Source organism: Pleurodeles waltl, chromosome 3_1 (assembly GCF_031143425.1).
Source record: "Pleurodeles waltl isolate 20211129_DDA chromosome 3_1, aPleWal1.hap1.20221129, whole genome shotgun sequence".
NCBI classification, from domain to species: Eukaryota; Metazoa; Chordata; class Amphibia; order Caudata; family Salamandridae; genus Pleurodeles; species Pleurodeles waltl.
Genome location: NC_090440.1, coordinates 1,524,743,215 through 1,524,887,393, shown reverse-complemented (window position 1 = coordinate 1,524,887,393; position 144,179 = coordinate 1,524,743,215).

Here is a 144,179-nt window from a genome sequence, read left to right as displayed (position 1 = left end):
ATGTCCTTTGGGGAACTTTAGTGCACTTTGCACTCACTTTTCAGGGTCTTGGGGTGGGCTATTTTTCTAACCCTAACTGTTTTCTTACAGTCCCAGTGACCCTCCACAAGGTCACATAGGTTTGGGGTCCATTCGTGGTTCGCATTCCACTTTTGGAGTATATGGTTTGTGTTGCCCCTATTCCTATGTGTCCCCATTGCATCCTATTGTAACTATACATTGTTTGCACTGTTTTCTAAGACTATTACTGCATATTTTGGTATTGTGTACATATATCTTGTGTATATTTGCTATCCTCATACTGAGGGTACTCACCGAGATACTTTTGGCATATTGTCATAAAAATAAAGTACCTTTATTTTTAGTATATCTGTGTATTGTGTTTTCTTATGATATTGTGCATATGACACTAGTGGTACTGTAGGAGCTTCACTCGTCTCCTAGTTCAGCCTAAGCTGCTCTGCTAAGCTACCATTATCTATCAGCCTAAGCTGCTCGACACCCTATACACTAATAAGGGATACCTGGGCCTGGTGCAAGGTGTAAGTACCCCTTGGTACTCACTACAAGCCAGTCCAGCCTCCTACACAGTGACTAATACATTGCATCACTCAGCACAAAGAGAGGTGAGGCACATCAAAAACAACCTCAAACATTTGAAAGTCCCTGTTTCAGTCTAGATTCAGCAAATTACCTTGCCCAACACCAGGGGACATGAATTCAGAAATCCACCAGACGTCCAGAATGAGGCAATGATTAAATTGTGGGTTGGCCACATAATCTTAGGAACCTCAGGAATTCAGGCAATTTGCTTGGAGTATTCACTGTTAACACCATCTTATTGCCTCTCTCAAGGGGAACAAACCTAAATGATTCAACTAAATCAAGTGCAGTGAAAAAACCCTCAAATACCCTGATTATATATGCTCTCTGTGAAGCTGGCAAAAGAGTAAGCAGTTGTTCAACGGGAATGAAACTCCTAATAGGTTGTCAACCACAATTTGACTCACGGTAGCAATAAAGTTATCTCAAGAGTGATCAAAAAATTACTCTGTTCTATATTTTGTGCCGTAAAAACTCTGATGCAAGGTACAGTATGAGAAATATTCAATATATATGTTGCTGTTTCTATGGTGAAAGATTAAAAATTATCTATTGGGCATTCACATGGGAATCATTATAAACAAAAATAAGAGAAAGGGTATCTCCATATCGCTTTTTCATATCAAAGTCACTGAATCTCAAAGCTTGGCGTGTCTTCCCATTGGATTTGGAGATTGATTAATCAATGAAGGTAAAAAGAAGATTCACAATTTCCTTTTTGAAGGTATATATTTGCCTCTGTAAATGTCTTGTGTAAGACCCAAACTGCCTACCTGTCAGTATGGTATATAATTTCTCCATGGGCATCTAAGTAGGCATCCTAGTGAATCAGGAAAAGCTTCAACACTCCTATTATCACTTTGGGATGCAGCCCCATCTGAACTAGAGTACCCACCACCATTGAATTTGCCCTGAGTCAGCATGCTTCTGAGTAGCTCAGGCAAAGACTGAAGTCATCCATTATATAACATACTGGTGGCATGAGGTAATCAGCTGTCACTTGTTCATGTCTGTGTGGATATCCTAAAATAAGATGCTCAGAGGAGCAATAGGTCCTTATCACCATGGAATCCACAAACATGCAGAAATTACAACTCACCGATTCAGAAAGAATGTAAAATTTCCTAGCTAATGCAAAGCATAGTTTCACTTCTATTAAGGACCCAAAGATGAAGAATATATCCATTCTTCCTTTAATACAGTAACAGCCACATATTAACAGGCACCACATCACCTGTAAGTCATGTGATCAAATCTACAAAACACATGACTAACTTTAACCAATAAACATGTTTGCCCTCTATAACTATCCCATTATTGTCCTGTGTCCTCTTTCTTGTGTGAAATGTATACCCTAATCCATCATCCTTCATCAAGCTTGTTTCTCTTCTGCCATGGAAAAGTCAAAATAATGCATTTGATTTCTTTTGTCCTTCAGAAGGCTAAGTTCATTTAATGCTATCTAATTATAACAATCAAAATATACAAAACAAATGTTGTCATAATGCATAATAAAGCACAAATATAATGTCAAATTAAACTTCTGACTCACCCAAGGGAGGGAAACCTGTACTCCGGCAAAAAACAAAACAAATGGATGGTATAATCTCTGCCTCTGTGTCCTTAATAGAATGTAAACTTTCCTCCACATTAGCTAGAAAATGTTGCATCCTATATCAGGACCTTATGGTTTAATTATGATGTTTCAAATCTTATTGTAGCCGGGAGTTGGAATCCCCGGCTACATCGCATGTTAAACCGGGAACGGAGTCCCAGTTTTCCGAACCCTGTGAACGTGACAATAAAGATATCAGGTATCCGGATGATCGGACTCCCGATCCCTTACCTGAGAACCATGGTGACGAGGACGCGATCGCCATAACTGGGAACCCGGATATCCGGGTTCCCGACGTTATTGAAAGAGACAACGGACTACAGGCGCGGCGCGCGTTAATAACAGAGGACACCGAAGAAGAAGACGCCGAGAAAGGAGGAAGAAGGCAGAACCCATCAAGACGACCGCAGGAGGAAGAACAGAAGCACCCCAGTCCAGGGGATACCACAACGGGAAAGGAAGGTCCCGAAGAGCGCGAACTCCGCCACGTCCCCGGAGGGACGTGGCTCAATCAGGTACGGTCCTGTTTAAAGGACAGTCTTCGATTGATGATAGGGAGGGAGGGGGCTGCAGGAGGAGAGAGGAGAGGAGGAGAGGGGAGAGGGAAGGGAGGGGACAAGAAGGGAAGAGGGAAGGATTTGAGAATGGCACCATAATAATCACAAGGAACACAAAATAAAGGAAGTTTAGTAATTAAAATTATCATTCACAGAGGTGACTTCTCTGGATTTCTGGCCTGTCGGTCACCACGATATTCTGGGGAGCGGAATCTTTTTCTTTTTTCTCTCTCTCTCTCTCATCTTTGCACGAAATTACACAGCAATATAAAAACCCCAGACTCACCGCTATTTACGTTCCTCTTGTTTTTCCGGTCCACCTGGAAACATCATCGAGGAATATCATCTCCAGTCACCAGAAACCTTGAGGGAGAAGAGGACAACGAAGAATCGCTAACCAACAGGCCGCAAACATTGGACATTTTCACAGTTAAAACTCGATATAATAAAACCACGTTTACTCACCCTTTCGATTGAGTACTGTAGTCCTCCTTCTCGCCACGCCTACTGCCACAGTGGTGTCAGAAGTGGGATTTCAGTGAGCGATAGAGGACACATAAAATGGGGGAAAAACCCACCTTGGAAGATATGATTCAGCAGCTAGCAGAAGGTCAACGTCATCTCCAGCTAGTATGGGAGGCCCAACAAAGAGAAGCTAAAGAAGATAGAGAGGCCCTACAGAGCGCGTTAAAGAGCCAGGCCACCATCATGGCAAACAATCACTTAGTACATGAAACGGCCCTCCAAAAGCTCACAGACACTATTGCAGCTAGCAAGGTCCATCCTAATGTGCCTAGCTCGGTCCTCCAAAAGTATCAGGACGGGGAGGACCCCGACACATTTTTTACCAACTTTGAAAGGGTAGCCTCCTCCGCCCAATGGCCTGAAGAACGCTGGGGTCAATACGTTGCCCCGTTATTAACCGGTATTCTCCAAACTGCCTATCAAGCTGCAAATCCAGACGGTACAACCCCGTATAAAGACATTAAAAAGAGTATCCTGGAGAGGGTAGGCCATGACGCAGAGTACTACCGCCTACGGTTTCGGAAAATTAAATGGGGTCCTACTGAAGATCCCCGAACACTATATTATAAAGTAAAGGATCTAGGACTTAAGTGGCTAGGTTCTCTAGGAACAGAGAGGAAAGACGTTATAAAAGCTGTGATTTTGGAACAATATCTAGAATCCCTCCCTTCGCACACCCGTGGTTGGATACGTCAACACCCCAACATCGATACAATTATGGTTGTAGACTTAACCTGTGCCTACCATCGATCGACGGAATATAAGAGCGGGATACCTAAAACAACAACCAGATTATCACCCGTACCTGCTCGATCTCTTCCCCGGAAAACCTCAGAGGACATCGGACCCTCTAAAATAGGGGAAAACCCACCTATGCAACAACTGCAGTGTTACAGCTGTGGCGAGTGGGGACTTATAGCACTGGTATGCTCTCGAAAGGGGGACAAACCAGAGCCTATGGAGATCGGAATTACGAGGGGAAGAGTCCTATGCACAGGAAGGGGTGACTCACGGTACAGACAGGAAATAAAAGTAAATGGAAAACCTCTTGCAGCCCTGATCGATTCAGGATGTAGCCAATCCGTCATAAGAGCCAACGTGATAAACCTGTCAGGACAACAGACACACCAATGGGTCTCTATATGCTGCATACACGGGGATAAAAGAAACTACCCCCTGACCGCAGTACAGATAGAGTGGGAAGGGCAGCAAGACCTGATACATGTGGGTGTCATGGACCGTTTGGTCGAGGAATGTATATTAGGAACTGATTATATACGCTTTCCAGAACTGTTAAAGGGGGTGAGATCCCGAATCCTGTCAGACTCCTGGTGGGCTGAGGCCCCCTTTTCCGACGCCCATATAGAGAGTAAACCCTACCGACATAAGCCCACCAGACGGGAGATAAGACACGTAAAACAACTCTATTGGACCACAGAGAAAGAAAAGAACTTTGAGAATGTCGTGGCCACTATTCCACCTCCCTCCCCTTTCTTCCGTGCCAGTCAACAGGAGGACCCGTCTCTCCGTAACGCTTGGAAAATGGCTAAAACAGAAAGTACCAACGAGGTGGGTCCGTATTTACTTATACAAAAAAATCTCCTTTACCGAGTCATCAAACGAGGCGCTGGGGAGAAACGACAATTAGTAGTACCCGAACACTACCATACCCAAGTGCTCTTTCTGGCCCACAACCAACCGGGAGGGGGGCATTATGGGAGGGAAAAAAACGGAAGAATATTTATTACGAAGATTTTATTGGCCGGGGGTATATGCTCACCTACGGCGGTATTGTGCCCAGTGTCCCAGATGTCAACTCGTAGACCCAGGAACCCAAAGTAAAGCACCCCTACAACCGTTACCTATCATTGATGTCCCATTTTCTAGAATTGGAATGGACTTAGTAGGCCCCCTTCTCCCATCCACCAAAGGACACACTTATATTTTAGTTCTCGTTGACTATGCCACCAGGTACCCTGAGGCTATACCTCTTACTAATATGACAACTAGAAATGTAGCCCAAGCCATGATCGCCTTCTTTGCCAGGGTCGGGTTTCCCAATGAAATCCTGACGGATCAAGGGACACCTTTCATGTCCTCTTTAATGGCCAATATTTGTAAGACTTTAGGACTCTAATAAATTAAGACCTAGGTATATCATCCCCAAACGGATGGTTTGGTTGAAAGATACAACCGCACCATAAAAAACACTATTGAGAAAAACTGTCCCAGAGTCCGGGCGAGATTGGGACCGAAAACTTCCCTTGGTCCTTTACGCCATAAGATCGCATGAACAAGCCTCTACCGGACATAGTCCCTTCGAACCCGTCTTTGGACGACAACCCCGTAGCCTATTAGATATGGCAGCTGAGATGTGGGAAGAAGGAGAAAGTGAGAAACCCCTATTAGACTATGTACACGAACTTAAATACCAACTACAGACAGTGTGGGAGGACGTACGCAGTCATATGGAGAAAGCCCAAAATACCCCAAAAAGATATTATGACCGAGGTACAAAAACACGATACCTGCAACCCAATGATAAAGTTCTTATATTACACCCCTGTTCCGACAATAAACTATTAGCCAAGTGGCAGGGTCCGTAAACCATATTAAAATCAGTCTCCCCTGTTACTTACCTCGTGGAACTATCCAGGAATCCAACAAGAGTGCAAATTTCCCATATCAACTTATTAAAAAAATGGGAAGAACCCACTATCACCCCAAATCATTCTGCTACAGGATTTTTGATAACACCAGAGAAACCCTTAGACATTGAACTGTGTCCCACCAACTCCGATATAAACTCAGAGAGACCCCACATTAACCCAAACATCACAGGAAAACAGCTAAAACAATTAGAGAGCCTTTTGACGCTACATAACAAGTTTTTCTCGGGAAAACCCAGTAAAACACATTTGATCCAACATCATATAAGAACTCCAGAGGGTCAAGTGGTACGACTGCGACCGTATCATATTCCAGAGGCCCGCAGACATCTAATCGAGCAAGAGGTACAGGCTATGATACAAATGAAAGTAATAGAACCATCTATTAGTCCTTGGTGTTCCCCGTCGTGCTAGTCCCGAAACCAGATGGTTCTATACAGTTCTGTATTGATTTTCGCTGTTTAAATTACATTTCCCTATTTGATACCTATCCTATTCCCTGAGTGGACGACCTACTACAGAGATTAGGCAAAGCCCAGTACATGTCAACACTTGACTTAGCAAAAGGATACTGGCAAATACCTTTGGCTCCAGCAGATCGGAAAAAAACGCTTTCTCCACTCCCTCTGGGCTCTATCAATTTACGGTACTCCCGTTTGGCCTCCACGGGGCTCCGGCTACTTTTCAAAGATTGATGCACCATCTCTTACGACCTTTTCAAAAGTATGCCGCCGCCTATCTAGATGATATCGTGGTCTTCAGCGAAACATGGGAAGACCATCTTGACCATCTCAATAATATTTTCCGTATGTTACACACAGCCGGTCTCACGGCTAATCCGAGGACATGCCATCTAGCATATGATCACATCGCATATCTCGGGTACTTTATAGGGAAGGGACAACTTCGACCTCAGAAAAGTAAAATAGAGGCTATCCAACAAGTTCCGACTCCCACAACAAAGAAAGAACTCTGCTCCTTTTTAGGATTGATAGGTTATTACCGATGATTTATACCCAGATATTCCACTCTAGCCGCCCCCCTCACAGACCTCCTAAAAAATCCCTGCTGTCCAAAATATCTACTCTGACAACCACCCAACACTCCAGCTTTCAACACTTAGAATCCTGCCTCACTACAGAACCTGTCCTACGGTGTCCTGACTTTGCTAAGATCTTTCATCTTCAAACTGATGCCTCTGACAAGGGGTTAGGGGTGGTGCTGTCCCAACCTGACGACGATGGCCATGACCACCCCATTGTGTTCATTAGTAGGAAACTGTTACCCAGGGAGCGTCACTATCCAATTATTGAGCGTGAATGTCTCGCTATTAAATGAGCTATTGAGAACCTGCGATATTATCTCTTGGGGCATCCTTTCGTTTTACACACTGACCATGCTCCCCTAACTTGGTTGGCCTCCAATAAGAACACCAACTCCTGCAACCTCAGGTGGTTTATGGAACTCCAACCCTTCTCTTTTCAGGTTCGTCACTTTCTGGGCGCTCTTCAGGGTCCTGCGGACTATTTGTCTAGTTACCCTGAAACTTCGGAACTGTATCAGTCCCGATCTTGGGATGGGGTGTGTAGCCGGGAGTTGGAATCCCCGGCTACATCGCATGTTAAACCAGGAATGGAGTCCCGGTTTTGCCAAACCCTGTGAACGTGACAAAGATATCGGGAATCCGGATGAGCGGATTCCCGATGCCTTACCCGAGAACCATGGTGACGAGGACGCGATCGCCATAACTGGGTACCCGTATATCCGGGTTCCCGACGTTATTGAAAGAGACTACGGACTACACGCGCGGCGGCGCGCGTTAATAACAGAGGACGCTGAAGAAGGCAGAAGCCATCAAGACAACCGCAGGAGGAAGAACAGAAGCACCCCAGTCCAGGGGATACCACAACGGGAAAGGAAGGTCCCGAAGAGCACGAACTCCACCACGTCCCCGGAGGGACGTGGCTCAACCAGGTAAGGTCCTGTTTAAAGGACAGTCTTTGATTAATGATAGGGAGGGGGCTGCGGGAGGAGAGGGGAAAGGGAAGGGGGGACAAGAAGGGAAGAGGGAAGGATTTGAGAAGGACACCAGAATAATCACAAGGAACACAAAATAAAGGAAGTTTAGTTATTAAAATTATCATTCACAGAGGTGACTTCTCTGGATTTCTGACCTGTCGGTCACCACGATATTCTGGGGAGCGGATTATTATTATTTATTTCTCTTTCTCTTTCCCTCTCTCTCTCTCTCTCTCTCTCATCTTTGCACGAAATTACACAGCAATATAAAAACCCCAGACTCACCGCTATTTACGTTCCTCTTGTTTTTCCGGTCCACCTGAAAACATCATCGAGGAATATCATCTCCAGCCACCAGAAACCCTGAGGGAGAAAAGGACAACGTAGAATCACTAACCAACAGGCTGCAAACATTGGACATTTTCACAGTTAAAATAAAACCACGTTTACTCACCCTTTCGATTGAGTACCGTAGTCCTTCTTATCGCCACGCCCACTGCCACACTTATTTACTCCCAGTATTGTAAAGTCGCATACTACTTTTTGAGCATCAAGTATGAAAACCAGTCAGTTGCTTTTAGAATATCATCCAGTCTACCTTCTTCGGCAAATGCCTTAGGTGACATTGCATCCTTGGCTTAGTGCACCCTAAAACTGGACAAATCAGTGCCCACTGCTGCAGAACTAGCTGGTCAAGGTGGGATAGCAAACAACATTGAACAGATTTCTGAAAGAAACCAATAGCTCTTTGATCCCTGTAGGTCTTCATACTTCTCATAATTCTGCAACTAAGAATGTGTGGGAATGCTGGGTAGGGAACAATTCATGTATTGGATGTGTTCACCTTAGCGATTACAAACATTATCCCATCCGAGGTAGACAATCACCCAGTCATTTTTAATGCTTGTATGTCAGACTTTTTTGCATGAAAGCAGGCATAGAGCTTTTGTATTTCTCAACATTTCACCTTTGTCTAGCCAGTTGCCAAATAAATGCATTTATAGATGACATCCCAAAATTTTGAGTAGCACAGTTTCAGATGCCTGATGCCTTTTATCAATTTACAAACATTTGGTGACTTTAGGCTGGTTTGTCTGCTGACACTGCATGAACTGCATCAGATAAGGTTTCTCGAGCTTAGGCAACTCTGAAAGGAGCTTCAGTATAAGAACTATATGCAGTTCAGACAATTCTGAAAGGAAATTCAGGATAAAAACAATATTGGCCCCAATTAGACCAAAATCGTTCTTGTTTGTGTGTAGCTGCAGACCAGGACTGCTCAATATGGAAAGAATCCCCCTGCAAATTTCCCAGCAATGCCCATCTGGCTCCGAAATTTGCAACGTCATGAAAGTATTTTCTCGAGTTATGGGATGAAATGCTCCCACAGACCCAAAGAATGCTCTTGGAAGTGAGCGATTGGGATAGACAAGTCACAGGACATTTCCAGAAGGACCAGGAACCACACTTGGGTCCTTCAGACAGGAGTCACTAGGTTAATCTCTGCTAGCTGTCTCCTATTTTATACAGCCAATTTTGTGATTATCAGAAATAGTGGAAAAGCATAATTCAGACACTTGCCCCATTCTAGTATCCACTCGAGGCATCTCCATGTCCGTTTTGAGAAAGAATGGGATTTGGACATTTAGGATAGAAGTAAACAAGTCCGACATGGGGAGACCCCATTTGAATGTGAGCTTCCTGAATTAATGTAGGTGCAACTGCAAACCCTGGAGCTATTCAAGAAGCAGAAGTTCCAGTCCAAAAATGGGTTGTCTTATCCTGGAAGGAGAGCATCCATTACTGAGTTTCGGAAAATCTTTTGCTAGGTTTGCAATTCTCTTGAGCCTATTTCCCCCCAGATGATTAACATATTGCACTGCTGAAATGTTGCCCATCCCCAGTACTACAAAGCACCCCACTCTCTATTTCAGAAAACTGCAGATAGAGAATGGGCCTCCAGCAGTTGCAGACACTTGATATGGAGGCCTAACACATCTTGTGACCAACTACCTCCAGTAGAAATGTATTCATGTCAGCCCCAACCCTATCAGGTGGCATCTGATTCTATAATTACATGTGGATACTATCCAAAAGTCGCTGAGCCATTCGACACCTACCTGTGGTCCAGATACCAGGTAAATTTTGTCCTGGAATTTTCAGATAAAGGACTGTCCTCTGAATACAATCAACTTTTTGAACTTGTTTAATCTTCAAGTGCTTCAACTCCTGATAATACAGAGGTTTTACTACCCTGCCCACAGATCTCAGGAATATTGTGTCCGCTGTCAGAACCTGACTGAGTTACCTCTTCATGGGTTTCACTTTTTGCGGCTGGTAGCCACAAGACTGCTTCTCCAAGTCTATTGTGAACCTCAAGGACCCCATTCTTTTCTTGGGTGTCAGATCTGGTTTCTCCAGGTTTATCAGGAACCTTTAATCTGCCATCAATCGAATAGCTGACTGTACCTTGCATAGAAGAGTGTGTTTGTCTTAGGTCTTCCACCATAGCTATAATAATCAGACTTTGTGCGCCTGTAACCATGCCATCACTGGTTTGAGCAGTTTTGAAGAACACCAGAGGCAGGAGATATCCAAAACAAGAGTAGTCTGAACTCCCATATCCAATCTTGCCACAGGAACTGTAGGAAGCAACAGTGGGGATTAAAGATGGTACCATGTAAATGCCCTCTAGACTACCCTTCCAATCCAGTCATTATGACTCAAGAGGACTCACAGAAAATGCTCCCTACTTCCTGAAATGTTTATAGACAAGCCAGTCATCACATTCTACCAGGACACCATTTGACTGCAGACTAAGAAGAGTAAAAAAGTAAAAACAAGGCAACAGGGCTTTTGCAGCTACGCACCCAGGATCTGGTACAGTATTGCTGCATCCAATTGACCCTAATGATGCTCTAGTTCAGGAAGGAGCTGAAGATACACCTCTTTAAAGAACAGTACATCACAATGCATCAGCAGTCCACAAACAAGCTAGCTCTCCTATCACTCAATGACTTTATGCTTGCCTATTACCCTGTATAGCTATGTGCCGTTTTTTTTGCTAGGTTTCCACTATAAAAATGCTACTTACATTCATACTGTTTTGAATTCTTTCCATTTTTTCTTTGCCAGTAAGTGTTCTCTTGGAATACTTACAGGGTTTAGGAAAGACCGCTGGATCACCCTTTTGGCCCCTAAACTCTGAACTTCCTTATCTTTTAAAATCTCCAAACTCTTTAGAAAAAACAAAAGGATTTTGGCCTTACTGCCCACACTGTGTGAGGAGTAATGGATGACTAAGGCTAATTTCAAGGTGGCTGACACAATAGAGCACAGTCAGGAGAAGAGCAACGCTCTAGTGCTCCACACAGACGAGAGCCCACCTGGCAGACAAATGGAGAGTTGAGAGGAAAAGTGGGCATCTTTAGCACAACTGGGGAGGGAAGACACATGGAAACCAGGACCAGCAACACCGAATGCGGAAGAGAGAGCGGATGACCGAGTAGGGACCACCGTGGAGAGCTTGACAAGCAAGAACCCAGAACGAGCCGACAGAGAAAGGAAGTGGAGAATGGGAAGGGACAAGAGAGGGGAAGCACACAGTGTCCTGTGTGTGAGCAGACAGGTGGCAGATTCAGGAGCATCTGAACTGAACCCAGTCTTGTGAGCGAGCCAGGTGGCCAGCGAAGTGATAGGGACACCCCAGGTCCCACCACCACAACCCTGGAGAAGTGGCTTCATATCAGAAGAGGGATGACCCAAACTATTTCCTTATAAACTTTGAACGGGTAGCCACCACTGCAGCCTGACCCGTAGAAAGTTGGGGACTCTACATAGTTCTGTTATTATCAGGGGAATTACAGGATGCATACAAAGTGCTAACCCAGCCAGCACCACAGCCTATGCAGATATCAGAAAGGCAATATTAGAATGTTTAGGATGCGACCCTGAGTATTATAGGACAAAATTCAAAAAGGAAAGGTGGGTCACTGGGAACAATCTTAGGGCCCTCTGCTATAGGATCAGGGACCTTGAGACTAGGTGGCTACAGCCACATGCAACCAGTGTAGAAGGACACACAGAATATATTTGGAACAATTTTTTGATACATTACCAGTGAGCACCCAGAATTGAGTAAAGCAACACCCCAACCTCACCTCTGCCACAGCGATGGAACTCACGCATATCATAGGTCCCCAGACTTCGAAGCCAACACTAACCAAACCATCCCTTATGATCATCAGAGGGACACCTAAGTCAGAGCTCAGAGGCATAGTACCACCCAAAGCTCTCACTAAACCAATGACAGGGATCAGTGGACAGGGGCCGCAATGCTACAATTGTGCTGAATGGGATCACATAGCGCAATACTGCCCCCAACTGGCTCCTCCTGCTGAGCCCATGGAAGTGGGGCGTACCAGAGGGTGTATCTTCACCACTGGAAAAGAGCCAAGTTGTTACACACAAAAAATCTATGTCAATGGGAAACCACAACAGACTGTGTTAGACAAAGGGTGTCATTTCACAGTTGTCGATCAAAAGTTGGTAACCAAACCTCAGAAGAAGGAGGGTGAGAAAGTGTGTGTGTCACATGTGTGCACGGTGACAAAAAGGTGTACCCTGTGACTGAAGTACTACTGGATGTAGAGGGAGATCCTCACCTAAGAAGAGTAGGAGTTATGCCCTCCCTGCCAAAATATGCAGAATATGTCATTATAGAGACAGATCATCCCCGATTTGACTATTATTTAGAAACCATTAAAAATACCCCAATGTTGTGGTTACAAGAAGCTCCATTCAGCAAGGTTGATATGGAGCCAGCTGGGAAGGGAGCACAACAGAGGAAATCAAGACAAAAAAGGAGACTTGAAAGTAAACGGTATAGACACTAGCTTAATCAGTATCCTGCTTTTGTTCTTTCAAATCCAGAGAACAGCGGGCTCCCCAGATCGGAAACAAACCAGGAAGGACCCCACTTTCAGATGAAAAGTGGGCTACTCTACTGAGTAGTGAAAGGTGAAACAGCAATATGGAGAGCTGTTCATTCCATCCCTTTTTAGGGAGCAGGTCTTACACCTGGCCCATGACCAAATGGGAGGGGTCATTATGGTAAGGAGGACATGCTTTTCTCCATTTGAGTTGGTATTCGGGAGGAAGCCCCGATCCTTCTTGGAGATGGCAGTAGAGCAACAGGAGTGAGAGGAGGAGGAAGGAAAACCCCTATTTGAATACGTAGCTGATTAGAAAACCAACTTATCCCATTTGTGGAGTTTGGTACATGACCACCTTGAGGGAGCACAGGCTACTGAAAAGAGCTACTATCATAAGGGGAGTAAGTTGAGCAGTTTTAACAACGGGGAGAAGGTATCCATATTATTCCCGTATATGGAAAATAATCCCCTTAGTCAGTAGCAGGGTCCCTTTGTCATAGAGAAAAGAATAACACAAGTTACCTATAGTGTGCTTATACCTCAATTGCCGGGGACAAACAGATCTATCAAGTTAATTTTCTAAAAAAAAAAAAATGGGAAGAACAACCTTCTGATCCAGAGCCCGTAGACATTCCACTGCTCTGCAGTCAAAACTCGAAGTGGGAGACTGTAGGGAAAGAAGATGTGGTAGACTAGGCACAGAATCAGCAGCTCCTCTACTTACTAGAATACTATCCGGGTCTTTTTTCTAGTAAACCCAATTTGACACATACAGTGCACCACAATTTAGTATCCCAGGGGAAAGGAGTGGTAAAACAGAAGCCATATTGCATACCAGCAGTGCGTAGAGAGGCAGTAGAAGAAGAAGGGACTGCTATGTGGCAGGCGCACATGATCGAGCCATCCTAGAGTGACGGGTGTTCCCCCACATTGATTCTACCTAAGCCAGACAGCAGCCTATGCTTTTGCATTGACTTCCACCAGGTGGATAGCATTTCCAAGTTCAACACATATCCTATGCCTCCAATTGAAAAACTTATTGTACAGTTAGGTACTGCCAGGTTTATGACAACACCAGATCTTACAAGAAGTTACTGACAGATACCATTAACCCAACAAGCAAGTGAGAAGACTGCCTTCTCGAATCCTTTGGGCTTACATCACTTTAAGGTGTTACCCTGCGGACTGCACGGGCCCTAGCAACTTTCCCATGACTTATGGACATGAGACTAAAACCACACAAGGGTTTTGCAGCCGCTTACCTGGACGATATCGTCATTTATAGTGAAACATAGGAAGAACACTCAGTCCATCTAGCCTCAGTATTTGATGCCATTAGGAAAGAAGGGCTGACCATTAACCCCAAGAAGTCTATGATTGCCAATGACAGAATACAATATCTGGGGTACTCGATTCCAAAGGGACAAATCCAACTACAGCTTGATGAGGTAGAGGCCATAAAGGGGATACCCATTTCTAAAACAAAACAAGACAGGTGATAATTTTGGGGGTTCATTGTATACTATCTGAGATTCATTCCACAGTTCTCTATGATTGCAAGTCCCCTAAAAGACCTCCTTACCAACTGGTACCCTTCACGTATCCCAGTCTGGACCCAGACCCATGAACAAAGTTTCAGAACCCTCAAAGACCTCATATGTAACAATCTGGTACTCCCATTGTCTGGACCTCAATAAAACATTTGTGTTACAAATGGTTGCTTCAGGACAAGGCGTAGGGGCTGTCCTCTCCTGTCCTAACCAGGTGAACAGGGAGATCTGAAGCCCCTTCTATATATCAGTAGAGGACTGTTTTCCAGAGAAGTGCAATACTCCACCATTGAGGAGTAGTGTCTGGCCACAAAATGGGAAATAGTGGCCTTCAATATGACCTTTTGGGATGATGTTTTCTTGTTCTCACTGATCATTTCCCCCCTCACATGGCTAGTGCAGAACAAAGATTTCAATCCAAGAATCCTTTGCTGGTTCCTAGCATTGCACCCTTTCTCTTTTCAGTCTTTGCAAATGCCGGGGAAAATGCAAACTGGAGCTGAATATCTGCCAAGACCTCTAACAACCTCTAACCCAGCAGTAGTGATGAAACAGCTAAGGGTTGGTGTAGTTTGCAAATAGCCTCTCCTCCCACTGCATGATTTATGCAAGCTTATTCGTTGCACAACACAGATGCAATTAGCACACAGCCTTTCCTTCCCCTGAGACCGTGCTTTATTACTCACCATGCAATACAAACAAAAATGTTCTATCCCATCTGCAAAGGTTATTGCATATTAAGCAACATTTTTGTCATAGTATAGGTGGTATTTTATAAGTAAATGTGCATTGCTGAAGCATGTGCTTATTTGCCTAAAATACCGGAAGACCTTTAGCAGGGCTGGAATGGCAAAGTGATCTCCAGACTGTTGCTAGAGTAGCCTGTGGCCTAAACCAATCAATGGGCTTTTTCTAGAATGGTTTAAGCTGACCCACTTGCCTGGGTCAGCTCTTCCAAGGCTGCTGCAGCTTTATTGTGTGTCCTCTCAACCGGACCAAACACACATGACTCACTGTGCGATTCCTATTCACCCTCAATTGCCTAAGGGTACTGTTCGACACTCAGGTTTTTGAGGCTTCTGCTCACATACTTTGACTGAGGTTCCAACTCGTATTCAGGTCTGAAAGCCTTGTTTTCAGGAGTTATGACTTAGGGAAATTTTTAGTGAGCTTGGGTTGACGTTCCCACATTCATCCCTAATCAAATGTCCTAAAAGCTCTTGTTGCCCTCATGTCTCTGATCCTCCTTTACTTTTCATGACGTAGGCTTTCTGAACACCAGTGGAGTCTTTGCTAGGGTAATAATATGGCAAACCTGCCTGTTAGAAGAGCAGACGAACATAACACACTGTACATTTATGTGATATTTCTAGCATTCAAGAGCCCACTTACATGGTCAGGTAACAGAATACTCTCAAAAACATCTGATAGCAATTGGATAAATACTGGAGATAAAACAAGGCACTTGTCTGGACTTCATGCCGCAAGTTGAAGCACTGAAGGCAGAAAACTTCCTGCGGTGTACTTCTTGCTGCTCAATATGTCTGCCAACAGAGGACTTCAAATTCTGGATAACTGCTGGTGTATGTGGTAGGCATGAAACCACTGCACTACCATTACTTTGAAACAAGTGCTGAACATAAACACCAGAGGATGGCACTAAGATGTGGGAGGCATCATTAACACATATTCATGTAAGCAGTGGTCAGACACCTATGAGGGTTAAGAAGAGTGCAAGGAGAAATGGAATCCCTTTGCAGTTTCCTGGCTACTCCCAACCATTCTTCATCCATCCCACATAATAATGGTCCTGGGTACCACAGCAAAGAAATAGTAGATACCCCCTCTGCGGAGAGTGCAGAAGTGGCAGTAGGGCAACAGTTAGAGACAGCAGCAAAAGGCTCCTCTGATCTACCAGAAAAGACAGAGATGGAAGGTGGGTTGTGATGCTTGCAGTCAATACAGCTTGCACATGCAAGTCAGAGCCATCCGCAAAAGCCACCTCATGAGAAGGACACAACCCCCCAGAAAAGCTCACCCACATAGTAGTACATTGGGACAAGACACATTAGTGCATAGCTGTGAATATCCTACGAGCTATACAACAGAGGACATCCCTTCCCCCACCAGGGCCTGGGTGAACCCATTCTGCACTTGAATGCAGTCACACATTTCCATTAACACATTCAGACTGACAAATTGTGACAACTTTGTCGATCTGCAACATCCGCCTCAACCTCTGCCTTACTCCGTCCTGTTGTCATAGTATCCTTCCCTTCCCTTCCCTATGGCTGTGCTTGAGTCTCAAGATCCCTGGGGACTCTGTCTCCTAAAGATGGGTTTATGGTGCCACTCTCTACGTCACCCAATCTTCAACTCTGAGACTCTGTGCCAGCAATGTGTTTTTCTACCCAGTTGCATCATGCATCTGATGCTTGACATTCTGTCCACACACTCAAACGTCCGGGCATCCCAATCACCTCAGTTAATAAATTAGTTTTAGATCCACCTTCAATCTTGAGCGTATTTGTTCTTCCTTCATTAGACGTGGTGTTTGTGGGAGCAGCAATCAGCCTGTGAGGTGATGCCAAACTTAAATCTTTGCTTCTTGCTCGATGTTGAGCCATTCTGGGGATAGAAACGAAAGTATGAGACAATGTGGTGTACATGTCCCTTCAAAAGGGGTGGTTGGAATAAGGGAAAAAGCCTTCTAAGGTCTGATGTTTGTACCTTGTACGTCTTTAAAAATACAAGTTGCTGCAGAGATGTGTGGACACATCCAGTTCATGGTCCTAGAAGTCGACTTGGTTGCTCTGTGCTCATACCCATTGGGGCAACAGGAAGGGGAGGTAGTTGAAGTGAAAGCCTGTTGCGGAGAGTGTTCTGAAAGACTAAAGCCGCTGCAAAAGCATACCAAGCTGCATGCTATGGGATCTACCCATGGAATGCCATAAGTTTTACTTCTACCCCCATAGTTAGGCAGTGCCACGTGCATTAGACTCAGGATAGCTGTTGATGTCTCTGGAGCAGTTACCAAAAAGACAAACATAGTATATGAGCTTTGCAGTCAGTGCTATTTTGCACCACATGCGTGTTGTATACCGCTGACTTAGTACCTTTTGCCCAACACAGAAGTGAAGAAAAAGAGGAATGGAGTATTAGACCTGGTAGCTTTCTTGAGACTGAGAATGACCCTTTTTTGGATCCAGTAGTGAAGAAGGAACATCTCTCTCACACGTTTCACAAAAAGAGCTGCCTTGTGTTCCTACTGTCACATTCCCTCTGGGCTACCAGGAAATGGTAACAATGTTTTGATTACAGTGCTGGTGCCCCTAGAAAGCCCGCTACCTATGGGTATCCCTAAAGCACCCGTGGCTAACCTAGTATAAAGAAAATTCATTAATCTGAAGTTGTTGGCAGCACACAAAATTCAGTCTTTCAATTGTGAAGTGTAGGTGATATTGCATTGGCAAGTGAGTCAATCATCATTTTGCGATTGATGTGAATGTGACATTGTGTTGGCTATCCTTAGATTCACCTTCCTTTGAACTTGCGTTCTCCTGCATAGGGCTCAGGCGCTGGGTGTGTGCAGTATGACACAGGCTCTTTCTCTAGTATGTCCATTTCTATGTCGTTTGTTAGCACTTAAGGCACTGTCCTATTCTTCTTTTGTGGTTATATAAGAGATGTTTGCCAGGTCATTTCTCCTCCTGTTTTGTGTGGATGGAATTGTAGTAGGTTTAATTCGAGATATGGAGAGAGCATTCATACTACTGGTTGCATGAATATTTGTAGAAGTCTCACCTTAATGTTTGTCTTGAGTGTAGCTTCCATTGTTCCTTTGTGTCCTCTTCGTCTCTGTTACTTGTTGTGCATGCTTGTGTGACTTGTTGGGACTGGCACCAAGTGTGTCCTTTCGCCTCGTGCTGGATGAAGTGTACACATGGGGTATTTTTCAACGGATGCTTGCATGTGTTTTACCTATGTATTTTTTTTAGGAGCACATCGAGGACAAGTCTCTGATTGCATGCTATTTATTTTAAATAAAAATGGAATTGGGATTGCAATTTATTTTTGTGCACGGAATAGTACCTATTATAGCCCTTTGTTGTAGTTTTTGTAATTTTCAATGTGGTAGTGTTTGGTGTCTGATGGCCCTACATGGCACCGTGTGTGGCTTATGTATTTTGATTGACATTTAGTGGGTTTATCATTGTCCTGTCTTGGCCTGGACTTTGGGTTTTTTAACTTCTCTTGCACTATACATGAACTTGCTTGACGCAAGTATGTTTTTTTACTTCCCAGATATCTGTTGATATTTATCTTTTAATCTCTGTATAGTCTCAGAGATTGTGTCCAAGACTAACTCGAAAGAACTCCCTCTTTTTAAACATGAAGCAACTATGTATGAATCACAAGCAGGAAGCCCAGCGCCCAGTTGCAGAATCCTCGGGAGGGGGTGGAGAGCTCACTTGTTTAGATTCCAGCAGAAAAACAGAAATTATTGTCTAATTAAGGGTTCCCTTACACCAATTAATCTGACCCACTCAGTAGGTATCACAAGAAAAGAATGCTAAAAGTGGCTACTTTAATTCCCAGCATTGTATTGCAACATATTTTCTCTTAAATTGCTTACTCCCGAAGTAGGTGTAGATGTGACTAATTCCCAGCTTAAATCTGATTTACTACTTCAAGCAATAGCAGAGCCAACAGGCCATGGCTGAAAAGGGATTAGCTATTGTCCTTGCCAGTGCTTTTTGCCATTCACACGCAACAGCTGCATTAATACACATGCACATGCATGGCTGGCCATGCCACAATGAGTTTCAGTTTAAAAAAACGTATTCCAGAATTGCAGCTGATGAGCATGCCTGCTTTGTGACACAAGGCATGTGTGGCGTGACACATGCATTGCATACTTGTTATGATGAATTCATGTGCATGCATGGTAATACATGGTTGCCACATTTTTTTTACCTTTCTAAGTTGGTGAGCGGCCATGTTAGAAAGGTAAATAAATGAAAGAAGAAAAGTGTGAACTAGCCTGCACACAAAATAAATAAGTGAGTGGCCTGGCGGCACTTTGCAGCTGCTGCGTCCTCATTAAAGATTACAATTAAATAAATAAATGGCTGGCGGAGGTCGGGAGAGTGGGCGGGAAACATCAGAGAGCAAGTGATGGGGAGGACTGAAAGGAAAGCATGCAAAAGAAGAAAAAATGATTGGGGATCTCGGCAAAGAGCACAGAGGAGCATAAGAGGAGAGGAATGGTGAATGAAAGGAGCACCCAGGACAGAAAATAATCCAGGGGCTGAGAGAAAGGAAACATGCGCTCCCATAGAGTGGTGAATTTAAAGCAGAAGAATAGCCCCCTCAAGTATGCAGTGGAGGCATGCAATTCATCCAGTCAGAAAGCTGCGAGACCAGAATGCTCCTTGGTGGGATAAACACCAGGCTAGGGAGGAAAGCCATTCAATTGAGAGCAGATAATTGAGATAGACAACAAAACCATGCATTCATGAGCAACTGGTTGACCCATGCATTTGTATGTAATGTGTGAGAAACAACAAGTCTGGCCAACTAGATCTCACTTGGTCTACATGTGGACCAGACCAAATCCTTTAAAACTGAAAAACGATGAATATTATATCTCAACATGCAGAAATATTGACACTTTTTTTCTTAGGGCTCCATGTTTTGCGTTTTTACTGATTATTGCAGAATAATACAGACAGAAAGCACTGTGTCTTCTGTCTATATTTATTTTTAAAATTGGAAAAATATAGATAATTTGTCTTCTTTTGAGTGACTCTCCATGCCGAGATTAATGAATTTCAGGCCAGTAGCTGTAGTATTGGCAGCAGGGGGAGTTAAAAAGCTGAATGAGATTTGCTTAAATTACCGCATATCTCAACACGTATGTTTGCTATTATGCTAATTTGTGTCATGTAGGTTTATTATTTTATTATGTTTGGCTGTGTAATGTGCTAAAACCTGACAGGCCTCAAATTATGAGTGCATGTTTATCCATTAAATAAATGCGGAAATATACAAGTTATCACCTCTTCTGTTCTCAAAACATAAAATAAATATGGATAAGTACCAATAAGATGGCTAGTAAATAAATATGGCAAAATACAGACAGAAATGTTAAAAAAAATAAGTACCATAAAACTAGGGGCCCTATTTATTATTTATTTTTGCTTCAAAAAGAATTACATAGCTGAAACGTTTTTATAAATTTTAATTCAGCGAAAAGTAGTGACAATAAATTTTCAGTTCCAGTCAAAGTGAATAGGGGTATGCTTCCTTCATTATTACGAGTTTTATTTAGAGACATGATGGCACTTCATAGTGAATACTTTGCATTCAACAGGCTGTTCCTTAATTCCTTGTGGGTGGTGCTGGGTGGAGCGGTCACGGGCGAGGGAATAAAAAGTGAGAGGATGGATGGGAGGGAGAATGAGAGAGAAAGAGATTGATGCCTGTTTTGAGAAAAAAAGAAAGAAAACTAGTTCCCGGATATTAGCAGTGTAAGAATACATGCTGCTCATCAGTACACTGTAAAACTGAAATGCTCCTAGGTGGGACAAACATAAGATTAAGGAGGAAAACCACTGAATCAAGATCAGAAAAATCAAATAGACAACAAAGCCACCCACTTATTGGCAGAAGCTCACCCAAATTTCACTCTAGAAACAAAAGTTCTTCAACAAACAGCTAAACCTTTCTGTAGCCGAGACCTAAAAACAGATTTGGGTCCTCTGCTCAGGCTCTACTGACCAACATAGGTTTCAGATGTCAAGTATAGTACTCATTCCAAGATTGCAGCTGATGAGCATGCATGCTTTGTGGCACAAGGCATATGTGGCATGACACATGCATTGCATACTTGTTATAATGAATTGATGTGCATGCATGGTTGCCACATTCTTTCAACTTTCTAAGTTGGTGGGCGGCCATGTTAGAAAGGTAAATAAATGAAATTAAAAAAGAAGAAAAGTGTGAACTAGTCTGAACACAAAATAAGGAAATGAATGGCCTGGCAGCACTTTGCAGCTCCTGTGACCTCATGAAAGATTACAACTAAATAATTAAATAGCAGGGGGGGTACTGAGAGCGGGCGGAAAACATCAGAGAGCAAGTGAGGGGGAGGAATGAAAGGAAAGCATGCAAAAGAAGAAAAAAAATTATTGGGGATCTCGGCAAAGAGCACAGAGGAGAGTAAGAGGAAAGGAGTGGTGAATGACAGGAGCACACAGGACAGAAAATAACCCAGGAGCTGAGAGAAAGGAATCATGCGCTCCCTTAGAGTGGTGAATTTAAAGCAGACGAATAGGCCCCTCAAGTATGCAGTGGAGGAATGCAATTCATCCAGTCAGAACTCTGAGACCAGAATGCTCCTAGGTGGGATAAACACCAGTCTAGGGAGGAAAGCCATTCAATCGAGAGCAGACAACTGAGAAAGACAAAAATCCATGCAATCATGAGCGATTAGTTGACCCATGTATGTGTATGTAATGTGTGAGAAACAATAGGTCTGGCCAACTAGAGCTCACTCAGTCTACATGTAGACCAGACCAAAAAATGCAAAATAAATCCTTTAAAACTGAAAAAGATTAATTTCATATCTCACCATGCAGACATATTGACAATTTTATCATTAGGGCTCCCTGTTTCCCATTTTTACAGATAAATACAGACAGAAAGCATTGTGTTTTCTGTCTGTATTTATTTTGAAACGTGGAAAAATACAGATAATTTGTCTTCTTTTGAGTGACTCTCCATGCCAAAATCAGTTTAAACTGATTTTGACATCAGAACTGGCCGCAACCGACTGACTGGTGCAAAATATTGTTTTTGCACTGGTCATTCAAATTTCCCAGCACTAGTGTGAAACTGCCTGACAGAGTATTGTACTGTAGCAATTATATAGAACATCATACAACTGATGAGGTAACAAAGTGCTCCGCATTTTGCTGAGTTTGTGGGCACCATTCAAAGTGCATGGTTCAAAAAGGTTTTGGCCGTTGTTTGGCCTCAAATGTATGTGTTGAGTGAGGTGCATGAGGTATGGTAATGTGCTCCAGACATGGTGTGGTTACGTACTACATTAACGGTTTTAGAGAGTGAGAAGCGAGACACATTTATGCAACCACCATTAGGAATGTTCTGTGCTCACAATGGAACATGGTGTAAAGAACCATCAGGAGTGCAAAAGGCCTGACCCATGTAGTACTGTTTTTATCAATTGGAGAATAAACTATGTTGTATCATGAAGGAGTAGCAGATGTCCAACCCTTGGGAGCACTGTTTAGTACCAACTGAATTAACTATATTGAATCTATACAATCGAGGCTCAAATCCACGATAATAAATAGTGAGGGAAGAAGTCTGATCCTTGGCCCTAACAGACGGAACAAGGGAAGAAGCCACAGGAAGATAAGCCTAACCTCTCCTTCACTTGGACATCGGAGCTGGAAGCATCAGAAGCAGTGGTTTTGCTTCCATTGGTGCAGCAGGTGAAGTGGCACCGAGGCCCAGAGGCCTGAGGGGACCACTGAGACCTAGTTTTTGCTGGAGTTTAACAGCAACCATGGGGCCCTTTTCCATTCTTGAATGAGGACCCATGATGCACTGGCTATACTACTGCTCGGCAGTGAGGATAAGAGGAGTCAGAAGTAGAATAGAGTGGGTCAGTGACGACAAGGAGGGATTAAAAGCAAAAGGTATGTAGGAAGGGAGAAGCAAGAAATAAGACTTAGTAAAATGGCACATACTAACACAACCCTGATTGGCCAAAGTCCTCACGGAGTGGGCCTCCTGTATCAAGGCATAGTGAGCTTTTGAGTGCTGTCCAGCAGAACTGGCTTTAGCCAGTTTTTTTGGTTCTCGCCATGACCTTGTTCTCCACAGATTGCCTCACTACCACCCTCTAATAGTGCCCCTCATCTCTCCATAGCCCCTCTTTCACATGCATTGAATTTGTTTAATAATGCTATTCATACCAGTGTAAAGTGTCAGAGCACTTTACTGCACACATATTGCATGGAGACAAAGAATCATAGATGTGTAAATCAGTCTAAATGAAAAGTTTCACAAGAAAATGAGGGTTACAAGGTGTAAGAATCGCATGTCATCCATACTATAAGGCAGTACATATTTTAAGTTTTAAGAGTGTTTGCTCTGGACTCACAAACTCAGGATTTAAAACATATTACAGTGGTTGGATTTATTAATTAGAACGTATCTCTACCCAAACGTACATTTCTTAGCACCATTGGGAAAAAAACAACGTTTTAACCTATGTCATTCGGTTTGCATGTAACTTTTTGACGACGGTTCAAAGGTCGCTGTGCTATATTAGGATTGTAATTTATGAACTTCAAGTAACAAAAGAATGCTTGTGACAAAAGCAGTGAAGCACTGTACCAGTCACTCAAAATACAGTTCTGTGATCTTAAATGGTACAAGTTCTTTGCAGCAGGTGCTTATCTCATGATGAGTCAAAACTGCCACTAGACAAAACTCCAGTTTGTCTCCGGCAGGGACATTAATCACCAGCGTTATCTTGACATTTTTACTGTGGCTTGGAAACTGGTGGACATCAACGAACTCCGCAGCCCAGGCTTTAAACGCTTACGTCTTTCTATACAAAGCGCCATAACTCATACACCCACCCCCTCCACCCCCGGGGTCAATGCCGACCCTGCTGCTCAGAAAAGCAGTATGTCCAGGCACAAACATCCTTCAACACCCTTTAGAAAACGGCTGCCTTTTGTGAAGGGATTGCACTTGGAATGCGAGCACTGTGCGAGAGAAGTGCAATATATCTCGCCCCAAATGTATACATTTGCAATCAGGCCTCGTCAAACCAAGGAAAACGGAGAGAACTGAAGAGAACGTAGGGGTTCCATCTCTTTCCCCTCATCACCGTACACCGCCTTCTCTGACCCCTCCTGCAGCAGCCTTGCTGCGTCAGCAACCAGAAGAGCGCACAAACATCGCATTTCAATGATTGGTTTCTGCTGGCATTTACTGCAGGTGCTGCTGAATGAGAACAAGGCTGCTGAATGAAAGTGGGAATCCCGCCATCTCATGTTGCTTTGCAAAGAGCAGCTCGTGCACGCAGTGACCTTACACAATGTTTAATAAAGCAACCAGAGCGTGAAATCTGCCAGGCTTTCCAGTTTTCAATGTACACACTGCTGTTAATGCCCAGAGCTCAGTCGAGGACTGCTCCCCAGTTTGCGCCGGAACCCGCCCGTGTTCCCGCACAGACAAGGCTGACCCACCCGAGGCCCTGATGTGCACCAAATGTTTTCTTTCCTAATTTATCAGTTGGCCTAGAAGCACCGGGGCTGCCCCCCGGACAGTGCAGTCTAAAACTACAACCAGGTTCTTCATGCAGCCACAGAAGCATAACATCCACAGAAGCACAAATCACCTGGACAGATGGGCTTTTCCCATTGAAACCCACACAGCCTGCCTCATGAATATTAATGAAGCAGCATTGCAATGTGATAATACTGATTCCATTGTTATTTTTAGGAAGTTAAGTGCTGCATTCCACTGGCTCCAGCCTTTGGAGGTCCTCGGACAGAGGCGAAAGTGCTGGTGCGCAATAGAGGTGCTGGTAGGATCTGCAATACGTGGTTTTGAATATCCCAGAGGAAGCCTTCTTATGCTGTAGATGGGGTAAATCCCTGAAGTTGGAGAGTTGTCCTTGAGAGTTAGTGGACAGGCACAAAGAACAATGACTGATGTTGGTAAATGTGTATGTGTCACTAGGGACTGGGCTCAGTGGGATGCATGTGTATTAAGGTTTCAGGCCTCTCAGAAGAAATGGATTGTCTTGCAGAACTTTTAGAAATATCCTCTGCGTCTCAGGTTGCAGGGAGTGGGGTGTTTCATTGTAAGAAGTGCTTGCCTTCCCACTCTGCTGCGTCTTGCTCTGAATGGCTGACCTCAGTCATTTTGCTGGGCAATAAATTAGAAGACCTTGGAGAAGAAACCTGAGGCGGGGCATGGCGTTGTCTGCTCAGATAGGTGGGTCACTTTGATGACATTTTATTTACATTGATAAATCGGCTACTGAAAATGAGAAATATGTTGGCTGATAAGAGTCTACACTAGGTTCTTTTGTATATGTATCAGGTGAGTTTTGTAATGTACTGATTACCTATTTAATCATTTTGTTGATAATGTAATGCTTATCTTGGCCAGTCTGATAATGTGACCCCAATGCAATGTTTTATGGTCAGTGACATTAAATAAATGTTGGTAAATTGTTATTTGTCGGATTGATTACGAAATTGGTTCCTCTGAAAATAGTGCAACTTACCTTATTTTGTACATGTTTCTTGCTATATATTGCTGCTGCCTTACCCTGATACAGTAAGACTGACATTAGAAGCAAAGGGTATGCTTTTTATAACGAAAAGTTATCATTGATGAGAATTGATAGAAGATCCTAATTTTGTAATTTTCGTTTTGGGAATGAAGAACAAAGTGTATTAACTAGGGAGGTAGCAATCTGGAGAAAAAAATCTATTGGTCAAATTGTCCTGTACATATTTCTGCATTACTTTATTCTCCTGTTCTAAGAGAATGTATGTTCTTCCATAAGGAGAAGATCCTAAAATGAAATCAATTTCATAGTCACACTTTTTTATGCAAGGGCAAGAAGTCTGCTTCTTTGGCATCAAGGACATTGAGGTCTGAGGAACAAAGACACTGAGGTATGAGGAATATTTTGACAGACAACAGTAATTTCAAAAGGGCACACATCAACTGTAAGACAACAGTGCCTCACACAGAAGGGGCATCTTGATTCAGATCATAACAAATGTGGCTGTATATTTTCTGAAAATTGAAAACCTTTTCCTGACCATGTACTTACGGGGTTGTGTTTGTTCAACCGCTCGTTCCTAGAATTGCTTGAAAGGTGGGACGCTGGAAGACCTCAATAGCTGTTCCTCATGGTGTCTGTATGTCCGTGCAGTTCTTGGGTCTTGTGAGATTTGGGCCCAAATATTAAAGTAGAGCTGCTGACTGATAGCATGACTTTAGATGGGATTTTATATGGGTTGATGTATGATGTTGGGCTAATAATCAGGTATCAGTGAAACTGCCAGGGCTCCATAGTCCACTAAAGATTTTGCCTATATATCAGACTACTCTCTATGAACAAGGATGACATATGAATGTGAGGAGAGGATGATGTTTGAACGCTGTTCCTAGCAAGAGGGAAAGAAACAGAATCACTCATGACGAACTCCAGTCTTACAGTCAGGTTGGGTCATTTGTTACCCGAGTTCTTGTTCCAGTGCAAGTATGTGCAGCATGATCTCCAGAGGCGGCCCTTCAACAGGGGCATAAGGGTGATGCCCCTGTGACCCCAATATAAGCCACTAAAAACAGCATATGTTTAATGTATTTATATTTGTATTTCTATTTCATACCATTCTGACAGTCAGGCAGACATGCAGCTGCTTAGTTGGCATGGCACATCATTGTTACGACAATGACGGCAGAGATGGCTGCCCTCTGTAGTAAAGTGTGGATGTCGCACTGACCAGTTTCTTGATATAACCAGCCCAACATACATATTTCAGTCCTTTGCAACACGCTCTACCAAAAGGAGCCTTGAGAAACAGAAATCTAGCCCTCTGGTCTTACATGGAGGAGTGGGTGCACTTGCTCAGTCAGTCACAAACAGCTATTGTGCTATTTCAGTGAATAAATAGCAAGAGAGGTGCGTCTTAATTTGCTAGATGGGCTCTGTCGGAGGTTTCAAGTGCAATTCCTGCTTGCTCTAGCACTGAGTGTGCGTGGCAGGCAGCGAAGGGAAGATCACCTCATCATAGCCAGCCACTGAGGGGCTTTATTTTGAAGCCACTTTACTAATTGGTCATGTTTCTTGCAACTCTCTTTTTGGCTGAAGGACCTTTCCCTTCTAACATCCCAACACTGTGAGCATAAGGAGGGCTGGACAGAGCAAACTGTGTGTTCCACCCTGTCCATGGGCCTGCTGAGCACTGGAACTTACCTGCATGTGGCTGCCCTTGCTTGCTCCTTGAAGTACTTGCCCGGACATCAAAGTTCATTGATTTTGCCCGTTGTCCAGTGGAGTGTGTACTTCATCAGAAAATTGAGTTAAAGTAGGAGGAGAAAGAGATCAGTTCCCTATTTGTTTCTCTTTGTTGTTACCACTGGCTTGGTGGCAACAGACTATTAGTTTAGGGTAGGGGTATAAACGTTTGGAGCTAATGACTAAAAACTGTAAATCATAGTTTCCTTTTTACTGTTAATAGATTTAGCGGAATCATAACGCATTGTGAATGTGCATCAGATAATTCTGTGATATCCAAATGTAGAGGGCACACAGGTGGACATGGATGCTAGCCTTGAAGCACCATGTGTGTCCTTGAATCCATTAAGCCGCCTTGTACACTCGGAGTACTGCCTAAGCTTAGGGGAGTACCTTCAGGGGGGTGTTTGGGGTGTCACACCTCCCTAATAAATGTATTTTCTGATAAATAGTTGGGTACTAGTGTTTTCAGTTAGGTATTGTGAGATGTCAGTTGGATTTCACCAGGAATGTTTACATATTTACAGACAAAAACGCACACACACTCTCTCACTCTCTATTTTGAAAGCCCTGAAAATATTGGTTATTTTACTAAATACTGTTTCTCTCTTAGTATTCCTACCAATCCCAATGTCTTTCCCTTTCCATTGCCCCTCACACCCCTCTCATGCACCTTGCTTGTCCTATAATTTTATACCAGCCTGATTGTCGGAAAGCCTGAAGCTCACCCCCCCCCCCCCCCCTAATCTTACCGACCAAGTTATGCCACTGCCTAAGCTTCTTTCATTTTTACTTAAAATAACATTCACCTTGTGTTTCACAAATCTTGGTTCACTGGTCTTTTTATTTCACTATTCAATCAGTCTGCCTCTGCTGGTCTAAGGTCCCAGGGCCTGCCAATGCAAGACATGCACAATACTTCCCTACAGGGAAATACGATACAGCTGTTGTGCACACCACGCTCCCCAGTTTAGAGGCTATTCGGCTGAAGATAGCACCCCAAAATGTATTACTCATAATTTTTTCCTGATTCAGTGCTCCTTATAAGATGCCAAGATTTTTTCCCATCATGCTGAAAAAAACTTTCATAGCCGTGCTTAAGGATACGCAGAAACACTGAGTGCTCAAGATTGCCAATATGCACAATGACACATTATTTTAAAGTACTTTGGGTTAAATGCATTTTATGTATTTTTCACTTACATTTTATCAGCGCATGTGTTTCGTAAGCTATGGTGGTACATTCATTAGCTGGTACTGTTTCAGTGTGAGCAAATAAATATGTCTCTCAAGCGAACTAATTAGTCGGATATAAATATCCGTCTCTGCCTTGGAGACCAGCTAAACGCTGCGCACGTGCGTCTGCAGCTCTGCCGCCTTGTAGATTCCACAAAGAAAGCTACGTCACGGGAAAGTAAGCCTGTGGTAAATTCAGCAAAACTCAAAAACGCCAGTCATTGCTGTTTGAGTTTATTTTTGCAGTCACCCAGTATGTTTAAAAACCTTAACTAACTTCCTAACCCTACTTACATTTGATCACTTAAAGGTGCACACTGTCTCTTTGCTTCCACACAATGATGTTTTTATAAATACAGTATGGCGATTATATTTTTAGGGTGAAGCTCCAGTGCCTTGCCCCTAGTAATTATGTAAACAGTGTATTTATTATCGGGTAACACTCATCAGAGAAGAGATTCCTGAAGGTATGCTATATTTGATGTGTGACATTTTTTGTAAAGTTTTGTGCTGGTGCAAAAAAATAGGGCAAAAATATTTTTCACCATTTTTTCATCTTGCGTAAAAAGAATGGCACTAACGGATTTGGCTACAGTCGTATTTCCATCCATACTGTCTAACGTTTTGCACGAGTGCAAAGAAAAAAACACTCTGATTTGCACTTCTTTCCTAACAGAGTACAATACAAATGTTTTAATTTCTTCTTGTTTTTTCCTCTTTCCATGTGTGCTGCATTCTGCAGCACACATAGAACGAGGAAAACGCCACCATGGATTGTTTTTGTGCAGAAAGGTGTCACTTCCTGCACAAAAAAACCCTGCCAGCAATGTAGACACCCTTGCACTATGGTGCAGGGATGTCTGGGTTGGCACTAGGCAGCAATTTCTGCTTTGGCCCTGGCTGAAAGGACAGGAATGCACTGTGTCTCATAGATACAGTGCATTCCTGCCCTTTGAATTTGGCATAGGGTAGCGCAGCTAAAAGATTTGCGGTCTGCTCTATGCTAAATCTTTGTAAATGAGGACCTTATTTTGCACTTGTTTGGCTGCTACCTTTGCATAATAAGTAGTGAACTGATTTGATCAAAACCTGACCATTTTTAATTGAGTGGAGCAATATGTATTTCTTCTCGTTATGCCTGCTCTTGGGAGGTGTAAGGTTTTGACGCTGCCCTGGGTCCACCTTTTTTTTGGGAAATCTGGGGTAGTACTAAAATCCATGGGTTTTGCATGGGAAAACCCAACACAAAGCTCATTGAATGCCTCCTTGATGCAGATTAAGGCAACAGCGGTCTGCACTGCCTTGCCGTACTCCATATCTATGAGGCCATGCAAAGTCTTGCAGGGTGGCTTTGCGTTACCTCATAGATATGAGTGAGAGTTCTGCATCACTATGCCCCCCAACGCTGACCAGGAGCGGGCTGCCTAGTGAGTGACCTAGAGAAGACGTTTGACTCGCTAGAATAGCCTTACCTTTTTGCAGTTTTACCAAAATATGGATTTGGCCCTCGTTTCATACAATTTGTGAAGTTGTTGTATACATGCCCGTTGGCCCGTAACAGAACAGGGCACCTTGTATCATCCCCCATTCATGTTATGAAGGGCACACAGCAGGTGTGCCTTTTCTCTCCCCTTCTTTTTGCCCTTAGGGTGGAGCCATTGGCAGTGGTGCTCCGCGAGGCAGGACGAGATTGGGGGATACTGATGGGAGATGGGTGCCATGCAGTCCCTTTATACGCAGATGACCTTCTGATATATATTAGAGATCTGGCGAATTTTCCTGGAGACATAATGCCCTTACTCAACACACATGCGGGGATCTCTGGCTTGCGAGTTAACTGGGTTTAAGTCCTGTATTTTCCCGTTATTGCCTACTGTGTCTGGCTCCCGTCTATACCCGCAGACATGGCATGGCAGTCTACCACATTTAGATACCTAGGCATACAAGTATATCATGCAAAGTCGGATCTCTTTGACGGGAACCTCACAAATGCTATATTTGAGCCCTCGACCCCAGATGGTGTTTTGGAAAACACTGCCGCTGACTGTCATGGGTAGGGTTGCCCTTGTTAAAATTATAATACTACCTTGCCTATTACATTATTTTGTAAATCTACCATTATACGTTCCAGCTTCATTCTTTCGATCCATGGAGCGAGATGTGCGTAGTTTGATTTGGCGTGATTCCCGCTGCAGAGTGGCCCTCGCTAAGCTTTATCGTCCCCTAAATCAAGGAGGTTTGTCACTGCCGAATTTAGAACATTATTATTTAGCTGCACAATTACAGTGGGTAGCTCATTGGCTGTCTTCCAAGCACTTAGTAGACACAGCCACTGATCTTCCGGTGTGGTCACTGAGTATGTTGCTACACCTATTTCATCCCTGCACTAACTCCACAGTACCAGCACTTGTATTGTTAAACCTAGCATATCGCTGTTTCCGAAGATGATGTTACCTCACAAGAGACACTACTCCCTATGCTCCGGCCATACCATTATTGGGGACACCATGTGGCACGGTGGTGTGTTGGCCGCAGAGCTAGTGGCCTGGCATGCAGTGGAAATACATACTCTGGGGGACCTTTACACAGATGGTACTCTCAACACTCATGGCACACTGATGGAGGCTACTGGGCTGCATCCAGGTACCTTTATGCTCTACAACTCCATCAGACATACTCTGCAAAGTGTGTGGGGTAACATCTTGGAGGAGCCCCGTGTACATTCCACAATTCAGTACTTACATGTGTTTCGGGAGGGGAAACACTTAATACACAGGTTAGCAGACTCTCTGCATCTCCATACAACTGGCTCATTGGTAGCTATCCGATGGGGATGAGAAGGAGATAGGGGGGAATCCTTCACAGATAGTGAGTGGGCAACCCTACTGGAAACCCCCATGCATGTTCCTCATAATATGCGTCTCAGACTCATTCAATACTATATAACTCAAAGGGCCTACCTCACCCCTGATAAGATTAACAGATATTTTAACAATACAGACGCCATTTGTCGGTGATGTCGGTACCTGGGAGCGGACTTCCTACACATGGTGTAGTCATGCCCCACTTTGAGTAACTATTGGACTATAGTCCATGCCCACCTTGTGCATTGTGTAGACCGACCCTTATCAATGACTTGGGAGGTATGCATTTAGGGGTTATTTCCTAGGGGGAAGAAATGGAATGAGACGTCCCACTTTTTGGACATGGGGTTCTTAGTAGCCAAACACCTTATAACCTGTAAATGGCAGACGACTGAGCCCCCGACATATGAAGCATGGGCACAATCATTGTTTGGGTGAGAGCAGAGTGCATGGCACTCTGACGGGAGGATATATTAGGACTGCGGAAGTATCGTCTCGCGGCACAGTGGGAGCTCATGTTAACAGACCTCTGCACACCGCTAAGATCTGCGCCTGCACCCACCTTGATCCTCTTGCCGGAATTGGTGGAGACTTGAAAAATTCTGTGCCCAATGCAGCATGATATGTGATTATACACAAGACTAAAACAGACGAGCACGCCCTTCAAACCTCGAGACACTGAGCCAGCTCCCAACTGCATAGAATGGATATGTGGGGCAACAGTACTATGTTTACGAGAACGAAAACATAAATTTGCTAAAATGGTAATGTTGGAACTAAGATTTGATAGGCCAGCGTACATTCCCCCATATGTTTACTGTTGTGAAATTACATTGAATATCCACATGAAGATCATATGTAAGTTTATTCTACAATGTCATGTTGAAATATAAATGCAGTAAAGAAATATAAAAAAAATTAAAAAAATGATTGAGAGTCCTGCGTCACCGGAGAGTCTAAAAAAGTGATGCTTCAGTGGCGCAAGACTCTTGTAAATGAGGCCCCAAATATGCACCAATTTTGCCCCATGGAAAAGAATTTAAGATAGTCATGTTATCAGATTTTTGGTGACTCAAGAGCTGGTATTTAACGTTTTGTGTAATTCCTTTAGTTTCTTTGTTGTCCTCATTTGCCTTACACTCTTCCATACTGATCTCCAAGATCTTTCTCTACTAGTATAGAATGGTCGCAGGAAGATCAAAGATTCTCAGCTAGGGAAGCCAGGGATACTGTCTTACAGGTGTCTCTCACCTGTCACCATGTCTTAATCCAGTGTGCCTGTAATAATTGGACTTTCACGTTTCAAGTTTGTTTCATCCCCTACCTTCCGCTTCAAACAACCTTATCGAGGAGACCCACAGTTTCTCAGCCTTTTTTGTGTGGGTTCAATTTAAATCCATTTTGCAAACGTTAATTACTGCATTCATCCATTCAGCTTTTGAGGGGGCGTTCGAAGATATCCATTGTTTGAAAATTTCCCTTATGCCCAGTAAAACCAGGTAGAACAACAAGTTTCTACTGCAGCCATAAGGAATAGCTGCATTAGGTGACTACCCAAAAAAGCTCGCTTCCGGGCTTACATCGACCTGTGAGTGGAAGACCGCATTTGTCACTATACCAACCTCTCCCCAAAATTCCTGGATATAGGGACAGAACACAAACATGTGGAAGTTGTCCCCCTTTGCTAAACCACACTTTCTGCAACACGTTTTCTCTGCTTCCCTTTAATTTTGCCAATTTCTTTGAGAACCAAGAAACCCTGTGAATGTGAAAAGAGGTGGTTTCTTCTTAGGTGTGCAGGCTTTACCACTTGATACAAAATGTGCCAGGATACTTGCCATAAACAGATTGCATTTGAGATAATATCCCCCCGCAGGGTGACCGGGAGGTCAAGATCTTGATCCAAAATATAAAAAAGTAGATCATAACAGACCGCCACTTCCTTCTTTTGATATGGCCCTTTCATCAACACCTCACTCAGCCTGTTTGTGTCCACACCTTCCTCTCCCTGGGAACAGACCCAGATTTGCAACTGATAGTATTTAAATTTAGATAACTTCCCCTGTGTCTTTACCAAGAATAAAGTTTCCAGTTCTGAAACATTAGGCCCAATTGTCGCTGGGGAACCGCTAAACTGTACTCCGGCTTAACAGGAGAATCCCCTTAGGCAAGGGTCGCTGCCCTGGGGAGAAAATTTATTTTAGGCCATTTCTGCACCCCTTGGGGGCAGATTGGGCTATTTTAATTAGGCCGATCTGTCCCTAGGGGGCCAGAAACCACTAGGCACCAGGGATTTCTTTTTAATTTTTTACAGATGGGGAACGACCCCTTAGGCAAGGGTCGCTCCACTGTGGGGCAAATTTATTTTAGGCCATTTCCGTCCCCTTTGGGGGCAGCTCGGCCTATTTCTATTAGGCCGATCTGCCCCCAGGGGGAGCAGAATCCACTTAGGCACCAGGGATTGATATGTGTGGGCTTGGTTTGTTTGTGGGGCAGCCCCTTGGGCAAGGGTCACTTCCCATGGGGGCACATTACTGTTGGCCATTTCTGCCCCCCTTTGGGGACAGATCAGCCTATTTTTATAAGACCCATCTGCCCCCGAGGGGGGCAGAAAGCCCACCAGAGATCAGGGAAGATTTGTTTCTGAAAAAAAGAGGGTGAAGGTATGGCCATACTCCCACCCCAAATAAAAATGGGGACAAAGTTGTTCTGCCTACCGGTGGGCACATGGGGCAATTACCCCCGATCCACTCCCCTGGGAGAGGGGGCAGAAAGCCTGCTACATGCCAGGGAATTCAAAAAAATAAAATAATATGGGGCTGGTGGCTACCAACCAGTATGGGCATGGTTATGCCCCCACCCCAGCTGAAGGGAGTAACAATCTTTCAGCTCTTCCCACACACACTAAAACATCTTATCCCATGACAATCAAGAGCACATTTGATTATTTTTTGTTTTGGTTTTGCATTTGGGCCATGAGAGCTTGTCTAACTCTCAAGATCATCCCACTTGAAATGGTGAGGGCTGCACTTTTTGGACTTTGGGACGCTGCAATCTAGCAATTTCTACGAGATCTAGACACATCTGAAAACTAAACATCTGGGTGAGACCAGAGTGGTGTGCTTCACATGCAGCCTGCACCATTTTCTTACCAACAATGCCCTGCAAACCACCTCCAACTTTGCTTGAAATCACACATTTTTAGTACATTTTTGTGAAGGAACCTTCTGGAATCTGCAGGAATCCACAAAATTCATACCACCCAGCATTGTCACATCTATACCAATAAAAATTCTGCCCGACTTGTCAGCCTAAAAATGTTTTTTTTCAAACTGCCCTTTTGGACCCGTTTTGGTTCCCCCTCATTTTCAACATGTTTTTGCCTCTTCCCTGTCACAGACAGTTGGCCCACCTACACAAGTGAGGTATTATTTTTATCAGGAGACTGAGGGGACTTGGGAGGTAGGAAATTTGTCCCGGTGCGGTGATCCCACACAGAAATGTGGGAAATATGTGATTTTTTTAACCAAATTTGAGGTTTGCTCTGGGTAAGAAAGCACTGAGGGATCCAAGCAAGTCACACCTCCCTGGACTCCCTCGAGTGCCTAGTTTTCAGAAATGTTTGGGTTTGGTAGGTTTCCCTAGATGGCTGCTGAGCCCAGGACCAAAAACGCTGGTGCCCCTTCACAAAATCAGGTAGTTTTGTAGTTGATCATTTTGATATGTTTACATAGTGTTTTGGGGCATTTCCTGTAGCGGGCACTAGGCCTACCCATACAAGTGAGGTACCATTTTTATTGGGAGACCTGGGGGAATGCTGGGTAGAAGGGAGTTTGTGGCTCCCCTCAGATTCCAGAACTTTGCAGCACCAAAATGTGAGGAAAAAGTGTTTTTTTTTGTTGCCAAATTTTGAGGTTTGCAAAGGATTCTGGGTAACAGAACCTGGTAAGAGCACCACAAGTTATCCCATCCTGGGTTCCCCTAGGTATCTAGTTTTAGAAAATGCCCAGGTTTGGTAGGTTTTCCTAGGTGCCGGATGAGCTAGAGGCCAAAATCCACAGCTAGGGACTTTGCAAAAAACAGGTCAGTTTTCTTTGGGGAAATGTGATATGTCCACGTTGTTTTGGGGCATTCCCTGTCCCGGGCACTAGGCCTACCCACACAAGTGAGGTACCATTTATAATCGGGAGGCTTGGGGGAATGCTGGCTGGAAGGAAATGTGTGGCTCCTCTCAGATTCCAGAACTTTCTGTCACTGGAATACGAGCCAAAGGTGGGTTTTTTTGTTGCCAAATTCTGAGGTTTGCAAAGGATTCTGGCTAACTGAACCTAGTGAGAGCCCCACAAGTCACCAAATCCTTGATTCCCCTAGGTGTCTAGTTTTAAAAAATGCACAAGTTTGGTAGGTTTCCCTAGGTGCCGTGTGAGCTAGAGGCCAAAATCCACAGCTAGGCACATTTGCAAAAAAACACGCCAAATTTCAATATAAAAATGTGATGTGTCCATGTTGCATTTCCTGTTGCAGGCACTAGGCCTACCCACACAAGTGAGGAACCATTTTTATTGGGAGACTTGGGGAATCACAGAATAGAAGAAAAGTGTTATTGCCCTTTGTCTTTCTCTACATTTTTTCCTTCCAAATGTAAGACAGTGTGTAAAAAAGACGTCTATTTCAGAAATGCCCTGTAATTCGCATGCTAATCTGGGGACCCTGGAATTCAGAGATGTGCAAATAACCGCTGCTTCTCAACACCTTATGCCCATTTTGGAAATACAAAGGTTTCCTTGATACCTAATTTTCACTCTATATTTCACCAAATGAATTGCTGTATACCCGGTATACAATGAAAACCCATAGCAAGGTGCAGCTCCTTTATTAGCTCTGGGTACCTAGGGTTCTTGATGAACCTACAAGCCCTATATAACCCCACAACCAGAAGAGTCCAGCAGACATAACGGTATATTGCTTCTGAAAATCTGACATTGAGGAAAAAGTTAGAGTAAAATGTGGAGAAAAATGGCTGTTTTTTCACCTCCGTTTCAATATTTTTTTTATTTGAGCTGTTATCTTCTGTAGGAAAATCTTGAACACAAATGACCCCTTGCTGAATTTAGAATTGTGTCTACTTTTCAGAAATGTTTCACTTTCCAGGATCCAGCATTGGTTTCACACCTATTTCTGTCAATAACAGGAAGGAGGCTAAAAGCACAAAAAATAGTAAAAATGGGTGTGTGCCAGTAAAATGCCAAAATGGTGTTAAAAAATTTAGTTTTCTGATTCTAGTGTGCCTGTTCCTGAAAGCTGGGAAGATGGTGACGTTAGCACTACAAACCCTTTGTTGATGCCATTTGCAGGTGAACAAAAAACACACACACCTTCTTCTGCAACCCTTTTTCCCCTTATTTTGGCTAATTTCTTGGTCTCCTCCAGGGGACCCCACTAACTCTGGGTACCTCTAGAATCCCTAGTATATTGGAAAAAAAGGACACAAATTTGGCATGGATAGCTTAAGTGGACAAAAGGTTATGAGGCCCTAAGCACAAACTGACCCAAATAGTAAAAAAAAAAGAAAGGCCTGGCACCTGAGGAGGAAAAGGCCTGGCAACGAAGGGGTTAAAACCCCTTTGTTCATGTTAAACCGAGCCCCTTTTTACATGCTAATTTCTCTAAAACACCTAAGCGGATTTACCAAATCACAAAAAGCATGCTTTCTGAGTAAAGTGCTAAGCTTTTGCCAACATTGGTGTAATTTTGTGTAGTTGTTTTTTTCTGTATCAGAGAACAAATTTTCCTATGGAATTAATATAGGAAATCACACTTTAGGTAGTCCTACTTTTTCTTGCCCCCTACCTCATGGCTCACCACAAAACCTTCCAAGAGTGAACTGAAAAATTCAAAATACCCTCTTCTTATGAAAACTCGAACCTAACTATAACTACACAATGCTGATTGTTACTTTGTAATATATATATATATATATATATATATATATATATATATATATATATATATATATATACACACCCACATATACATATACACATACACACACACACACACAATAGTCCAATAAAGACAGGTGGTGCAAACACAACATGGTTTGCTTTGCTTTGTTAAAAGCCTTTCTCAAGTGAATATGTGCCCACATCACATACTCATACACAAACCATAACAAACATAAAACACGTATTGAATATGTAAATGATCATCACAAAACAATTAAAAAACATATTGATACATTTCATTGTGTATGTTGTGTACTTTAATCATATAATTTGAACTTCAGTAATATCATAAATACAAAACAGAACTCCTGTCAGACACATACGCTGTTGCTACTTTGTGCTCTGGGACTGCAGGGCCCAGAGAGTAATGTAATAGATCCAAAATGTTGAATGGCCGGAATTGAATAAAGGAAATGAAAGTAAATCCCATAGCTACAATGTGAACTTCAGTGACCAAAAGAGTGAAATACGTAACCTGGGAGGATCATCATATGTACCTTTAACATGGATCATATCATTGTAAGTAAGGGCACATGCCAAAATGGAACACACATAAAAGCCTATGTTGTCGCTACCGAATACTTGTGTCCTACAGGGACCAGATTGCAATGCCATGGATACACAATTGAATGCAGAATACCTAAAATTAACAAAATCATAATAATTCTGTAGCTCCAGAGTGGATTCCAAGGCGGATGTGTGATACAAAACAACCTACCTGTGTTATGCACAAGTACAAGAGGATTAGCTACTGTTAACATGCTCTTAACCGTTGATCACCAAGTAAGGTGTGCAAATACCCTAAATGTATTGCAGCATTTGGGGTGTTCACAGGGGTGTGTTGTAGGGTAATACTGACAAGCCACTGTATTGTTCAAGTGCATATATGTTTCATGAAAAATGAAACAAGCACATCTTCATAATATTGGCGATACAGTGAGGCAATATCGTGTAACATCCTGTTGCCCCAGTGGGCCGATAATGAAGTGAGACTGTGTAAAATATATAGTTCATGGAAAATAAAAGCTGTATACTTCCAGAATATGTGGCAATAGCTTGTGACAATGTCACTTAACACCTTATTGCCCCAGAGGGCCAAATAACCCATGGGTATGAGCAATTGTGATGACATCTCAAACTGATATCTATAGAGCATAATATGTATGCAAATTATAGAGTTCACAAGTGTATGTGTAAAATGGAATTCAAATGCACTCTAACAATGAATTACATATGTAATTGTCGCATTAGGTAAGGCTATTTGAAATGCAAGAGGGCATATGTAAAAGATGGTGGCAAGGTTTCATATAATTTTAGACAGTTACGGGACAGAAATACAAATGCACATTAAGAGAAATAACCCCATTGACCAATAATAAACCAAATATCAATTCAAGTATGTACACTTATCTTGACTTGGAAAGTAGAGAATGTCATGTCAAATGGGTATGCATGGCTATTTATTTATTTTTATTGAGTCTACTAAGGTGTTTGATGTGCAAATCCAGTACATAGCAAGATCCTAACATTTGTAATTTATCTTCTCTGTCACCATCATGCACCAACTCGTTAAGCCCATCAATAACAAAATATTAAAGCAAATCTGAATTACTTTTTCAAACATTTTTCAAAAAATGGCAGACAACAGGGTAGATAACGTCATGAATCCTTATTTCTTTCTGTGTTACAATACTCTATTGCATACTGGAAAGATGGTGCTGCCGATATACCAGAGTTTACATGGGCATTCCAATACATAGAGACAAGAAACAATGCCAAAGACAGTGTCAGCTTGACAGGATCTGCTGCTCCTGTAAAATATGTCCACTCCTCCTCCACTTCACATAAAGAGTCTGGCCTTTGGAGCTGCCACTGTCTAGTTATAGTTAGGACTTAGCTGTCATAGGAAGAGTTTTTTTTGTTTGCTAACAACTTTGGTACAGTCCAACGGATCTTCACAAAATGTCCTACAAATGACATTAACATCAGCTCTTTCCTTGAAAGCTTCAGGATGACCTGTCAAGCAGGGCCTGAGGAAAAAATGGGGTCCCAAAATGCAATTTCCCCAGGCATTTTCAATAGAGATTTTTGAACAGTGCTACAGCTTGTTGAAACAGATATGCTAATTAGAAATTATTAATAAATGCTTATATGTTATGGTTTATAAAAGTTCATAGAGAAATTAATTGTAGAGAAAAATGTTTGACAATGTGCCCAAGGGGAATGGCAGCCACTTATAAGAACTTGTACCAAAAGGACTAATAATGTGTGAAATAATAAAAATGTATAATAATAATGTAGTAGTATGTCATATTAAGATGTATAACCTATGTTTTGCATTATATTGTAGAGTTAACTTAGCCGAAGTTGTGGACTAGTTGCCAGGCCTCATACAGAAGCTGAATTTCTAGCACACTGCAGAGAAGCTGGTGCGTTGAACTGTCCCTGAACTGGATATGTTAATAAAATCTGCTTAGCTAGAATTTTCTGCAATGTGCCGATGAAAGAGGAGATGAGGGACTAGGATATGTAACAAGTTTGGTGTAAGGCAGACTCAATGTACTTTCCCAGGACTCGAACAATAAAAGCACTGACTGGAGAAGAAGATGCAACATTTTTGATACCTGATGAGCCAGATGATAAGGACATCGTACAGTGAACCAATCAACGAGTTGGGGATGGTGAAATATTAGAATTCATTGATTTGTAAAATTAAAATTATAGGTTAGAGTCACAAATGCTGATTGACTGACCAATTAGGAATTAGGGAGATGGACTGAAAAACTATAATAAAAAGTAATGACAAGGGGCTAAAACCTCAGATGCGAGGGGTGAATTGATGATGCCAGAAGTCGGGATTCTGTCATTGAGCTTATGCTCCTGAGAGCCTGATGTGTTGCTGATCGATTGATGACCGGAGGACGAAGACTGACTTTGTTGCTGATCCATTTTGTGAATAGGTAGCTATGACAATGTGACTGATTAACTTTCATGTTCTAAATTGTTTTCGCATGAAGTCCCACGTGCTAGATGCCAATCTGGGTTAGGTAAGGATTCCTTGGGTGACTCTGACAGTGACAAATGATTGACGTACTGATTGCTGAACTCTGCTATTAATGTCGACATATTCATCTTTGTTAGCTTATGTTGAAGCATTAGAGTATGTGTTTTTTCAAGTTCTGATTAGATTATGTTATTGGTGAACATTGATGAACTCATTCTGCACTGATTGAATAAAGTTTGAAGTAATCTCATGGGTTAGTATTGTAACTAATAGGGCAATAAAACTGATAAAACTTATAACTGAGTTGTGGTTATTCATGAAATGTTGGTATATTGTCTCAAACTCAATGATTCTCTTAGCTGTTGTTGATTGATTACACTGATAATTGATGTTCATTGATTGCTACATAGCTAAGATACTCCATGTGACCCAAAAGGTTCACTGGCCTATACGCGTACCCTTGTAATTTCACTTACTAAGGGTAGCAGCTTGATGGTTAGTTTCCTTGGAGAACTAGTTATGTGATGTGTTCATTTTTATGACGTTTGAATTTTGTTTTTCTGAAATGGCAATTGTAGCAAAGATAGTGTCCCCTTAAGCCCAGAAATGACACTCCCAGATCCTGGATCCTGCTAGTAAAGATGGGTATGTTTTTGGCGTATTTGTGATAAGGTGAAAGTGGTAGGATTGTGCTTGCATAGGCTTATGCAAATCGCAGGTGAATTGTGATGTATGTGAGGGAAGAAGGTAGTTTGCTTACTTCAGTTGAGGTTTAGTAAGAGTGTGCGTACTCCACAGTATGAGAGTAGGGAAGTCATCGAAATTCACATGTGTGTGGCGCTTTGTTCTAAAAAATTGTCCACATGGTTGTTGGTGATGTACAGACCCTGCGTGGTCTAGCACTTAGGAGTATATTGACAAGTGTAGGAAACACTTGGTTATATGTTGTAATCTGTCGGGTTTAGTAGGTTGAGCGGGTGTGGTCAACAAGTCGGTGAGTAAGTTTAGCGAGTAAAATACATTTTTCGACTGAGATTTGGCGAGTCCTATGTGCACCAGGACAGACCCATTGATCAGTTGAGAGTAAAATTTGCGGGTCAAATTTTACTTGCAAATGTGGGAGACTAAGGAAGAGGAATAGCTACATGAGCGAAAGGGCCATTCGTGAAAATCCGTAAGGTCTCTGAAGCTAATGTGTTTGGTTATAGATTTTTGGTTAGTGCTCGCAATCAGTTGCATTAGTTTTGTGTGAATCAAAATTTAGGAGGACAAGCCGCAAGACTTTGTCAGCCGCAGTGTGTGAGTGTGATGTCAGAGTGAGCCGCGCTGGGATAGGATGGTTAGTGAGAAGAGTCGCAAATGGATTGGCAGCCGTCCGTAAGAGGCAATTGGTTGAGAAAGCGGGTGAAAGGAATCTTGGGAGCAAAATTAATTTCCTTATTGAATCGAATAAAAAACAACAGAGAAGATGAAGTTTTTCAAAGCGTTCAGAAGTGCCATGAAGGGTGATTCTTACATGAAGGCGACAGTTGGGGAGCCTACTCCACCGGAAAATTCTCTGTCATTTGTTGTGATGGAGGAGCGAGGTGTTGCGCCATGTCTTTGGTTAAAGCAGTGGTGCAAATTGACAGAGAAACAGGGAGCTTTAGCGTTTCCAGAACATGGAACGTTTAATTTTAGAATTTTGGATCAGTTGCGAATGCCATTATATGAGACAAAGCCAATTCCAAGACCAGCACAGTTTGAGGCTTTAGGGGTTTGGGAGCTCGTAGCCAGACAGCAGCAAGAGATGAAGTTCCAAAGGAGAATAAGGAAGGTAGAAAAATCCTTGGCAGAAGCAAGATGGGATTGGGAACAGAAGAAGTGGAGAATGACAGCGTTGCAGTGTGTTAGATTGTTTCCTGCTATTGAGTAAGATGAAGATGAGTCAGAAGAAAAAAAAGAGGATGATGACAAGAGTGATAAGGGTTCAGGAGATAATAAGAAAAAGTCTTAGGTAGACAAAGAAGATTCAGATGTTGAGGATCTTATCACACAGATATTGAGGGATCGACCTCCACCATATGCAGCTCATGAGGGGGTCCAAGTACTAGTTCTGTTCTGACTGCTCCAGCACAAGTAATGGGAACAGTGGGACCAATGCAGACAAATAATGGGCAGGTACAAGAGGTAGTGCAGAGTACTCCTAATGCAGTGACTACTTCAGTGGTCCAAGCGCAGATGCACCCACCATTGATATAGAGGATTTATCTAGAGGTACCAGTTCTTGAGACAACTTCGAACTTAGTAGTGACATCGGAACAAGTGGTTCCGAGGCCAATGTTAGTTCAGACTGAGCCAACTCCAATGTTGTTGCCTCAGGCACAGACACAAGGTTCGCCTAAATTCACAACAATGACGGGGACACAGTCAGATGTGACACCAGTGATGAATCAGACTATGGGAGTAGCTCTTCCACAAAATGCGAGTGTCAGAGCAGCACCAGATGCAATATCACTGCTGATTACTGTTGGTCCAGCGGTACCATTGTTTGCACAAAAGAAAACGATTGTAGGGGAACAGGGTGAGATGCCACAGAGCCTCGTGAGGAGGGGAGTGAGTGATCATGTGCAGGTGATATCATCTATGGGGAAGACCTTTGATGGATCTAGACCGTAAATGGATCTTAGGAACCTGACGCTTTTGACACCGCAGGCTCCAGGTGCAGTGGTACAACAGGTGCCAATGCTGAATGTGAGTAACATCTCATTAAAGGGATCGACAGCACAGCAACTGAGGGAGTGGTTGGATAGTTTGAATACTCCTCAAAATACAGCCAAGGGGGAAGAGCAGAGAAATCGTGTAAGGCTGGCTACAGAAATAACTGAGCTAGTTGAAGGAACGATGGAAGTGAATAGATTAGAATCCTATACAGAAGAGCTGAGGTACTTGTGTCCGAGGATCACAAGAGAAGTGGGCAAGATACATCAGAAATTGTCAGATCTGGCAGATAAACATGACATAGAAATTGAGAAAACAAAGCACTTGAAACGAAGCTACAGGTTAGATTTCGAGGCAAAAGATTTTGAACACATGAGGTCAGCAGGGATGAAGACACACCTTAAAGAATTATTGCAGAGTGCTCAGACCTGGGGAGCATTGGAGAAGTGGGAAGGCAGATGGGCAAATAAGAAGGATAAATGGAAACGAGAATCACAAGAAAGGTCTGAAAGTGTTCAGAAAGAAAAGGATCCAGTAAAATATTTACTGATGTGGGAAATTCCAGGAGGGCAGTTTATTCATGTTCCATGGCACAGGAGTGATATTCTGTCATTCACAAATGATTATCCAAAACTGGCACAGTTTGGTGTCCCAAAAGGAAAGGGGGAGTGGAAGAGAAAGAGACAAAACACTGCCACGTCTTGCCGGTCCAGCAAGGCACCCTGTATCTTCGGGGGGGGGGGGGGCAGGTCGTTGTTGACAGAGTGATAGTAGAGTTAGTGCACTCAACTTCCTTGAAACCGAATCTCTCTTTCTGATATGGGCACAGGAGCAGTAGAAGAACACCGGGATGCTCCAGCACTTTTCTTGGATAATAACAACTGTTGGCACAATTACTAACACTGCATTACCAAAAACCCAAACTGAGTACCATAACAATAAGTACTGCAACACTAGGGCTGGCTTCACAGAGATTCACTGTTGCTCACTGCAATTAGAACTGTGGTTGCACTTATCATGCACAATAAAGACAAACAAGGGCATTAATTATATCACATATAAAACTTTCCTGCATGCATAGGGTTAAACTGAAAGGAACAAAAACAATCCAAGAAATACAAATGCCCACTCTGGGTTCAAACAGTTAGGGTGGCACAGTTTGACGTGATTTCACTCTGTGTGTGAAAAACCCTTCAAAAAGCAAATTCCTCAAACCTGAAACACAGGCATGAATGACAATTTAAATCCAAGAGTTATCCTATTAGAGAAAGAAAAGTCACGTAAATGCTCTTTTAAAATTGCACTTTCACTTTTTGTAGTACTTGAGCTCAAGCAGATTTCCTGAAGCACATTTAGGCAAGTAACTACAATAATAATGTGGAATGTTCAGAAATGCATTTGTCTCTTCAAGATCAGCACTCTGCCAAAATACGAGGTCTGAAATACACCAGCTGTTCTAGGAAAGCGCGGCTCTCAAAGAACAAACTCCCTGGAGAATACTAGTCACTTAGCTGCAGTCTTTTCCAGTGTGCTGGAGGAATGCCTGGAGTCAGCTGATACAGGAACGAAGAAAAGAATTGCCTCAAAAATCCTGAATATGAGGATGACAGCAGGGGCTGGACTGCCAAGTCAGACGCTGAGATCCAGAAGCAAAACAAAGCCAAGCAGGGAGGCATGCTCCACTCTGCTATTTATAGCCAATTAGGAAACCAATTAATATGCGTCACCACGCCCAATTAGAAGCACGTGTCTACACCTGCTCACATTAGCAAACATGCAATGGTAAAACAAGCACTGATAAAAACGAATTGTGTAACAGAGCCCATTATGTTAACTTAGAAACATAAAGGTTTAACCAAGAACAGAGATATGATTTAACCCTAATCCCTGGGGATGCTGACAGATAACGCAGGAGGCACATTGGGGATTCCTGACAGTCCTCCCCACCAAGGACCCTTTCAAAGGGCGGGGCTTGGAAGGGTGCAGGACATGGAATCTTTTAGTAAGATGTGGAGCATGAACTGTGGACGCTGGTTCCCAGGAATTGTCCTCAGGCCAACAGCCTTAGATAATGCAGGAGGCACCTTGGGGATTCCTGACACACACCTACTGTGAGAGGTTGCTGAAAGCATTCAAGGAGTACAGTGGTAAAGAAGCAATTGAGCCAAAAGAGATGTTGCACTTTGTGTTTAGGTTCGTCGAGGGATTGGGACCTGAAATAGAGCAGATGATTAAGAGTCATTTGCTGGCAAGTGAAGCTGACTGATGAGGTGTTGCAGTATGCAAAATACTGTAGTGATGAGATCGAGTTAAAGCAGAGAAAGCTGAAGGAGAAAGCAATGGTGATACAAATCAAGGCAGTGCAAACCAGAGTGCAGAGAGCTTTAGAGCAACAGATACCACAGCAGCAGGTAACGGTCATGTTTCAACCTCAGGTGAGGGGTAGGAGTCATGGAGTCAATATTTATTGCAATCCGGATTGGAGTACTGTAGTGGTTCAAAATGATGTGCAAGAGATTAAAAATATGTTACCGTGTCATCTGTGCGGAAACGTGGGACACTGGAAGCTGGAGTGTCCGTTGATGGTGCAGGATGGTGTTGTTCAGCAAAGTGGTGATGTCAATGCCTTCCAAACTGTGAAAGTCTCTAGAATGAGAGGACTTAATCCGAATTTGCAAAATCAAGTGCAGAATTTTCAACCCCTGCAGCAGGTGCAAAGGCCACGTGCACAAGTGACACAGTTGCAACCAATGCAGCAGCAGGTTCCTATGGTACCTAGACAGCAAATGCAGATACCTCAAGCCCCGATGGAACAGCAACAGATGATGCTCACTCCGCAGGTCACAGGTCAGAGACAAGATAGGAGTAATGACACAGTGCACCAATTCCCATTACATAGTGAGAATTAAATAAACGATAAATGGATGAGTATTAGTTCTGATGAAGAGCCATGTATGCTTGCAGCGTCCTTAGAGGTAGATCAGAGAGGACCTTTTGTGAAGGGAAAGGTGATGGGTCACCGAGTCTCATTCTTAGTGGACACAGGAGCTACACGCTCTACAGTGAGAAGTGCAGAAGCTCCAAATTCACCTCTTTCAGGCAGAACAATTCAGGTGGGAGGGTAGCAAACAGACAATTGACAAATCTAATCACAGGTCCAGTACAGGTTGAGATTGGCAACTTTCAGGGACTACATAATTTTTTAATCTGTGTCTCAAGTCCATTATCTCTACTGGGAAGGGATTTGTTGTGCAAGAGCAGATGTTCAATTAGTTTGACTGAAAGAATAGAGGTTCAGACGAATAGTGATGATGAGGAAGATCAGGCACCTGAAACTGAGACTGAAAATGTTAACGAAGAATATCCATTGATTGAGTTTTTCCTGATGTTTACTGTGAAACAATTGCATGCAGACTTGCAGCGAACAGTACAGGAGAACGTGTGATATCTCACAGGTAAAGAAGTGGGTCTGATCAAGGGAGTGGAACTGATTAAGATTACTTTGAAACCGAATGTAGTGTTTCCGCAGCTTCCACAGTATAACATAGCACAAGATGTTCTGTTGAAAGTGACACAGCTAATTGGAGATTTTCTAAAACAAGGGATTTTGAAAGAGGTGTTGAGCAGTCCATGTAATTCACGATAATGGGCTTGAAGAAGCCATGTGGGAAAGTACGCATTGTTCAGGACCTGCAAAAAGTGAACGACATGGTGGTCAAGTGTTGCCCTGTAATGCCGAACCCAACAGTGATACTGTTTCAGATTCCTTGCGATGCTGAGTGGTTCACATTGGTTGACTTGTCACAAGCTTTCTTTTCTGTGCCTCTTCATGAGGATAGTCAGTTTCTTTTTAGTTTCAAATTCCTACAGTCTACAGCCTGTGCAGACTTCCACAAGGGTATACGGAGTCACCTTCTCTGTTCAATCAGATCCTGAAAAAGAATTTGGAATCAATGGAGTTACCATACCAAATCAACTCTAGTGCAGTAAATTGATGATTTGCTAATCGCATCCAAAACAAGGGACGAGTGTAAGTACGACTCAATTGCCCTGTTAAATCACTTGGGAAAGTTTGGACATAAAGGGGGTCATTCTGACCTCGGCGGTAAAAGGCGCCTACCGCCGGTCAGAAATCCTCCATAATCCCGCCGCGGTCGCGGAAACCCGCCACGGTCATTCTGACCCGCAGAAGGCAAACCTCCGAAAATCCGACCGCCACAACAGACCGCCAGACCAGCGGTCGGCGGAAAGGTGGAGGTGACAAAACCTCCACCGTCACGCCAACAGAAATACGCCCATGCCATTACGACCCACGAATCCACGCGGCGGTCATTCAAACGCGGTATTCCATTGGCGGGACACACCGCCGCGGTCAGAATACACACAAACGAACAAAACTCAGCCACATTGGACGATTTGAATCCCACACACCTGATACACATACACACACCACTCCCACACACACAATACGATATAAAACACCCACCCACATCACCCACAAACCCCTACGCTAAAAAATTCGTAAAGAAGGCAAGAGCGAGACACCAGCATCCAAAAAATAACAGCCACAGCCACTCAACACCATCACCCACACACTATCCACACACAAAACAACACACACCACCACACTCAACTCACTTAAATACACATACTCCACCCCACACATCATACACACCACCCCATGGCACCCCAAAGACAACCCCGCTTCACAGACGAAGAACTCAGGGTCATGGTGGAGGAAATCGTTCGGGTAGAGCCCCAGCTGTTCGGCACACAGATACAATACACCAGCATTGCCCGGAGGACGGAGCTATGGCAGAGGATTGTCGACAGGGTGAACGCAGTGGGACAGCACCCCAGAAATCGGGAAGACATCAGGAAGCGATGGAACGACCTACCGGGGAAGGTGCGTTCCATGGTATCCAGGCACAACATCGCCGTGCAGAAGACTGGCGGAGGACCCCCACCTCAACCCCCACAATTCACATCATGGGAGGAGGAAGTCTTGAACAGCCTGCATCCTGACGGCCTCGCAGGAGTCGGCGGAGGAATGGATACTGGTAAGTTGAAGCTTCAATACTGCTTCCCCCCCACCTGCATGCCAAATCAGACCCCAACCCTCACCCCCATCCTCGAACCCCACCCTCACCCCCACCCCCATCCTCACCCACACCCTCACCCCCACCACCATCCTCACCCCCACCACCATCCTCACCCCCACCCCCAGCACACCTATTCCCCGCCAATGTCTCACCATCACAACCCACACATCCCAAAACCTAGGCCTGCATGCGTCCACTAAGCATGGACACCCATCACCAAAGCATGCCCAATGCATATACACATCCCCCCCACAAGCCACCCTCACCAAAGCCCCCACACACGAATGCCAGCACTTGGGGACACGAGAACCCACAGATACACCCATATGCCACACATTGAAACTATAACCATACCTCTATACCCCTATACCCCTGCAGGACCCGACCGTCAACACACCGCGGCGGAGGGGCCAGAATTATCCCCACCCCCCACCCAAGAGGCCGTCAGCGATGACAGCAGCTCTGTCGACCTGGACACCGATGACCAGCCCGGACCATCGGGGACCTCTGGACAGTCGGTTCCCCTCACACAGGTCCAGGCCACTACAGACCCAAACCCCTCTGGGAACACCAGCACAGCTCCCACCAAGCGGGCCCATGCCTCTGTCTCCAGGGCGCGTCAATCTGCGGTGTGTCTACCACTACAGGGCACCCAGGATAACCCACCACCCCAACAACAACAGGGACCTGGGGGCAGTGGTAGTGGGCACACCGGCCAGGGGGCAGAGGCCCAGGGAAACAGGGGAACTCGGAGGGCAGCTGTGCGACAGGGGGGGGAGGAGAGGCCCAGGGAACCCACTCTCCACGAGGTCCTCACCACTATCATGGGAGCATACAACCGCTCCCAGGAGACGATGGCGACGGTACTGGCCCGGTTCCAGGAGATCCAGGTACTGCAGGAGGAACACTATCGGGGGTACAGGGAGGACATCAGAGCCATCAACACCACCCTGGTTACCATGGTAGGGCTGCTGCAGGACCTCGTCAACAACAGGGCGGACACTCAACAACACCCAAGGGCCCCTGCCACTAGCCTGGACCAAGAACAGCCAACCACCTCCGCCGGCGCTAGTGGACAGGAGGCCCCCGCACAGCAGCAGCCCACCAGACCCCCACCTCCTGCAGGAGAAGAACCACCCCGCAAGAGGGCCCTGAGATCTCGCAAGAAGACAGAGTAGGATGTCAAGACCCCCGCCAGCAATGGATACCACCTGATGTCATCCCACTGTCCCACATTGTCACCCTGTCCATCCTTGAACTGCCCATGCTCCATCTCTCCACAGGCCTCTGGACAATGCACCTGTGTGACTGTTACTCTGGACTCTGCCATGGACATTCCTTCACCATAGCCCCCACCCACTTGAAACCACCCATCCCATTTTGAGCACTTAAATAAACACCTATTTTGCACCAAAATATCTGGAGTCTGGCTGTGATTTCAATAGATTGTAATTGACATGACAGTGCAAATATGTCCTTGTACATGGTGAAGTCAACAAACAGCTGCCACAAAGCTGTAGTCCATGGGGAAACGAAGCACAGGACTCGTAGTGGGGACCCCAGATCTGAAATAGGGAGGGAAAAGCCAAAACTCAGTCATCATACACTGGGGCAAATAGACAGGCAGCAGAGATGCTGGAGAGTAGTTAACATTTACTAAATTATCTTTGAAATGTTACCTGTGTCCTATTGGAAGTACTGTTCAATGATTCTGTCCCTGTTGTCTGTTTCAGCCCCGTCGTCTTCCTCCTCGTCACTCTCCTCAGGTTCCACCGCTGCCACAACACCACCGTCTCGACCATCCTCCTGCAGGAAAGGCACCTGGCGGCGCAAAGCCAGGTTGTGAAGCATGCAGCAGGCCACGATGATGTGACACACCTTCTTAGGTGAGTACATTAGGGATCCACCTGTCATATGCAGGCACCTAAACCTGGCCTTTAGGAGGCCAAAGGTGCGTTCGATCACCCTCCTAGTACGCCCATGGGCCTCATTGTACCGTTCCTCTGCCCTGGTCCGGGGATTCCTTACTGGGGTCAGTAGCCACGACAGGTTGGGGTACCCAGAGTCCCCCACTAGCCATACACGGTGTCTCTGTAGCTGTTCCATCACGTAAGGGATGCTGCTATTCCTGAGGATGTAGGCGTCATGCACTGACCCAGGGAATTTGGCATTTACATGCGAGATGTACTGGTCAGCCAAACACACCACCTGGATGTTCATTGAATGGTAATTTTTTCTGTTCCTGTACACCTGCTCCCTGTCTCTTGGGGGAACCAAAGCCACATGGGTCCCATCAATGGCACCAATTACGTTGGGAATATGTCCAAGGGCGTAGAAATCACCCTTCACTGTAGCCAATTCGCCCACCTCAGGGAAAATGATGTAGCTCCTCACGGATTTCATCAGGGCAGACAACACTCTGGATAACACCTTCGAAAACATGGGCTGAGACATCCCAGAAGCAATTCCCACGGTTGTCTGAAATGACCCACTTGCCAAGAAATGGAGTACTGACATGACCTGCACCAGAGGGGGAATCCCTGTGGGTTGGCGGATGGGGGACATCAGGTCGGGCTCCAGCTGGGCACACAGTTCATGGATAGTGGCACGGTTAAGACGGTAGGTCAGGATAATGTGGCGTTCTTCCATTGTCGACAGGTCCACCAGCGGTCGGTACACGGGAGGATTCATCCGTCTCCTCGCCCAACCCAGCGGACGGTGCCTAGGAAGGACAACATGGAGCACACAGTCAAGCAACCCACAGGTACGTACTCACAGCTAGCACAGTAAACGATTCTCTATGCAGTGAATGGCGTGTCTGAGTGGCTAAGCAAGGCCTAGGCCTGTGTGACGCAGTTGAAATTGAGCCATGTGGGCCCTGGAAATGGCGGCTGCCTGACCTGTGAAGTGTGACAATGGGATGTGAGGTCAATGCGCTGGCGTGGCACACCGCGGCGGGCGGCGGGCCAAGACCGCGGCGCCAAGCCGCATTGGTTAACATTGAAGCCTATGGGTTTCAGGAGCCAATGGCGAAGGGCGCCGGCGGTGGCGGGACGCACCGCCGCGGTACGCACCGCCGCGGACGTGACCGCCATTTTCTATCTACTTATCCACTTGCGACTTGAACTTTCACAGGAGAGGACCTATACTGCAAGTGTTGCTGTGACCTCGGTCTGGAAGGGACAATGGCTGCTGCACCTGGGGAAAGGGCCCCTGCCTTCACTGGAGAGGAGTTGGAGAAACTTGTGGATGGGGTCCTCCCCCAGTATGCGCTACTCTACGGTCCTCCAGACCAACAAGTGAGTTTAATTAAATATGGATTTGGGGCCACTGGCTGGCTTGGGGGCCTGGCGGGGGGCCTGGCGGGGATGGGGGGCATGTTGGGCCTGGCAGGGGGCCTGGCGGGGGGCCTGGCGGGGATGGGGGGCATGTTGGGCATGGCGGGGGGCCTGGCGGGGATGGGGGGCATGTTGGGCCTGGCGGGGGGCCTGGCGGGGATGGGGGGCATGTTGGGCCTGGCGGGGGGCATGGCAGGGATGGGGGGCATGTTGGGCCTGGTGGGGGGCATGGCGGGGGGCCTGGCGGGGATGGGGGGCATGTTGGGCCTGGCGGGGGGCATGGCGGGGATGGGGGGCATGTTGGGCCTGGCGGGGGGCATGGCGGGGATGGGGGGCATGTTGGGCCTGGCGGGGGGCATGGCGGGGATGGGGGGCGTTGGGCCACTGGAAAGGAAAATGCTGACAAACTTGAACGTGGTATTTCTCCCTCCCTGTACGTGTCACATAGGTCCGCGCCCATGAGAAGATCGGGATTTGGCGTGCCATCGCCAAGGAAGTCCGGACCCTGGGGGTCCACCATCGACGGGGCACCCACTGCCGCAAGAGGTGGGAGGACATCCGCCGCGGGACCAAGAAGACCGCCGAGTCTCTGCTGGGGATGGCCTCCCAACGTAGGCGGGGTGCCTGCCGTCAACTGAGCCCCCTGATGTTCCGGATCCTGGCGGTGGCCTACCCTGAATTGGATGGGCGCGTGAGGGCAGCACAGCAGACACAAGGGGGTGAGTACAAGCATTATCTACTCTGTTGTCGCGCAGTGGAGGTGTCTGGTTGGGGGAGGAGGGCTGGGGGTCCCCCTAGGCCAGGGCGATATCTGTAGGCTGGGCACCCCCGTAAGCCCCTGTGTCCCCAGCCACCACCCTCAGTAGTTTGTCAGTACAGCCATCCCTGGGCCGTGTCATCCATGGGTGCAGTTGTCAACTCTAGGCGTGTAGGGCATGTTCCACGGAATGCGTAGCGGACCCCAAGTGCGCAACTTAGTGCAGGGGGCATCTGTGTCTGTCATGTCCGCTAACTGTACCGGAGATCCATGTACTCAATATCCCTTTATTTCTCTCCCCCCCCCCTTTTTGTTTGTCTTTCTGTGCTTGTGTGCATCAGCATCATCAGGCGGAGGAGAAGTGGCATCGGGGCAGGAGGGAGCTGCATCTCACATGGCCCAGGAGGGCCATGCCACAGAGTCAGACTGGACCAGTGAGACGGAGGGCGAGGGGAGCTCCACGACGGGGACGACTGGACCCTGCAGCGACACGGACATGGACACGTCCTCGGAAGGGGGCTCCCTTGCGGGGGTGGCACCATCCGTGCCCCCCGCCATTACAGGTACAGCCGCCACCCAGCGCACCATCTCCGCCCTCCCAGCAGCCCCTCCGCGTTCGCCCCGTGCCCGCTCTGCCAGGAAGCCGGGCATCTCCTTCGCCCCAGGCACCTCAGGCCCAGCCCCTGTTACCCCCGCTGCCCTCAGTGAGGAGGTCATTGACTTCCTCCGAACGCTCATTGTTGGGCAGACTACCCTTTTGAATGCCATCCAGGGGGTGGAGAGGGAGGTTCATCGCAGCAATGCGTACCTGGAGGGCATTCATTCGGGTCAGGCTGCCCATCAGCGATCGTTCCAGGCTCTGGCCTCAGCACTGACGGCAGCCATTGTCCCTGTCTCCTGCCTGCCTCTACTAACTCCCTCCTCCCAGTCTCCTGTTCCTCTGCCTGTCCCACCCACACCATCAGACCAGCCTGCACACACCTCAACACCCAAGAGAAGCTCATCCAAACATAAGCACCACAGATCACGCAGACATTCACACACGCAACATTCCGATGCAGACATGCCAACAGTCACTACCACCTCTGTGACCCCCACCTCCTCGTCTCCCTCCTCCCTCCCTGTGACGTCTACACTCACACCTCCATTCACCTCACCATCAGCCAGTGTTTCCATCACCAGCACACCCTCCACTCCAGTCCGCACACGTGCAGTCACCACCCCCACTGCCATTTACACGTCCCCTGTGTCCTCTCCCACTGTGTCTGTCACCCCCTCTTCCACACCACACAAACGCAGCCACCCACCCACCCAACAGCCATCCACCTCACGACAGCCTATCCCTCCTGCACCTGCACCCAAAGACAGCAAACGTGACTCACCTACAACCACATCCTCTCCCTCCACTCCCATTCCCACTGTACCTACCACTCTCCATTGTCCCAAGAAGCTCTTCCTCGCCACTACTAACTTCTTTCCTGACCCTGAGCCCCCCCTCCTTCTCGTCGGGGTAAGAAGAGCACCTCAGCCACCACCAGCCCTGCAGCCCCCTTGACAAGGGTGCAGGGGTATTGGAGCCCGCCAGCCCGCATGTCTGGATCTTCGCCCAGCAGCAAGGGGACAGCCAGCCCACCCCCTGGGAAGAGGAGCAGAAGGCCGAAGGGGCGCCGCAGGAGCCCGCCTTCTACATCCCCCCCGGACACCACCCAGAGACAGTCACCAGCCACAGCTCCAAAGGGAGGAAAGGGCCACAGGCCGACGACTAAGGAGGGCAAGGGCAGCAAGTCGGAGAGGTCAGGCAGCAGGCCTGCTGCCCAGGAGGAGCCCACAACCCCCATAGCCGCTGCCCCGGGAGGAACCGGCACAGCTGCCCCGGGAGAGCCCACCACCCCCATAGTCGCTGCCCAGGGAGGACCCAGCCCAGCTGGCCAGGAGGGCCCCACCACCCACAGCCCAGGTGGGCAGTGAAGGAGCACCATCCCCGCTGCCCAGGAGGGCACCACCAGGCAATTAGCAGTTGGCCATAGACCGTCCGCCGTCTCAAGAACCGCTGAACTGGGCCCCGCCGTCTCAAGAACCGCTGAACTGGGCCCCGCCGTCTCAAGGAGCGCTGAACTGGGCCCCGCCGTCGCAAGAACCGCTGAACTGGGCCCCGCCGTCGCAAGAACCGCTGAACTGGGCCCCGCCGTCGCAAGAACCGCTGAACTGGGCCCCGCCGTCTCAAGAACCGCTGAACTGGGCCCCGCCGTCTCAAGAACCGCTGAACTGGGCCCTTCAGGGCAAGGACCGCTGAACTGGGCCCCGCCGTCTCAAGAACCGCTGAACTGGGCCCCGCCGTCTCAAGAACCGCTGAACTGGGCCCCGCCGTCTCAAGAACCGCTGAACTGGGCCCCGCCGTCTCAAGAACCGCTGAACTGGGCCCCGCCGTCTCAAGAACCGCTGAACTGGGCCCCGCCGTCTCAAGAACCGCTGAACTGGGCCCCGCCGTCTCAAGAACCGCTGAACTGGGCCCCGCCGTCTCAAGAACCGCTGAACTGGGCCCCGCCGTCTCAAGAACCGCTGAACTGGGCCCCGCCGTCTCAAGAACCGCTGAACTGGGCCCCGCCGTCTCAAGAACCGCTGAACTGGGCCCCGCCGTCTCAAGAACCGCTGAACTGGGCCCCGCCGTCTCAAGAACCGCTGAACTGGGCCCCGCCGTCTCAAGAACCGCTGAACTGGGCCCCGCCGTCTCAAGAACCGCTGAACTGGGCCCCGCCGTCTCAAGAACCGCTGAACTGGGCCCCGCCGTCTCAAGGACCGCTGAACTGGGCCCCGCCGTCTCAAGAACCGCTGAACTGGGCCCCGCCGTCTCAAGGACCGCTGAACTGGGCCCCGCCGTCTCAAGGACCGCTGAACTGGGCCCCGCCGTCTCAAGGACCGCTGAACTGGGCCCTTCAGGGCAAGGACCGCTGAACTGGGCCCCGCAGTCTCAAGGACCGCTGAACTGGGCCCCGCCGTCTCAAGGACCGCTGAACTGGGCCCCGCCGTCTCAAGGACCGCTGAACTGGGCCCCGCCGTCTCAAGAACCGCTGAACTGGGCCCCGCCGTCTCAAGAACCGCTGAACTGGGCCCCGCCGTCTCAAGAACCGCTGAACTGGGCCCCGCCGTCTCAAGAACCGCTGAACTGGGCCCCGCCGTCTCAAGAACCGCTGAACTGGGCCCCGCCGTCTCAAGAACCGCTGAACTGGGCCCCGCCGTCTCAAGAACCGCTGAACTGGGCCCCGCCGTCTCAAGAACCGCTGAACTGGGCCCCGCCGTCTCAAGAACCGCTGAACTGGGCCCCGCCGTCTCAAGAACCGCTGAACTGGGCCCCGCCGTCTCAAGAACCGCTGAACTGGGCCCCGCCGTCTCAAGAACCGCTGAACTGGGCCCCGCCGTCTCAAGAACCGCTGAACTGGGCCCCGCCGTCTCAAGAACCGCTGAACTGGGCCCCGCCGTCTCAAGAACCGCTGAACTGGGCCCCGCCGTCTCAAGAACCGCTGAACTGGGCCCCGCCGTCTCAAGAACCGCTGAACTGGGCCCCGCCGTCTCAAGAACCGCTGAACTGGGCCCCGCCGTCTCAAGAACCGCTGAACTGGGCCCCGCCGTCTCAAGAACCGCTGAACTGGGCCCCGCCGTCTCAAGAACCGCTGAACTGGGCCCCGCCGTCTCACGCACCGCTCCGCTGGGCCCCGCCGTCTCACGCACCGCTCCGCTGGGCCCCGCCGTCTCACGCACCGCTCCGCTGGGCCCCGCCGTCTCACGCACCGCTCCGCTGGGCCCCGCCGTCTCACGCACCGCTCCGCTGGGCCCCGCCGTCTCACGCACCGCTCCGCTGGGCCCCGCCGTCTCACGCACCGCTCCGCTGGGCCCTTCAGGGCAAGGACCGCTGAACTGGGCCCCGCCGTCTCACGCACCGCTCCGCTGGGCCCCGCCGTCTCAAGCACCGCTCCGCTGGGCCCCGTCGTCTCAAGCACCGCTGAACTGGGCCCCGCCGTCTCAAGCACCGCTCCGCTGGGCCCCGCCGTCTCAAGCACCGCTCCGCTGGGCCCCGCCGTCTCAAGCACCGCTCCGCTGGGCCCCGCCGTCTCAAGCACCGCTCCGCTGGGCCCCGCCGTCTCAAGCACCGCTCCGCTGGGCCCCGCCGTCTCAAGCACCGCTCCGCTGGGCCCCGCCGTCTCAAGCACCGCTCCGCTGGGCCCCGCCGTCTCAAGCACCGCTCCGCTGGGCCCTTCAGGGCAAGGACCGCTGAACTGGGCCCCGCCGTCTCAAGCACCGCTCCGCTGGGCCCCGCCGTCTCAAGAACCGCTCCGCTGGGCCCCGCCGTCTCAAGAACCGCTCCGCTGGGCCCTGCCGTCTCAAGAACCGCTCCGCTGGGCCCTGCCGTCTCAAGAACCGCTTAACTGGGCCCTTCAGGGCAAGGACCGCTGAACTGGGCCCCGCCGTCTCAAGCACCGCTCCGCTGGGCCCCGCCGTCTCAAGAACCGCTTAACTGGGCCCTTCAGGGCAAGGACCGCTGAACTGGGCCCGCCGTCTCAGGAACCGCTGAACTGGGCCCTTCAAGGCAAGAACCGCTGGCCCTTTGGCAGACGTGGCAGGGCAGGATCTATCTCGGGCAGGGCTGCAGGATGTCCTCTGGCCAACTTGCCTCCTCCAGTGGCAGTGGGGTCTGTTATGGACTGTATGGACTGTATCTTTGCTCTCCCCAGGATGGCCCAGTGGGCAGGCCACCCACTGTATGGACTGTATGGACTGTGGCTTGGCTCTCCCCAGGATGGCCCAGTGGGCAGGCCACCCACTGTATGGACTGTTTGGACTGTGGCTTTGCTCTCCCCAGGATGGCCCAGTGGGCAGGCCACCCACTGTATGGACTGTTTGGACTGTGGCTTTGCTCTCCCCAGGATGGCCCAGTGGGCAGGCCACCCACTGTATGGACTGTATGGACTGTGGCTTTGCTCTCCCCAGGATGGCCCAGTGGGCAGGCCACCCACTGTATGGACTGTTTGGACTGTGGCTTTGCTCTCCCCAGGATGGCCCAGTGGGCAGGCCACCCACTGTATGGACTGTTTGGACTGTGGCTTTGCTCTCCCCAGGATGGCCCAGTGGGCAGGCCACCCACTGTATGGACTGTATGGACTGTGGCTTTGCTCTCCCCAGGATGGCCCAGTGGGCAGGCCACCCACTGTATGGACTGTGGCTTTGCTCTCCCCAGGATGGCCCAGTGGGCAGGCCACCCACTCTATGGACTGTATGGACTGTGGCTTTGCTCTCCCCAGGATGGCCCAGTGGGCAGGCCACCCACTGTATGGACTGTTTGGACTGTGGCTTTGCTCTCCCCAGGATGGCCCAGTGGTCATGGAGTCCCCTCGTGGATCTGGCGTCGTGTACTCAAGTGGCTGAGGTGCCCCCCCCTTCCCTTCCCCCTGAGGTGCCTGTCCTATTTTCTTTCTGATGCCCCTGCAGTGTTCTCTCCGTGGAGTTCTTGTCGTGGGACTGGGCCTTGCCCCTTTGCACAGGACGCCTGTGATCCACGGACAGTGGTTGGACTACATTTAGTAGCTGTATATATTTTGTACATAGTTTATTTATTTATTGGGATTACTGGTGTACATATTTCAATATATCTGCCCGTTTATGATCTCTTCTTTTGGTCTTTGCATTATTTCGGAGGGGGGTGGTTTGTGGGTTGTGACAGTGATCTGTGGGAATGCATTGATGTGTGTGTTGTAGTGGGTGTGGTGTGTGCCGGTAATCTTTTCCCTCCCCTGTGTCGTAGGTGCAGTACTCACCGATGTCTTCCGCGCCGCCGGGCGTGCTCCTGGTATATGAGCAGGAATAGGAGTGCGGGGATGACCTGCAACTCTGGTTCCATACTGCCGGAATCTCGCGTGGAGTGCGTAGAGGTGAGCGTTTTCCCGTTCGTAGTCTGTTTCCGCCGTGTTCTTATCGGCGGTGCTCCCGCCCCGGAAAAGGTGGCAGATTGGTGGGTCGTAATAGGGTGGGCGGTACTTTGTCTGCCGCCTGGCTGTTGGCGGGAACCGCCGCGCTGTTTGTTTGTACCGCTGTGGCGGGCGGAGTGTTAAGTTGGCGGGCTGTGTTGGCGGTTCCCGCCAGGGTCAGAATTGCATATTTTAGACCGCCGGCCTGTTGGCGGCTTGGCCGCCGCTTTATCACCGACCGCCAGGGTCAGAATGAGGGCCAAAGTGTCACCTTTGAAATTGCAGTACTGTCAGAAGTCAGTGAAATACTTGGGACACCAGATTGAGAGGGGTCAAGTGGAATCTCCAGAAAGAGGATTACAATGATATTGCAGAGAAGTCCTCTGACTTCACAGAGAGATTTCCGAATGTTTCTGGGAATGGTAGGTTATTGTCGTCAGTGGATTCCAAATTTTGCTGAGATTGCCAAACCACTGCAGCAACTGACACATAAGGAAGTTACTGACCCCATAGCTTTAGATAAGGATCAGATGAAGGTGTTCACTGAGTTGAGAGAGAGTTTGTGCAGAGCTCCAGCTTTGGGAATGCCTGATTACATGAAGCCATTCACATTGTTTTGTCATGGACGTGATGCTTGTTCTTTGTCTGTTTTGACACAGGTCCATGGTGGTGCTTATCGCCCAGTAGCCTATTTTTCAACTACCTTGGACCCAGTTGCAGCAGCTTTACCAGGTTGTCTGCGTGCTGTTGCCGCAGTTGGTCAAAGCCTTTCACAATGTGAGGGAGTAGTGATGGGATACCCTTTGACGGTAATGGTTCCTCATTCTGTTGAGAATTTACTGACAAGAACAAAAACAGAGTACTTGACTGGTGCAAGATTGACAATGTATGACACGAGCATACTAGGTGCTCCAAATGTAACATTAAAAAGATGTACAGTGTTGAACCCGGCAACATTACTTCCAAGTGATACTGTCGAAATTGAAAAACAGGAAGACATCGAGCATGATTGTCTTGAGGTAACTGAACTGTGTACAAAACCAAGACCTGATATTAGAGATACTCGATTGGAAGAAAATGACCAAATTGTATTTGTTGATGGCTCATGTCTCAGAGATGGTACAGGGACACAGAGAGCAGGATATGCTGTATGCACAATCACAGGTACATTCAAATCTTCTTGGCTTCGAGGTGTATATTCTGTACAAGTGGCAGAATTGGTTGCTCTTACTAGAGCGTGCCATGTTTCTGCGAGACTGAGGGTCACAATCTGTACTGACAGCCAATATAGATTTGCAATTGTTGATTTTGGTCAATGGTGGTCGCAAAGAGGTTTCCTGACCTCTACTGGTACACCAGTAAGAAATGGCGACAAGATAAAAGAGTTGTTCTATGCGATACAGTTACCTGAAGAAATTGCTGTGGTGAAATGCAGTGCACATCAAAAGGCACAAGATTACATCTCACTGGGAAATGGACATGCGGATCAAGTCGCAAGGTTTTGGGCATTGAATTGTATATCGTTTAAAGCCAAATGGGAATTGATGTCAGAAGAAGACAACACATGTACAAGTTTTGCATTGAAAGTGATTGATACTCTGGAAGAGTTGAAAACATTGCAAAGTAATGTTGACAAGGAAGAGAAACGTCTCTGGGCCAAACTGAAATGTGTCCAACCTACTGATGAGATTTGGGTTTCTGAGGAGGGCCAGATGGTCCTACCCAATAGTTTATTGTTGCAAATGGCCAGATATTATCATGGCCAGGCACACATTGGAAGGGATGCCTTGGTTAGATTGTTCAAGATCGACTGGTTTAACCCTAAGTTCAGGCAGGCAGCATGTCATCGCTGTATAATTTGTCAGCAACTAAACATGGAAAAAGGAACATTGGTGAATTTGAGCCACATTGGAAGAGCAGGAGGTCCATTCAGCAGAATGCAATTGGATTTCATTGAGATGCCAGCATGTGAAGTTTTGAAGAACGTGTTGGTGATTGTGTGTGTTTTTAGTCACTGGTTTGAAGCATACCCTACAAGAAGGGAGGACAGTCTCACAGTAGCAAAGTTGCTACTTAGAGATTTGATACCATGTTTCGGGTTTCCGATCTCTTTAGAATTGGATAGGGGAACTCACTTCAATAACGAGGTGATTAAACTCTGATGTGCAGCACTAAACATTGAGCAAAAGTTGCATTGTAGTTACCACACTGAAGCATCAGGACTGGTGGAACAGATGAATGGTACCTTGAAATCAATAATTGCAAAGATGTGTGCAGCTACAAATCTGAAATGGCCAGATGCATTGCCTTTGGTGTTGATGTCGAAGAGAAACACACCCGACAGGAAGATAGGGCTGTCGCCCCATGTGATCCTCATGGTCAGAGCAATGAGATTACCAGCAGTTCCAGCCAATGCACTTGTAAACATTACAGATGACATGGTGTTGGACTACTACAAGGGTCTGGCTGATGTGGTTCGCTCTTTCTCTCAGCGGGCCCAGGCCACCACCCTGCCTCCCATCCACAATCCAGGGCACAACCTGGGAGCCGGTGACTGGGTCGTTGTCAGAAAGCATGTTCGCAAGACTTGTTTGGAACCGCATTAGAGGGGTCCTTATCAGGTGGTGTTAACAACTACAACAGCTGTGAAGTGTGCAGGACTTCCAAACTGGATACATGCATTCATACAAAGGGAGTGGTATGTCCACAAGATCATAAAGAAGTGTTGTTGAAAGCACCAACAACAGCGAAACAGGTTGCGGCACCTGAACCAGAAAAGGAGCCAAGAGAGCCTGAAGTTGAACCAGAGCTTGTGGAAGATGGTTCCATTAACCCTGTAAGAGACGAAAGTGAAGAATTACAGGAGGGTGCAGAAGAACCAATATCGACGGATACAGCAGGAGATCCTTGCTCAGCAGAGGTTCTCCCATAAGCAGAAGGTGCTGAGAAGCAGACAGAGCAAGTGCCAGACCAAGAGGGGGAAAGAGTTGAGACGGATCAAAGTCAAAGTGATTAGACTCTTCCTGAGCCCATTGCAGATCCATTAAGAGAAAACACCATAGAGAAAGAGGAGAAGAGTCCAATCTTGAGAAGAATATTAAAAGAAGGATTGAGAAAAGGAGATAATTGGCCTGAATCGCAGATAGGGAAGAAAAAGGAACTGGTCATAAATCAAACAATAGAGGAAGAAGTGAATACTACGAAAAAAGAAGAATTGAGTGAAGGAGAACTGAGTGGTGATCGAAGGTTGAAAAGAAAGAAAATTGCAAGTCGGCGTTATGCAGGTCCTGAATGGGCGTATGCAACTACTAATGAATGGCAAAATGAGTTTGTGTCCTTTTGTTTTGATGGAGAAGTTCCGAATTAGTATTTTGATGTAACCTGAAGAGGAACAGAGAGCTGATATGTTGAGCTAATCTGAAAAGCCTAAAGGAGACTGCTGAAAATAAACTGGAAGAAACATTGATAACATAATTTGATATAAAACCGGATGTGACAAGCTGCTAATCGATTTTGACAAAGCAAAAGGTTTCCTGAATGTGAAACTGAACTGTGAGAGAAGAATTTGTCCTTATTTTTGATTTCAAGATAGAATTGCTGGGCGCATGAGTGTTGGATTGGCAGTTATGTGTAGAATAATGTTTATAGTGATGATTGTAGGACTGTCTGTTCATGATATGAAAAGAGTTACTATTACTTCTGATCCCGAAACTACTACACTAACAGCTTTAGGGAGGTTTAAGCTAGATGAGAAATATTTGCATGGCTATACTAATGCTCAAGGAGAGCTTTCTCCTAACTTTTTCTATCACTTATTAAGTGAGTATGTTGAAACGTTGGATGCGAAGAATTGTCTTGTGTGTACGCAAATTCCTTCATCAGTAGAGGAAGGAGTTACGTACCATAGTTTACCATTAAGCTATGGAATAAGCTGTAGTTTGCTACTAACAAGGTTCTATAACCAAGAGTTTATACAATATTTTTATTCTAACCACGATGTTGTGTTTTCGCTTGTCCCTATTATTAGATACCTGAGTAAAATAGCTAGAGAGCATGGTATAGTGCTAGTTAGAGGATTTTCTGAGCCTACATTAACATTTGGAACAGTCTATGCGCATCAAAATAATCTCACATGATTGCTTACACCTTGAGAAAAGAGATTTTTAGGACATACTGATGATAGGAGAAAAGCACTAAAAGAAAAATTAGAAAAAGGTTTAGAGAAAAGGACTTATTAGAATGATTATGCTTACACTGCTATTAAAACGCAAGGGAGATAAGCCTTAGATGCACTACATGTAGGGAAGCTTTGTGTATATATATATATATATATATATATATATAGGCCAAAATCACGCACTGACACTTTATTTTTGTGAACAAGTGAATGTAGGTATGTGTTTTTATTTCAGAGTAAGTGGACCTTTATGCTGAATGGTCAGAACCCTGCTATTCCTTGGATCTATTATATTTGTGGACTTAATGCTTATTATCATCTACCAAGAGGATGGTATGGGACATGTTATTTGGGGATAGTTTTCCCTAAAATTTACCAGATAGATGACTTAAAGAATTACATCGTAAGCGACAGAGGAGGGAAACCTCTTCTACAAGTGTGAGAGATGTCTTTGGTGCAGTGATTCCTTCAGTAGGAGTCATTCTGAATTCGATCAAGATACGAAAGTTGTCTACTATAGTGGATAACATGTTGACAAATTTTACAGGGCCATACTCCTGATAGATACTGAATTAGCTGCGGATAGAGCTATGATGCTTCAAAAAACGCTTCCTTTAGACATTTTTAGAGAAAGACAGCAGAGTCTGTAAAATGATTAACTCTAGGCATTTCTGTTCTTACATACCTAACACTAGTAAGGAGATAAGAGACTTACGTACTAACCTGACTAACTCAAGTAAGGATTTGAAAGGATTAAAGGAACCAGGTGTTTGGGAAAAGGTTGGAAAAGGATTTGCTTCAGTGGGAAATTGGCTTAGTAACATTTGGAATATGATATTATTAAAAACCATACAGGGAATATTAATTGTGATTGCTTGCATATTAGGATTATGGGGTTCATGTAAATTATGTCAAAAGATAAGATTGAAAAGATCTAAAAATAATCAGAGGAGGGAAGAATGAAACAGGGAAGGGATTTTATAGGGAAGATTTGAGAAGGAGACAAAATACAGCAGAAACTGAATTGTGAAATGTTGCTAAAGAATGATGTGATGACATATTTAGTCATCAGGGGAGGGGCTATTGACGCAGATATGCTAATTATAAATGATTAATAAGTGCTTATATGTTATGGTTTATAAAACTTCATAGAGAAATTAATTGTAGAGAAAAATTAATGTCCATGTTTGACAATGTGCCCACGGGGAATGGCAGCCACTTATAAGACCTTGCACTAAAAGGACTAAAAATGTGTAAAATAATGAAAATGTATCATAATAATGTAGTAGTATGTCATATTAGGATGTATAACCTATGTTTTGCATTATATTGTAGCGTTAACTTAGCCGAAGTTGTGGCCTAGTTGCCAGGCCTCATACAGAAGCTGAATTTCTAGCACACTGCAGAGAAGCTGGTGCGTTGAACTGTCCCTGAACTGCATACGTTAATAAAATCTGCTTAGCTGGAATTTTCTGCAATGTACCGATGAAACAGAAGATGAGGGACTAGGATATGTAACAATTTTGGTGTAAGGCAGACTCGATGTACTTTCCCAGGGCTCGAACAATAGAAGCACTGATAGGAGAAGATGAAACATTTTTGATACCTGATGAGATGGATCATGAGGACATTGTACAGTGAACCAATCAACGAATTGGGGATGGGGAAATATTAGAATTCATAGATTTGTAAAATTATTATTATAGGTTAGAGTCACAAATACTGATTGACTGACCAATTAGGAATTAGGAGGATGGACTGAAAAACTCTAATAAAAAGTCATGACAAGGGGCTAAAACTTCAGATGCGAGGGGTGAATTGATGATGCCGGAAGTCGGGATTCTGTCAATGGGCTCATGCTCCTGAGAGCCTGATGCGTTGCTGATCGATTGATGACCTGAGGACGAAGACTGACTTTGTTGCTGATCCATTTTGTAGATAGGTAGCAATGACAATATGACTGATTAACTGTTATGCCTTTTCTTTCTAGGTACCAACTGCGCTGTTTTTATAGGTTATCTACTAGCTAGATGTTTTTCCAAATTCATGTTCTAAATTGTTTTCGCATGAAGTCCCACATGCTAGGTGCCAATCTGGGTTAGGAAAGGATTCTTTGGGTGACTCTGACTGTGACAAATGATTGACGTTATGAATGCTGAACTCTGCTATTAATGTTGACATATTCATCTTTGTTAGCTTATGTTCAAGCATTAGAGTATGTGCTTTCTGAAGTTCTGATTAGATTATGTTATTGGTGATCATTAATGAACTAATTCTGAGCTGATTTAATAAAGTTTGAATTAACCTCATGACTTAGTATTGTAAGTAATAGGGAAATAAAACTGATAAAATGTATAATTGAGCTGTGGTTATTCATGAAATGTTGGTATATTGTCTCATACTCAATGATTCTCTCAGTGGTTGTTTATTGATTACACTGATAATTGATGTTCATCGATTGCTACATAGCTAGAATATTTCATGCGATCCAAAAGGTTCATCAACCCATGCGCGTCCCCTTGTAAGTTTACTTAGTAAGGACCAGGCGAACTAGCAAGCTAAAATGACTGAATGGGATTACACCAAATTTTGCAGAAAGCTAGATCATTACAGAAAGAGTGTACTTTGTGTGATGTGCTGTAAATCTTTTAGTAGCTTTTGACAAGTGATGTTTTAAAATGTATGTATATCTGTCAGGCCTACCTTACCATGGATGTGTGGAGTTCCAACCTGGTTGCTGAACATAGAAGGAGAACTCAGTGCTTTCCAGGTAGTAACAGCGCACTATGGGCCTCATTACAACAGCCGCCCGCCAAGCTGTAACCGCTGAGCGGCCGCCAATGCGGCCGCACTCCCGCAGTGCCCATTTGGACATCCCTGCTGGGCCGGCGGGCGGAAAACAAGTTTCCGCCCGCCGGCCCAGCGGGGATGTGGGCCGCAACATGGGAGCCGGCTCCAAATGGAGCCGGCGGTGTTGCGGCCGTGCGACGGGTGCAGTTGCACCCGTCGCGCTTTTCACTGTCTGCACAGCAGACAGTGAAAAGCCGCATGGGGCCCTGTTCAGACCGCCAGAAAAAGGCTGGCGGTCGGGGACTCGTAATCCCCTGGGCAGCGCTGCAAGCAGCGCTGCCCTGGCGGATTACAACCGCCGGGGCCATTGTGGCGGAAAACCGCCGGCCCCGGCGGTGCTACCGCCGCGGTCAAAATACGCCGGGAGGCACCGCCAGCCTGTTGGCGGTGCTCCCGTCGTTTTGGCCCTGGCGTTGTAATACCGCCAGGGTCATAATGACCACCACTGTCTCCTAATATTTTTGTTACTTAGCTTTTCAGTGTAAGTCAGGGTTAACTGCATATCACTGCATCATTGCACTTAACACTGTATAAAACTGCAAACAAATCGAGAAAGGGAGTATTACTTTGGGACTAATATTTTTGAACAATTATGGCTAATGTTCATTTCGTTTTGTTTTTATATTGTTTATGAACTAAAGAGAGCTTGAGGTTACTTGTATTTTGGTTGAGTGAGTGACTTTAACTCATTTAAGTATCATCTACAAGCTTCTTATGGTATATATTTGTTTCATAACTGCTCTGAAACCATATCTTTGAACATGGTGTAATTTTGTATATTGGTAAAGAATTTGGTCTACAGATTTTGAAATTCTTCACTAAGCCTTATGGTAAGTATGTTGTTGTGTACGCTAATATTTACAGCTACTCGAATCCATGACCCCAGTTATTTATCCTGAATCTTGTCAACCCCAGGTTTGCCAATTCCAGACGTTCTGTTGAGGAATATTCATTAAAACTCTCCATCTAGGCAGGAAAGAGAGAATCAGCAGGTAGTAACCTCTACCACGGGGGTAATGAAAGGGAACACCTTACTGCACCTAGGGCTAACCTGAGCTCTCATTTTCCCTGCAGCTGCAGAAGGGAGAAGTGCAGACTAACCATTGGCTATTATGAAGTGTTGAACCAAGAGCAGTGTCTTTTCGTTCATCCATTCTCTTTTCCCCCGTGGGCAGAGGTCATCTAGACTTAAGATAGTCTGGTGCCCAGTATGGGAGTTGTTACTTTGCTGCGCACTCTTTAGCTCACTCCCGCGGGAACCTCCAGTGAGTGCCTGACAATATCTGGACACTAGGATCTGAGGGATTCTCATGGGAATCCCACAAGCATGCAACTTTAAATACTAGAGCAATCTAATCTTTCTCTTAAGCTGCCTTGCTTACACAGGAGCGAGGTGCTTCCATTAGCCGTAAGGTAACTTGCACTCTGATTGGTTGGCTACAGTATGAGGAGAAATGTTGCAGCTGTAATTTCAGTACTCGGGTCTCTGTGTACTGACTCTTATGAGAGACCTGTGGTACTGGAAAACCATTTAAAAAAGAAAAGAGGGGTGTGAGTGCCTGTGGTGGATTGGCAGTGTATGGCCAGTTGGGCCTGCAGCTAACCAATGCCCGACACACAGGTCAAAAGCTGTGCACAGTGGGGAGTGGGTGCCCAAAGGGGGCTGCAGCCAACACAACACAGCCGTTGGCCAAAGGCCATATGCTGTGTGGGTTTGGCTGCCCACAGGGATTTAGACAGGGGATTGGCTGCCTGCTGGGTATTGAGCACAGGGTCTGGGTGCAGGTCGGATCCTGCAGCCAACCCAACGCTGCGCACGTTTGAAGGTAGTGCATGGTAGGGAGTAGCCATCCATGTAGGGTTGGGTGCTGGTCAAGGCTGCAGGGATTGGTATAGTTATGTAAGGTAATAAAATGTTACTTTACTTTAAAATAAACCTACAAATTCACTGAAAGAACTAAAGGTTAAAGTGATGTTATAATTCAGCATTGTAATAATATCATACTTTGCATTAAAAAAAACTCAGAAATTCACACAAAAAACAAAGATTAACGTGACCTTAAGGTTAGGTCAGAATATAATTTCAAACATAACATTTTAAATGAAAAAACACTGAAATTCACCAGGTATAATTAATTCAAGTAACTTTAGCTTGCATCCTCGGTTATATTAATATCATAAATTTCCTCAGTTTTTCGTTCCAGAATTTTTGCTCACAAGATGATTTGTTAACTATAGTCTAGAGCACTGCAATTATGAGATAAGGGAGGACAACATTTTGCATCAAGAAATTTATGCTGCGTAATGTAGCACATTTTATGATAGAGTTACTTAATCATTTTGATATTTTCACACCTGTTAACATTGCCTGGGCAAAGGATTCACCTTATTAGTACTTGTTTAAACAAACAGATACAGCAATAACATCTGAAAAATAACAAGTCAACATTTGTGATGGAGCTTCAGCTGCACAACAACACTTGTAGGTGTGTTTTTAGTATCTTTTGACCCCTTTACTTAAAAACATTTTTGTTGAAACCTGCAAATTATGCAGCAGATGATGAATTGTGGGGCAAATGTGACAAATCCGTAGTTATACCCAAAATGCTGTAACCGCACAATTGCATATTTCCAGTGACCTTGACGGTAGTTGAAGGTACATTATTATGTACAAGAGAGAAGTCATCATATCAGAAACGTTCCTTGAAGATGGATGAACAACATAGCCTTATGAAAGTAGAGTTGCAGCAGCCATGGAAGTAGAGTTGCAGCAGCCAACACAGTCACATAAAATTCATGGAGTCGCTACCTTCTGCTCGTCAATAATTTGTAAAGAAATAAGTGCAGGAGGCCAATTTTTTTGGTTGAGCACACAAGCGCTCTGGCCTGTTGTAATGTATCTGCCGACTTTTAACCACGCCCACTGCACGCCTATCACTATCACTCGTTCATAGGCTTACCTTTCAAAAATCCTTTATTATCATTGGTATATCCTTTACATTTGTCCCTCCTTGGGGCAGTTTTGTAACAGCCTTGGCCATCGACCCTATTACATGGATATTTGCACAATTGCCGATATGCTTGACTGAAAGCGAACCTCCTTTTTGTGTCTCTCCGTCGCTCTCATGGCTGCCGTGACACTTTGAATGGGCTCACTTATGTCAACTGTTTTACTTTATATTTTCAGTTTATGTGGCAAGAAAAGTCCATTAGGAATATACAAAACAAATAGCTCTTACTCGAGCAAACGCGAGACCCATTACATTGCAAATGCTTGTTTCTTAAGACACCAGTTTCGGTGCTGCTGAATGCCAGAGTTGCCATACACTAAGGATGTCTCATTTTGCCTCCAGTTCACACCTCTTTCTTCCACCATTGTACACTTCCTGCCCCTTTATCTCCCTATTACAGATTATTTTTTCATCCCTGATTTTTACCCTTTGTACTGTTTTCCTACATTTCTCTTTCTCCTTCTCCCCCCTTTTCTGGCTTTCTCTCTTGCTGGGGCAAAGTCTGGTAACCCCCCCTCCTCCCCCCCACAAAAAAAAAAAAAAAAAAAAAAAAAAAAAAAAGAAGGAGTGCCAGTGCCCACCACCCTCGGGCACCTGCACAAATTAAACACTGCCTGCTGCACTAGCGCCAATGGGCTCCCGCTCTTTAATAACATTATATGAGGCAATTTATTGCACTCTCCAAGCCTTCTATCTCACAAGTCATGGGTCAGTGCGCCTTCGCTGAGGCGGCTGACAACACTTCCTGAGTACTCCCCAGAAAGGCAGTTCTTAGAGTTTTCCTGCACACTTATCATACTGCCTACGTGGGTTGTTGTGTACGGTGAAAGCACGGGCTGTGACTGGAGTGAAGAGCAGATATGCTGTCAAAACAACTAACCAAAAAAACATACTTCATCTGAAACACATCACATGCCATTTCTTGGAATTCAGCAGAGCTTAATTCGTAAAAGAGCAATTGCTGGTGCTCATAGATTTTCTCAGCCTAGGCCTAAGAAACAGGCACGGGGATAACAGACACCAAGTTTGGTAGACTTCATCCCACCTTGAGCACATTTCATCCACCACCAGACACTCCCTCTGTCACTATCTTTCCGTCTTTCGCATCTCCTTTCCCCCCTTTAATGTTTTTCTCACTGGGGAAAAATACGTGCCGTTCACAAAAAATGTGTGCCGTGGGCCCACTTGCAACTACAGGCTCAAACGAAACACTGGAATTAATGTCGCATGTCTGCGTCTATCGCCCTTCCCCTCAACTCTGCTGCAAATAAATCGATAATGGGGGCCGCCTGCTGGAAAGCATACCAAGAACACAGCTTCTTGCAGTCTCTAGGTTTCGAAACAACCAAGTATTGGCAGAACAAGTAGTTAAATAAATATTATCTCCAGCAGTAATGTAATCGAACCGCGGACCACTTTCAGCCTGCCTGATTTGCAATCGCCAGGAGGGAGAAGGCGTATGTAAATATTCCCACACAGGCAGATGCAGAAGGAGCCATCAGAGAAGAGCTGTGGTGGTGCCCTCACAGGACATGTCTGGCAGTCCGCCCGCCAAGGCGCGCCTCACGGGAATTTATGGGTGCATGTTTACGATGACAGGAAGGACAAACTTTATTGTGTTAGTGATTGTTCTGTGCCACCACTAAAACGCTGGTGTTGTTGTATAGACACACAGTTTTATCCCCTAATAAGTCTTTATTTTGCTTTGTGTCACGTTGCGCAGGACGTACTGCAGAGCAAACTTCTTAGGAAAGACTTCCAGCCCTGACCAGCTTACAAGGAAGCAGAAACAGTTTTTAATGAAAACAATTACCAGTAAGTTAGACAGGTAGCCAGACTGAGTGATAAGAGGATGTGAAGAAGATAATATTTTCGTTGTGTGGAGGCATCAACTGAGTTTCTAGAACCTTCCAGTCCGTACTAAGAATTAATTTGGCATTTTTTAAATGTATTTGAAATTATTACCTCTCAGAGGAAAAGTGTAGTACATGGCATTAACGAGGTACACAAGAAGCTGAGTTATTTGTGGCTGGTATCGGAGAGAAAGATGGCGATATTGATAACTGGGACAATGGCTCAAATACAACTAAAAAGAATCCTTCACTTTTTCACTCATAACATACTCATATGTAGGAGTAAAGTGTGTGTTTTGGGGTGTAAAATGTTAATATGTCGATCATGTTACTTATTTGTTTTATTTTTTTCTTAAGGAAAAAATAATATATCTCTATTTTTCGTTTTCACCCCCCAAACGTAATAATAAAAACGATGTAAAAATAAACAGTCACAAATATGTAGTTTAATATAACTTTATTAAGTAATCAATAATAAACATTTCATTGTATACATTAATGAAATACACATTTGGTTAAAATTATTGGTAATTTTTGGAGAAAGATGATAGATCTATTTCACATATAGGGTGTTGGGTGCGGGGTGCGTTTGGGAGAAGGGGGGAGGGTTTGCCTGCCTGTGTGGAGATGATCGGTGTGGGCCAGGCCCCATGGCCAACCCCCGGTACGCACAGGCAAAGACTGTGTGCAGTGTGGGGTTAGCTGCTTGAGAGGGTTTGCTGCAGGGCCTGAGCGCCGGTCAAGCCCTGCAGCCAACCCTTCGGCAGTGCGCAGCTGGGGTTGACTTTACTCATGGTAATAAAATATTACCTTACATTAAAAAATCTATAAATTAACTGAAAAAAAGGTTAAGGTAATGTTATAAGTAAGTGAAATGTTCAGTAACAATAGGTGTTAAACTCTTAGAACCATAGAAATTCACCAGTTATATTTTTAGTAATTTCAAGTAACTGCAACTCGTGCCCTAAGGTAATTATACCTCTGCCCTTGCCATGCACTTCTAATTACCTGACCTATTACATCACTCATGACATCTTTGACACCATCATTACTAATTTCACTGCAACATTTGCAATTCAATTATTGATGAAAAAACTGTGCATTGTGGGGGTGCGATTTATAGTCATCATAGGGCATGAGTTATAGTTACTTGAGAATACTATATGCAAAAATTGCAATTGTAAGAGTTGCATTTTGTTGGAAGCAGTGCTTTAGATGGGCAGATACTGTTAGATACCAAGGCCCAGGGCTATCAAGGTCTTGTATTGCCCTAGTGTCATGCAATGTGATGCAAGCCCTCAGGGTAGATTTACTAAGCCACCTTGTATGGCTCTGCGTGGCATAGTAAATAGGGAGTAGCACAAGGCAGCTCAAGTCACTGCCTTGCATTACTCTGTATGGGGTAGAAGTTCCATTGGTAGAGCGTGGGAGTTCCAGCGTATCCACCCATGGTTTTGGTGCATTACCAGATTTGCTAAGACTAGTAAACCTAGGCATGTGTAAAAATGCTATGCCTTCCCAGATGAGGTGTAACGAGGAGAAATGTTTATTTCTCCTTGTTGTTTCCTCTTTCTACATGTACTGCATTTTACAGCACAAGTAGAAAGAGGAAATGCTTCTAGGGAGTGTTTTTTTACTTTACAAAAACAATCCTAGCTGTAATGGAGGCACCATGGCACAAGGGTGCCTGTGTTGGCACTTGACAACAACAATTGTGCCAGAGCAGAGAGAGAACTGAAACACAACATATGTTAATTCTGGTGCATTTCTGCTCACTCCCTGTCATGTAGCTCAGCAAATTGTCTTGCTGCATTCCATTACACGACTTTTTAATAACTCTGGGCCTTAGTATCTGCCCTTCTTCAATTTTAATGAGACAGTATCTGCACTTCTCAAAGATGCTCAGTACTTTTTGTAGGAGACTATCAGCATATCTTAGTAAACAGTTACTGTGGGGAAGTGAGCACTTACACTTCTATCATTCCATTTCAACCACTGGTTAGCAGAATTTTGACAGCACATGTCCGCTGTTTGTATGACCTTGAGGTAGTCGCAGCAGTTCAAAGGTGAATTCCGCCTAGGTTTAGGCTTAGGCTTTCACACAGAATCGAGTAATGGTATTCACATTTTGTTCTGCTCCATCTCTACTGTGAAGTACTACATGATAGTTTCATTGGTTTCATGGGACCCGTGTGTGAGCATTTTGTGCCTGAGAATGTGTGATACAGGACTATGCATTACTCTCTTTCTAAGTTTGCAAATTGTGTGGTGGGTGGCATTGTTAAGGCACATCCCACTGCCATATATATAGCTTTGGTATGATGTGCAGGGAAATGTGAGCACGGGTGAAACATCTACTATTTGCTTTTGTTTCTCTAAGGGGCAGATTTACAAAGATTTCCAACTGCGCTTCATCCAATGTTGCTGTTGCCTGAAAGGGAGACAGCGCCATATCCACTACTCTTGCTTTCTTCCCTAGAGCGCGGAGACAATCAGTCTGCCTTGCTACACACACATCTTTGGACCATAAGGCAAAAGTATTTGTATGATGTCTAGCATAGGCTTTGTAGTGGAACTGTACCCTTACTGTAAGAAGTACAATGCTTTGATAAACTTTAAAACTTCTCACCTTGAATATGTTCTGTACAGTGCACAATACAGAAAAAGGCATACAATTATGAGCAAAACATTTCTTGTTTTTGCATCCTGTCTCATAGAGGAATTACATTTGGTGCAATGACCTGTCTACCATTGTTAGTAGATAGTATAGGAAGCTGGCTCTTTATATGGTATACCAAAATAAGGTATACCATGCAAAGAGTCCAGGGTTTCCCTTATAAGTGGACGGGGGCTTGCTCCAGCAATTCCAATATGCCCTCTTAGGGGATAGTGTGGTCAAGCAGCCTTAGGCTTATCAGATATTTGCTGCATGCGCACAGTCAATAAATGATACACACACAACTCAATAAAGAGATCCATGCCAATTTATAAAAATACCACTTATCTTTAAATAATTTTAGGCACCAATATCATCATGATAAGGTAAGTATGTTTTGGATTATGAATTTGTACAGGTTTGAAAAATCAACCCTTGAAAGCTATTTCTGAAGTGGTAATGTTATGCTATGGAGGAAAGGCATATACTGCATTCAGGTACTTTACAGCGACTTACAGGACCAGTCTTCCGGACTTAAGGTGAGTATGGGGCAGGGTCCAAGGCAGCACCAACAGGTCACCTTGGTAGGCACTAGGGCATTTGGGTGCAGAGGTGCTTTTCATCGTTGGGTACCCTAGTGTTGTTGTAATCCTATGGGAAAAGGAACATATCGTGCATTCGGGAATTAGCAACAACTTACAGGACTGTTCTTCTGAAGTTAAGGTAAGTATAGGGCAAGATCCAATGCAGCTCCAGCAAGTCACTTCGGGAGGCAATGATGCTTCCGGGTGCAGAGGTGCTTTTCAGCATCAGATGCCCTAATGTTATTTTATGGAGAGCGATCCGGTTAGAAAGATGCTGCAAGCTGGGACTGGGGGACCAGTCTGGCTGCACCAACAAGAAGGCTCAGGTATCACGATGCTTGGACACGTAGGTACACCTTTGGTCCTCTTCTCCTCGGGCCAAGGCAGCCGGGTGCAGAGGTGTCCTGCGGCGTCATCACTGGGTCACTCATGGTAGGAGTTGGGAAGTGAGTACTTACACCTTGCACCAGGCCCAGGTATCCCTTATTAGTGTAGAGGGGTGTCTAGCAGCTTAGGCTGATAGAAAATGTAGCTTAGCAGAGCAGCTTAGGCTGAACTAGGAGACGAGTGAAGCTCCTACAGTACCACTAGTGTCATATGCACAATAGCATAAGAAAACACAATACACAGATATACAAAAAATAAAGGTACTTTATTTTTATGACAATATGCCAAAGTATCTCAGTGAGTACCCTCAGTATGAGGATAGCAAATATACACAAGATATATGTACACAATACCAAAATATGCAGTAATAGCAATAGAAAACAGTGCAAACAATGTATAGTCACAATAGAATGCAATGGGGACACACAGGGATAGGGGCAACACAAACCATATACTCTAGAAGTGGAATGCGAACCACAAATGGACCCCAAACCTATGTGACCTTGTAGAGGGTCACTGGGACTGTAAGAAAACAGTGAGGGTTAGAAAAATAGCCCACCCCAAGACCCTGAAAAGTGGGTGCAAAGTGCACCTAAGTTCCCCAAAGAGCACAGAAGTCGTGATAGGGGAATTCTGAAAGGAAGACCAACACCAGCAATGCAACAACAATGGATTTCCGGACGAGAGTACCTGTGGAACAAGGGGACCAAGTCCAAAAGTCACGATCAAGTCGGGAGTGGGCAGATGCCCAGGAAATGCCAGCTGTTGGTGCAAAGAAGCTGCCACCGGATGGTAGAAGCTGTGGATTCTGCAAGAACAACAAGGGCTAGAAACTTCCCCTTTGGAGGATGGATGTCCCACGTCGTGAAGAGTCGTGCAAAGGTATTTCCGTGCAGAAAGACTGCAAACAAGCCTTGCTAGCTGCAAGGGTCGCGGTTAGGGTTTTTGGATGCTGCTGTGGCCCAGGAGGGACCAGGATGTCGCCAATTGCGTGAGGGGACAGAGGGGGCGCCCAGCAAGACAAGGAGCCCTCTCAGAAGCAAGCAGCACCCGCAGAAGTGCTGGAACAGGCACTACGAAGTGGAGTGAACCGGAGCTCACCCGAAGTCACAAAAGAGGGTCCCACGACGCCGGAGGACAACTCAGGAGGTCGTGCACTGCAGGTTAGAGTGCCGGGGACCCAGGCTTGGCTGTGCACAAAGGAAATCCTGGAAGAGTGCACAGGAGCCGGAGTAGTTGCAAAACATGTGGTTCCCAGTAATGCAGTCTAGCGTGGGGAGGCAAGGACTTACCTCCACCAAACTTGGACTGAAGAGTCACTGGACTGTGGGAGTCCCTTGGACAGAGTTGCTGAGTTCAAGGGACCTCGCTCGTTGTGCTGAGAGGAGACCCAGAGGACCGGTGATGCAGTTCTTTGGTGCCTGCGGTTGCAGGGGGAAGATTCCGTCGACCCACGGGAGATTTCTTCGGAGCTTCTAGTGCAGAGAGGAGGCAGACTACCCCCACAGCATGCACCACCAGGAAAACAGTCGAGAAGGTGGCAGGATCAGCGTTACAAGGTCGCAGTAATAGTCTTTGCTACTTTGTTGCAGTTTTGCAGGCTTCCAGCGCGGTCAGCAGTCGATTCCTTGGCAGAAGGTGAAGAGAGAGATGCAGAGGAACTCTGATGAGCTCTTGCATTCGTTATCTAAGGAATTCCCCAAAGCAGAGAACCTAAATAGCCAGAAAAGGAGGTTTGGCTACCTAGGAGAGAGGATAGGCTAGCAACACCTGAAGGAGCCTATCAGAAGGAGTCTCTGACGTCACCTGCTGGCACTGGCCACTCAGAGCAGTCCAGTGTGCCAGCAGCACCTCTGTTTCCAAGATGGCAGAGGTCTGGAGCACACTGGAGGAGCTCTGGGCACTTCCCAGGGGAGGTGCAGGTCAGGGGAGTGGTCACTCCCCTTTCCTTTGTCCAGTTTCGCGCCAGAGCAGGGCTGAGGGATCCCTGAACCGGTGCAGACTGGCTTATGCAGAGATGGGCACCATCTGTGCCCATCAAAGCATTTACAGAGGCTGGGGGAGGCTACTCCTCCCCAGCCCTGACACCTTTTTCCAAAGGGAGAGGGTGTAACACCCTCTCTCTGAGGAAGTCCTTTGTTTTGCCTTCCTGGGCAAGGCCTGGCTGGACCCCAGGAGGGCAGAAACCTGTCTGAGGGGTTGGCAGCAGCAGCAGCTGCAGTGAAACCCCGGGAAAGGTAGTTTGGCAGTATCCGGGTCTGAGCTAGAGACTCTGGGGATCATGGAATTGTCTCCCCAATGCCAGAATGGCATTGGGGTGACAATTCCATGATCCTAGACATGTTACATGGCCATGTTCGGAGTTACCATTGTGACGCTATACATATGTCGTGACATATGTATAGTGCACGCGTGTAATGGTGTCCCCGCACTCAAAGTCCGGGGAATTTGCCCTGAACAATGTGGGAGCACCTTGGCTAGTGCCAGGGTGCCCACACACTAAGTAACTTAGCCCCCAACCTTTACCAGGTAAAGGTTAGACATATAGGTGACTTATAAGTTACTTAAGTGCAGTGGTAAATGGCTGTGAAATAACGTGGACGTTATTTCACTCAGGCTGCACTGGCAGGCCTGTGTAAGAATTGTCAGATCGCCCTATGGGTGGCACAAGAAATGCTGCAGCCCATAGGGGTCTCCTGGAACCCCAATACCCTGGGTACCTCAGTACCATATACAAGGGAATTAGAAGGGTGTTCCAGTATGCCAATGTAAATTGGTGAAATTGGTCACTAGCCTGTTAGTGACAATTTGGAAAGAAAATGAGAGAGCATAACCACTGAGGTTCTGGATAGCAGAGCCTCAGTGAGACAGTTACTCATAACACAGGTAACACATACAGGGCACACTTATGAGCACTGGGGCCCTGGCTGGCAGGGTCCCAGTGACACATACAACTAAAACAACATATATACAGTGAAATATAGGGGTAACATGCCAGGCAAGATGGTACTTTCCTACAGCCCTGGGTCAGTGGGGGTCGGCATCTCCTCAGCTCTGAGGGAAGCCAGATTTGCATACCAGAGGCAGTGGGCTCTTTGGAGCCTCCTGGCTTTGAATGCTAATTTGCAAGTCATCCTTTTGGAAGGGGTGTGTAACATCCCTGCCAGAGCAGGCTTTGTTCCTGATCTCCTGAGAGCAGAGACTGTCACCCCTGGGGGTCAGAAACTTGCCTGTTGGTGGCAGGGTGGTTTAGACTAGTCAGCCAGCAAACTAGTAGTTGGAAGGTTTTTCAGGCGGCACCTCTAAGGTCCCCTTTGGGTGTATCAATTAATAAATCTATCACTTGAATTGGTGAGGATTTATTAATACGAGATGTTTGATACCAAACATCCCTATTTTCGGTGAAACCATCATATAGCTGGGGAACTCATACTGACCAGAGTTCAGCACATGTACTTAAAATGGCTTCCCTGATCACTTACTATGTCTAAGAATCCACAAAGACATAGCAGGGGCATATTTGCTCTTGCAGATATGACCACACATGAAATATAATGTACCCTGCCTTAGGGCTAGAAGGCCTGCTGTACAGGTGTCTTATAAAATAATTGCATGCAATGTTAGTGGGCATTGCACAGAGTCTGTGTGCCATGTTGTGTTTTCAGTTTTAGCTGTACCAAGGCATGCGGCCTGCAATGGCAGTCTTCAAGAGCTAGGCAAGGGGTCCCTTAGGGTGCCACAAAACCTGCTGCAGCCCTTAGCGACCTTCGTTGGTAACCATGCTATAGGTACCTGTGATTCCATTTGCTAGGAACTTACAGGGGTGTCCAAGGTATTGCCAACTGGGGAACAAATGTGTAGTTTTAGAGACAGAACACTGGCACTGAGGTCCTAGATGCACTTCTGTCAAAGATGCATCAAATACCAGGCAAAATGCAGGGGGCTTCACAGCTTCATTAAAAAATATCATTTGAACAGGTATCACTGTTTTGTGGGTATGATTGCTGCAGAAAGCACTGCCTAACTGCACACTCCATATTGCTCACTCCATATGCCCCTACAATGTCTAAGTCAATTCTTAGACATTGTAAGTGCAGCGTGGCCATATTAAGTATATAGTCTGGGAGTTTGTCAAAATGAACTCCACAGCTCCATAATGGCTACACTGAATACTGGGAAGTTTGATATCGAACTTCTCAGAATAATAAACCCACACTGATGCCAGTGTTGGATGTATTAAAAAATGCACACAGAGTGCATCTTAGAGGTGCCCCCTGTATTTTACCTATTCCTTCAGTGCAGGACTGACTGGTCTGTGCCAGCCTGCCACTGAGAGATGAGTTTCTGACCCCCTGGTGTGAAAGCCTTTGTGCTCTCTGAGGCCAGAAACAAAGCGTGCACCTCCCCCCTGCAGGAACTGTAACACCCAGCAGTGAGCCTCAAAGGCTCAGGCTTTGTGTTACAATGCCCCAGGGCACTCCAGCTAGTCGAGATGCCCGCCCCCACTTTTGGCGGCAAGTCCGGGGAGATAATGAGAAAAATAAGGAGGAGTCACCCCCCAGCCAGGTCCACCCATAAGGTGACCACAGCTGAAGTGACCCCTTCCTTAGAAAATCCTCCATCTTGCTTTGGAGGATTTAGCCCAGTAGGAATAGGGATGTGCCCCCCACCCCAAAGGGAGGAGGCACAAGGAGGGTGTAGCCACCCTCTGGGACAGTAGTCATTGGCTACTACCCTCCAGCCCTAACACACCCCTAAATTCAGTATTTAGTGGCGACCCAGGAAATCATATTCCTGACGCCTAACAAGAAGAAGGACTGCTGACCTGAAAACCCAGCTGAAAAGAAGGAAGACAACAACTGCTTTGGTCCCAGCCCTACCGGCCTGTCTCCGGATTCAAAGAACCTAGAAGAGCGAGACATCCAGCGGAAACAGCGACCTCTGCTGACTCAGAGGACTGCCTTGCAACCCAAAGGACCAAGCGTGAGTCCCCAACACTCTGCACCCGATGCCCCTGGCTCGTGTCCAGAGAAACCAACACTTCAGCATGGAACCCAAGGAGACTCCCACGATGTGCACCCCCTGAGACGACCTCAATGTGCCCCCACGGTGAAGCCTGCAGAGAGAATCCAGAGGCTCCCCCTGACCGCGAATGCCTATTAACAAAGAACCCGCGCCTGGAAGAACCACTGCACCCGCAGCACCCAGGCCTGAGAGGAACCAACTACCAGTGCAGGAGTGACCAGCAGGTGGCCCTCATCTTTGCCCAGTCAGTGGCTGGCCCGAGAAGCTTCCCTGTGCCCTGCCTGCATCGCCAGAGTGACCCCGGGTCCCTCCATTGATTCCAATAGAAAACCCGATGATGTGTTTGCACACTGCATCCGGCTGCCCCTGTGCCACTGAAGGAGTATTTTGTGTGCCTGTTTGGGACCCCCTGCCCCGTGATCTACAAACCCCCCCCCCCCCTGGTCTGCTCCCCGAGGACGCAGGTAATTACCTGCTAGCAGACTGGAACCAGAGCACCCCTAGTCTCCATAGGCGCCTATGTTATTTGGGCCCCTCTTTGACCTTTGCACCTGACCGGCCCTATGTTGGTGGTGCTGGGTGTTTGGGGTTGACTTGGACCTCCAATAGCAGGCTGCCTATGCCCTGGAGACTGAACTTGTAAGTGCTTTACTTACCTGCTAAACTAACTTGTACTTACCTCCCCCAAGGACTGTTGAATTTTGCAGTGTCCACTTTTAAAAATAGCTTATTGCCATTTTATGCCAAACTGTGTACATTACTGTTTTTCTTCGAAGTTCTATATTTACCTATGCCAAGTACCTTACAATTCATGTACTTACTTGAATTCAGAATCTTGTGGTTCTAAAATAAGTTAAGAAAATAATATTTTTCTATATAAAAACGTATTGGCCTGGAGTTAACTCTTTGAGTGTGTGTTCCCATTTAATGCCTGTGTGTGTACAACAAATGGTTAACACTATCCTCTGATAAGCCTACTGCTTGACCACACTACCACAAATAGAGCATTAGTATTATCCATCATTGCCACTATCAGCCTCTAATGGGAACCCTTGAACTCTGTGCACACACTCTCTCACTTTGAGATCGTATATACAGAGCCAGCTTTCTACATGTTGGGTATGCCAGTGAATGTATGGAAAGGAAGCATGCAAATGTAAAAGTGTTTTGTTTTGTTTTACAAAATGACACAGGCAATTAGATTGGTACACAACAATACACATTCAATTCACTCAACAGAGGAAAGGGGGCAGCTTATGCAGGTAATTCGGTCACACACAGTATAGCATTGAAACAAAACATCCTGACTGCCCTTCTACCCAGTCACAGCTCTGCTTTTATAAAGAGCTGCATTACTATCCCTCATAATTGCACAAAGTTTCCCTATCTCAGTCTATTACCCTTCACTATGCCACTAAACACCTTCAAAATGCGTGACACATTGAGGTTAATGCCAAAAATGCGCAGTCAGCTGCATGTTGAAATCCTGTTAAGGTCAACACAGCTTTTCATCCTTCTGAGATTGGTGGATGTTGGTAACATTAAATTGGAAAATAGTAAAAATTGTTACAGTGTTGGGACAGTGTGGTACTAGCCCACGTATGCAGTGCAAGTCAAGGTAGAGAAGTACTACAACACATTGGCATATGCTCATGTCTTCAAATGTGACAGACAAGGAAAAGTTCAGTGAAACTGGGACACAGTGAATGTCCTTCAACACACCATAACACCTCAGAGAGGCTCATCATCTCCTTTAGGAGGGTGAAAATTCTAAAAACTATTGTCACTATGTGTACTTTCTACATCATGCCTACACAAAAAAAACAATGACGATCCCCAAAATGTTGAATAAGGTCCCAGTTTTGGTTGGTCTGGATATTGCAGGAATCAGAATTTATCAGGGTAATAAATAACATCCAGGTACAATTATTAGCCTCGAAAGGGGGCATGTCATGCAAGTTTTGGTGTTTCCTGCACCAAAATCTGCATGTCTCATTTTAAGCCATATATTTACCCTTGCCCCTATTAATTTCGACAAGTTTGCCTCTCAAAGTTTACCATGGGAAAAATGTGGGGGTGCAGCACTTATCACACAACACATAATTGTGGTATGTGTGGTAACAAGAGGTACTTCGCATACCATAGTTAGACTGTATCTGGCCTAGGTGTAACTCAGGACAGTGCTGTAAGCCCTCTTTAGCACTTCTGAAAGGGAGTCTAAATCTAGAGACTGAGCTGGGTAGAGTTAGCAGAAGAAATGCCCATAAGAGCACCACATAGTGTCTGTGGAAGTCAGTATATCAGTACTGCAGGAACCACATAGTTTTGTGTAAGGAATACCTTTCGGAGAAGCTTTAATAAGAGCGAAACACGTGTCAGGGGTTGCTTCTGTTCATTTTAAGTTGGCTTGGAGGGTATTTTTCCAATCCACAGCCATAATACTATGCCTGGAATAATACAAGGCTTTTGTCATTTTTCAGCTCAGCATCGATGGCACCTGTTAATCCTATTCTTCAAATCTTTGATGTAAAAAGTGCAAAAAGCTTTGTCACTTTGGAGCTCGGAATGGATGATGATGTGATAATCCTATGCTTAAAACTGTGCTAGAAAAACAGACTTTAGTGCGGAGCACATTTGGAGTATTGATTGTATTGCAGAGTGTTTCAAATAAAGGAACTAATCTCCATCTAAAACTTGGGAACTACCCAGTGTTCCCAACTTCCATTTTTACATAATTTGTGCCTCACTCTAACCCTAAATGGGCATTGTTTTGCCTTATACTGGTTGCTATCTTGTGTCCGGACTAAGCTATACATCTCTGACAAGCTCTAATAACACTGAAATATGTGCCAGGAATTGCTTTCATTCATTTCAGGTTCGCTTTGGTGGACTCCTTTGAAGTCCAACACTTTTGCTAATGTAGTTTATTTCTGGTTGTTGCTATTTTTTTTATTAATTTTTCTTAATGTTTATATTATTTTTAAAAAGAATTGTAATTTTTAAATAACATTTTTAAAATTAATTTATGTTTTGTGATTTAGTAAATATTTTTGGTAATATATGTTTGTTAATTTTAAATTTTCAATTATTGTTAATAATTCGAATGCATTTTTAATGGTTTAAAACTTGCTATATGTTGCAAAGTATATACGCACATATCATTTATATATTTAGTTCATATTATTAATTAAAACGTTTTTATATTATTTAAAATGTTAAATTATGTTTCATAGATGTTTTCCTTATATATTTTTGTTATTTTACTTTAAAGGTATTGTTATAGTATGTACTATCTTCTTTTTTCTAAAAGTTTAAATATTGTTTTTATATTTGCTAGAGAATACATATATACCTATACACACACATACATTTTGTCATTAATAAAGTTATTTCTTTAAAATAAATTACATGTAGTGGTAGATTTATAAATATTTCAATATACTTTTTTGTGGATATTCGGCTCCACAATATTTTGATCCAAAGTATGTAAACTAGATATTTTTGTAGACAGTATTTTCAGTACAATATTTTGGTGTCACGATACTGTTGTTCTCGATGTTCTATCACACATCCGGTTTGGCAATAGTTGTACAGTGTTATCATAACGCATTGTTATTCTGTTTTGCATTTTGCTGTATTGACAAGCTGCAGGTTTGTGTTGTCTGCTTGTTACAGCTGTAATTAAATTAGGTCATCCCGGTGCTTCCCGCTGTTTCCTCTTGCGATTACTTGCATTTCTTTTGATTGGTAATCAGTCTTACAAAGGGCAGGCATCCACCGACAGCTGTTGCCATTCTTCCCCATGCCATGTGCTTTGAGCAGAGACTTTGCTAAGTGCATTGAGCAATCATTTCACAGACAAAAGGCCTTATCTGCTGCCACACTGCATTTTGCTCTCCTACCCCCACCCCATGAATGCCTGTGTCAACTCTGTCAGTCTGTTTCGATGCCTTTCCCTCTTGGCTGGGACGAACTGGTTTCCTGTCTCCCAGAGAGCCCCCCTGGGCTCCCTGTTTTCGGACGCTGGTATCACCTAGCAGAGCTATGCCCGTAGATGCCGCTGGCGCCCCTTTGTACAGTTACTGCTAACAGAAAACTCTAATGCCAACATCGGGGTTACCTAAAGGTCAAGAGTCGGCTATACTGTCACACCGTCTCGGCAGCCAGCACCAAAAAACACACACAAGAGGGAGGTACCAGCTGATAAAACACAAAAGTAACTCACTTGAATCGGCATGATGATTCATGCTGACAAAAGCACACGTTTAAACAAGTGTAATTATTAATTTGACAATGGAAATAGGTTTCCTTATTTATCCCTGGAACTATTCGATTTTATTATAAATTCATGGGTTTAATAATTTTTGGATATTGCGTTGGTGTCTGTTTTTCTTCTGTTACTGTATTAATTGGATGTGACATGTTTATCTATTTTACTTTCAAATAAAAATGCAAAAGCAAGTATAATGATAGCACTCTTTAGACAGCAAACCGTGAACCCGAAGAGATTTTAAATTAAGTAGAGCTTGTCTGACCTTTTATACTTCTAAAAATCCCTTTGATAAAAACACATGATTTACTGTACAGCGAGAAGGTTTAGGTGCTGTTTTACGCTCTCTTTTAAAAAACTGAGGATACAACATTCTAAAAGAGAATACTGAAGTTGGTATCACTGCTAATATTGTTGTGCATGTAATCTGTGCACTTCTGTTGCTACCAACACACTGTTTCAAACGCTCTATGAAGTGTTACATCTCTAGTGTGTAAATGAGCAAACATATATTTGCCTCGTCCTAATATGTCCATTTGATCACTCAAACCGAATGTAATTCTCTTTTTTCCATGGAACCCTATTTTCATGTCATGACCACCTAACTTAACGAACACCCCCATTCGTACATTACTTTCTTACATTGTAGCTAAGTTTGGATTCTATAAAACCAATATGAGTAAATTGACAACCTTTTTAATAGATACACTGATTTGTGTGGGATAGTATGCCACAGAAAAATGTGATAAGAGATAAGGTTTGTAGCTAGCCAAAATATGGAACTTCCCTGAGTATTCCATGAATGAAATCAAGGGCCAGATTCAGTAAGAAGTCACAAAACGAAGGGCAATGCAGCAACTAAAGTTGCATTGCATGAAAGGGACAGATCAGAGCAGCACCATATCTATAAAGTTGTGACGCTGTTCTCCCTCTCTCTGTATTGGCATACTTTTGGCAGTCATGAGCCATCGCAGGCACTCTTCCGCTATGGTACAATGGTATCTGTGTTCTCTGGAGCATAGGTATGGAAAGGAAGGGCGCCATTTCCAACAAAAACGATGGCCTACGTATTTTCAGTATATGTGCAGCACACATGCAAAATTGGAAAAAGGAGGAGATATAAAAACTCTGCGGTGCCCAGGTTCTCCTACAATGTCACTTTTCCGGCAGGGGGTGGGCGGAGGGTCAGAACAAATTGCAGTCTTTGGTGCTCCCAGTGACCCCTCTCCAACATACAGGGTCACCTCAACTCATTATCCACGGGCTCTGGCCCAATCTGCACAGCGAAATTCTCTGTAGCGGCCCCTCCTGGCATAAATGTTTGCCCCTGCACTACTGCACAAGGCTGTGGCCCTTACCACATGGCAGTCTTTCCCACTGTGGCCCCTCCTGGCATTTGGGGTTTCCTGCATGGTACCACTCACAGGCTACAGCCCACTCGGCACAGCATGACACATGGCTAAATTCACAGAGACCCTCTGCTGGCAAGGGGGATGGTCACAGACTCTGTCATGCACATGGGCAATGGTCCGGTCGGTGTAGTAGCTGTTTCCTCGCACAGGAAGGCCACTCGGAAAGGTTCCCCTTTGGACCCCATTCCCTACAACGCTTTCCTCTTCCCCACAGACACACTGCCCTTGGCAAGCAGGCAGGACTGGTACTTCAAGTTCTAAGACAGGTGGTCTTATATGCCCTGGGTGATGTCCCTTTGCCCAGCATTGAAACAAGTAACCTTGGCCCCCAGTCCTAGTCACAAGCAGAACCCTTGCAGAGCTTCCCCTCCTCACAGAGCCCTTATGACTGCTTTGCTTCTTATAGACCATTTCAAGTTATCAAATATGATTTAAGGTCTGACTTTTGGAAGTTTTGGACTTAATACCTCTAACCATTCCACATTTCTCTGCCCCTTTCATGCATCCTGCTTGTCATATAATGTATTATAACATTATGTGTCAGTGTGATTGTTGGGAAATCTGATGCTCACCCCTCCCAAGTGACTGACCAAGTGACTGACCAAGTGACTGACCAAGTGACTGACCAAGTGACTGACCAAGTGACTGACCAAGTGACTGACCAAGTGACTGACCAAGTGACTGACCAAGTGACTGACCAAGTGACACCCCTGCCTGTATTGTCTGTCTCAGACACACATACATCCACCATATGCATTTCACACGCAGGCACTGTACCCTTCAGGTATTGTACCAATCCCAGGTGCACATACACACAACACATACATTTGTCCTGCATGCACTGCACAGCAGTACTTCCTTCAGGTTCTGTACCACTCATAGGCACATGTGCATTCAGCACTTGCAGTAATCATGCATGCACTGCCCAGTACTGTATTATACCTGTATTGTGCCTTTCCCAGGCACACATAAACCAAGGGCAGATACACCACCTCTGTGCTGCACAGCACGTCACACCAACTGAAGTAGGGTAAGGGTGAGTTAAGCACATAGCAATAGAACTTTAAAACTGAGTGAGCCTGTAGGCCTTGCTCCAAGGACACAGGTTCACTCCTACTGATCACTCCTTACTATGCTGCCACCACCACACTCTTGCTGCTTAACTCCTGGTGAAGGCAGCAGCCTTCTGCCACTATAACAGTAGCAGTTTGGGCACCCCTCAAGGTCAAACAAGACTGCAATCCGTGAGACAGACCTATGTCTTGGTTGCCTGATATTCACTATAACCTGATGGCCCATTGTCAAATAGCCTTCTGGATCAAGGGTTTTCTCTGGCGGATTGAGTTGAGCCTCTGCTGGGGAAACCCAAATGTTTCCCCACCTCTAATTAGAATTTCACCTGCTCAACAACAACTTTAAATAACTCCCAAAATGTGTACAAATGAGACTTGGTGTTTGCATTCTAAACTCATGACACTAGGCATGCAAGTGTAAATGAATGTGCTGTTAACAGAACTGGAACAAATCTGAGCAAAGAAAGAAAAATATTTAGCTGCATCTATTTCCTTCTTCATTTAGTACACTTTAAAAATAAGTCTATGGTGAATGCATTTTAAGTATTTCTTCTATGATCATTTACATCTGCGAGCAATGTTTAGTATCTGTGCACTATATAAACATATATAATATAACTTACAGGAGCAGCTCGCAGGGCTTTATTGGGGTGGGGGGTGCGGGTAGGCACGAGAGAGGCAAAATCATTTTTAAAAAAAATAAATAAAAAAATCACTAACCTGCTTATCCGCCGCAGAAGCCTCGCCGCTCCTTTCCTGCACTGCAGGCACAGGCTCCCAGCCTGCCCTGCAGCCAATCCTGACGCTACCCAAAGCAGCGTCAGGATTGGCTGGGAGAACCCAATCAGGGTGCTCCCAGGCAGACTGGTAAACTGTGCAGGATCTCTCTAGGCCGACAATTGTGTTGCTGGGCTGGAGAGAACCTACTGAGCATATTTGTTTGGCCGGCCCGAGACGGCCAGCCAAACGTACATGCATACTGAGGGGGGGCACTGTGCACTCCCCCCTCTGTCCCGACACACCCATGGTCCCACCCTTTTTACTACATAACGATAATAGTGGAAGAGCTGCGCCCGATAACTTACAGTTACTTTCATGTTGGTAAGGATTGGTGCACAAAGCTCCTTACTGCTGAACCATTTCACCGGATGTCAGATAAAGACAGGTCTTTACCCTTGACTTCTACACAAAGAAAGCACCATTGCCCTGGTAGAGGTCTTGTACATTGCAAATTATGTATACCGACAACTGACTTGCAGGCTCACTGTGCCCTCAACTGACTTGCTGGCTCTTGGACTGCTTCCACATATTGCATGCTGCCCTTCAGCCTCAGTGTAAACCTTTACCTAGTCTGCTGTTCCTGTCCACAATATGGCCATTAAAATTTGGAGTTAGCATGATAACATGTGTAATGAAGTTTTTGTATAAGTTTGTTGAACCCTCTTTCTCGAAACACTCCTTATAAGCAGTCTTCTAATTTTGCCTTACACTAATTACTTGCTCATACTTGCAAATTTATGGTTAAGACTGAATCATTTAAGCGGCACTTTAAATTTACTGAATTATTTGCTGCTTTTGGCTCATAAATGGTGACCATTTGCCTAACGTGGTCTCACTTGATTGTATTGTAATATATGTCCCACTGCCTCTTATCATTTAGGTACAATGTACCTTAAGCTCCCTTTATGGCCTAAACTGGTCTTTTGACTACATGTAATGATTATTACTTTTGAGTCATTCTGCCTTACTAATTTAAATTAATCTGAAGTATATTTTTTCTTAAGGTCAACTATTTTGCCTCATTTTACTTCAAGTTATGGGCCTAATTATGAGTTTGGCGGTCCGTGCACCTCCATGGTCGTGGCAGCAGTCCAACCGCCATTAGCTTGGTGGTCGGACCACTGTATTATTATGTTGACAGGCCTGTAGAGCAAAGACCGCTGCAGTCCCGCCGGCACCACCAGGCAGCGCAGACTGCTGCAGTGATGAGGCAGAACAAACAAGCCTGCAGAGCCAGTATTTCCGCCGGACTCATGATGTTGCACACCACCAATGTGACTGAGGCTGTCCAACCACCACGCCCAAGCTGGCAGAAACAGAGAGCATAAAGAAAGCAACTCACCAACAGGAAGCGTTACAGATCTTGTGCCTCCATGGAGCCCATCACACATGTCCTGCTGCTGCTCATTGAAGGTGCCCAAAATCCACGCTGCCATGGACATAACCAACAATAAGTACACACACCTATCTGTGTCAGTAACCGTACCAACAGATCATTGAGTCGTCGTCCACATGATATGGGGGGGGGGGGGGGGGTCATGCCACGGGCACCAAGTACACGTGTCATTGTGTCCCAGGTCGGATTTATACACAAAGAAACACATGCACAGCCACAATACGACCCCTTTGGGAAGGTCACTCACACTGCACTGCAACACTACACAAAAACGTCCGCTTCTCAGCCACGGGGACAGTGAAGTATACACAACATTGTTTCACACAACACCAACAGCGCACCAACATCACATCTGCCAATACAACTCACATTCCTCACATGCCATGGACTGTCGTCACATTCAACACACATATGTATGGATGTGGTATGGAACACAAGCACTCCCAGTAAACAGCCCTGCAATGGACACACACACATCACACACATTAAAACACAATAGAAGAACAATGGGATGTGCATTCGACAGAGACACAAATATGCAAACCCCACTATACAAACAATACCTGCACAACTGGGATGGGGCCAGCGGGAACATCCAGGGAAGGAGGCTGCACTGGGACACATCACCTTGCAACTGCCAATAAAACAACTATTGCACAGGAACTGGACCTTCAGGTATCTCTGGGACAAACACTAGACCCAAATGACTTGCCTATCTGCACAATGTGGAAGTGCAAGTCAACAAAGCTCATACAACTCCACCTGCATGGGACATAACTCTACATGAAGTAGTTGCAAGGTACACACAAGTAAATGGACACATGCACAGTCTAATGCAAACAAAGCTAGCACAATTGAACACACTCCATGTCTGCACAAACAAAACTCAAGCTGACGCACATCAGGTGGATACATAATCCATATCAGTAGGTCAAGTGTAACACCATACATGCTCACATTGGACAGCACAAGATGAAATACTTACCATACGAAAATGCCATGACACCACCATCGCATGTACACCCACATATCCATGCATTCAACAGATACCCTTGTTTTGGTGGACACCAGCACTGCCCACAAATGCAGATACTGCAAATGACAGCAAATGGATTAGCAAGCAGGCTGAAAAACACACAACTGTAGGCAGACTATATAAGTTACTAAGGAACAACATAAAGGTAGAAAAGGAATTGCAGGACAAATGTGTACTCAAAAACAACTATTTGGGTTTATTAATTTGGAATTCAAAATTTCCATGGCCACTGGTCAGCCAATAGTCAATAGGCAATAGGCAATGCATATCGCTGTGCCCACATGTGACTCCTAACTGCCAGGTAACCTCCACAGGAAGGTGCATCAAGTGGGCAGGCAGGCACCTCAGAGATCATCTTTGGGGGGGCGGGGGTGGATTTGGGAACGGCTGTTTGGTCTTGGGATTGGAAGAGGTGTCTGCTTTTTGGGAGGGGTGGGCTACTTATTGGGGGAAGGTATGGGTGCTTGTAGGGGGCTGGGAAGGCATTGGAGGTAGAAGGGAGGGGCTGGGAGGTGGGGGCTCTTGGATTTGGGACATGGTAGAGAGAACAGGGGAAAGGTCAAAAAAAAAAAAAAACTTTCTTAGGGAAAGAAGATGGTTAGCTGAAGGGGGTAAGGATTAGGAGGTCGAGGGAGAGGCTGTCTGCTGTGTTGGTATGGATGTTGTGGGTGCATGCTTCTGGGAGAAATGCTTGTGTTTGGTAGGTGTCTGTTGGGTTGGTGGGTGAGTGAGTTAGTGCATGTGTGTGTCTTGGGGGTCTGGGAGGTGGAGGTGCTGATGGATGGAGTTGTGGATTCGTGTGTGTCTGCTGGGGTGGTGACTGCGGGTATGCTGGATGTGGTGGATGGCTGTGTGTCTGTTTCGGTGGTGTCTGCGTGTATGTTCCTGTTGGTGGATATCTGGGTGTCTGTTGGTGTGGTGTCTCAGGGTATGCTGGGTGTGTCACTGACTGTTGTGGTGGTGACGGTGGGTATGCTTGATGTTGTGTGTGTAATGCTGGGGGTGTTGGGGTGTCTGGGGAAGTGGTGACTATTGATGTGTCTGTGAGTGTCTTATTTGCTTGTATACTGGTGTATTTTGTGGTGATTGTGTCTGTGTGTGCTACTCTTGTATGTTGAGGTGGATGCGTGCAGGTCGGTCTGTGCTCTTTGGGTAGGTTAAGGGAATGGAGGATTTAGATTGGGAAAAAGGAGGTGGAGGGGGACAGAAGGTGGGGGTGACTGGATGCTGTCAGTGAGAAGGCCAGATCCAGAAAAGATCTCTGTAGGACAGTCATTGCACCATGAATGCATCATTTGTTGGAGTTGAGTTGCCAATCCCTAGATGGCATTCACAATGGCAGACTGACTCACAGAGATACTTTTCAGGGGGTCAATAGCCTCCTCACTGAGGGCAGTGGGTGTAACAGGGGTTGGGGTGGAGGTGCCTGCGACATAGAAGACGCCCATCCTCTTGGGTGAGCGGGCACGGCCAACTGGGTGGGGAGCAACAGAAATGGCGATGATAGAACAGGGAGTGGCAGACAAAGATGATACTGGGGGATACCCCGATGGGCCCCCCCACTACTAGTAAGTGTCCACTAGAAGAATCTGATGATGAAGAGGATGCTCCGGTCTCCCCCGTGGCACTCCTCACTCATGGGCCTCTGGGTCCCTCTATGTTGGTGGCGTCTTGACTGAGGTCCCGTGCCCTGATGCTTCCCCACTTGGCTTTGCCCTGTCTCCTTTGCTTGCCAGTGCTGATGCTGCAAATCCATTCAGAAATAGGGCCATCACATGTCCATGATCACACTTGAACAACAGCTCTGATTAGCAGACATGACCATGATATCAAGTAGGCCCCACAACAAACTCCACCTAACTGACCATACCGTATGCATGCATGCCATATGAGCTGTCAACAGTTGCCCGCAGGAAAATTAGGATCTCAGACAACTACAATTGCATGGCTGAGGTTGTGCAACCACAATAACCATTCAACAAGTAGGAAACCCCATCGCTCTCAAAGCTTTGGCCCCATGGAGCAGAACTCAGTTACCTGTTGTCATACAATAGTAGGCCAATGCCAAATGCATTTCCACAGATCCCACAGAAGGTCATGCACACATCTATTTGTCACATACATAATGACCCAACAACAAGAAATGATGCTCCAAAATCCTGCCATGGCGCTGTCAAAAGTACAGTAGCCTGGAGAAGATGACATGGAAATACTCATGTCACACTGGAAGCAGTTCCACTATGCGAACTTCAGTGTGATATTTGTCCCAATCCAGTCATGGAGGTAGTATTAATGTTGCTCAGATAGGCCACACATGTGTCATGGAAATTGTAGACATCATGTGCACAATGCAGTGTTGTCCCTGCAGAGCAAGTGGTTTGTGGATTCTACACAATTGTGTCCAAGGTCCCAGGGCCAATAGGCAAGGCACATCAGTATGCACCACATGATATGTTTACACTAACAAGCACTCATCTACTGTGTGACATTTGGCTGATCCCTAATTGTCAGGGGGAGCTGTCAGAACCTAACTCATTCACTTGGCAATGTGACAGGCAGGAATATGCCCTGTAGTCACACCCCTTATGGCTGCTGTGCTGCCCTCAAACGCCCATCAACCTCTCAATAGACCACCGCCAGAATGCAAGCCATTAGGGGGGTAATGGTCCGAGGGGCACTCCGCCCACATTGGGGAGACCTAAGTGATCTTTCAGGCCCAGCGTCTCAGGTCCTCCCACATTTTCCTGCAGTGGGTGCTCCGCTGGCTGTGGACCCCCAGGATCTGCACCTTCCGGGTGATGGCTCTCCTTAATCCCTTCTTTTGATTGATGTTGACCTGCACGGATGCAAAAGACAAATCAAGAGATCATGATCACATATTTCATCACAAGTGGTTGAGTCACATAATTGTCAGTAACATCAAGCTAGGACTTTACTATTTGTCAATACTCCCCAAGTGTGACAAATACATGCCAATCAGTACAGGGACATGACTACAGACATATTTTTCAATTTGTAGACTAACACACTATCCTGAGAAGGCCCTACAATGATTAAGCAAGCCTAATTACATCACGTAGCCTATGCTCTAGGTAACTTGTACTGTGATGTGAGCCACTATGAAACTCATCACACCTATGTGGCTTCTGAAGGATAAACTCTTTAGGCATGAATGGACCAACACATTCACACTCTGTGAGAATGACTCACTGCATATAGTCCCTACAGGCAACTGCCAAAGTACAAATTCAAACATTACTCATGAGTAACAATAAAGGGGCTCACATGGTGGGTACAAAAAGTGTCTTCCCTGTCCACGTGTGGACATGTGCAACAACAAATGCAGACTCATGCCACTTCAGGGTTCTGTGATATGTACCTGTACCACTGAACCCTCCTTTGGACACGTGTCCATCCTACAGAGATGGCATCCAACAAACAAAGCCATGCGTTGTACAGTTTCTGCTATATGACCAAGCTACTGAGTAATTTCATGGCCTCCCAGGAATCAACACACTGCACTGTGGGACTGTCATTTGTGCAAAAAGCCTGCACAGGACAAATATGACCTTTGGGAAGGTGACAGAGCTGTGGGAATAAAGGTACCTGTCATGAGTCAAACACACACGTTGACAATGATGCTAAGTGCACATATGGCTTAGATTAATGAATTACCTCTGTATCCATTCCTAATCTAGTCAAATGAATGAGGCATTCTGGACAGGATTTGCTGGGGTACTGGGAGTGGGCAGAGTGCCACAGTTGCATAGCCACAGTGACTATCCCAGCCTAGACTAGATCCCATACTGGGAGATACCTGGTCTCTGCATGCTGAGCTGACAGAACCTACATGAGAATCCATTTCCATCACTTCCACGCATGACAATACATCATGTATCTAACAGAAATTTGGCATTTGGTGTCTGTGGCAACCTGAAGGGCAGAGTGAGTCATGATATGCTTTCCAAACAACAGTTTAGCAAGGGCAGATGTGCTTAGAAATCTATATGGCACCATACACATTGCTCACATTACTCTCATCTAACTCATACAACATCCATACTCAGCTTATGCTGTCTTGCACATACAGGTTGTCTGACATTTACAGCAATCATGAGAGAAGAAAGCCAGTGGATGGCAGTAATGTCTCTTCACCAAGTTATGTGCATCCAACACATGGAGGATCTGGGACCCAAAAAACCTCACCCACCACAATGTGACTGAACGTAACATATGGCACTGGCCACCAATACCTGCACATTGACCCTCCCAATGATCCCACACAGACTGCAAAAACAGGCACATGAGTAGTCAAACTAGCACACATGGTCACATTCTAGCCTGTGAGGAGGGAAAGGATTGTGAAATACAGAGAAAATTGTGCACAAGGTACTTACGTGCTCCTTTGGTGAACCATAGAGCTGTTCATACAGAGGTAGGACCTCATCCACTAGCCTCTCCACCTCCTCTGGAGACAAGGCAGGTGCCCCATAACCTGCTGGATATTGCATGATTGCTCCCAGAGGTAGAACACAGCAGCTCAGGTCATGGTGGTCTTGCTGGCAGCAGTGTCAGGAGTATAGTGAATGAATCTGCAGAATATGGTGGTCATATATGCCACGTACGCAGTGGTCACCGTCAGAGGACATAGACATTGGCCCATGACTGCCACTGGCAACACTGTTAGCCTATGGCTTTGCCCACTGTGGTTGCAGCCGCATACTGCCATGATGACTTCCGCTGGCGTTCACAGGCGGTTTCTAATGTCCAGTGGAGTAGGTTATGCAGCTGCCATTCTGGTAACCTGAAATGCTGTATTGTGCTTCATAAACTGCTTCACGCCTCCAAATATGTATTTTTAAGCTCACAAACATGCGTATACTGTCCTGCCATGTAGGACCTACTACTCAAACACCATTGCAGTATGCTGCAGGGCACAGATGGAAATTAACAATGGGGCACAGTCCACCCCCCACCAACAGTCATTTTGGCGGTCGGGGTATCCAGTCACATTTCGAGGGTGCAATTATGTTGCACATTAATGAGTTTGGTACATACATGTTGTGGATGTGTGTGGAAAACAACCATGGGGGTCACATGTGACCCTTGTGTTATTTGCAGCTGTGATGTGTCCTGTTTGCCATGTCTGTCTATTCAGAAATGCCTTGTCACATGATATCATTGACATGCATCATGTATGTTGCTGTGGACACAATGACTAATGTTAAAAATCATGTCTTGTCATACATAGGTACCCAGGGAGAGGGAGGATGCAACAACCTCCTGTCTGCTGTCCACTGGCAGACCTTCAGACCATGGAAGAATGCCACTTTATCCTTCTTTACAGTCTGAGTAGGCAAACAATAGTGAATATATGTCATCAGTTGGAGCCAGATCTAATTTGACCACCTCCAGTTCCTTCCCATTGAAAGAATAAGTCTTGTAAAGAGGGGGCCATTTCTTTTGAATTTCTCTGAAATGTACTGTAGCTCCCAACCATATCTGCTAGCCTTAGTTGTGATAACCATCACCTGGTGTTGGGGGAATGAAGGGAAATCCCCTTTGTTGGATAATTGGGATCTAATCACCACGTTAGCTCCCTCTTAATACTCTGGTTGAAAGGTATCAGAGAATTTGAGTTCATGGAAGCTGGGTTTCAAAATCTAAGAAGATGTCTGACTTTTGACCCCAAACAGAACCTTTCCATGGGGACCACATCCACAGAAAATTCCATGTCCCTCTGAAGTTAAAGCCAGCCCTTGGCACCTCTGGACCAATCAGACCAGTTAAATAAATGAGAAGATGGGAGGGTGTAGGTCACTGCATTGCAGCTAAGTACATTGGAAGTCATTACGTCACCGCCACTACTTTGGGAGTCACTGCGCTGGACATACTTTTACATCTCAACTACACGGTTAAGTTTATTACATATCTATCTCAATCTCTATCTCTATATATTCACTTAAAAAACCAAAGGTTACATAGACATTATAGTTGAGTTCTGAATGGACTCACACAAAACCATAGAAATTCAGCAGTTATAGTTATGTTTAGCTGAAGTAATTATAATTCATACCCTAAAGTAATTATAACTTGCGCCCCTATCATGCACAATTTTCTCTTCAAAACTTTTATTGCAAATAGTGCATTGATATTACAAATGATGTTATCAAATATATAATGAGTGTTGTAATATGTAGGGCAATTAGCAGTGCATGGTGAGGATGTGAGTTATAGTTACATTAGGGCATGAGTGCTGTTGTACATTAGAATGATAATCATATGATTGTTGTCCGGGTTTGAGTACCAATAGAGACATGTGACTATCCTATATAAACATTGTTCTACTTGTTTACACAATCAAACATAATTAAACAAGCTCTTGGAACTATATGAGGTGTGTGATAGATCATATCCTACCTAGAGATAAAAAGAGTATCCAATGGGAGTATTCAAGGAGCGTGACCAGTAGGTTGGAAGCAGGGCGTGAGAAAGATCGTGAATGCAATGTCATGGTCCTGTGTCGTGGGACAGTGTGTTGGGGAAGGGGGATGTTAGTCACTCTTGGCTTCTAAATTTAGTAAAAAGGTCTATCAGCATTCTCTGCGAGTGAATGATTTCTCATGCTCCTAACCACTGAATAGTGGTTGTTTCTGCATGTGTCCATGTAAGCAGATCCTGAAGCCACTGATGGGTTTGGGGAGGCTGGCGATTTCCATGCATAGCCACTCTACGTTTATACAGTACGTAGGTAAGATTGATAAATCTGTGAAGGTGTTTATCACCCTTTTTACAGTGGTGAAGACCCAGTAGGCAAGAAGAGAGTGTGGGAGGAAGGGCATGTGTTGTCAATTCCATCACAATTTCATTTACCTTGTGCCAAGTGGGTTGTTGGCGGAGCACAACCAAGCCATTGGCCACTCCAATTGCACCGCAGTGTAATAGAGTTCAAAGTTGGGGACTCCCAGCCCGTCTTCCGACAGGAGTCTCTGAAGTTTGGTCAGGGCAAGTCAGTGCTGGCTATCGCTCCATATGAGCTCGAGCAGGAGGCCATCCAGTATTTGAAAAAAGGCACACAGGATCACTATGGGTAATGCCGCAAAGAAGTATAGCAATCTGGGCAGTATCAGCACCTTAGACACAGCAACATGGCCCAATGATGATAAGGGCAATGACTGCCAAAAAGGGAGGGAACTAGGGATGTTGCCAACTACCTTATCAAGATTGCTCTCTCAGATATCCCTCACTGTGTGATAAATACGAACTTCCAGGTACGTAAAGGAGTCATAACACCACTGGAGGCGTATGTCAGCCATTGCTACCCTATGTGGTGTTGAGTGCAGTGCCAAAGGGATTAGACATGATTTGGGACAATTCTGCTGTAGCCCTGAAGCTTCACCAAATGCTGACAGGAGTTGCATAAGGTCAGGAAGTACGGCCTTGGAATTACGGAGATAGACTAGGACATAATCTGCATAAAGTGTTGTAATATAATAAGAGCCTAATTCAGGAATTCCCCTGGCTCGCGCAGCTGACAAGCAAGAGGTTCCATGGCTAGTGCAAAAATAAGCTGTGATAAGAGAAATCCCTGACGGATTCTCCGTTGAATAGCAAAACTTTCCAATTTCACCTAGCTAGTCTTTACCCTAGCTACTGGATCTGTATACAGGGTACGCACCCATCTCAAAAACCTAGGCACAAATCACATATTTGAGGGCCAAGAAAAGGAAATACCAACATAAGGTGTCAAAGGCTTTCTCAATGTCTAGTGACACGGCCACCTGATCAAGTGCATCTTTTGGGGGAGAGGAAGGGAGGAAGGGAGGAGAAGAGGGGGAGGACAGGAGGGGGCAAGGAGAGGAAGGGGCAAGGAGAGGAAGGGGCAAGGAGAGGAAGGGGCAAGGAGAGGAAGGGGCAAGGAGAGGAGGGGAAGGGAGGAGGAGGAGGAGGGGAAGGGAGGGGAAGGAGGGGAAGGGAGGGGAAGGGAGGAGGAGGAGGGGAAGGGAGGGGAAGGGAGGAGGAGGAGGAGGGGAAGGGAGGTGGTGTGGATGAGCTGCAGGAAACTTTGTATGTTAAGAAAGGTGCTACTACCCAGTATATAGCTCAATTGATTGGTGTGGACTAACTTATGAATTATGGGGAGCAGGCGGTTCGCTAAGATCCTACCCAGTATCTTGCAGTCAGGATTCAGTAGTGTGAGGGGCGGTATAACTTGACATCCGTTGGCTCCCAACAACAGTTTGGGAAGGACCACTATCAGGGCTTCACAGAGTGTGTCTGGTAAATGGCCCCTATCGTGGGCTTCCCGAAACACCTCGAAAAGGCGCTGTGTGATGGATGTCAAGAAAGTAGCATAATACTCAATCAGCAAGCTGTCTGTCAGGTGTCTTTTTGCAGGCAATCTGGGATATAGCCGAGTGAATCTCCTCAACGTGCAGGGGCTCCACAAGGGCATCCCATTGAGAGATAGAAAGTCCGGGAAGAGATGTATCAGATAAAAACTCAAAGACAGTCATGATTTGGGGGAGCAGACTTCGTGTACAATTCCTGGAGGTAGGCATGAAATGCATCATTGATAGCTATCTGAGAAGGGGCCATAGTGCCGTCCGTCATCAAGGCGAAGTACTACAATAGGAGCGCTATTTAGCTCTTTGCGGAGAAGCCAAGCAAGTAGTTTGCCTGAACAATCCCATGAGTATGCTGCATAGCCATCCGCTCTGGGAATTATCACGACTCAGAAAGGAGTCTGCTGCATTGCAACATTCGTTAAGCTGGTGTAGTCGAAACAGCGACTCCTTTCAGGCCGCGACCTGAGGTCGCACCAGCTGTAGATCACGTTCGATGGCTGTGAGGTCCTCGGTCAGTTGGCGTCACATACCCAAAGATCATGCCATCCAATGTGCCTGGATCACTGCTTTATGAGCATCCCATTCTAGGGCACTGGAGGAAGCAGAGCCAGTGTTCACTTCAAAATAACGAGCAAGACATTGTGATAAAGCATCGCAGAAAGGAGGGTCCGATAGCGACTCGGGTTGGAGTCACCATGTGGGTATGGCAGGACGTTATTTGCCCCATCTCAGGGTTAACAGCAATGGGCAATGATAAGAGAGTGACCAACTGAGATATTCCAAAAGGGCTAGTAAGGGGCCAATCTGATCTGTGCACAGAAGGAGATCGATCCTGGTATGTAAGTCATGAACCGGTGATTAGAATGAGTTCTCATGATCATGTGGGTGACTCAGGTGCCATAAGTCAGGGGTTTAAGAGTAATCAAGCTGTAAGTCTGGAACGCAGTTAAAGTGTCCTCCCCACAGCGTGGGATGTAATGGTTCCCAGAGAAGTGCTGGAGTAAGGACATCAAGGAATCCTGCCTGATTGGCATTGGGGGCATATATCACAGCCAAGTTGGAGGCTGGCACCATCTAAGAGGCTGTTCAGGATGACATATCGTCTATCCCTGTCCACTCTTTGGGTAGTCACGGCGAAGGTGACCCACCCCCCCCCCCCCCCCCCAAGGGCCACCAAAATGAGCACCCCCGTGTGTATGCTGATGTTGTAGTGCCATATACTTGTCCTGCCACCGAGCACAGAGATGGTCCAATTTGGAAGTTGTGAGATGTGTTTCCTGAAGCACGGCCACATGTCGATACCTAAGATATGTGTACACTCTGTAATGTTTGGTTGAAGAGGCCATGCCATGCACGTTCCATGTCATAATATGGTAGTGTGGGATTTGCTGTGTGAGTTTCAGGGTATCTGTCATAGCTTCCAACCTACATGCAGAAGATGAGTATGCAAGAACCAATCCAGCATAATTCCGTGAGCCCTCCCGTCCCTGTAGCATAAACAGATTTGGGTCAACAATGGTATATTTGTATTGTAAGTGTAGGAATAGCATTCAGTCCAGGAAGAAGTTCCAGAGCAAAACACGGTAATCAAACTAATAATATTCCAATACAGTAGCATCCCCCCAGGGCAGTAACACCGACAAGTGGTGCCCATTGAACATTAACGACAACACAACTACATAAAAAAGGAAAATATGCAAAAAAACACTCCATATAGTAATGCTAGTAGGACGTTGCATAGCAGTGAGAATCATGGCTCATCGCATGGGCCTATAGACATATAGGAAAGATGTCATGTATCCCTTTATGACAAATGTTGATGCTTCCAAGCTCCAGGAGCATGGGGGCAGCACAAGAGATACTTCGCAGGTCAGATAAGCCACTGCCTCAACCACACCCGCCTGCTCCTCGGCCACTTGGGTTCGGTCTGGTCATCCACGTGTGGGTCTGTGCCTCCGGCGCCTGGGTTTAGGTGTCGCCCATGTCCCCTGTGCGCCCTCTGCTTCAGTAATGTAAGCAAGCCCTTAGGCATAGAGCCAAGTCCAAACATCCTAAGGGGTGGGGAAAACATGGGAGGTTTCTCCATCGATAGCCTTGAGTTTTGCCAGGAAGAGGGGTACATACCGGAATTGGAGTTCACATAGGTGTTGCTTGCCCCTCATGTAAGAGCCTCATTTACGCTGGGCCTCTAAAGTGAAATCTGGGTAGGCTGAAATGGTGACGTTTTCAAAATGCCAGTGCCCCTTGGTGCAAAACAGTTGGAGGAATAGGTCTCGGTCCTAGAAATTTAGAAATCGGGCAATGAGAGGGCACAGTAGTGCTCCTGCCCTAGGTGGATGTCCTGGTACACGACGTGCCCTCTCCACTAAGAACTGGGTAGGTATTTTAGCTTTCAACACACAGTGCCCATGAGCCATTCCTCAAGAAAGAGTTCAGTGCTAGGCAGTTCCAATCTCTCAGGGAATCCGATAAACCAGATGTTGTTGCCCCGTGAGTGTCCCTCTGCATCCTCCGCCCTGCTGCATTGCCATGAGTTTAGACTGTCGGTCTTGTACAGTTAGAGCAATGGTATAAGTAGTTGATTCCGTGTCATTAACTCTTTCAGCAGGTTTGCAGTAGTCCGTTCAAAGGAAGCTCATGGCAAGAGATCTTGAGTCAAATTTAGCTTCTAGTGAGGTTTTGTTATCAAGAATGGCATGGAGGACATTCTCAAACTGTTCAGAGTGTTTATTAAGTGTGGACTTAAGATGATGAAGTGTCCATGGTTAGGGATGGCATGGGTTGGGTGGGGTGGGATCACCTATCGCTGTCACATCTGGCCCAATCTTTGCAAGCCGCGTTTTCGCCATGAGGGTGCAAATGGATGGGATGATAATATCTAAGTCACTTATTCTGTGGGATAGAGAAGGTGGGTGAGAATCAAAAAACCCCAGTCTTTAATCGCAATAAGTAGTCCAAGCAATTGTGGGGTAGACACTTTGGACATACTACATCAAATGCTTAGGGCAATATGTGTGTGAGGAGGTACACAATCCCGCGGATAGTAAAACAAGATCTGACAGTTTAGGGTTGCTGTACCTAGGGTATCACCAGGTATGACCAATGTGCGTGCTAAGAGGAAGGGACCTTGGGCTCTCACGTTGGAGTGTGCGTTAGTCTCGAGCAAACAGGCCTGGCGAGCACTCCCCCAATCCAAGTGTGTAGACAAAAGCAGCAGAGCCAATGTACTTACTAGTTGGTTTGTGCACATGGCTCCCCTCCAGCCTTGTGTTAGACCACATTTTTCCAGTGATATCACGATGTGGCAAGGCTGTTGATGTTGCGCAGTGTTCTACCTGCTCAAGTCCCCTGCGTAGGTTTGTGCTGTATTGTACAGAATTTGCAGCTCTTGTGATCCCTTTAGAATGATGGAAGCTCCCTGGGGAACACTCAAGTGGCAGCCGATCAGCAGTTGCCATCCCTCAGCACTCTCCAAGGCCTTAGGGCATCAATAGAGGGGCCCCCAGCAGATCCAGCAAAGTAAACCCCGCATGCGGCACTCAATTATTAAGTAGTCAGATAAAGTCAGTATTACCTCGTGGCATTGGGCCTTCAAGTCCGAGTGAGGTATTGTAGGTGTGGCGGCAGCATTCACTTCAGCGGTTTGGCACCAGGGAAGGGGGTGATTGGGGAAGACCTACCAGCCTCATATAGTTGGGGTGATAGCCGGTAGGCGCCTGGGTGGAAGAGCGGTGCAGAGACCCCGCAGCGACCACCCGCTCAGCTAGATTCTAGTGATTGGGGGCGCCTCTGATGGCACTGCGTCACGACTTCCGCTTGCCATGCTACCAACCCACAGAAGATGGGGTCCACTATTGTAGTACTCTCCGACTTCGCTGTGCTCAGTAGCTCAGCCACATCCCAAGGATTCAGGGCTGTCCTGGTGGCACAGGCAGATCCACGTCCCCAGCCAGCCTCCCCAGCAGCCCACAATAGTCGAGGTCCACTCCCACGACACCCTCCGGCTCTGCCGCGCTCACACGCTCAGTCGGGTGCAAGTGAGTCAGGGCTCCTTTGATGGCATAGACATCACCATGCCCTTCGCCAGCCGTACCAGTGGCGCACAACAGAAGTGGTTCTCTTCCTCAGCACCTCCCAGCTCCGGCGTGCTCACCCACTGAGCTGGGTCCTGTTGCTTCAGGGGTTCTCAGATGGCACAGGCCATGCCACGCCCTGCACCAGCCCCCCCAGCGGCGTACGATAAACAGGGTCCTCTTGTGCGGCGCCTCTCTGGAGTCGTCTGTACCCTTGCGCGCCATTTACAATCACAGCAAAGGGTCCCAGTCATCTCATGGACAGGATAATTGATAAGCCCGTGCGGAGCTCTTCAGCAAGTGTCCGTCACGGTCACAATCATGGCCACACCCCAAAAAGGGAAATTACCATGGACACACCTGGAGTAGAACCCTGAACTTTCTGTGAGAGTCCCCGTGCCACAGGTGACTCCCTACAACTCAACACGTTACGCTATTCGACTCCACCCCAATGGCCTCATTGCCACTCAACTCTTCACCGCCTCAGTCCACGCCATTCCACTGTGCAACGCTCCACTCTACCCCACTCGACTGTACTCTATTCCACTGTACGCAACTCTAATGTATGCCACTCCATTCTATGCTATTCCAATTTGTGTCACTCCAGTCTATGCCACTCCACTATATCCTGTTCCAATGTACACCACTCGACTATGTGCCACTGTACTCTACGACACTCCTTTCTACACCATTAAACTCTGTTATGGTATTCTACACCATTCCAGTGTCTGCCATTTCAGTGTACCTTCCCCCACTGTACACCACTACAATCTGCGGTTCTCCAATATACTCTATTCCACTGTACGGAACTCCATGGTATGCCACTTCACTCAAAGCTATTACACTGTATGTGACTAAACTCTACTCCACTTCACTGTGTCCTATTATACTCCACTGTATGCCTCTACGCTCTGTGCCATGAGTACTCACAAACATTTTCCTGAGGGGCCAAAAAGTTTGACCTATGATGTGCCTGAGGGCTGCATTGATGTGAGCAGGGTCTTTTGGGGATAGGAGGCAGCTGTGGGGTGGTTTTGTCGGGTAGAGTGTTTGTGGTAAGGTGAGAGTAGGGGAAGCAAAGCATACACATCTAGTGTCTGAAATATACAATGTGAAACCAGAACATTTGGGATTAATCCCAGACTCTCCACTTTACCAAACTGTGTGATCCTAGGCAATTCTTTTATTTCACTTTCCCTCCTTTTTCTTCAGTATCACATACAAGACGACCTCAAAATACATGACTTCATGATGTGGGGTGTATAATACATTGTTCTGTGTGTCGTTTAATAAACTGTCATGTTATCATAAGATCCCAGACCACCAAAGTGCACATAACAAACGACTAGCCTCTTAATTAACTATTAGCATTGTCAGCGCGGGTAGAAGAATGACTGTTTCTAAAATTGTGTTTGAAACCTATCACTTTAAAAAAAAATCTTCTCAATGCATGTGTATAATCTAATGTACTAGTTCTACGTGTTAATGAAATGCAATGTTTGAATTCTGATGAGACTATCCTATTTTTTTTTTACAGTTTTGCTCTATGTTGTATTTACTAAAGATAAGGGTGTTTCTATATGTAAGTGATGCAGAGCAACCTAATTACTTCCTTTGTTTAACTTCAATTAACCTAAAAATAAATGCTTGCCTGGTTATTTAACATCGTTTTAATTTTAGTGCTGAATCAAGTAAACATCACCCCAATGCAGCTGTTGAACCTGGGGACCACATGTAAAGGTCAGGAGGGCCGCATGCAGGCCCCCGGGCCGTACTTTGAGTATCAGTGCTCTACGCTATTCCATTGTACACCACTACACTTTACCTCACTCCTCTCTATGCCACTCCACTCTGCACCACCACACTCTATGCCACTCCACTATACACAAGTGCACTATACCATACTCCACTCAATGCTAATCCACGCTACAGTACTCGACTGAAAGATGCTCCACTGTACCATAATTCACTCTACGCCACTCTGCTCTTCTACACCACTCCACTGTACGCTATTACTCTGTACTCCACTACACTTTACCCCACTCCACTCTACTCTACTCTACTCTAGTATAGTATACTAAGACAATACAGTGTACAACACTGTCCTTCACTCTACTAATGTATGGCACTCCAGTAAAAGACACTGCATTCGATGACACAAAACTGTATGCTTTGAAATATATTTTTATTAAAATAAAAAATTAAAAAATAAATGAAAAAACAAAAAAGGTTAAACCTTTGTTATAGTTAGGAACACTTTATTTATTCTCTCTATATAAACCAAAAGTAAACTACATAAAGATTAGAAATGCTAAAGGTATAGTTATACCTCATTTAATTTATGCAGAACCTTTAAATGACTATAAAGTTATTTATTCATTAGAGACAAACCAAATGTTAACTAAAGAAAAATTCTAAATTTATACGTACATCTTTAATTTGGAATTTATGCAACACCTTCAACTTATTTTAACTTGTGCATCTCCATACACAGGGCCTCATTACGACCCTGGTGATCTTCAGACCGCCAGGGTCATGGTGGCAGTCTGACAGCCACATTTTAACTGAGGCGGTTGTCCTGTGGTCGGACTGCTGGCACCGCCAGGTTCCCTCCAAAGGAGGGGCTGGCAGTCCTAATCCACCAGGGCAGCGCTGCAAGCAGCACTGCCCTGGGGATTCTGACCCCCCCCCTCTCTGCCAGCTTTTACATGGCAGTAGCACCGCCATGTAAAGGATGGCGGATACATGGTGCAGGGTGCCCCAGAGGAGCCCTGCACTGCCCATACACTTCGCATGAGCAGTGCAGAGGCGCCCCTAGCCAGCCCTGTCACGATGTTCATTGTCTGCTTTGCATTGCGATGGGTGCTGCTGCCCCCTCTACACTACAGCATTGCCGCTGGCTCTTTTATAATAAAGCTGGCATCAATGCTGTAGGCTGTTCCCCGCTGGGCCAGCGGGGAACTCTTAATGGGCCTGTGGGAAGGCGGCCACACTGGCGGCAACCCGACTGCAGGTCTTCGACAGACAGTGAAAACTGTCTGCTGAAGTCATAATGACCCCCACAGTGCCCTGAACCCGGTAGCCACACTACATTGTTAGTGTGATTAGCCAGTAAACATTTCTTAGGCAAAAGTAATATTCACTTGCACCAGCATAATCTGATGCTACTGGAAATGATACCAACATATCCCTGTGACAGCATCTTCCTATCCAATAAGGAAATTATAAGCAAACAAGAGGCTTGGCAATGGCATTTTCATTTTCATCAAGCTATGCAAGCCTCTCTACGGGGTGGTGAAAACAACAGATAGCTTGGTCACCAGTGAATAATAAATATGTGAATCAAATTGTCATGTGGCTTCACTTCATCAATGATTTATTTCTAATATGGGATGGTCCAGAAAAAGATTTTGAAGCATATTTTCAGATCATAAAAATTTAAGAAAAATTTAAATTGACATTTAAAATAAATACCACAAGAGAGATCTTTCTGGACACACAATGATTCACCAGAAAAAACATGATTAAAACAACATCCCATCAGAATCCCACTGCAACAAATGTAATATTACATGCCAATAGCTTTCATCCAAAAAATATACCATGGTACATTACTTCACGAGACTTTCTAGGGATCAAAAGAAACTGCTTGCAAGAAGAGAATTGTAAATCACATTGTAAAAAAAAAAAAAAATCAAGCCTCAGATTTGAACACAGTGACTATCGAAACAAGATCATACAATAAGGATTAAGGAAGGCAAGAAATAAGAACAGAAATTATTTACTGAAAAGCAAAGAAACTAATCAGGATCCTAACAAAATCCAGATGAACGCTGAATATTCTGTTTAATCTTTCAAAATAAAAAAATTACAGAAACACAGGGGTTTAACATAGGTCTCCCGCAGCCTCTGCAGTGTGGGAGCCACCAGGCTTGCTCATAGTGGAGAGGCCACCTCACCCGATACTGATGTGTGAGGGGACCCCTTCAGCATATCTTGCAGTGACATCCCCTAACATTTTGTTACACCACTGAGAAACACTAGAACTGAAATGAAAACATTGATTGGACTTGGACCACACCCAACATTTACATATAGAAGAGCAAAGAATCTGAAAGACTGATTAGAGCAAAGTCACTTTACAATGAAGGATATAAATTCAATGGAGTGATTAACTTGGAAAGGCTTTTGGACTTGCACACAACGTAAAGCTTGCAAAATTAGCACAAATAAGAAAGAATTCACATTGGTAGGGGGTAAAAAACAAAACAATAAATCATCATATGACCTGCAAAATCAAATTTGTAATATATATTTACCTCCTCACATGGTCTGAAGTACGTAGGAAGTACCACTTGTCAATTGAAAAAACAAATCTGTGAAGGTATTCGAGCAGCAGAGAAAAACGATAGAAAATACGCTATGGCAAGACACGTGGAAGAAAACCATAACAGAAACTGGAAGCTTATGCAATATATTGGCATTGATTTTATTCAGGACTGGGAAAGACGGGTGATAGAGAATAAATACAGCAACAATTAGAATCAAGATATATTCTCGTTTCTGAGCATCACTCCTCACAGCATAAATGAGAATAAAGTGTTATATGTGCATTTATAAATGAAACAGAAAAATCTGGAAAAGTCCTGTAAACAAAATATGTACCAGTAGAAAAAAAATCAACTCATCAGATCAGGAAATTTATCTTATAGTATCAATGTCCAATGAGAGGAACAGAGAAAAGAAATTGATGCACCCATGGAGAAATATACACAATAAAAAAAAAAAAAAAAATCGATAAAATCGACTGATCACAAACAAAAACATAATAGTGTATGCTACCAAAGACATAACTTCATCGTAAAGCAAATTCCAAAATAACAAATTATGTAAATCAGAAGCTTTAGATAGATGAGATGTCATTATAAATTGGACATAACTCAAAAACAGTTGGAAAAGATGGAAAAATAAGATCACACAATATCCCAGGGGATAATTTCTATATACATAGGAACAGAAGTCATTCTGCAAACATCTTTCCAATAAAACTGGACTAATTATCTTCTCTAGTATGAATGCGTGTCTACTTATGCTTTTCGCCAGAAAGGCACGTTCATGCTTTTAAGTACCACAGGATAATTATAAATCTCACAGGAAACAACGGAGTGATATGTTTTGATAACTAAAGGTGAATATATATGGAGAATTGGGTATGGAGTTCAAAATAAAGAAATATAATACCTAGATACTAAAGGAAGACCAGAAAAGTTTAATAACCAGATTTCCGAGGAGGTGAAGGATAAAATAAAAAGACAACACCTGCATTAAGGCAGAAAACATTGTAATTTGAACAAATCCCATCGAAACGGAGACTCTTAAATGAATAATACAATTTTGTTTAAAATTTCACCAATTTAAACATTGCACTTTTCACGATTTTTGAAACTCACCGGGACTACAAATCTCAATAGTGCAGGGGTTTTAGGGACGTGATGCAATGACTTCTAATAAAATAATTACTGAGTAAAATGAAACTAACATTCATCGCATGATCTAGGCCCAAGGGGGACCAAAATGCGTCGGAGCAGTGAGGTGTGTTTATAAATAAATCACTATCTTTTTAATAAGTGCAGGATTCAGTCCCTTTTTGAAGCGACTGTAATAATTAATTCACAGGGGTTCCAGATGTTTCCTTGCACCCCCAGTGGGAGCGCCTAATTCGTCACCATGATCCATTTCAGGACAATATTGCTTATGACCTCACAGATTACATCATTCATGACATATTCAATGACATCAACCACATTTCAAATGATATTGTTGATGACATCACTAATGACATGTGCCTTCCGACCAGACTTGTGCTCAGCCCTCTGCAAACATTTGGCCTGACTCCTTCCACATAGAGCCTCTAGTTATGTGCAGAAGACATTGGATGCAGAAATCTGCTGCTGGACAGTTTGATATTTGTGTTTTTGGTTTTCTTCAAGGTTTTTTTAAAGCTTTTTTATATTTTGGATTTTATGTAACATACATTTTGTTGTATGTCTTATGTTTAACATCTCTTTGTGTTACTTCTTTAGATGTTTTTCATGGCTTTGACAATAATTCTTTTGTAGGTCTCTCCACAAGCCACAATTTAAGCATATTTCACATTATGTAGTGAACTCCTGCACATATTTATCGTCTTCTTGTTGTTGCAGCTTTTCCTCTATTTAGCACCTTTTTGCACAAGGTCCATATAATTTGCTGTGCATTTATTGTGTTTCTGCCCAGCAGGTAACAAAAAGAATTGCCATACCACTATTTCATTTTTTGGTGTAGCAGGTTGTGCGGCTGCAGATGTTAAAGGCAATTCAAACATCTTGTTAATGAACCAGTAGTACAAGTACAAGTGGATGAAACGGTTGGTCGCTGCTGTTGTGAAGTTTTGTTAGATACAATGATTCACTTAAAGTGTATGCACAGCAATAGGGCTCTACAAAAAGTCCATATGCTAATGGTGATCTGCAAAATTCGTTTGGGTTTCTTTTCCAAAAGGCTTTGGGCCTTTTTGGACAGTATGCCCTGAGTGGCTAATCAAATATTTGCTTTAATTTTTATTTTATTTTTTTGGTGTCCCCTTGTTACCGCGGTACTACGGCTGGACTCATGCAGCCACTGATACAGTGCTGGGTCACTTCTGCAAGGCCTTTACTTCTTTTTACAGGTCCTCCGGTAGTACACCGAGACACAACATTAAAAAAAGAAAAGTTAACTTATTTTATTTGAAGTTTGAGGCTACGGGTTTCATGACAGATCCACAATTTCAGCGTTTTGAGGTGTTGCTGTAACAGTGCCTGAAAATGGCGATTCACACTATAACACATCTGATTGGTTGATGTGACTATATGGATACATTTTGAAGGAGATCCTGCCACATTGGTCTTTTTAGGGAATTGCACTTGAGTTTATCCACATATAAAATATACTTTCCTTTATCTCTTTTTTGGAGGTTTACAACTATACAATTAGAAACAATGACAGACGGCACCTGAATGCTTCAAAGTGAAAACAGCAGGACGATGAAGTGGCTTCAACATCTACTGCTTCACTGTTACACTGCACTCCTGCTGACTATCACCACAAGTCTTTGTCACTCAAAAGAATGAGAACTCTTTATATGTGAATATCGGATTTTACTGCACTGAGGGCCACTTGTACGTAGCTTTTTTCTTGTTGCAAACTGTTTGCGACAAGAAAAAAGCATTTTGGTTTGTACAGATCCCTTTTTGTGATTAGGTAATCTATTTATTAAATCACAAAATAGGTTTGCGAGTCTCAATTAGGAAGGGGCCTATTTCCTAATTGCGAGTTGCAGTGTGATGTAGGATTGTTTTGTGACCGTGAATGCAATCACAAAACTAATCACAATTAGCACCAATTTCCCCTTTGTAAATGGTAGCGAAAATATTTTGTCAGAGCAGGCAGAGGCCTGCTCTGAAAAAAAGAAAAGAAAACTTTTCAAGTTTGTTTTTGAAATGCATCCCTTTTTCATTTTGCATCTTTAGAAACTGTATGATACGTACTTTGTTTAATGCAACACACTCCATGCTCTATCCTCCTCCATCTCCTACCACTTCCGACAATTTCACCATCTCTCCCCCCCCTGAGCAATCTCCTTGAGCCAATCCCTACTCTGACCTCCTTTACCCACCCTTCAACCCAAATTCCTACTTTCTCTAACTTCCAACTAAGTAAGACGGTTGTAACGTCTTTATCATCTATGACACCTTTACCTGTTGTACGTAAAACCTTGTGCCAGTTTTATTGTTAACATCTAAAGCACATCTATACCTGGGGTGATTATGTGGCTAAGAAATATGCTAAATAAATAGGGGGCCCAGTCTGCTTCGGTCATAATCTATAGAGCCCTTAATCGATTAGTGTTGGGTACACAGAAGGACGTGTATTATTTGAGAACCCCCGAACCAAAGACTGTGTTTCAGAGGTTCCCAGTACAGAGGACTCTTGTTTTAAAAGGTTCCCAATGCACCTGACTCAGTGCTCCATGCTCAGAAACCATGTTTCATGATGTTTGGTGTAGAGCACTCACAATGTAATAGTGCCTGGTGCTCATACTCTCCAGTCACCTCTAAGCGGCAGTGCCCTAAGCAGACTGGAAATATCAAACAAAAAGCATTTCTATGCTCACTCTAGCTTCGGGGTTGGTTCTCATTTGAAACCCTTGACAAGAAGAAACACCACAGTGGCACACAATTCAGTCAATCCATAGAGTAAACAGCGAGTAAATAGCGACACATTTAACAAACTACCTAAAATTAAAGTGTGTATTCTGGTCGAGAAATTAATTATAAATTAGGGACCCAAATATGTGAATACATTGTTAACAGTGCTGAAGCTGACAGGAAAGAAGATTGTTGGGTTTCGCCAGTATAGCATTTGTGCATGCTTGTGAAATCATTTATGTTTAAAAAAAATACATAATGTAAAGGGGGCTTCAGGCCCACCCATTACATACCTTCATTTACCATTAGCTGCCTCCCACATGGCTCCTACATCACATTTCTTACCATTGTCTGGCTCCCATGTGGGTCTTTGCTGGTCAACATCTCCTCGCCTCAATTGTTGTGCAGTGAAGACTGGCCTTGGGCCTAACTACTGCTTCTGGTACCGGTCTCCTTCTGCTTGCTGCTTCCGCTAAGCAAGGGGGGAGAAACTGGTGCCTACCACTCGCTAAAACTGCTTCTTCACCACTCCTTTGCAACTCTTTGCACACCAACTTCCCCCCTGGGCAGCATTTGGACTCTGAAGCGATCCGGCCGGCTGTATAGCGGGTAGTGTTGCGGGTGGGATTAAGTCTCTGGGAACACAGGAGAGCAGAGGGCTTAGGCGCCCTAGCTTACTTCTTTGATGACTCAGTTTCATCTTGCATTTTTGTTCATTTTGTTGGAGAACTAGAGTACCTGGTACTACCAACATGTGTGTGGATATGTTCTTACTCTGCAGTGTGTATAGATCTGTGCTTCAGACTCCTCAAGTTCCACACACTTGTGGGCTGCCAGCAGAGCACATATCTGCACTTAAAAAACATGCAACAGGCATATCTGGGCTTCACACACACACACACACACACACACACACAGGCTAGGGAGTCACCAATGCATTTGGTTCAGGACTGGGTTTCAAATGCATTCACATACAAACGTATGCTTTATGCGCAGCACAGATTTATGCCTTAAACAAGGACACAGTGTAGGACAGTGCTTCACATATCAAAGAGCAGATATGTTTCACATACATGCAAAATAGAGATGTGCTTCATATGCATGCACAGCACATATCTATTTTGTATTCATGCACAGATCTACTTTTTATACACATGCATGATGCAGATTTGTGCATCATGTCATGATTTGTCCTACAAAAAGCTTGAATTTTACTAGCCCCCCTCATATGTTTGCAGATTTAAGCTTCATATTTATACATAAGAGATCATGCATACACAGAATCAGCAACTTGATCTCTATTGAACCTGCATGCACAGCTCAGATACATGTCAGACATGTACACAGAGGTGATCTAAGTCACATACAAAATCTGTCGTTCTGTAATTCACATGCATGCACAAGCTAGCAAATCTATACTTCACGTGCATGTACAGCAAAGATATGTACTTTGTGCACAGGCACAACACTGACTCATACTTTAAGGCACAGGACTGATTTGTTTTCGCTATGGTTAATGCCCTATGGTTTGTGAGTAGTGGAAATAGTGCAAGGGAAAGGGTTTGAGCAATAACAGATTTCAGGGGTTATTTAGTTACGGTTTTATGTGGGTGCATTCATGATGTAAAGTGATGCAAAGCATTTTGTCAATTTACTTACCATTTTTAGGTTTTGTCTGCATGCTCACACTTATGCGCTGTGCTTCCGAAATCTTTTGTTGATTTAAAAAATAAAAAAATAAAAAGTTAAGGGGCTTGGAAACCGCCCTTTACTTACCAACGGTCCAACCTTGCTCTAATTAACGTGCATCTCGTTGTCCAGCACTTCATCTGCACATGGTCTGCTCCACTTCCTGTTGCCTTCTTTGCAGTACTCCTTTTGGTCACTTGCCATTGGACACTAGCCAGTGTCCTTCCTCTGGCTACAACACGAAAGGTACTTCTTTTTTCTTTCTGCATGCCGTCTTCTTTCTTCACTGCCATCTTCTTTCTTCTTCACCGCATGCCGCCTTCTTTCGTCACTGCTGTTTTGTTTTTTCACTGAATGCAGTATTCTCTGTCTTCTTTCTTCACTGCTGTCTTCTTTCTTCACTACCTTCTTCTTCGCAACATGGCGTCCTCTGTTTTCTTTCCTCACTGCTGCCTTCTTTGCCGCATGCCGCCTTCTTTCCTCACTGCTGTCTTCTTTACCACATGCTGTCTGTCTTCTTTCTTCACTGCTGTCTTTTCTTTTATAATGCATGCGGTCATGTGACTAGGTTTTGGCTTTGTTTTTCCTTTCTAACTGGATTCTAAAATATTAGAAAAATGTTATAATATTTGTTTTAAAAGTGATAAACTGTTAGTTGTTTGTGGATTATTAATTCAACATACATCACAACATAAACAACTATTAACGGTTTTTAAAAATTTAAAACAAACATTATTATAACATTTTCCTAATATTGATTTCCAGTTAGATAAATAGGAAAAACAAAAGTGAAACCTATTTGCTTAGCCAATGCTTGTTTTAATCGGGAAAAGGTCGGGTGTTAACATGTGTTCGCGGGTCTGTTGATGTGTGAAGGGGCTGGAAACAAATAGCTGACTGTTACAGGGTCACATTGTGCTATATCGACCCTCCATGCGCTGAAATCACCTCAGGTTAGCTGTCACGGGACGAGCGAAAGCATGCTCGTGGGCCCATAGAGGGAGGCAGCGGAAGTGAATGCAAGCTTTCTACCCTTGCCCACCCCCAGAGTCATCTCTGTGCCAGTCTTTCTTTGGGACAAACGCGGTCTGTGCCACAAATGACATTACGAGTAACAAGGGGTCACTGTTCTCCACACGAGGAGATCCTCACGAGGGCAGGCCTTTAGGTATCTCGCTGATGTTAGAAACACAGTAATTAAAGGAACCTTTGTGAGAATCGGGGTCAAATAGATACAGTGAAGCAGGCTGTGAAGCATCTGGAAAGAAGAGCCGCAGGGAAAAGCTGAATGCCGCTTGTGCTCGCAGCTGACAGGACTCACATTATTAAAAGTGTCGCCATTTTATCTACAGAGGAGGAAAACAATAATAGACTCCGTCGGTACGGTTGCGCTAGAATGGGAGAAATGAGGTGGGGAGTTCACTTAGTCAACCACCAGGTCTGCCTACAACACAGAATCAGAAAACCTTTTCTTTGAAATCTTGAGGAAATAAAATATCCCTTCGCCTTATTGAAAAGTAAATTTAACTAAAGCATCAATAGATGTGTAAGGTCGTTCGTGGCAGAATGTACAGCAGAGATGGGCTTGGGGTGTACAGAGGACAACTCACCCGCCACTCACCAGCTGCACGGCCGGTTTGAGAGCATAAACGTGTTAACCTCATGGGGAGATATTCTATTGTGCAACACTAAAGAAATGGCTGTGAGTAAAGGCGCACAAATAGAAGTTTAGATTGCAGAAGGGGTGTACTCATTTTGTAGTCCAATAAGAGGCCAGAAACGAGAAACAACCTCTCCTCTCCATGATGTTGCTCCACAGGCTCAAGAACAGGAGCTACAAAACATTATCACAGAGACCTATTCTAGTATTGGTAGAGATAGTCTGGGGGACCAGACCGATTAAACCACAACTTCAAGGCAGATCTAATAAAGATACTACCAAACAAGTGCATGAAGGTTCCAGAAACCACTGGGATATAAACACTACCTAAAAAAGAAAGGCAAGAAATTCCGCATGCAGAGACCCCACAAATTAAGTATAACCTTACAAATAGGGATAATATAAAAATGCCATATCAATATACAGATACATGCCAATCTCGTTCCCTTCAGGACTCACAGGAAAAACGCAGTGAGAGAAGTGGGCAGTCAGAGCAGTGAACTGAGTACGTGAAACCGAGAAAGACTCAATGCTCGTTTGAAGTTTCAGTTAAAAAACAAGAAACTTCCCCAACAAAATCCCCAATTTAAAAAGAAAAAAAGGTGGCAGTTGTCACAATTCGACATGCCACTCAAGAAGAGGATGTGCTTGAAAAATCCTTCTCACGCCTTGTTCCCACAAAGCTCGTTGAAATGCATGTAATTGATTAGGCAGTGGCACAGGTACCAGCATTATATTGCAACCACGTAGGATGGGACAAAGATTCTCCGTTCCTTGTAATACCAATAAAATCTCAACCAACACCCTATAAAATATGATGCTAAAGCACCTGTGAGGGGAATCTTCAAACAATTGGAGTACCACGGTATTATTGGACCCTCACTCATTTATGAATAATCCATTATTTCCAATTGCTAAACCCAACTATTCTTATAGAATAGTCTTAGACTACAGACATTCAAATAGTCACACTAAAATAATTGGTATATGAAATGCACGCAGCACAGCATTTATGAACAATATAGTGTGCAGAAAATACAAGACGACCCTGGAAACATCCAACAGGTTTTTCTGCCAAAACATAACACCTAAAGTAGGGACTTTAGTTTTAGCACCCTTAGCTCTCAGAAAAAATTCTGCTGACTCCCATAGGGGTACAGGAACAGCCCAGGAATGTTCTCAGCTCGTTTAACATGTATTTTACACAACATTGACCCTGAGACGTTGTCATATGTGGATGACATTTATCTCACAGACGACCTCATGCAACATTTAAGACGGGTAGCCCCTATTGTTGTAGAATTTGCCAAAAGCGGCTAGAAATTCAACTTAAAAAAAATGAAATTTGGTTTCCTTAGCCATAAGAATTGTTGGATGAAAGCAGGAGTCTGGCCCCCCATTTTTTTAAAAAGGAGCACAACTACAACCTCCAAACACAATAAAAAAGCTCCAGTCAGTGTTGGGCTTTTTAAACTTTGGCAGAACATATATTCCAGATTATGCACAATGCATCAAACCATTGTACAACCTAATACGTCCTGATTTTACTGGTAAATTTTGGACAGTTGAACACACATGCAATCTAAAAGCTTTGCAAAAAGACATGCTTGAAGCAAAACACTTCCATACAAGGGACAATAAAAAACATCTGGTCATCACATTAATTGCTGGTGCCATTGGTTTCACCGATGTGACATTCAACGAGGGTGAGACCGTCCCAATTGCATATAAATCACACTTATATTCCACAGCTGAACAACGCTTTGCTCCCACTGAGAACATTCTCACTGCTGTCTAGATGGCAGTCCTTAAAGCGAGACCTCTTGCCCAGGGGAAGCACATTGTTGTATCCCCCGATTCCAGACATTGAGGCTGTTACTAAAGCGAGCGTTCCAAACGCTCAAGCACTACATCCACACTGGATCCAATGGGCAACATCTCTAACAGCCACTGATATTGATTATGTCTGACTCCAAATCACAGACCCAAGAGTTCTTACAATATGAACTTGAGTATCCTGTTCCAGCAAATACATTGCCTATCAAACTATAGCATACAATTTTGTACACTAATGGTTCAGAGCACCCAGTTATAGGAACAAAACATTAATACTCTGCTGCTTGCGCAGTCGTGAGTGGTTACATGAATGATGGCAAGTTCCATCCACAAAACACTCACACGCAGACTCTAGGAGATTGCACTGCATAAAATGCAGAGCTCAAAGCTCTGGTGATGGCACTAGAACATACAGATCCTGAGCAGATGACATGGATTGTCTGTGATTCATACTATTGTGTCCAGTCCTTCAATGAATATCTGCATTACTGGCACCAAAATGGGTTCAGAGATTCAAAAGGCAACACCGTCAAACACAGACTTGTGGGGGAAAGTAGTGGAGCTGAAAAACGCTACAGAATGTCCATGTTGTACATACACTAGGACATCAGCGTGTTGGAATACACACTGACGGCAATACTTTGGCTGATGAAGCAGCCAAATCATCAGTAGCTATGGCTTCTGTTGCTGCAGTAACTCGTTCTAAGCTAAACACAGATGATGAAACACTGGAGGCCGTGGCCACTTCAGCTGACACCACATCTTTGCCTAAAGCAAATCCTGCTAAATATTCCTACTGGATGGCAGGCTTGTTTGATGCACAAGTAACAATACCAGGAGTGGGCGTCAAATAATTCCCAATAAAGAACTAAGGCCTAAGTTAGTAAAAAGCAGTGCATGAGGGAGTTGCTTCTGCTCATGCTGGTGTGGTGGCTACAATTTCAATATTAGAATCACACTATTGGTGGCCAGGTCTTTACAAACAGACCAAGCAGTGAGTACTTTGTTGTGACATCTGCCAGCAAATAAAAGAGTCCACCGTGAAACGCCCACCGCAGTTACCCCTCTTAATTTCCAGCAAACCATTACAGTGTGTGTACTTGGACCTTTGCAGTCCCCCTGACACCAGATAGTGCATATAAATACATCCTAGTCACTGTTGACTCATGCTCCAGATTTCTGTGGGTTTGGCCACAACGCTCGTCTGACACTCAAACTGTTATTAAAGATTTGCAAGTCTTCATTGGTACGTATGCTGTTGCTGCTTTCCACTCGGACTGGGGCCCTGCTTTTGCCTCAAGGGCTTACAGGGAAACCATGGCTTCATTAGGGGTCCAACTGCATAGCTTGTCTCCATTCCATCCTGAGGGAAATAGTGTTGCGCAGTGAGAAAACCGAGATTTAAAGCAATTCTTAATAGAGTATTAGGCACAGGTTGTAGCTGGCTTACACACCTATATGCAGTCCAGAGAGCACTTAATCTGCCTAGAAGGTCCCTGGGGTGTGTTCATCATACGAATGCCTTTTTGGAACTCAATTATATTTTCCAGATTTTTATGGTCCTGGCATGGAGGCGGCAGATACACCCTTCGACATAAATTAACATGTCACTGTCTTGCAGGATTTGTAACAGTTCTGTGATGACAACGCTTCTGCCAAATGCTGCCTCCTTTGGAATCAGGGATGTACCAGTAACATCTATCAGCTGGATTCCTAAACTTGGGGATCTAATGCTTGAAAAGATTGCTGTGAAAAAGGAATTTGGTCCTTCTTATTGTGCACATGTTCCAGTCCTGGGAATACACGGTACTAGAACTGTGATTTTGCCACCACTGCCTGGCTCTAAAGAAAATCTCTTTGTCTCCATCGACAATGTCACGCTACACCATGTGGCCGATCCTGCACAGCACACCTAGAGGACTTCTGAGTACTGCCCGGATTCCTCCCACTACAGTCCAGGAGGCTCCCCTACAAGTCTTCAACAGCAACGTTGATACCTCTCCAAGCTGGGAAAGGGTGGAAAATGAGCTTACATTAGTTCCACTCACAACTTCTTCTACAATCAGTAATGAAAAACATGAAAAATTATGAGTAGTTTCTAACCAATTCTACACAAACGGATGTCTTAATTTACTATGAACCACCAAGGGAGTCATCAGCAAGTTCTCCTCCTCAAAACACAGCTCCAGTTTTTTCACTAACAGATTCTGGTTATTTTGTCGACATTAACAACACTTTCAGCGACTCATCTGCCTCTAATGCAACAGAACTGTCAAGAGCAGGTAAGCTGATACAGTGGCTTAAAATTAACTATTTCATTTGTCCATGGATTGATCTATGGCTCTTATTGACTGTACTTGCCTTTCTCCTATGGATTGGGTTTGTTATTGTCGTTTTTCTCCTTGTGCCTGGTAATTTTCATCCTGAACGCTCTACAGTGGAACTCATGGATGAGGTATTAAAACCACATTTTTAATTGCACAAAATTCGCAGATATTTGTCCCTAGTGAGCACTGCAGCCATACCAATTCCTGATGGGATTGTTTGGGACAAAGTATTATTTGATTTATATATGGGTCTACTTAGGTCATCCAGATACCATATGTTTTTTAAACAGTTCCATTTTTAGATGTGATCACATCCTGAGTGGTTTCTGATGATTGGGATGTGAAAACTGTTGATGCTATGATAACTGATCTTAAATATTCTACAGAATTTGAAAATGCAGATGTGTACCAGCTTAAAAGGAAATTATGGAGATATGTTCTGTTATAATTACTATGGACATTATTACATTCACAGAGCAAGCGCGCCAAAGACTATTTTTAAATATACATAATAGGACACTGCCTGACTCTACCAGTAGGCAGTTCTAAAACATACACTGATAATTTTGCATATATTTTTCTGAGCACAATGTTAAGAATGCTGAGTCATTATTTTAAATTGCCAGAAATGGAAAATCAACGTTTTTATTGACAGATACAAAATTGATTTATTCTGATTCCTTTGTTTCCTGCTTGGCTATAGAAGGCTATGAGTACTGGTTGAAGTCAATTGACTTAGTGTATGGGGGGGGGGGGGGGACAGAAAATTGGCAAATAAGAGGAAGGGAAGCTTTATTTAGAGCATGTATGATTCCTATTCATATGATATTTTTAAATGAAACAGTACAACAAACAAGCTGTTTAGGCTTAGCACACATTAAAGAACTGAATGCCCCCAGCATTCCCACCTCTGCTAAATTTTACAAATGGCAAAAGTATATTAATGCGTCCGAAGATCATCTCAATGAAAGGGTACAGAATGGTACATTTAATGCATCATTTTCACGTCCTGGTGGGTGGCTATTTTGGCCTGTAGACACCAATGGGTGCTCCTTAGGGGTTTTAGAATAAATAGGCTAGACCCTCGCTATGTGTCTTCAGAACACTCTGGTATAGTGACAACATATAGTGTAGGGAAGCTATGCCAGCAATGGATGAAGGTCTCCTCACTAGATGCTATCAAAGAATAGCTAAGTCTTCAGTCCAATAACACATATTTACAGGATTTCCGGTTAGGTCCCAGAAGACAACGCAGAAAACGATTCTTATATGCTGCATATAATGAAATATGGAAACTTTCCCAACACGAAGCATCTGCCCGATGAAGGCAAATAGATCACGAAAACTTACTGAAAGCCTTAGCCATCGTAGATAATGGGATTAACACCTTGTCTGACCGAATATACACACCTTAAATAACAGATGTATCATTTTTGCAAGTCAGCTAAGATCCATTATGCAGTTAGGTTGACACTACAAACATTGAAAGCAGGTTGCATTCCCTGGCAACACGTAAGTGCCAGGGAGATTTTTTTTACACATTTAATTTAGGGCAACAACAAATAATAATGGCTGAGAAGGAAGCAATATATGTCATGCTGAATATTGAAAAGTTAGAAATGTTGCCTTTTACTGTGGCTGAAATACCATCTGCTGAATGGCTAATAAATATGGTTATAAATCTGCCCATTTCAACACTTCAATTTACATCCTGTTTGATACACATTCCAATAGGCAGATATGAAAGGATGGGAGATAGTTACATGCACTAAGTGTGGGAGCTTCCATTCTTGTACAAATGTTCCAATGGCATGAAAAAGGTCTTTCTTAGCAGTAGTGAATGCAAGACTTCTGTGAGCCATTCAATGGTTTGTAAACCGCTGTCCTTGCACAAGGCGTGTAGTGTCTGTGGCAAATTTGGCTTCTTATCTGATTAGACCTGCGTTCCAGGTGCTCTCATTAACAGTGAGAGCTGTTGTGGATTGCAAGCCAGAATAGCTTACGTTGTTTTGGTCTCTCAAATTGTTACGTGTTGCAGGAATGTCCTTTTTCCCCTTTGCAGTTTCAAGGAGTAGCAGACGTTTGGCCTCATTTTGCTACTTCTGATGTAAATTCTGACAAGTTAAGCAGACTAAAGCTTTATTCTTTTAAAAACATGTGGCGCTTACATCTGCATGCAAGACCTGTGCACTTCAGGTTGCGAGGTAATCAGCTAAAATTCAGTCCCTTTTAACTACAAACTTTGAGACACTTTGGTGAACTTGTGGGACGAATATTTAATGCATCCAGTACAACTGGAATCACCTACTTTTTAAGGCTGTTGGTTCTGGTTTTGTTCACACCTTCTCCTCCATATTTGGTTTAATACAGTTAGCCATATGTTCTATATTTGAGTGTTTTCAGGGGATTTAGGATTACTTTGGCTTTAATAGGTGGCATTTTGCTGTTGCTACTTTTTCTACGCAATGGCTGTCTTATTGCAAGGAGTACTGAAAGCGCTACCACCAGCACAACTGTGTCATGAATGCATGATGCAGTATTTTGGAGCACCACTCCTGGAACAACTGGAGTGTGACTGGTCTTGGTCATTCCAACCGGTTTTTGATTGTGTGCAGCCGATCCTCTGCCTCTGGTGCCACTTTGAATGTGCACTGAAAGTCTGTCTTTGTACACAGCGCTTACTTTCATTGGACACTGATCGGTTGATGTTCTCGATGAGGGCTCATTATATCTGACATGCGTGTTGTGGGTGCGTTGGCTAGGGGAAGCCGTTTAGGAGTTGCCTTTTATGGATGCCGTGACTTAACTCTATGGAGGGCATGTCACAGAATGCTGCTGCCTCAGCTGGAGCTCAGGCTTTGGAACACAAGTTCTCTGTGGCTTTCCTTGGATATGATCTGAATATCATATCACCTGCCGAAGTAGAACGTCTCCTGGCTTCAATTGTCCCAGGGTGTTGTATAGCTATTGTAGCCATGTGTTAGAAACCTTGTTTTAAGCTAACTAGGCCTGCTGCTGTGCACTTTAACCCTGTTACACTTTTGTGCTGTTTTATTTCCTTTATCTCATTGTACTTTCGCCTAGGAAAGCATTACGTTATTAGGTGATTTATTTCACTTTGTGCTTTCTCAAAGGCTACAGTAAGATAGGGTTGCGGACAAACGAAGTAAGTTTTGTCTCCAACATTCACAGAAAATACACACTCATACGTGGGGACTATTTCTTAGAATGTTAGCTGTTTTACTATAAAAAACACCCCTTTGTCCCAGACACACTAGAAGGAGATTCTAGCCAGATGACAACGACTGCATGTTGATTGCCCACCGCTTCGCTGCATCTACTTGCTTAAACGGCCAGCCCCCTGGTCCACATGGGGATGGTGTCTCTCTAGACTACAGGCTTCTTCCTCTAAGTATGAGGCATGATGTACCCCCCCCCCAGGGGGGAAACCCAAAGGGAAGATTAGGCTTATCACGCTGTGCTCAGACTTAGTCTAGGTAAGAGGAAAATATAGATCATTCTTAGTGACAGTATGGTAGGACTAGTGTTTAGTCACCTGCTTATTTTTATTGCATTTTATCATCCTAGTTATTGCAATACATACCTTTTTATCTAAGACGCATTATCTCAATAAATACTTATTGAACCATATTCAGTCTCTGTTGACCTATTGGTGAAAGAGAAGGAATCTGATCGACCAAGATTCCCCTGAGGAGCCTTCTTGTCATGCGCTCGGTTGCCACAATCATCTCGGCCAGAGATGCGGTGCTGCTACTTAGCCCCAGAACCGGATTAGGGCAACAGGCGTGCTGTGGAATTCTACTTAGTAGCCACAATCCATGTGATCCTGTCTCCGAAATCCAGTAGCGTCATTACCATAATGAGAACGTACGCAACAAGATTTTGCCCACATTGTGAGTAGTTCTTGGTGAAGTTTAGGGGTAGATGAAATTCCAGCATTGTGATACAGGTGTACGGTTTGTGTTTTAAGTAGGGCTTGCACTTGTAATGCTTTTGGCTAAATTGCAGTGAAGTGTAATGTGTGAAGTGAGGAGGCAATTTGTGTACTTCAGGTGAATGTTTTGCTGTGTGCTCAAAATTACTCAAGTGGTGGTTGTTGTTTATGGGCCCTGCATGGCCCGAGGCTCCGGAGTATGGCACAAGTGTATGGAAAAAAATGGTTAATTTGTTGTTTGCAGTGAGGTGTGATTGATTGAGCGCAGTCGACAATACCAGTGGATTCCTTGAGTGTGTGAGTTGTTGGTTGGTCTGAGGTGAATCCTGAGTGCATGGGGAGAATCTGTATCAACTGGAGTGATATTTACGGGTCAAATCTTACTTGCGTATGTATGAAAGTCAGTCAGAAGAATAGACGTACAGCTTTCAAAGCGTTTGAGTCCTGCCCGTAGTGAGCAGACAGGTTTGGTTTTGTGCTCGCAATATTTACATTTAGGATGTATATGTGAGAGGTGTATGAAACAACTCTAAAGTGAGTCGCAGCTGCAAAGTGAAGTGAGTGTGATGGCATTTGCTCCGTGCCTGGATAGGTTAATTAGTTAGTGAGAAGAGCTGTGCATGGATTGGCGGACAAGACTGCGCTGCTGTAGGTGTAGGACAGCTTGTGAAAAAGATTGTGGGATTGAAAAGTGCTTCCTGGTTTCTTAAAATTTGTGATTGTATAAAAATGAAGTTTTTTCAAAGCTTTAAGGAGTGCGTTGAGAGGAGATGTTTTTACTCCAGTTAGAGAGGGTGAACCCAACTCCACGTTAGGGTACACCAACATTTGAGGTAATGGAGGACAGGGGCATTTCAGCATGTCTTTGGGTAAAACAGTGGTACACAAATCACTGGGAAAGAAGGTACCTGAGATTTTGCCTGTTACAGATCTTTTAATTTAAGAGTATTAGAGAATCTGGGGAGGGTGTTGTATGAATCATAACCCCTTCCTAGACCTGCACAATTGAAGCAATTGCATTATGGGAATTAGTTTCAAGGCTGAAAGAGGCTCAGAGATTTGGGAGGCAAACGAGGAAATCAGAAAAGACATTAGAAGGTGCTAGATGGGACGAGGAAAAGAAAATTTGAAGAGCAGATATGTTACACAGAGTGAGATTCCCAGCAAGAACACAGGAAGGTGATGAAATATCAGATCTAAAATCAAGAGGAAACCTGTAGCAGATGTAGAGTAGAAGTTAGATTAACATAAAAGGGTAACAGCTACTGAAAGTGATTCAGATGATGAATTTATAACTCATCTTTTGCAGAACAATTCCCTACTGTGTAATGCAGTTGAATCAGTAACTCAGAATGTAGCCCCAAGTATTGACATCTCAAGTTATGCAAAGCCCGTTTCAAATAGCTCCATATGTACCAGAGGTTTTTCCAATAGTTCCAGTTTTTTTTAAATACAGCCCAGAATGTCACAACTGCAGTAATGCCACAGCCAATTCAGGAGTGACTCAAATAGAGTCTATTCCTAATGTAATGGCACCTGCACAAATTGTACAGCAGGGACAAACAATGCCTATGTATTCACCAGTAACAACACAGCAGAACTTTGCTCCAAATAAGTCAAACTTGACTTTTGGCACAGTATTAAATGGTTAGTGTGCAGGACAGATGTTCAAACCAAGTCAACAAATTTGTCAGGACCAGACGCACCAACAGTTCCTGTGCCAATAGGTCCAGTCGTCCCATTGTATGCCAAGGGTGATAATGGGAGTGGTCCACAGACTCCAAATCTGGTATCAGCAGTACATTCTTCTTTTGGAACTAATGCACTAATGGAAAGACCGAGCCCTACTATGCCAGCCATTCCCCCTCTGATTTTTTTTCAGTTTTAACCAGCAATGTGATAAAGTATGTCCCCTGATCGATATGGCAGGTCTCCCATGCTCTACAGGTTCATCTGTGCTGGCTCAGGAGCAGGCTATAAAAGCCCCATGTAATGTTCCACAGCCTGTACCTCAAGGCAGTAATATTAGTTTACAAGGATTAACAGCTCAACAATTAACTGAATGGTTGGACTGTCTAAATGAATTACCAGTTTTGATAAAACACACCAGAGGGAGAGAAGACACTAAATATCACTAGACTAAAATTGGAATTGAATGATCTGATTGAAGAAACACTTGAATTGGACAGATTAGATTCTTACAATGAAAAACAAGTTGCACTGTGTGTGCAGGGATGGCACATCGTGCAGGACAGATCTATGGGAAATTAGCTGATTTGTCAGAGAAATATGAAATAGAGATGAATAAATCCAAACAGTTAAAGGGAGTTTACAGGCTAGAGTTCCAGTCTAGAGACATTGCACACGTGAAATCACCCAGTATGAAAATTCACATTTAAAAAATGTGATTCAGAGCATCAAACATGGAGAGCATTGGATAAATGGGAAGGCAGATGGGCAAATAAAAGATCAGAAGAAAAGCCAATTGCACCCCCAAATGGTGTACAGCAGGCTGAGGGAGCAGTAAAATGATGCCTTTGAGAGAAAATCTAGGAGGGAATGTTGTTCATGTCCCATGGAGCATGTGTGACATTGTCATTTACTAATGGTTACCAGAAGTTGAGAGAGAAGCCAGTGGAGTGGTACTAACAGAGGTTTGCTAAGCTTGCAAAGTGTTTGTGGGAAGATTTGCACACTTTATCTGCAATTGTGGTTCCAGCAAATGTATGAGGTGAATGCAAGTGGAGTGTTGCATGGCCAGCCCACAAGCCACCAAGGGATACAGTAGCCGGTGCACGGTCTGAATAGGTGGTGAAAGGTTATTATAATGGGATTGAATTTTTAAAAACTAGACTTTCCCCCTAGAGATGTTGTATGCAGAGAACTGGTAAGGCAGCTCAGGAGTAAGAGGAGTTTGGCCATGCTTATTATGCGAGATTGTTGCAAGCATTCAAACAATACAGCAGAACAAAGATTGAGCCAAAAGATCGGATTCCTTTTGTGTTCAGATTTCTTCAAGGATTGAGGCCTCAAACTAGCAATATGATTCTGAATCATTTGATTTGCTGGTAACAATCATTTTCAAAATCAAAGCATTCAAAGGCCTCTAGAACAAAAGTATGAATGTTCTGATTGGAGCAGTACAAATGCAAGTTCCCAAACAACAAATTCTCCCCCCCCCCCCCACACACACACAAATGCAGATTCCAACTCTGATGGCACAGCAACAGGTAATGGTCCTTAAGCAGAACGCAAACCAAAGAGTAAATGCAAATATAAATCAGTTAGTTACACAATACCCATTAATGGATTTCAGTGATTATTAAGTGAGTCGAGAATACTTGAGTGAGAGTTCAGAAGAGGAAGAATGTGTTGGCTGCCTCACTGGATGTAGATTAGCTTGGTCCCTATGTGAACGCAAATGTTATGGGTCATGATGTTTCATTTTTTATTGAGACTGGAGCAGCCCGTTCCACTATCAGATCTGCAGAAGTCCCTAATACGCCCTTTTCTGGAAGGACAGTTTGGGTAGGTGGAGTGTGCAAACCAGCATCTGGTAAATCACAATACGGAATACATCCCAGTCAAGATAGCAACATTTGAGGATTTGTACCAATTTGTAGGCTGGAATTCAAGCCCTGTGAGTCTGTTAGGAAGATACTTGTTATGCAAACTAAAATGTTCCATCACTTGTACTCATGAAGGGACAACGATTCAAACAAACAGTGATGATGAAACTTCTAGTCAGCCAAATTGATGAGATGTATCCTCTCATTTCATTGTTTCCTGTCATGACAGTCAGAGACTTGCATGATGAGTTACAAGACACAGTAATGTTGAGAGCTTGGGACCTCTCCAGAAGAGATACTGGGCTCATAAAAGGTGTTGAGCCAGTCAAAGTAACTGTAAATTCAAATGCAGTCTTTCCCAGAACGTTGCAGTACAACATGACCCCAGCAAAAATTGAGGGAATTACTCTGATAATTATAGACTTTTTTGAGCAGGGGGTTCTAAAAGAAGTGATCGGTAGCCCATGTAATTCTATAATGGTATGGCGAAAGCAACGTGGAAAATGCCGCATAGTTAAGGATTTGAGAAAGGTGAATGAAATTGTGATGTTATGTTGTCCCATGGTGCCAAATCAAGCAATAATGTTATTTCAAATTCCATGTGAAGCAGAGTGTTTTTTTGTTATTGATTTGTCCCAACCTTTTTTCTCAGTGTCCTTACAAAATTACGTTTTTTTTCTCATTTAAATTTGGCAACCATGTGGATTTGTGGTGCCGTACTCCACAAGGCTTCTCAGAATCACCGTCCATTTTTATTCAGATCCTGAAAACAACTTCGAGTATTTAAATATGCCATTTCAGTCTGCCTCGGTACAATACATTGATGATTTGATGGTTGCATCCAGTACACAAGCCTTGCAGACAAAGATACCATAGCATTGATGAATCATTTGGGTGAGAACAGACATAAGGTTTCCCTTATCAAATTACAGTATTGCCAGAAGAATGTTAAGTATTTAGGTCGCCAGAATGAGAAAGGTGCAAGGAAATTGTCCTCGAGAGAGAGAGAGTTCCAACTATTATGCAGATTAATCCCCCATTTCCAAAGATGTCAGAATGTTTTTGGGCATGGTGAGCTACTGTCAATGTATCCCAAATTTTTCAGTAATTTCCAAACTACTGCAGAAATTAATGCGCTAAGACATTACTGAACCAGTCCTGTTTGATGAGGAATGCATGAAAGTGTTCACTGATTTGAGAGATAATTTGTGCCGAGCTCCAGCTTTGGGAATTCCCGATTATACAAAAAGTTTTTCAGTGTTTTGTTATGATCATGATGGTTGTGCTCTGTTTTGAGACAGTTGCATGGAGGAACAAAACAGACCTGTGGCATTTTTTCACCACACTTGATCCTGTCACTGCAGCTTGGCCCAGCTGTTTAAAGAATGCGGCTGCCACTAGTGTAGGTCATGGTCAATACAAAGGCAATGTGATGACACCCTCTGTCTATATCCCACATTCGATGGATGTTCTTTTGACCCAAACCAAAACCTTGTATTTGACTAATGCCCACCTTAACCGTTAAGGGTTATTCATTCTTGGCTCTCCCAGAGTGTCTATCAGATGATGCTCAGCTTTAAATCCTGCTACATTGTTACCCGTTAATGTTGATCCAAATGGATGTTAGTGAAATGGAACACGACTGCCTTGATGTTAATGAACTATACACGAAACCCAGGCCTGATATTCAGGATACTCCTTTGGAGGAGAATGATCAAGTTGTTTTTGTCTATGACTCCTATTTAAGAGGCAATTAGGGTACTCTGAGAGCTGGTTATGAAGTCAGCGCCATCTCAGGAGTAGTCGAAGCTTCAATGATTTAATTCTGCCCAAGTAGCTGAATTGGTTACCCTTACAAGAGCATGCTGTGTATCCGATTAGCTCAAAGTGACAATATTCACAGATAGCCAATATGGATTTGGTGTTGTCCCTGACTTCAGGCAGTTATGGCACCAGAGAGTTCTTATGACCTCTTCAGGATCACTCATTCGAAATGGTGAAAGAATATGCAGTTTATTGAATGCATTATAATTACCTGAGAAAATTGCGGTTGTAAAGTGCACTGCACACCAGAGATCGAATGATTATATCTTATTGGGCAATGCCTAGGATGACCAAATTGCCAGGTATTGTGCACCCCATTGCATCTCCTTCAATTGAGAGAGGAGTAGTGGAAGTGACAACGGAGAGACAAATCAAAGTTTCTTGATGTCAGTGGTTGATACCTGGAATGAGATTAGGAGATTGCAGGAAGAAGCAACAGAGGAAGAACGCAGAAGTTGGAACAGAGCAGGTTGTATACAAAGAGAGGAAGATGGTGTCTGGATTTAAAATGAAGGGAAAGTCATGTTACCAGATTGTTTGTTGATCTCTATGGCTAGGTATTACAATGGTCGAATTCATCTCGGCAGAGATGCAATGATTTACATATTTAAACAGACATGATACAACCTCAGATTTAGATTAATTGCAGAAGCAGTATGACAGATGTGTTACCGGTTAACACATGAATGTGGGAAAATGCACTGAGTTCATTTAAGTCATGTTGGCAAATCAGGAGGTCCATTTAACAGAATGCAACTTGATTTTATTGAAATGCCTGCAATGGATTAGAGAGAGAGAGCGTGAGCGAGTGGAGTGAGCGGGCGGAGTGGAGTGAGCGGGCGGAGTGGAGTGAGCGGGCGGAGTGGAGTGAGCGGGCGAGCGCGAGAGTGAGCGCGAGAGTGAGCGCGAGAGTGAGCGCGAGAGTGAGCGCGAGAGTGAGCGCGAGTGCGTGTTGAATAGACGCCTATCCAACATGCAGGAATGACACTGTAGCCAAGCTGCTGCTGCTGCTTAGGTAACTGATACATAGGGTTGACTTCCCGGCGTTTTTGGAATCAGATACAGGAACTCATTTTAATATTTAATAACAAGATCATAAAAAAGTGTGCAGCACAGAACATCGAGCAAAAACTGCACTGCAGTTACAGACCAGAGTCTTCTGGATTACTGGAGCAAATGAATGGAATACTGAATGCTCGATTGCCAAAGGTTTATGCCTCTACAACATTAAAATGGCCTGATGCTTTACCACTTGACTGATGAGCATGCATAGCGCCCCATGAAATCCTGATGGGGTGTGCAATGAGGTTATCAGCAGTTCCTGCAAATGCACTTGTGAGCATAACAGATGCATTTGTGCTGGATTACTGCAAAGGTCTAGATGATGTGGTTCACTCTTCATCTCATCAGGTTGAAGCAACACCTGCTCAAACAGTGTCACAGCTTGAAGGCTGGCAAATGGGTGCTTAAAGGAAAAGCAATTGGGGAAGACTTGCCTAGAGCCAAGGTAGAAAGGACCCTATCAAGTCATCTTAAGTGACAACAGCTGTAAAGCGTGTTGGTCTTCCAAATTGTATTTGTGCAAGCCACACGTGCAAAGTTCCATGTCCTCTTGAAGACACAGTCTGGTCCCCTAAGATTGAATGCAGACGAAGGGGTTCAGATTAACTAACCTGTGAGGACTCAACAGGTGGCTGAATCAGAACTTGTGCAAGATGGCAAAAATACAAACATTCCAAATGCAGATAAAGATGCAGGAGAGCAAAATCAAAGCCAACTGACTCCTGCCAACACTGCAAATGTTGGGAGTCCAGTTGCACCCGAAAAGAGAATGTAAAAGAAGACCGAGGGCTTGCATCTTCACCTGGCCTGGTTGCTGAAACTCCCAACTATAACAAAAGCAGTTACAAAAAACTTTGAATCAAAGTGAAGGCGAAATTTGTGGTGTGAGGAGAACAAAAAGGGAAAGGGTGCCAAGCCACAAATAGTCTTCACCTGAATTGATCCATCTCGTTGCAAATGAATGGGAGAACAAGTTTATGACCTTTTGTTTTGACTGTGAGATTTCAGTTTAACATTCTGGAACTTGAAAATCGCAGTTGATCTGACTTTTGAAATAACCTTACCCATTGATTAACAGAGAGACTATACACTGGAAGTGACAATAAGTGATCAGACTGATCTACTAAAGATTAACATTTTTGAACTATTTTTGAGAGCCTTAGGTTGAAACTTGAGTTTTCTAGAAGATCAAGAACTATTGAAAATAGGTTCATGATGACTTTTTGAAAAGCTGCTTTGAATTTTGCTTACTTTTGCTTTTGAATGTTTCCCTCTGATTCTACAGAAGCCATGAACCCAGAACAGGATAAACGTAGTAAATGCAAATGTGTGCGCATTGGTTTAGTCATACTGTGTATTATTGTATGCATTTTATTGATTGAGGACTGAGTGTTGCATTGAAAGGAGATACACAAAGCACAACTCCAATGCAGGGAATAACACCGTCTAAGCATGATGAGTTATCTGGATGAGGGATTACTTCATTTAGATGACACACAGGGAAATGTGTCTTCCAATGTTTATTATAGTTGCTGTATGAGTATGTGGAGACAAAGAATGTGCGTGACCGTTGTGTATACACAGATTTCTTCATCAGTACAAGAAGGGGATCATGTACCACACCTTACCATTGACTTATGGCATTAGTGGCAGCTTACTGTTCAAAAGTCTGTGTAATCAAAAATACATTCAGTATTTTTACACAAACTTTGAGCTTGGTTTTCTCTTTTGTTCCTGTTAATAAGCATCACAAAAGTAAAGAACAGATATAGTAGAAGGATTCTTTGTACCGACACTAACTTTTGGTCCAGCATATGCGCACCAGAACAACTTAACATTCACCCTCACACAATTAAAGAAACAGTTCATTAATCAAGTTGATAACAGGGGAAAAGCAATGAATGAAAACACAGAAAAATGCATAGTTTCACAAGATTACAGAAAGGAATCCGCTCACAACATACCTGATACATAAGGATGCTTTGCTTTCAATTGGAAAGATGTAGGGAAGCCTTGTATATGAGGGCCACAATTAAAAACTGACCATGTTGTAGGGACTAGTGAATGCAGACGTGTTTCGGTTTAAGATTGTGTGGGGGTTTTATGTTAAATGGGCACAATCCGGCTGTGCCTTGCGTATATTATATTTGTGGGAAGAACGCTTATTACAGGTTACCAAAAGGTTGTCATGGTACATGCAATTTACTTGTGTTTTTCCGAAAAATGTTTCAAGTAGATGACCTTAATAACCCAACGGGGGAAGTAAGAAACTTAAAATAAGAAGTTAAAGAGGAGCAAGTAGTTCAGAGAATACCAGAAGTATTTTTGGAGCTTTTATTCCATCAGCAGGTGATACTAAATGATATTAAGATAAGGAAGTTACCAACAATAGTAGACAAGATGTCAACTGATTTTGCGTGTTGTGGAAATGGTTGCGGTAAGATCAATGGCTTTGCAGGATCGCCTTGCGTTAGACATCCTTTTAGCAAAGTAAGGTGAAGTCTGTCAAGTTTTTAAAATGCAACATTGTTTTACTCACATACATGAACCGTAAGGAGATATAATTTCAACCTGACAAGTCTAAAATAAATTACTAGAATGACCTGAAACGGACAAATGTTTTGGAGACAATAGGTGAAGGATTACCGAGTGTAAGATCTTGGGTTGGAGATTTAGGAAATGGATTTGTGAGAACGATCCAGAAACCTTTCTTGATTGCGCCAGTGTGCATACATTGTGCACTTGGGTTTTACAATGCTTACAAACTCTGGAAAATACAAAGGACAAAGAATAAACAGAGGAAGGAAGAGATTGAAATGGAGGATGAGAAACAGATATTATAAGACTATGATGAGAATTAAAAATTACCGCAGACCTAGGCCTATGCATTATCATACAAGGCTTTGAGTTGTCTCATTGTAAATGAGTGTCCTTTTGTGATGGCACAAATTGCCGCCAGGGGAGGGACTGATAGAGATCAAATTTTACTAACAAATTAGTGACATAAGAGGGAGAAAATGGTGGCTTACAAGCTTCATTAAAAGCCTAACGGAGAAATTAACATGAAATGTAAAAAATTTGCATGTTTGAATCATGGCGGACATTGTGATCTCCATTATTTTGGACTTGCGTTAGCCATGGAAAGACATTGTGCATTTATATTCAAGTGAACTACTAACATGAATATTGAAAGTATAATTTTTAGAGAAACAGTAGAGTGGAAAATATATTATGAGTATTAAACAAACATGAACTAATTTTGTATTAATTTAAATTAGTTTATTCATGTGAGACCTGCGCAGAAAAATAAATGCACATTTAAACTGTTTCCTAATTTTAAGTATGAATAACAATTGCTATTAGATAAATTGCTTTGCGTATTTGACTCAAATTGTAAGGTGCTCAATAGGTGTTATAGGTAATTATTGCATTAAAATGTATTTAGGCTTTCTTAGCTAAACTAGGCCTGAAGATTAATTTCTGTAGTAGCGAATAAGTGCTAAATCATTCTGTTCACTCTGACCTGAATTATTTCCTAGGTTGCTGATATGTTGGTGATGATTGTTCTATTGTATTAAAGACTGAGAACGTGTTCTAGTTAATAACAAATGTAACAGTATTTGTTCTAGCTGCCAAACAAGACAGGAAGCCTTACTAATTTTGCATTAGAACTGTTAAAATCATCCTGTGTACTGTAGGGAAAATCCCAAAGTGACAATTGCTAAATAAATGTAATATTTTAGCAGAACTGTATGAACTCAGAGATTACATTGTATCTTCCCTGAAAAAAATCTGGAATAGTTGCAAACCTGATGGGTGTCTAAAATTCTATTTGGATATTGGTCCTTTTGCGCAAGATGAGTCCACCTGGAGGCCCAATCAGAACTCCATGGACATTTCTGGTTAGGGAGAGACTTTTGAAACTTGTAGTCAGTGTCTGTGTGAGTCTTCTCCCTCAAGCGTTCGTGCTGTCACCTATTTTTTCTCTTCAAGGTACCTTTTAGTCCTGTGTGCCCCTTTTCCTTATGCTCTTCAGTACTAATATGCCCAATAAATTCTGAACTGCTGACCTGCCCTATATCCAGCTTGTGTTTTGCTCTGCCCTGCTGCTGTCTACCGATGCTGACAAGCTGTGAACGCTCTGGCCGACAACATTTGCCTGTTTCCAGCCCCATGAGAAGAGGTATATATACTTCAATGTGGTTTCTTGTTTCATTTTCAGCTTCGATAATAACACCAGTGCATTCACATAGTGAGTTACGCTAGTCAGATGATTTTTCCAAATTATTTCCATCTCTTTTGTTTTGTCCTCGTATGATAGTCTATCCCCACGCATGCAAGTCCACATTTGTGTTAGGGAAATGGATGACCCCAGCCCTGAAAACTGATTGTTATTAAATTGAGTTTGATGATTTACTGATGACACCCTCATCTGCTTTGAAATCAGAGTTCAATGCGCATGCTAGTTCTGTTTATTTGCGTTATCCTTTTGGAATGTTTAGTCATATTGATGTTTGATAGACTTTTTAAACTTTTGGTGAGCCCATGGTTTTCATGTATGTTCATAACTTAGTTTTGCACACCTTTTGTTACTTTGGCTTTGTGGTTGTAAAAGCTTTGAAACTTTATTCAGTTTGGAGTCTTGTTTTTGTGGTCAAATTGGTCATGGTGTTTAATATTGTTTATGTTTTGATGTTATTAACCTGTGTTGAATAAATCTGATTACCATACTTCACACAGGGTCCAAAGATCCAATCGACCTCTAGTGGATGTGGGACAAATTGTGGTGTCTCACCAGAGAGCGTGCAGTTTCTGAACCAAAGGCGGGAAGAAGACCTCTGTCTGTACTTTAGCACAGTACGACTAATATTCTTGATTTTGTTATTTTATGTTTTGCACATATTTTGTTATTTTTAATGCTGCCTATTTATAGATTAGCCTCTTTTTAGGTTTGGGTTATAAAAGGAAGGAGAGGTGTTGTATTATATAATGTAAGTTCATGTTTAAGAGATGTTCTAATGTTACTTGGACACAAGCAGTGCAAGCTACTTTTCATGCCGAGCATTTACTCATGCAAACAAGTGCTGATTCTAAACTTGTTGACTTTTGAGCAACAGGGAGTTGGAGGTTGATCCCTTTTGTCTACGGTCACCAATCCACTGCTGGGGACATTATTAAAATAAAAATATATATATTTATCTGCCAGCTGCTGTTCACCCTTATCACTTCAGTAGGTGAGCCATGAACAAAATGTGGCAATGCAGGGCCATGTTAGGCATGGCTGCAAGTGGACAACTTGGCATCCTGCATCAGTTACTCCATACTATAAATGGATTTAAGCAATTAATTTTTGTTTCCATATAAGACCCTTTGATTGGAGTTACCACCACCACCACCACCACCACCTGGGCAAACCACTTCCTAGGGCCTGAAAACAGCTACTTCAGGCTGATGGTTAAGTATATAATCTTTTTTAAAAATTCTGAAGCTTTGTTGAACCACGTTTCAAGTCTTTTGGCCAGTTTCAGGTAGAGGATTTTAGTGAAAGCTAAGTTGACAGCAGATAAGTATAACATCTGCAACATTCATCATTACGAATCCGATATTTCCCATAGAATTACATAACTGCAGTAACCCTATATTGCTTCAATTTTGGTGCATTCCTCAAATAGGCGTATGTACATGTAGACAATTACAGTCAGACACTTGATACTGACCTGTTTAACAGGTCTTGTGAAATTTGTAGGGATGCCTGCAATACCCAAAAGGCATGTATTTTGGTTTCCCAGTATTATGAATGTAACCACTTTAGGTCCCTTGTTTCTAAACTTCGGAGTGATTATACTACTGTCACTCAGGTGCCACCATCTCCGACACACTTTCCTCCCGACCAATCAATCAGGGTCTACCAAGAGCTTTCAAGTGTTTTTCTGTTTGAGCTCAATTACGTAATAGAGGTAGGCTTGGGGCCTTGATGTTGTACAGGGAAGTAACAGAATCGGTGGCTTACTGGAAGCTGTGTTAGTCATTTATTAATAGTGTCACACCATATGGTAATTCACAGACTATTCCAGAACTGCTTCCGGTCTTCCCTCACCATCGGAGCTAGATCGGAATTTGAAGACGTGCAGTCTGCAAGCAAAGAAATACATTCATCATTCACAATGGTGTTGCACGTCCTTGTGCTTACTAGGCAGAATGATAGCAAACATGAAATTTGGAGTCAAACCCAAGAGGAGGTTGCACTTCTTGTCATTATAGCAGATTGATGCTGCTTCAGTATGTTAACATACAACACTAGTTGTGTGATGGGAGGTCCTGAAAACAGAACTGTAATACACTTTGCCACCTTTGTTTTGTAGTTGGTATCTAAACTTGCCATTTTTCATCCATTAGCTAGCTCACTAGACTTGCAGCTGTTCACATTAACAGTGGTGTGAACCAGTGCTTAATCTGTGCTTGTTGTTTCCGGTGCTGAGCACCGGCACTTATTGAGGGCCGGTGCTTAGTCTTCTGCCTCAAGCATTTGCAGCAAGCAAAAGACACGTTTTGGATAAACGGAGGAGGAACAGAAAATCGAAAAAGCGTCACAATGACAGAGCAGAAAGCTGCAACTGTGAGCTAAAGGGGTAGGGAGTGGTTTTAAATGAATTAAAGAGGCCCGAGATGACTTCGGGATTATGCTGTCTCAGTATTCTGTGTTCGCACATTTAATTGCGGCAGCCGCGTGTTTCAGAGAAGGGCTTTGAGCACCGGCACCTTGTTATTTACAAATTAAGCACTGGTGTGAACACAGTGAGGGCGCTAGAAAAGGGCAAGCTTGCCAAATTGCGCTGCTCTGAACCAAACAACCCACCTTGAAAAGTAAACTGAATCAGACCTCAACCTGTCAAACTGTGCGCATGACTGTCCTTGGAAACCGAACAAAAAGTAGAGGGTACATCTCCACTATTGTGGAAGACTGCTCTTGGCCCGGGCGTAAGGGCGGCCTCTCTACATGATCTGCTTGTATGCTTCGGCCTTGTGTACAAATTGTGGTAGGAAACTCTGCAAAACGTAGCACCCTAATTCATGACCAACAGGCATTCTATCAGGTGCATCAGCTTCTGAAGCCATTTGCAAGCATGTTACACAAGATATGGATTACAGCTTGCATTATGAACTCATGATTACCACTGCAGATATTACTTAAAGGATTCCAGGTCTTTACAAGGCAGTCCCTCCCCTGTCCTGCTCACACTCGCACGCCCCCTCTTTGTTAGATAGGTCTCAACAAGTGTCCTCTAATTTTTCCAACATATATACGGAATACTGTACGGCTTATATATCTTGCACAAAGTCAGGAAAGTACTTCCAAGCACAAATAATCAACACAACTCAACCACCTTCAGACGTTTATACATTCCCGATCTGAAGAGATTGAAAGAGACGGGTCGCCGATAAAAAAAAAAAAAAAAAAAAAAAAAAAAAAAAAAAAAAAAAAAACTTTTGGTCCAATCTAACTGGAAAAGTGGAAAGCACCTAAAACATTTAAAGTTACTCTAAATAGAAAAAAAAAATCTACCCTCGTCGAGTTTAACAGAAACTACAATACTCATGCATACAATAAGTCACTCAGTATTGTAATACTGGTGCCAAAAGCCCTAATGCAAGCAAAAAAACAAATACAATTATAGTGGAGGGGCCCCTCACACCTTTGGACCTCAGTGCCACTGCGTGTATTGCACGATTGACAGCTATACCGATAGAGACGTTGCAAACTAAAAAAACATTTCATCAACACAAACTTGAAGGAACCATTCCATTCCCCCGGGTAGTTTACTGTAAAGAGGTCCAAGTATGTTTTTGGTCGTCTTTAATTGCATCAAGTCTAAATGTTTTAAAGTTTTATATAGCGCGAACTCGACCCTCTGCATGAGAACCAGTTGCATTACACATTCATTTTAAAGCCTCTGGGAGATTAATTGGCCCAGAGTCACGGAAAACATATATATGCCGAGACAGTCGGCAAGTCCGACCCTTACCGATTTCCTCACCCTCGTACATGTCTAAGCGTTTTAATACACCCCCAATGTGTTTTCATACAGCCTAAATGTCAAGGTGCCCAAAGTACCATCAAACATGAATATAAATTGTACTTTAAAGGTTGAGATACATATAGCAGTAATAGAGGGGAAAATTCACTTCCGGGGGGAAGAGGGGGAGTAGTAATTGCCTATTTGCTCAAGCCGTTACAATTCTGACCCTCCCCCCTCATCCGGGCGCCTTTCTTTTCACTAAGCGTATGTTACGGCCACCCTCGAGTTTTGCTTGAATGGAAACTCAGTCGTGCCGCTGGGCCGCTATCCCTGAACATCGTTCATCACCTCAATCGGATATCTTGCAAACAAAAGAGCATTCAGTCTGCCATTAACTACAAAGTTGCAACATTTCAGGAATAATGCACGAGAATTTCAGCTGCCATTGCATTACAACGAACACGTTTTAAAGAAACATCGAAACTTAAAAAGTAATAAAAAAAATACCCTCTACTTAACAAGAGTAGGAGGCAGAGATAAGAGCGCAAAAACTGTGAAAAATTATAGCGCTGAAAAAGACATTTGTCTGCAGATACCCAAAAACCACAACCGTGCTTTAAAACCACCCCCACACACGCCACCACCCCTCCTCGACTATCAAACCTAACCCCCCAAGCGGGCTCAGGCATTTATACCTGCCGCGCATTCAGAGGGGAGGAGCCAGTCTCTGCCACCTCAATGTTTGATTGGAGTTCCAATGCAGAGCGAGTGCAATTATCCTCCTTCAGCACACCTGTGAGGCGTTCAAGGGTCGAAAGGGGGGTGGGGCAAAACACCTGTGACGGGTTGGAGGCTCAGAGTCTTGGGAAAGGGACAAGGATTCGAGTTATGGCCGCTGCCTAGTTTTAAATTAACGTGTCTTGGCTCTCCATCTGGCTCTGCTTTCTTTGGAAAGCTGCGCATGGGAGATTACGAAGCCATGAAGAAAGCCACTGCTAATTTCTAGGCCCTAAAGCAATCATACCAGCACGTTAAGGATGACAGATAGATACAATCTACTGGTTTTATTCGTCACTGTTGCGTTATGATTTTTGTACAATGAGATGTAAAAATTATGAAGCCTTTGCAGTGGAGAAGTCACATGCCTACCTGTCACCTCTGCAAGAGGTGTGCTAGCACCAAGGAGCTGCATGCAAGCTGTCAGTCACAGGTTTAGTTCCTTGTTAGGATGAAAACGTCCTCTGCATGGTAATGGATGTGCACTCCTGCCTTGAGTGCCCCAACTACACTGATAGCTGGATCTCTAATGTTGATTTTTGTTATCATAGACAAACACAGAACATGCATGTTTTCCTTGATATAGGCCTGTCTCACAGACTGGGTCTTGTTGGACAAGGTGGGGAGCCCCAAGCAATACCCTCAGAGTGGTGAAAGGCTATTGCCTTTACCAGAAGTTTAGCAACACAAGCACGTAATGGCAGCATACAATGTAGTGATCAGTAGGAGTGAACAGGTACTTTTTACCCACGTCACTGGAAAGAGGCCTACAGACTCATTCATTTAAAGTGTGCTTAACTCATCTTTGGCCTACATCACTTTGGTGTGCAGTGCTGCACAGTGCACGTTTGGTGTACGTGTGCTGGGTGTATGTGTCTCCAAATGGTACCATAAAGGCACAATAAAGTGAAGTTCAGTCCATTTATTTAAATGCATGGGTTGGGTGTATGTGTGCCTGTGAATAGGACAATATGTGAAGGATGTAGTGCTATGCAGTGTGGGTATGTTATATGCATGTGCTGGATGTATGTGTGCCTGTGAGCGGTACAAGATATGGCTGACTCTGGGCTCCATTTAGGGAGACCCAGTGCTGCATGGTGAAACATGAGGAGTGAAAGTGGGGAATCCCTCAGACAGATTTGTTTATTGCTGCATTCCTGTAAACTGGATGGGACACACGGGAGAGAAGGGGAGCCAGGCTCCCCAGTACAGTGCAAAGAATGCTGTTTGATATAGAGAGAAGTTACAAGGAAGCGACTTGGTCACATATCAGGAAGGTAATGGAGCTTATAAGAGAATCATAAAGAGTAGGACTGAGGCCCTGGGCTAACCCTTTTATACACATATCACGGTGGCTGACATCCAGGTGTGAGCTCCTAGTCACTCCCATGTTCTGTGTGGTGGGGTTATCAGTTTTGGAGACACTCCTGCTGTGACAGAATGCTTTCTGGAGGAAAAGAGGGCACAGGAGTGGGCACTTCAACAGGAAGCAGACCCCTAACGTAAACTTCAAAGTCTCAGATTCTAAATCACATTTGGTGTCTGAAAATGGACTAAAAGTAGGGGAGCTTGGAACACCAAAAATTCTCAACTGTCAAACAGCCAGTCGAGCGGTGTGAAGAAGAGAAGCTCTGCAAGTGGCCTGCTAGTCTCCCTACTAGATGAGGAGACCACCCAGGGAATCCAAGACCACTTGCCTAGAGCATCAGCACCTACCTGCTTGCCAAGACCAGTGTGCCGTTCTAAGGAAGAGGAGAGTGCTGAAGGTAGCAAGGTACAGTGTGGAATCCTGTTGAGTTGATTACCTTACTGAGGTGTAAGGAGATAGCTGCTCTAACGATTGGGTCATAGCCTGTGTGCGAGGTAACTTAATGACTTTTGTATGCTAGAGGAGGGCCATCATGACGTGAGCTGTGATATTTGCTGTGATTAATAGATCATCACCTGTTTGTAGTGTGGTAACTAGTGACCCCATATGCCAGGAGGGGCCACTGTGAAGAGATTGCTATGCTGAGTGCACTGTGGTCTGTGGGCAGACATGAGCTGGTGACCCCATATGCCAGGAGGAGCAGCTGTGAGGAAATCTGCAGGGCAGATCAGGTTGGAGCCCATGTGCAGAGGAGACAGTAACTCCATATGCCAGAGGGGACCACCGGGACCAAGCAAGAAGTGTGACCTGGTAAGGATCGTCACTGGAGAAGAAAGTCCATCATGGGGCCAAAACGGTCCTGCATCTGACTAAGGACCAGCATCAGGATATTCACATTACTCCCCCCACTCACTGAGGGAAGGACAACAAAAAAAACATACCTAGCTTGCAGGAGCTAGGAAGAACCTCCAGTCGCTGTGAGGAACTTGAGGACAGCCAAGCACAGCCCGTATGGCCTACATGCTAACTACCTACTGGCAACAGCTTCTGCAGCTCCAGTGTCCATGAAGGGGGTGCACTCAGGGACTCTGGTCACCCTGATTCTGCAGGAAGGGGTAACTGATTTTGGGTCAGTCATCCCCAGAGAACTTGCTTATCAGATAGTGCTGTGTCCTGGAACATTTCAGAGTTTAGTACAGAGTTAGAGTGGAACTTCTGAGAATTGGACTATTAGTGAGGCTTCACCTGAATGTTGCCTATAGTGACTGGGAAATGACCACTATCGCTAGAGCGAGGGGGGAGTGGGAGTCAGGAAACCTCCTAATAAAACACTAAAGCCCTAACCTTAGAGGGACAGTATAAGTTGATTGTGAATTTCCATTTGTGCTAATAGCAGTTAAAATATTTTGTTTCTCATAAAAGTAAGTGATTGGACAATTTTTTAGTGTGGCTGCTGTGCATATTTTGAGTTGTGAGCTTGTGTTCACCTCCTTCCCTCTATCCACTTTCCCTGAGAAGCGTTGGACTGCTTGACCCACACTGACACTTAGAGTCAAGTACTGCAGGGGTACCTGGCCTGGTTGCTCAGGATCCATAGCAGACTGGGTCCCAAGACATCAGGATTAAAATACCTCAGCTCCCACAGCTGGACCCAGTAGCTCCTGATTGCTGTGTGACCCCTGAAAGGAGTTCTGACGATTTTCACTCGACAACTTACTCTTAACCTATAATGTCTACAAGTATGGATCATATATGATTCCAAGACCTTATGAACCTCACTGTCTTAAGTAACATTTCCTGTTCATTGATTTACACACTTGCATGATTTATTGTGTCTGTGTGTAATGTAAAGCACCCTGACACCCTACAATGAGATACGTAGTGCTATAGAAGAAATAAATAAAAAATAAATTAGTAGGTGCCATTTATATGATTATTAAACTATTATTGTAATTAATCATACACACGGATGAATCTTGCATTCTTACAGTGTATGCACTTCTCTTACATAGGGGGTTTGAATAATTTAAAAAACCTGCCTCCAAGTCATAATTTCTCTAGAGTACTTCTAAAGTGATAATCTGTGCACTTGTTTCCTTCCATTGAATTGTCATCCATACAATAGCCTCCAGATGGCTCCCAGCCAGGTTAATACTTGAACATAAAAAGAGCATGAAGACCTTTGATTGTGCCCAGATGGATTTGAAAACAAGAACACCCCCCCCCTGCTGTTTTCAGGTTGCTGCACCAGATGGAATTCAGGCAACGTGTGGGCACTGCTAAATTATGTCTCGGTTTTGGAAAATGACACTAGGACAAATTCAGCATGTTTCCATGGGTTGGCCAGATCCCAGATCTGGTCCAGAAATAGCTGGCAGAACTGGGATCCAGCACCATCCCTCTAATTTCCAGCACTGGGAGCACTAAGACTGTAAGTACCAAAATTTAAACATGAAACAAGGAACAGATGACCTGGCATTCAGCATTTTGTGAGGTTGTTAACAGCTGATGTCAGTCACTGATCAAATAGTGCTGCTGCCTAAAAGCAATACTTGCTCAGGTTGTCACTCATGACAACGCAGATGTGGTCACCATGGGATCCCATTTGGCCTGGTAGAAAATACTCCAGTCTCCAGGTTTTAGTTATGAAGCTAATATATTTGGGGAAACATAGTCTAGAATCACCTAATTTGGCAAAGGACCAGATTACAATTGTTTAAAACAGGATGACTACAAAAAGGCGTATACTGTCCTTCATGACATGGCATCTTCTAGTAGCCACAGACATGGGGCTATAAAGAACATGTATTTACCCACTACATAGACCAGCATATCATCCACACTTTGACATTTCTGAGCAAATGTGGCAGCTATTTCAGCTCAGAGTAGGCTCTTTAGCTGAAAGACATCTTTATTTTACTTTAACTCAAGTCCATTGTGAAAAGTACCAGGCTAGCTGAGTGAGATACATACTCACTGATAAAACACATGCAGCGATTTGTGGGTGACAAGCTTGAATCCTGCTGCAAACATTAGAAAGAGGACACTGTTTGTGCCAGTACTTCTGAAAATCTTAAACATGTGGACATTTCATTGACTTATGGACCGATTTAGATCTTGGCAGATGGAATACTCTGTCACAAATTTGAGAGATATCCGGTCCACAATATCACAATCTCTAAAGGCTATAATGAAATTGTAATACTGTGGATGGGAGATCCATCACATTTGTGATGGAGCATTCCCCTCCGTCAAGATCTAAATCAGGCTCTTAGTCAATAAGGTCACAATGGATCCCTAGATGCAAAGGTTAAAGGCAGGGTCCTCACACCTCTGTTCTTACAAATGCATTAAAGAATGTCCTCTCTGTCTAACCTACAATAAAACCCGTCTGGAGCAGATATTGTGTCAGGACAGGGCCAGCCTTTCCTGCTTGTGGAAGAGACATGCCCTCAAACGAGTTAAAGGGTACAACTATTTTGGGTTTAAATTTGTCTAGCCTGAAATGTGCCCAAGTATTAATGGATGCATAGCTGAACTCAAGCAGCCAGGGACAGCTAGCGCTAATGTGGTGTCCTACCACCATGGGGAGAAACAACAGCATTAACAAAAGCACCAAGCAGCTAACAATAAATTGTGCTTGCTCCTCAGTGACAAAGCTGCCTAAATCTGTGTTTTTTTGGGGGGATAGGGGGATGTAAATGCTATCTGTATTCAACCACCGACTCCATCTTGACCACTGACTCAATTTTATGCTTAGCTTAACTTTGGGTGCATGCCGTCACATCGGTGGCAGAGGGTTTTTCCACACTGAGCTTGTTTTCCACACAGAACGTTTTTGCACTTCTTTCCACAAGCACCGGGTTGCACTGTGTAGGAACATAACATGGGGGGAATTGAACAGTAGACGTGTTAAGGCAGTCTCAGCTTGTGAATGTTTTTAATGTTTTCATTACGGAAAAGTACTGCTTCTCTGTCTCTGGAATGTGCATCAGGGCAGGGCCTGTTCCTTCGCGTATTTTAGACGCAGACCGAGTACAACCAGTGCTTGAATTTCATAACTTACTCAAAGGGAGGAGGGGTTGCCAGAACCTTCCTCTTGAGTTTGTGTAAGGGATATAAAATGGTGAAGCTTGGCACTGAGGCAGAAAGACCTAATTTTGGGGGTGGATGCACTGCCCAAATCAAATCCCATCGGGGAAGGTTCTCCTGTCTCAGCTGTCTAGGGTTCCTCAGCTTAATATTGGCAAGAATGATGTTGGATTCGATACCCATGGTGATGCATTTTTATTCTTAATTATCTAGCTTGGCTGTGCACATATATATGTTCCCTGCATATATTCATTGTTGATGTATTGCACCTTTTACGCCAGTCATTGTTTAACTGCTGTGAGTATTTTTAACATTTACATATGTTTCACTACATTCATGTTAAATGCTCCTCCTCATATTTTTGTGTGCTTTTATTTAATATCTGGGAAGTGCCTTAATAAATCCATTACTCAAACATTCCTTGGCATTAGTTTAATCTTAGTTTGAAGCAAATCAGGACAGGGGGGCAGGATGGGCAGGCATAAGCCAGGGCAGTGATGACCCAGGGTGGGTGTTTGGTGTGTTACTGCCAGGGACAGATTTTCATTTTGGGTGTTAATTACATGGCCCAGGACAGAGTCAGAGTTGGAAGAACTCCATTAATCTAAATGCTGGGGGGCAGGGCTGGCATTTGAAACAATGACCTCTGCCTCCTTCACTTACACCCAGAAACTCCTGTTGATTATCTTTGTGATAGGTGGGCTGGGACCGGGGGGGGGGGGGTCGGGGGGGGGGTGGAGTTAAGCAGCTTCCTTTGACGTGCTAATGTGCTAGATGTAAGTTCAGTGTGTGTGTCAGTGCAGTCCAGTCATCAGGCTCAAAGGAAAATAAGTCAAGTGAGTCTTATGTGCAGTTTTCTTACATCACTCAGAATTTGATGTATGTTTGGCCTTTCTACAGGTTAGTTTCTTACATTTATATATAAAAATAGCCCACAGAAGCCTGTCTTGTCCAGTGTCCATGAGTGCTGACAGGGATCATTCATGAACAGACCCCAAGCACACCCAGGTGCACCCAGCTGCTCGTTTAGGACTCTCAGAGCACTTTACACCTATTCATTCATTGCTGGGACTGACAGTGGAGCCAATGGACCAGCTGGGTCCTGCAGGGTGTACGGACTTTATCCCTATACTGCGGGTGTGCTTAACGTGGCCTCACTCCCTTTGCACTCCCCCCACCCAGACCAGAAGCAATGTCTAATACTCCTTGAATAATACAAGAGTCCTTGTGTCGTTATCTTGATGGGGTGTGAAAATTCCAGTATTCATAAGGGATCAAGCCGCATCTGTTAATTGTGTTAACTCTCCGTTGTTGAATGGAGCCATGGAGCATTATAGCACAGCTGACTACTTCAGAGACTCTAGTTTCACCAAGCAAATGCATCCTAGGAGAGCTCCATTTATAGGCTGATGCTGACCCGATACGGTCCTGCTAGTTTAATCACAGATCAATGCTACTTCTTTTTCGGTGATGGGGCTGTCCAATACCAGGGAGAGTAGGGGTACAAAGTGCTCAGTGAAGACTTTTTATGCTGATTTTGCTAGCAGATCCCAGAACATCCCCCACACCCTCTCTTTGTGCAAACATTGGCAAACCAATGCATTTTTGAGCATACTGCTTTGCACTACAGCACATTTGGGTGTGTTTTTAAAACCAGGTAAACTAATCATACACACTACGGCATCCATAAACAAAGATTTGTGTTTTTATTGTGTGTAAACCTCAATGTAGTGTTCTAGGGACCCTTCTGTATTTCTCTCTTTCACACTGCACCTCCATTTGTCACCCAATGTCGTCTTTAGGACACAGCACCATGGTGGGTGGTTGCAGTCTAAAACATCTGTGGGTTAACAACATCTGTAGCAGCGTCCCTCATATTTCCAATTAATAATAAAATGTTAAGATGGTGAATAATGTACCTGCTGGAGAGATCTGAATTTTGTGTACTGCCAGTTTTGGCTCATCCTAGTGTAGTGTGGAGGGTTAATGTGCCTCCTGCAAAGTACTATGTGTAATATGCAGATCACAGAGTTGCATTTTGTGTAGATTGCTGAGAGGGCTACTGCTTTTGTAACAGTTATCCTTTTGTTAGTAAAGACAGCAACCATGTAATGTAAATTCAGAGCTTGTATTCTCCCGAACAAGCACTCAATATTTAATGCCCACCTGGATGTTTCACGTGACGTATACACTTTGAAATGTACATTTTCTTATGTAACATTTTCTATGTATTGATTTCCACACATAAGTAATTAATTGTCTCCATAATTTGTGTGTGTTATGTAAACATTCTACATTAGGGTGAGTAGTGCTA